Source organism: Perna viridis, chromosome 12, assembly GCF_037379345.1.
Source record: "Perna viridis isolate PV_CMFRI_1.1 ecotype Kerala chromosome 12, ASM3737934v1, whole genome shotgun sequence".
Taxonomy (NCBI): domain Eukaryota; kingdom Metazoa; phylum Mollusca; class Bivalvia; order Mytilida; family Mytilidae; genus Perna; species Perna viridis.
Genome location: NC_142456.1, coordinates 15,372,649 through 15,498,658, shown reverse-complemented (window position 1 = coordinate 15,498,658; position 126,010 = coordinate 15,372,649). Strand labels below are relative to the sequence as shown.

The window sequence follows — 126,010 nt, the reverse complement described above, 5'->3', positions numbered from 1 at the left end:
CGCACCTCAGTTTGTCTTTCCTTGATTCGAAGGTTGCATTTACACGTGTACAGTCTGGCTAACTACAACAAACAGAACTAATTGGGCTATTCTTAGCACACATTGTTCTTAATATAATCGCCCATTAAACTAAAAATAGTTCAGAATACTTATTTCATTTTGACAGAGTGTAAAGTCCTGATCAACTGACTCTAATTCCCGTCTTCATAAATTGTAGGACCTTAGGTACAAGAATTTAAGATAGTGGTAAAAAAAATATCAACTGTGTTGTCATACAAGAGATACTATTTGAGAATTTCGTTAACTTTCGCCTTAATTACTCTTTTGAGTATAGCAGAACGAAAATATTACTAAGACTTCCATGTTAATTTTGTAGTTTAAGTTAGGGGATGACAATTTTATTCTGGGTGGGTGGCAGTTTTTGGAAGTAAATATTATGGCCCTCACCTCCTAGAAAATAAATAAATTTTCCTACCTCAGTCCATATACTTCATACAGTTAAAGTAATAATAGTGTTGCCCGGATGTGGTTGAAAATAAATATTCTGAGCCCATCAAATTTGCCTCAGAAGCAAACGATCGTAGTTCCTATGGTGTACATAGCGTTAAGTGTGTTTAGTCTTGTTTTTGTGTATTGTTAATGTGGTGTTTTATGCTTCGTAATCTCGTTTATTACTTTTCTTTTCTTTATTGGTCCAAAACAGATTTCGGGGTTTCTAGTTTTTGTGCATTTTAGCTTACTTCCAATACAATTATGTAAATAACTACTATAATTATAACGAGATATTACAGCCAAATAAGTCATCTCTTCTACTGTACTTATAATGATATTTTACATCTCCTCTATTGTAACGCCAACAAACTAATGCTATTATAATGTTTGTACAGATACTTTAAATGAATATTGAACAAATCCTATCGTGTGGGTGACGTGAACATCTCACGTATACCATTTAAAGGGAAATAAAAATGCACTTAGATTACTCTTGCTTTTTAAAATAACAAACCAAAAAAAGTATATAATAGCATAATTGTAATATTATATCTTCCTGATCTTGAATTGTGACATTACTTGGTAAGCATATTTACAGAAATTCTGTTTCATTGCTATTTCTGGAAGACGAATTAAATTCGCTGGAAATTCAAATCACTTAAAGTTACACCCTCTATTCATAATTCAAACATGCATTGCAAAAATAGGGTGCTTTTTCAATTACCTGTAAGAGGAAGCTATGGTCTTTAAACGTTATTGGATGAAGGGAAGTGCAGTAAGTGCAAAACTAATTTAAAAAAGCTTTACATGGTACTAACGGGCTTCCGTAATAGGCGGAGTTTTAAATGTGTGTGCTGTATGTTTCAATTTTGTTCACTTTTGTAAAAGACTTGTTTTAATCATCGGGACCTTGTTTTTCATTGCAAATTTGACTACAATTTCTTCGCCATATTCTTAATTATCAAGAAAAAAATCGAATTATTTATAGTTTAAGTACACTACTGGTGAGTTAAGTCGAAAACAAGTGAAGACTTTATAACTTTCACAAAAAGTTGAATGGGCAATGTCTACAAACGAACATTCCAGGGCTTTGTAAATCTTGTGTTTTTTTAAATGTTTTGAAATTGCCAGTAAATGATAGCGTGGAATCCCCCATTTATCATTTTCTTCATTGAAGCCATTCCCTTTTTAAAATGTCTGGATCCACTCTTGTACACGCTCATAAAATCTATCTTACACTGACTAATTCTTAAATTGATTTTATGTAACCTTGAATCAAAGTCAGAACTAACAAATAACGAAAAGGTACAAACGTCTTTTACTCTAAAAAAAAAAAAAACAAGGATAACCGCATCCTAGTGTATAGGTAGGATTACGTAGAGATACGGTCTACGGCGCTGGACTTTGTGCAGGCGGTGTTGCCATAGATGTCACAGCAGTACGAGTAATAACATCCTACATAATAAAACCTAGATGAACTGTCCCGTTCTACCATACATCGTGTACTAAGTTACAGCCCTAGATTAATCCTACGAGGAGGAATGACCTGGCCAGCGAAAGCTATTTTTTATATAGCCTAGCTGGTCGAGTGGTCTAGGGCGCTGAATTTTTCAGACCATTCTATAAGTTTACATTATCATCCCTGTATCAATTTGATCCGATTGAGCAGTGAAGCGAATAGATTCGTCACAGTCTGAGACGTTATAGTGAAGCGGGAAGCGATTATAGGTTTGTAGTGAGATGGCACTTGCCGTAGATTTATACGAGGGGAACATTGCCGGAATGGAACGTGAAAGGATAATTAACGAGAAACAAGTCTCACCGAAAGAACTAAAACGTACACATCGAAAAAAAAATAACTAAAAGTACAAACTAACTATAAACGGAAGTTGGTGGGCTTAACTCAGAAGCGAATTTTTTTTTTCATTTTGGATGTTAAAATAAATAGGGCATAAAAAGATATTATCGAAACTATTTAGGTAGGTTAAAAAAGTACATTATCATTATCCTAAAAAAATGCATCTTTCATCTAGGGCATCAGCGAAGTATTGGACTTTTAAAGGCGGTCTTACAAGTATCATCTGTTCTAGCCGCGGGTTCAATCACAAAACTATCCTTCTGATATTTGATATTAGTTTGACAGTGTCACATTCGAAGCTAGATAAATCCGAATTGACCTCTGCCAAAGCAAGTATTTTTCGTGAAAATTTCATATATAGACGGGAACTTCATGTGAAGAAAATCACTCGAAATTCAAGTGAAGGCTAGCTCGATTCACATAAATTACACGTGATCTTTGTCTCGAGTTTTATTTGCTCAATCCATGTGAAAATCGCATGAAGGAGTAATCAGAATCAGAATTCTAGCGGAAATGAAAAGAATGTAACATGGGACAAGGACCAGATATGGAACACAGACATACACAACAAAGAACATAAAATAACCAAAATAATACATACAAAGTACCAAAAGTAAATAAGCAACTCGGACTCCACTAAAAACTGGGAGCATGTAAGCAACAACGTATGTATCTTTGACAAAAAACTCTCAATATGTTTGTTGCTACAAGATTGTAGTCATCGGTCACTACAGAAGTGTTATGGTCGTCATGATCGTTACGGTGTAACCATCTGCACCATGAGAACCTATTTGTTCAAGGTGTCATAGTTTTCGCTTCCTCTTTCGTCTACTCCGGACACAACATTTTATGAGCAACTCGGTGGGTGTTTCTAGAAAAGCAAAGGACGCTTACCCTTCCGGTACACCTGGTCCATGCTCCCAGTCTTCAGTCGAGTCCGAGTTGCTCATTTACTTTTGTTTCTTTGTATGTATGATTTTAGTTACTTATGTTCTTTGTTGTGAATGTCTGTTTTCTATGTCTGGTCTTTGTCCCTGGATTACATTCTTTTGATTAATTCTTGGTTCCCTTGATTAATCTTTTTCTGAGCCCTATTTATTTTAGTATTTTATGCTCTTTGTTGTGTGTTTCTGTCTCTGGATTACATTCTTTTGATTTCCCCAAGAATCTTGGTTCACTTGATTACCCTTCCATTTTGTACTTCGTTTGCTTTTGGGTAGTACTTCTTTTATCACGTAATGATATGTCAGTGTATGATATTTTCCATTTGACTTTCCATTTAGGCTCATTAATTGTACACAACAACCTGGCTGTTTCCTTCATGCGAGAAGTTATTTTGTTTACTCTATAGTTTTTTTCGATATCAGAATCATTTTAATCGATGCTTTCAATTCGGCTTACAAACTAATCATCATCTAATTATTCTTTTACTAAAACAAGAACATTGCGCGCAGTAGTTATGTCGTTATTTTGTCTGAAAATTTCGGAAAAACTACATGCTAATTAAAAAGACTGGTTTTCTGAATATTAAATAAAAGTTTTGATATTGAATGAATCACCTCCTATCTTATTTTATAAAGACTATAGTAACTCCTTATATCCATCGACTGCAGGTTTGAGTGATTAATCTATATTGCAGTCCGCGCAATAAACAATATGCACATGGAAAATTTATGTTATTTTTTCAATAGACGAAATTTTTTATTATTGCCATTTCTTATAAATTAATTTTAAAACATATTTTTATCCTTAAACATGAGAAAAGTAGCTCTGAATTCAACTGAATAGGGGCGTGTCAATATTTTTTATCCATTGAGATATAACAAAATTATTTTAACCAATCAGATCACAGTATTTATCTCAAATTAATTTATAAATGCATGTATTTAACATACAACATTAAATTTGTTTTAGCTACTTGAGTTCCTGTTCAGGAGATAAAAATGTCGAGCACTGGTTTTTCAGCAGTGATCCTTTTTGTGATTGAACTATTCACAGTAAATCAATTTAAATTACGTGTTTTATGTTCTCACTGGATCAAACAAGAAAGTCTTGTTTAATGGCCTCGATCTATTAGTTGACATTTTTGTTCTGAGCAATAAATAGTTTCACAAATTCGAAACAAGAGCCTGTGGTGATGCTTACTTGTACGCATGCATATCATGTAAATTTACTCCTATTACATCGTTTCGGTACTTAATCTACTAGTATTTATTTATCAATTATGGACTTTTAACGAAGACAATACATATGGATCTGTTCAGATTATATTGCCCGAGTAGGAAGTCCCAGGTCAATATAATCTAACAGGTCCATATATAACGTATTTTCTGGGGGTGAAAGTCCATAATTTATATATTACATATGTAGATCATGTATTTTGGATACGGACTCGATTGTTGTAAATAGATTTCCGCCAAGATTGGCTGAGAGTAATTACGGAACTGAACGGTTTATATCCGGATCTAAATTTAGAAGTAATACACATAGGTTAGCATATTTAATGAAAGACTGAAGTCTTCAAAGTCGCTAATCGTCAAATATTCACCGGCTGACACTGATTTTGACATACTTTAAACATCCGAAATGGTACAAATGCGATATGCTCTAAAATCGGGTGACTTCCGCTAAAATAATCGTCTGAATATAGCTGAAATATTGCTGCTCGGACGTTAAACCCCAACAAACAAACAAACAAACAAACTAAAATCTTGGTCCCCTTGATATTATTGCGTACTCTTTCGTAACCGTTATGTCCTAAATGACTGTATATAGATATCGGTGTCCTAGTAATATATATGACCTTTGTATAATCAATTCACGAACGCCTGTGTTTAATCGGAAACTGGGTATTATTACCTAAATTCAATGCTAACCGAGCATTTTATCTTTTAAATTACCGTTCTAATACCCGCAAAAACACGCATGGACATGTGTATGATATGTTTTAAAAAAAGATAAGTTTTAGCGATCTTTGGGTCGCTTAAGATATTGATATGGAACCTGTTTATGAACAGATTTAGCAGCTGGCAATGAATATTTACAAATATCGGGGCGTGCTAATGTGTATGATCTATGTAATATTGTAACTAGCCTCAATGTTCAGACCTAACTGATCATTTCATGTAAACTTCCCGTTATCATACCAATAAGAAACACACGTAGAACACAACTGTATGATATTTAAGAGGAACAAATATCAAGATCAAAATCTGCTGGATTATGTGGCGTATAACTACACATTAATGAAAATCATATGCGAATATTAAATACAGAAATTACGAGTGCAAGAAGTCGCTAACACTATTAGCGACTTAAAAATAGAAACAGCGTCAAAATATTTAAATAAGACACAAGGCTTTACATATACGTGGAATATCCTTTGCGTTACTTGATCATGGTAACCAATGAACAAAGAAGACTATTACATCTTAATACAATCTTTATAGGCGGAGGTCAATACATACGAATGGCCCCGAGAGGATACATTATATATATTTTAAAAAAAATACGCGAAGATCTACAATGACTGATTCATAATATAATGCAATATAGTATGGAATTGTGGGATGTCAGGTACAACAGATATAAGGCAGGGAAGAAAAACTAAAAAGAATAAATAAATGTTCTAACCACAGCTAGCTACTTATATTCAGTTATTAAAATAACCCGAATGAACTTTGCTACTTTCGAGTTGTAAAGGGTTTCAATAATCAAGTTGTACATGATATATACATGTTTTTTATCGACCTAATGAAAGTAAACCGTCCGAGTACGCAGGTTTGAGTGACACATTCATCCTCGCTATGCATATTTTTAGTTGAACTTAGACACAAGGTTAACTGAAGCGATTAATCTTATTTCTTTTTTTATCATTTTTCTTACGAAAACGTATCGCGTGACATACTTGGATAACGAATGATGTCACTCTACATGAAATCAAGGTCAAAACCATTTGTTGAATGCCATCGCTCTAATGTTACGACGATGAATGCCATCTCAAATCACGCATCCTTGGTGATTTATAGAAAATCATGTCACCAGGTACAACAAGTAATGGAAAAATCAGAAAATAACATAAGAAGGATGCTTCCTTCCAATATGACAAACATTGTATCAAATGAATATAATCCTCAAAGCCTTTCAAACTATCAAATATGCAGCCCAACTAGTAATACAAGTGGGCTATATATTTGATAGTGGGAGCAAGTCCCTGAGTTATATACAACTGTGCATATTTGATAGTAGGAGCAAGCCCCTGTGTTTGGACCGAGAACAGGATTTGTAAAAAATCCAAATTTCATGCAAATAAGATATAATTTTCCAAAGTTCAAGGATTGTTACAGTAGACAAGGTCCGCCTATGAATCTGCGTCTGAGTGAATTGTTTTATCGCAAGTGTTTCTATTACAATGGGGCTTTGAAACAAAGCTGCACTTTTCTTTATGTGGGACATTACCATGTAGAGTCAATTGGTACTAACAAAAGACAGAAAGTCTAAAATTCACCAGCAGACTATCAACACATTTAATCATTTTGTCTTTATTTCGGTTATCTTCTCTGAAAATCTTTTACAACAAAAATTACTGCGGATCTCGGAGTAGTATTACATCAGATAAAATTATGCAGTAACAATATCACTCGGTCTCCCAAACAGCGATCATTTTAATACATGTAATACATGTATGTACGGTTGTAGAAGTAAAAGAGTATGAATCTACACATTACATACCGGCTCTGTGGTCTAATGGCAGCGTGCTCGCCTCGAGTGCCAGAGGTCGAGGGTTCGACCCCTGGCCGAGCCACACCAGACTTAAAACTCAACCGCCAACCAAGCGGTATTTAGGAGATAGAGTGATGACTGGCAGGCTCGGGGTCAGACTAATGTGTTCGAGCGGGCAGACATGTCTACCTGCGGCCTGTTGCTTCTGTGAGCCAGCATATACAGAGTCAAACTAGTACAAAGCAGGGTTTGTTCGATTGGTCAATCAGAATCGTGCTGAAATGTATGAATAAGCTGCCATAGGATGGTAAACCGTAGTCAGTCATCCAATCTACACGTTACACCACTATCGGGCAACTAGGGGGCAACTGAAATATGAAAAAAAACGAACAAGACCTATCGTAAAAAAAACAGTCCACAGACGCGGATTCGGAAATTTATGAAAGGGGTTTAAGGCTATTATTGATCGATTTTTCCACAAAAAATGCACGAAACTGACAAAATTTCAGACAAAATAGGAAAGGGCTCCAAACGTCAGACCCCTTCTATCTGCCCCCTCCATATTAGTCCAACTCATCAGTAAAAATCATAAGTTTTTTTTTTCACTTTTGCTTCCAGAAAAATCAAAAGGTTATTCCTTTAATTCAAATGTTTTAATGTGGGAAACGAAGACATATACACGTGTCAGTACAGAAAGATTTCATTTCTTCATTTCATTTTTTGCACTTCAGTTATCTTAAAGCTCTAAACAATATTACGTGGATTTTGGTGCAATTTAACAGTATGTAAACAACATTTGGGAAGAACAAATGGGGCGTAAACTTAATATGCATAATCGGCGTGTGTCTTTGAAGTATATCACTAATACAATGATCTAAACGCTGACTTTCAAAATTGAGTATTTACCTGGGGCTGCATGACAACAGGTATTGGTACAAACTAATAATTTCTTAATGAATGGGTGTGGTCCAGAGGAGAAGGTTCCCCTTCAGCTCGAAGTTTGGTTGAATATATAAAACTGAAAATCACTGGAATGTGCCCATTGGGCCAGTCAGCGCCCTCCCATTTTTAAAATGTGTGGATCCGTCACTCTGTTGATTCTGGAATAACACATTTACTATATTGATAACCCATACATTTCTTCTATATCTAAACTTTCAAGACGGGAGATCTGGAGTTTTTTTAGCTTTGCTCTCATAAAAATTAAAAGGTTATGCTTTATTGTGGGAAACGAAACTATAAGTGCCAATAAAGAAAGAACCACATATTATAAACTGGACCAAAGTATAATATTTTTGTATCATTTTCTTTATTTTTTTTCTTCCTCTTCAGCATCAAACAATATAGCTTAGATTTTGGTATAGTGCTCACGAGTTCAGTTAGTAACTTCAGTGAGTTATACTAATGTACTTTTGTTTATTTCCTAATCTTCAATAACCTCAAATTCAGACGATTTTATCAAGGCGATCAGTACAAGTAAAGTTGGGTATACAGTTAGCTAGACCAAAGTATTTAGGTATCATTTCGTTATTTTATATATTTCGGTTATCTTTATTTTTTTACCTTTTAGCACAAAAAAAAAATGTGACGGTTGTCGTGTACTCTTACCACATTGCATAATTTCATAAAAGATCAATAGCTACTGCAGACTTGTTTTCATAAATTGGTTCGTGTAACAATGTATTCATGCAATGGTTTATATTTTGGCTATAAGCTGAAACCTGATGGACACATTCATAATGTTCTAAATTAATTCAACATCTCTTATTTCAAATTTTATCTTTTATGTTTGCAATCATTGTGTGCCATTTTTAAATTTCTCTATTTATGGTTTATCTCCACACTACTTGTTGGACTCTTAAATCATAAGATAACATTTTTAAAGATCAAAAGCATCAAAATTCGTATTACATAACAGCTGCATTTTCTTTTCACTCAATAATTACAATTGGCAAGGAATAGCTATAGATAATTTAAATTAAAGGTTTTTAAATCCAAACTCTGGTTTTTCCCACTTTATTCTGAATACCTCATCTTTCAAAAATTTAAGATGTAAAAAGGAGCCATAACTCATGATCAATAAATTTAAATTTTGTTCCTAATTGTTTAAATTTGAAAAGATTTTGCTATGCATTCCTTTGAATACATGTTAATGACATTAGCGGGTGGAGGAACAGTCCTCAGTATCAATATGCACCCCAACTAATTGAGAGGTGATGCATATGAACAAATATAAAGGAAAACTTTAAAAACTGATGTCTTTTACTTTCGACATACTTTTTCCATCAAAATATTATACAATTTCACATAATATACACAATAAATTCATGATTTTAAAAAAATTAAATGTACAGTCAGGTACATAAAAAAACTTTCGTGACAGTAATTTATTCAGAAATGTTTGTGCTTGGCGAACTTAATGTTACTTAAACACTGATGAAAGTTTCATATGTGGACTCTTGAATAATAATAGTTCATAGATGGTAATAAATAATAATAATAAAATGAATGAATGTGCAGTAAAGTTTTGGTAACCTTATGGAATCATAAGTAATGAATTTCTCTCAAACTAAAAAACAGTAAGCACAAAAGTTTCTGAATTTTTCACAGCTTTATATGTTAAGGATATATACTAAAAGGTTCAAGATCATAAGTACAAGTCTTTGTGAGAATCAGGCAAATTGGGAAAAATCAGAAACATGCATGTCAAAAATCCACAATATAGTTTTACTCATAGATATCTTCTCTATTGGAATCAACTGGATCTCTGAAACTCTGGATATTTTGAACAATTTACTATTATTATATTAGAAAATTGAAGTTTTTGACGGAGTTATCTACCCCTGAAATGATCATTTGTGGTGCATTTAACTGAAATTATAACTCATGCAACCAAAATGATATGGAAAAATTATGTCTTTATTCCTTGAATCTGGTGTTAAACAAGGTGGGTTACATCATACCATGTTTCACCCACTGCCTGACTCTTACAGGGACTAACAAATAAACAATACATTCCAAGAGTATTGCTAACACAGAACTTTCAACCGTAAGTCCACAATATTGCGTAATGTATGAGTTCCTTAACATCATGAATAAATTTTTGGTTTCAAGTTTTATTATTTATACAAAAATGTTAAATAAACTGATAAATTACATAATTGATAAAGGAAAAGGTTCAAAATTAATATGAATGCAAGAAACGTAGTCAGAATTTTTGTAAATAAAGGTAATAACAAAATTATCAAAGCAATCATCATAAATCAAGAAGCAAGATATGAAATAGAAATCAAAAATAAAAACCGCTGCTATGCTTTGACTTGACAAGTTGGGTTAGGCATTTCAAATTGAAATGGTGGGTTACCCCAGGTTTAATGTATATCTTATGAGCTGTTCATAACCACATTGTATGCTATCAAAGGTAAATAACACAAGTGAGATATCTCAGGGTAAAGTAAAAGTACATAGCCCTATTAACTCATTCTGCAGTATTTACCCGACTGAGAATAGAATCGGAGGCAAATGAATCTACTAACTAATGTATATGTAGGAGTGTAATGTACTTTTTAACAGTGTGTCAACAAATTTTAAAATTACTTAAAATAAACATTAATTTCTTATTGAATATGTGGGTAGAGAAAAATTCTTCAGATGAAAGAACAAAATTTGCATATTATATACACCTATGAATGATTGGTAACTGTAGCAATGTACCAAGGGGGTAATTCATATCAGCACTATCATACTAAAACTGTATAATTATATATGTATCAATTTGCCATTTTGGTCTATATAGTGACTCAATCAGCTGATGCCCAAAAATGTCCAGTCTACTAATTTATTAGAGTCAAGATGTCCTTGTCCCATTCATTCTTGCTCAGAGGAGTTTGCCTTAATGAAACTTGCTTTCCTTATGTATATACTCATATTTAAAAGGAGTGATCAGTAGTCTACAATTATCTGACAGTTATTTTGTAGAATAATTATCTCTTCCTTGGAACTTTATTTGAGGCAATTTTCAGTCATCTTGATACAAGTATTTTTTTACTCATCGGGTAAAATGTGAATACTTTCAACTACCTTAATGTAATAACCATAACCCCTTACATAGTTAATGTCTAAACAAAAAGAGACAGTTTCTTCAGGCATCAATTACATACAATTAAAAAAAGATAACAATAAAAAAAGTATGCAACAAGGCCAAATATAACTTATTTCTTGGTTATCAAGCCCTCATTCTTTTCAGGCCTACAAAATTATCTATTTCTACTACCCCTACTGACACAGTTTTTTCATGCCTACCCTAAAGTTTTCGGCCAACTTTTGAAAAGCACAATCAGATTCAAGTCTGAAATGTCTCCAAAATGGACCAGTAAAAAACTTAAAAAATATATATATCAAGTTTTGCTTACTGACAAACCTTTGTTATTTTCGAGCTTGTTAGCATAGGTATTTTTCTATTTAGCTTACAAGTGCTAAATGACTATTTTACTGCCGATTGAAAAAAATCAAATAAATAAAAAAGACCTTGTAATCATGTTGTAGCTCACCCATCCTAAGTCTCATTCACTGTTCCTTAAAAGGGGACTGAAAACAGGAAAATATCACAGTGAAACCTTTGAAACCAAACCTCTTTTGTACTTTAAAAATAGTTTGATTAAAACAGGTGTTTGGTTTGTGAAGGTTTAAAATATATTTAAATCTAAATAAGGGACTCTAAAATATATCTAGTGTAGACAAATTTGAAGATTTTCCAGGATTCAGTTTAGAAAGGTTTCACTGTACTAAAATAGTCTGACATAATCTAAGTGTCTATTTCCATTGACAAATAGCACTTGAACAGTTTCTGCAAGTTTACTAATTTCTAATACATAGGCTCAATTTTTTGTGTACATTGAGTCCTAAAATGTCTGTTCACACTATTTTCTCTATTTCCTCCATATCATCGGCATCTAGTTTTATAATCTTTTTACCTGTTAAAAAACATAAGAAGAATTTGGATACAAATACATGTATCAACCGAGAAAAAATCTTAGAAAAAAGAATACAACAAAGAGACAATACCTACTTCATAAAGAACACAAATATTACACTAAATGGTTAAGTACTTCTCCATCTAAGAATCAGGCCAAATGAGTATAAAGTGTGGTACATAAGGGAAAGAAACACAAAGATTTTATTACATTATCCAAGTATTTTTACCACATGACCCTCAGAAATAACAATAAAAGTGTTTGTAAAGTTTGCCTTCTAAAGATATTAATTTGTCAAATTTAGTTGAAATGAATCATGAAAAATTGGTGGGAAAATGACCATTTTAGTGAAACCTGGGAAAGGGATAAAAGCTGAGGCATCTGTTTAGAACATTTCCATTATGCAACACCTAAAAAACTATGAAGTCAACCAGTAAACAGGAAGCAGATGAGCAACAAGTCTGAAAGCGGAGAAATGGTACAAGTCATCGAGAGAAAGCAATAAACAAAATATCAAAGCATTTCCTCCAACAGAAGCTGAGAAATCTGTTGACAATATCCATTATGCAGCACCTAAAGAGCTACTAAGTTGATCCTTATACAGAAGGTAGATGTGCAACAAACCTGAAAAGGGCAGATGTGGTACAAATCATCAAAAGAAAGCAATACACCAAATATCTAAGCACTAACTCTGACAGAAGAAGAGAAATCTGTTACAAAAATTGCCATTATGCAGAACCTTAAAAACTACTAAGTCAACTGGTTAACAGGAAGAAGATGAGCGACTAACTTGAAATGGGGGAACATGGTACAAGTCTTCATGAGAAAGCAATATACCAAATATCTAAGCATTTTCTTCAATAGCAGCTGAGAAATCTGTTGTGGAAAAAAATTGTAATGAACAGATGGAGGTATGGACTGCCAGACGGATAAAGTGATTGCATAATAGCCCCCACTCTAATGCGTGGGGTTATAATTTGAACCATTGATGTTTAAGGGTATCTCCATATAAAGGATACTCCGCCCCTTATATGTTTCATAGTACATAATGTAACTGTCTTACCAAAATGTTTCTCTATTGCCTTGAACACATTACGAGACCTATTTCCATCAACCATATTGATCGCCAAACCACTTTTACCGAAACGACCAGTTCTTCCTATTCTATGTAGATAGGTCTCAAAATCAGGCTGCATGTCATGTGTCAGAGGAGGGTCAAAGTTTACAACGACTGTTACCTGCTCAACATCTATACCTGAAAGACAAAAAAGGCCTTTTGGGGTAACTTAATTTACCTTTACTATACATCAGTGTTCCATCTAACACAAAATAGAGGGGCACTCCACCCCTCTGCCCTTATGGTTCATATACCCATTGCTGAGTGTTTGGGTTTTTGAATTTCAAACCTTTAAACTGTAATTTAATTTTAATTGACTTTAATTTTGAACAAATTCTTAAACACTGAAAAAATATGGTAGTAATGTAACTTATGAATGTACAATGAGATATATTTATCATGAGACATTATAGAATTTAAGTAATATAAGAATTAATACTGCCCCTTTTTAACAAAGTTCAAAAAAAGCCCTTTTGAATATTTGCTCCTCTCTGCCCTGGAGTCCTAGCTGGAACACTGAATGTAACTTACTTCGCATTTCTAAATTTCCGTCCAAAATCAACCATTCTTAAGGTCTTACAGTGTACATACACTGTTTTAAAAAAAAAAAAATTTTCTGCCATTTTAAAACATGTAATGATGAGGACTTCAATTATTTAGACCGAAATCTCATTTAATTCAAAGCATCTTCCAGGAAAATTATGAAAAGAAAAATCCTGATGGAATAATCAAACTTGAATTAGTAACACCAAATAACACATAACCAGAAAAAATTCAGCAAAATTGGGAAATATATGCAAGTATGAGAATAAGATCTGACATTTTGCTGTTCATGACCATGTATACATTGAACTCTAACCTCTAGCTGTAACATTAGTAGTTATAAGAACTTTCTCCTTTCCCTCTTTAAACCTGCTGATAATGGCAGCTCTTTGTTCTATCTGTAACTCCCCTGTTAACAGTCCTACAACATGCCCATCTTTTGTCATCTTCTCAGCTAACCATGCTGCTGTTTTTCTGGTCTGAAAAATCATATTTTATTGTGAATGTGTAATGAATCAGACTAAACTCGTCAAAATGCAATGGACCTGAAGAATCTAATAATAAGGATTGAGCAAGTTGCATAAAAATGCATGCCACATTGTGCTAATACACATGGAAAAGGGCTTTCCTCTGTTGAAAATACATGTCAGGGCAAAACAACCAAGGAAAGTGGGATTCAGACAAACTGAGTCATGTAGCATACAGTATTACAGTACCATTCTTTTTCAGACATAAATTTCAGGGATTTTTCGAAGGTTTACCCAGGATTTTCAGTGGTTTTCAAGGAAAGTACAAATAAGAAATTGTACAATACCACCGTGTTTACTGACCTATTTATACATCTGGTTATTTTCCTCTACTTAATTTTATATTACAAGGACCGTACACTCTTAACCAAGTCTATATAATGTTAAAAAATAATTGTACATCCTTGTATTTATATTGAATACAGTATAATTCTGTCTAAAGACCACACAAGAGTAATTCATCATATCGCAACATAATCAAAGAAACTGTTCAAATACATTTTTTTTACATCCTAAAAACAACTCTTCCTGTGTTCATTTCCTAGGATCTGCTGTGTATCTTTTTTTGACTGATTATTGTAAAAATTCTGGCAGGAAATTTTCCTGTACTTTTCTGTAGTAAACTAACCAAATTTTAAAGTGTTAATATCTCCAGTGGTTAACTATCATTGCCCACTATTTTTTTATTCAGTTTCTATGAGGCACACTGAAAAGTTTCTAGTAAAAAATATTTGAGTTAAAGAAATGCAGGAATCACTAATTATATGCTTCTGCCTGATTTTAACACATAGCTGTACTTAAAACTTGAATGCATAAAACAGGACATTCAATGTACGCATAAAACAGGACATTTAATGTATGCATACAACAAGACATTTAATGAATGCATACAACAGAACATTTAATGTACGCATACAACAAGACATTTAATGTATGCATACAACAGGACATTTAATGTACGCATACAACAGTACATTTAATGTACGCATACAACAAGACATTTAATGTACGCATACAACAGGACATTTAATGTACGCATACAACAAGACATTTAGGTAATGCATACAAAAGGACATTTAATGTATGCATACAACAGGACATTTAATGTATGCATACAACAAGACATTTAATGTATGCATACAACAGTACATTTAATGAATGCATACAACAGGACATTCAATGTATGGATACAACAGGACATTTAATGAATGCATACAACAGGACATTCAATGTACACATACAACAGAACATTTAATGTATGCATACAACAAGACATTTAATGTATGCATACAACAGGACATTTAGGTAATGCATACAAAAGGACATTTAATGTATGCATACAACAGGACATTTAATGTATGCATACAACAGGACATTTAATGAATGCATGCAAAAGGACATTTAGGTAATGCATACAAAAGGACATTTAATGTATGCATACAACAGGACATTCAATGTACGCATACAACAGAACATTTAATGTACGCATACAACAAGACGTTTAATGTATGCATACAACAAGACATTTAGGTAATGCATACAAAAGGACATTTAATGTATGCATACAACAGGACATTTAATGTATGCATACAACAAGACATTTAATGTATGCATACAACAGTATATTTAGGTAATGCATACAACAGAACATTTAGGTACATGGGTGGACAACTATTTATGGGCTATTATATATTTAACAAGGGTCAATTCCAGGATTTCAGGTTTGTGGGGCGTTAATAATATTAAATGCCAAACGTAGCAGGTCCAAAAAAAAATTTGAAGAAAAATTTATAGAAAAATCAAAACCTCATGCAAAAAAAACATTTTCCCCTTAGGGGACATACACACAGCATGCCCTTTCTTGGATCTTCACCTGTTCATGCCAAATAATTATTATTCACTCACTCTACAATTTAATAGTGGAGTAAAAGATGCTCATGTAATGGGTCATGAATTTCATTTTTTTTGGTCTCTTCTTTATATTTCTGTAGAAGCCATATAATGATTGCAAAAAGTAATGGTTCCCAATGTTTTTTGCAGTTTTAGCATTATTATTAAAATTCAGCTAGATTAACAATTTTTGAAACCTTTGCAGCAAGTGTATTCAAGACTAAGATTCTCCCCTTTCATATCTTCAAAGAAATTACATGCTCATGATTATATGTCAAAACAAAAGGTATGACAGTTACGAATCAACTATGTCACAAGGGAAGTAATTCAATTTGTTTTACACTTCTAGTCTCTTTATAAATTACCTATATGGCAGCTTTATTATTTTATGGTTATATAAATTACTACATTTTGTTTTGATTATCTCCCTCATAATGCAGCCACTTGTATCCTACAGTAAAAATTGTCATCTACATAAGAAAAAAAAGTGCAAAAGCGGTTTACATAAAACTCACAACACAGAGGATCACTGACTAAATTAAAGAAATGATGCCACATAATTCTGAGGACTGGGCTCTGATGCCACAAAAAATAAAAAATACTGAAGTATGAGAATATTCTTAATTTCCATGGTAACTCCAATTAAACTCTTTGACACCTATGATATAGAAAGTTTTCCCAGACTTAAGTAATTTTTTTTAAGTTTTGTGGCACTGGAGCTGGGAATTTATGTTCAATCTTCAGACACTCAACAAAGAATTCTATTAACCAAGAACTATTTTTAATAAAGTTTGAATACTTACAGCACAGAAGATCATTGATTGCCCTATAGATATGGTGCCATATATATTGCTGAGAGCTTGAAATTTATGTTCCATGTCAGGACATTCAATGAAAAATTGTTTGATATTGTCTAAACTTTCCTCTTCCCGCCGTAACTTTATCACGATTGGACTTCGAGGTATCACTGCCTGAGCGAATTCCATCACCTGATCATCATAGGTAGCAGAGAATAACAACATCTGGCATGACTCTTTACTTAACAATCTGGAAGAAATAAATCTTGCTCAAATAAAAAAATAAAAAACAAAAACGAATATCTTGAAAATATTTCAAGTAACTTTAAGACAACATTGTTGAGGCATGTTATGACACTACTATGAAATATTAATATTTTGACCTCAATACATCATTGATCTAATTTAAAATCTCATTATCTACATAATGCAAGGATGATCTAGGTAATCAATGTTAGCCCCAACCTGTTATCAATACATAACCGATTGTTGTGCAGATTTTCAAAAAGAGTAACTTCAGACAAAAGAAATGATCTGAAAAAAAAAAACGTTGGAAATATTGAGAAGGGTTCCATATACAAATCAAATTATTACAGATACCTGGCTTACCTACCATATAATTGAATGAACTGATCTCAGAAACTTGGCATACCTTTGCAACCTAATGGACTGGTCCTGATGACCTTGTGTGGCAATCATGACATCTGCTTCATCTAATACAAATACTGTTAGTTTCTTTGGATCAAAACATTTATATTTGATGGCCCAATCACAGACTGTTCCTGGTGTTCCTATAATGATGTGTTCATCTCTCTTCTGTCCTCTTGCAACTATGAATAAAACAAGATAATACACTTAAGGAGTTCTAGTGTTTATGAGTAGAGTAAATCATCATAAAAAATACAATGGTATTACATTATGATTTTCATTTTGGCTTAGTTATAGGTCCAAGGCCAATATGATGAGCCGAGGACCAACAACTCACACAATATGAAAATCACTGCATAATGATACCTATTTTAATTAACTACAGTTTGTAACTAATATTTCATGTAGCCTAAACTGCCTCAGTCTTTTTGAAAAAATAATGTACACTTTGACATGACTTACCCTACACTTATGTTTGTCATGAGAGTAAGGTCCCATTGTTTTCATGCAGAATCTAATAACCTCCAAAGTCACCCTTAAAGTCTACTAAAGTCTGCATATTAATTTGTATTACATGCAGCTCATGAATCATTTGCATTGTGTTGTAACATCATGCAAAGATGCAATTTTTGGTTTTTTGGATCTTTCCTTTACATTTATTGGACTAAATTTCATCTGATTATGTTCTGAACAAGCACATTTAAACAATTCTTCTTGAAAACTATGTAGTTTTCATTGTGTGTTTATATTTCAACAAATCTTCTGCAACTGTGAATAATTAGCTACATTACGCTGAAGTCAAGAATTTCTGAACAACATGGATCGAAACCAGGAAAATATCGAAAATAATCGATATTGGCTTTTGTTTTCAAAATTTGGATTAGGTTTTTTAAAATGGTCAGATTAATGATTTTATATTGTAAGGGCAGTTTAGGTTACATTAAAGACAATTCTATAGAATTCATTTATAATATACTATATTAGATGACTCTACTTTGGTTCACCTTGGAAAATATAACAATTGTGTGAACAACTATTACTTAATGTCTACTACATTTGTATCTTAGCCAGCATTTGATATCTCATAAGATTACCTCATTAAAGACCATTTGTGCTTTTTTTAGTAGTCCCAGTCATTGTCAGTTCTTCAAAACGGGTCAAATTTAGCATTCTAATATGACAAGCTTCAAAATTGTTCAGACCACAGCCATGATAAAAATGTGATAAACACATGACCAACATTTCCTGCAACACACAGCCTGCTTCTATTCACAAAAATGACAAAACTAGTCAAAATCAGAATAAAAAAAAAAAAATTCTGGAAACTTCTATTTTATTATTGTTTTACCACAGTCGGCAGGTTTTTTGATTATTTTTCTAATCAAAATCACAAACAAAAACTTTGGGGTTTGAAGGAGGGTTGGTAGGGTGACCGGAAACAAAAAAAAAATATTTTATTTAGGCATTAGAGTCATCATTACCAGAAGTTTTACAATTTGACCTATGACCTTACCTCTTTCCCCTCTGACTGCATAACAGATTTTTAGATTTGTCATTTTCTGTCCCATTTGTTCTACATTTTGACCTATCTGCAGTGCTAACTCATATGTAGGTGCCAAACATAAACACTGGAATTATAGCAAACAAATGACAATACATGTACGTACAAAGTATGCCCATAATTAGAAAATACATGTACGTACAAAGTATGCCCATAATTAGAAAATAATTTTTTATCAAAAATTCATAAAAAAAAAAGTCATATTCTGATTTCAAATAACAAACTTACAATTATTACAATGAAACCTACACGGTACCTACATGTAAAACTGAACCCCTTTTAGACTGGAGGATTTGCATGTCTATGTATTCCATTGTATTTAGTGTAGGTATGTCAATGAAGGCTTAAAATGAATGAAGATGATACCAATGGTGTTAAACAATTTGTAAGACATATAGACAAGTTACTTGATTTTCTTAAAGGTTTAGTTAAGGAGGTAGACCTAGGGTAAGGGACTTAACTCTTGAAATCAGAGATATGTTTGTTTCATATTCAATTTCACCACAGCTTTTCAAGCTTTCCTTTGAAACAGAATGAAACCAGTCCAAGTTACTCTGATGCTTACATGAGATTGATGTAAAATTGATGAATACAAACGTTCCAATGATTTGTAAGAGTTGTGTCCCTTACCATAGGTCTACTTCCTTAAGACAGGTTTCATTGTACTGCATGTAATCATTTCTGTGGAATGGGATTTATTTAGATAGGCAAATATACAGTGATGGTTTTACGAGGTTTACAAACAAAGTGGAAATTGGCAAAATCGGAAGTAACTATGCAGTAAAAAAAGAATCGTAATGGTAAAATCCAGATTTAAAATAGCGAAATTCCGCTAAAAAGTAGAAAAAATCATCCCTGAATATATGACGGTCTACTCATATATCAATTGTTTACTTACTGGTTCAGTGGAACCTGTCTAAACTAAAAACTGTCTCTACCAGACACTTCTTAAAGTTCCTTCATATCAGGTATCTTGATCATTGATAAATTGAACACCTCTCTAAACTGAACATTTCTAAAGTCCAAACTGGGTCCATTTTAGACAAGTTTCACTGAATTACCCAGAGCAAAAGCAAAAAAATTTTGAAGTCAGTCCTAATATGAGAAACAACACAAACCTGCTGGTATGGAATAGTTGGGCTACTCTACCTGTCATTGCATAAATAGTTATACCAGGAACATGACCAGCGACTTAAAACACACCTGTAGGTAAGGGAGACAACATGACATTGACAGAGATAACTCATACAAGGGACATAACCAGCAAAATAACACCTACTTGTGGATATAGAGACTATGTGACATTGACAAAGATAAGTCATACAAGGGACATAACCAGCAAAATAACACCTACTAATGAATATAGGAGACTACATGACATTGACAAAAGATAAGTCATACAAGGGACATAACCAGCAAAATAACACCTACTAATGGATATAGGAGACTACATGACATTGACAAAGATAAGTCATACAAGGGACATAACCAGCAGAATAACACTTACTTGTGGATATAGGAGACTATGTGACATTGACAAAACTTTGATAAGGGACATAATCAGCTATATAACACCTACCTGAGGATATGGGAGACTTGTATTTACTCTGCTTAACATGGTAAGTACAAAAGCTGCTGTTTTTCCTGTACCACTCTGACTCTGAGCTATCATGTTCATAGGACTGAAATCAATTAATATATGTTTACATACATATACATGTGCATCATCAATGGAAAAAAAACTTAAACCTAGATGTAATTAGAATATTTCATGGATAACATGTTACATTGATAAAAAAAATTAAATATGAAACAGACAATTTATCGTAGACATTGCCTTTCAAGTTTGACTTGTCACACAAATACTCTAATATGAGTTAAACAATACAATGTATTAATGGCTACTTACGGATCAGCTAGCAATGTTGGCAAGGCAGTTTCCTGAATCTTAGATGGAGCTGTAAATCCCATTTTATATATACCCTCTAATAGTTCTTTCTTCCTGTAAATATAGATACATCACACAAAATAAACAAAATCCACTGATAAGATTGACTCATGATTTTTTTTTGGAACATATAATCATTTTAATGACCAAGGGTCTCTTGTAGAATTGACAAATGATACAGAATAAGCTACTCTCCCAAAACAGGTGAACTGCATTACAGTTTTTCACAAAATTTAGGCCATATGTTGGACTTGTCATTTTAGAGTGTATGCTGCACTCTATGAGGATTGGAGTTGTGCCTCGTCATGTAGAATCAAGGAACATCAAGGGGAGAATTTCAAAGGCTTGTCACTGAACATCGTTGCTTGAAATTGTTATATACATATACATGTATAACATGTTTTTAAAGTTGTCAAAATTTGCCATCCATGTTCAATACTTACAGATTTAAAGCTTCAAATGTTTTGACAGAGAACAATGGAGAATTTGGATCTTTCTGTAAAACTTCTAAATTAGCCTTGGTGGATACAAGCTTAGAATGTAGCAGCTTCCTGAGCAGAGATTCATCTTCTTTTGATTTAGCTAAAAAAGTAATTAATTAGTTCCATTATAGTAATCAAAGAAGACTGAAAATTTTAACATTTTAATTTTCTTTCAATATCTCATTTCCCAAACAGGCTTTTAAGGTCAATTTCAGTTTTTCGCTTAAGTGCAAGTCTTTGTAAGAATCAGGCAAAATGGGAAAAATCAGAAACATGCGTGTCAAGAACCCACCGTCTGACAACGTAACATTACTCAAGGATACATTCTCTATTTGAAAAGACCATAACTTGATCTCTACATCACTAGCTTTGCTCAGAAATTTTTTTAATAGAATGTTAGAAAAATGAAGTTTTTGACAGTGGTAACTGCCCTTGAAAAGTTCATTTTCAGTGAATTTCAATGAAAGTATAACCCAATGCACCAACGTGATATGGAAAATATTGTCTTTTTTCCTTGATTTTGATGGTGCAAATAGTCAAATTACACTATCAAAATGACAGGTTTTTCCATACCATGTTTCACACACTGTCTGACACTTAACAATTTCTTGCTCTACCATTTTATCTTACTACCACAAACATGCACAACACATATGTTTTATTTTTCATTTTCCTGCTTTGGTGTCTTCCAGGAATCGTTTTTCCTTCTTAGAAGTATCTTTTCTGACTATCTAAAGTCAAGGTAAATAGAGAGTCTTAAAAAGATTTCCTCAGCACCTTCAAATTAAGTGCTGGAAAAGAATGTTTAAAGATCAACAAACAGGGTCCAAATTTCATAATCTTAACAACTATAAGACATTGTTAAGTGTTCTTGTATCACCACAGGACTTCAGACCACTAGTCTATGTTTCTTCTATCTCATAGCAAAACCCTACAACAGTATTGGGCATCCCTTACCTGATTCACCATCTGGAGCCTCAGCAGCACCCCCTGGATCACTTGGGGCACTGGCACCTGATTCAGCTCCTGCTCCATTTACTTGGTCTTTCGGCTCTATTTTCAGCTTGTCAACCTACATAAAAAGCTATAAAATTAATGCAATGTAGCACTTGGTCCATATAAAAAAAAATGTACTACAGTTCATGGTACATGTATTTAGTGAAACAGGTTTGATTAAAAGTCTCCTAATTTAGGTCTATTTTAGCACTAACCTGTAGTACCTGTATATAAAATGTTAATATATTTTTCATTTGAAGTTATTTTAGTACTGAATGTTATTAAGTTAATTAAGTTAATTCAAACCCAATTCTACCAGCAGATACTTTTAATCAGCATATTTATGTAAGGCCAATTAATAATGTCTGCTACCCTACCTACTCCATTTTTGTGTGCCTATCCAAAACATTCCATGACCATTTTGGCCCAAGCACTTTTAAAGTCTAGATTGTTTCTCCATTAACTTGAATCAAAATGTTTTTTTGAAAAAAAGGTTCATGCTGGCAGCAGGAAACAATATTTTCTTTTGCTTAATTATAGTACACAAGCAAGAAAATGTGAAGATCAATCTATGAGATTAAGTAGCTGTCTTTGTAAGAATCATGCAAAATCTGAAAAATGTGATACATCCCAAAAAAGGCTACATATTTCTATTTTTGTATTTAAGTTGTATTTTGGGTCTATACTATGAAATGAGTAATTATTCATTCAAATCTTCCTGCTTTTAGGAGATAATCAACATTGAAAATCCAGTGTAGATTCTATTGTATTTGAGCGTCATTTACAGAGTTATCTCCCTTAATTTTGAAATCTACAGTGCATTCTATATAATTTTTATCTCCTAAGAGCGTGGGTAATATGAAAAACCACATGTTATTTTCTGTTTACTATGACATTTCAAACAAAATATCAAAAAATAAATATGTAGGCTTTTTACCCATGAATCACATTTTGCATGATCCTAAGCTGGAGTGCTACTTAAGCCCTTTGTTAAAGATAGCATTAGTTATGAATTAAGTACTGGAAATGAACCATTCTTAGAAGAAGCATATAAAATTTGACAATTTGGGCATATGGTTTATGGTCTATTGAAGATGAACTGACAGTTCATTCATTTTAGAAATGACAGAGGATGCAGAATTCAATTACAATAGAATGATAGAGGAAAATAGAGTTATCTCCCTTTGATCATTACAAATTGTAATGCATCTCTTATAATTACTGACACTTAAAATGAAATGAATGCCATATCAGCATTTCAGATAACATTTTGAATAAGATTTCATGGAAAGACTTGCTTTTCCTACCATGAATATAGCACTTAAATAGCCAAAAAATTCAAGTAACATCCTGAAATGCAAAATAAGCTGGCTTACAGTATACAAATGATAATCATTTGATATTTTGTAACTATCAAGTAAAGAAATAAATGGTAAAATTGACTTAAGTTATTATAAATCATGTTTACAAAAACAATATTCAAGACTTACTAGGGATAGCAAAAATAAGTCTCTTTAATGAATGAAACAATCATCTAGTTGAATTAAAGATATGAAATCAATGAGAAGAGACTATAAATAAACAATATTGATTATTGACCATAATTTTACACCATGAATAAAAAACAAATATTTTAAGATATCTGATAAGAGTATTCTCTACTTGCTGCAGTAAAAATGGAAGGTTGAAAATGCTAGTAGTTTAAAGAATAATTAGAAAAAAAAATTGACAACTACAACTGTACTATCTACCAGTGACATCTACATAATTTTGTAAAAAGATCCCAAATAAATGTTATTTTTTTCAAAATCTTGAGTTTTCATAATTCATTCCAATTATTTTCAATGCAAAAAAAAGACAAGTCATAAAAAAAACTGTCAGGAAGTAATTTCTTAATCTTCCTTCAAAAAACTTAACATGATAAAAACTGAATTACGGCTGCCTATAATTTGAAAATAAATTGACAAGTACCGTTCATGTATACATGTAATTAATGGGAACTTTATTTATCACAGTGAACTTCTGTATATGCAGAAAATTCATTTCATATGATTTTCACATGAATTTAGGAAAAATATAATTTGTGACAGAGTTCACATAAAATCCACGTAAATTGAGTCTTCATGTGAATTTTATGTGAACTTTTCACATAAGTTCATTTAAAGCTAATACAGCATGAAAATCACATTAATTTCAAGTGAAGCTCATTGGAATACCATACAAAGCTAAAAAAAACTACGTATCACCTGTGAAGTTATCTTGTACATGTAAGTTACAACAAGAAGACACAAAGTCACAACAGACTGTACAGAACATGCAGAACATCACATGTAATATTTATATGTACTTATATAATACAATATATAAAGCAGTTAATATTTTGGTAAGCATAACTTCATATCTAATGTGCAACCATATGCATCCAAAAACATATACATGTCTGTATTAAAGACATGGTTTCAATTTTCAGAATTGCTCCTTAGGCCCTTCTTGTGTAACTAAACCTAGATAGGATTTTAATCATATGATGCATACACATTCCCTTGCTTATAATATATTTCAAGACCATAAATTCAACTGAACAGAATCTATATTGTACATATTCAAAACTAATGAAAAAGGTTGGTTTCACTTCAAGTAATAAGAGCAGTGTTAAGAGATGTCTATTTATCACGTCAGCAAACATCACTAAAACATTAGAGAAAGAAAATAAGGATTGTTTAAGAAAAAAGAATTCATAGCAACAAGATGCTTGATTCATGGGTTGAAAGTACTGAAACAGGATACAAAATAATTAGTATGGATTCGTAAAACATTTCAAATAGATACATTCCTCAATTCCAAATCATTTATTGATAACTGGTGTTAATTGAAAAGCTTGCAACACCTATAAACCCTACCATTTGTCAAATTTGAAATCCAATATGGTACAGTAACTCTTGTAAAAGTTGTTCCATCAAAATTGGTGGTTTAATAATTTAATTTCAGAAATACATGTACATGTTGTAACACACTTTTTGATTGGATAAAAAATTTTGTCCATCATCTCAAAGACAAAATTTGTTGATGTCACTGTGATGTCATCAACCTTTTAGAATGATTAACTAGTTAAATTTCGCTATGCAGGTTATTTATTGTGCACCACAAGGTTCTGGTTATTAATCTTCATAAACCGAAAATAACATAATAGGCATTCCTGAACTAATTTTATATGATCAAGCACACATGATGTTAAACCTCAAAATTTGAAAGCCACAGATGAGTTGTATCTTCGGGAAAAAAAAGGCAATCAATTACTCAGTTCATCCCTCCTTTGAGGGGGGGTAATAGGTTTAATGATTTGGAGAGGTGACAATTAATACTTGTGATGTCTTACGAAACAAGTGTTGTAATGCATGAATGTTAACTACATTGAAGCAGAGAGTGATGCTGTGAATCTCTACACACAATTATGACCAAACACATTACCTGACCAGTCAGTTCAAAATCATCAACCTGTTGAGCCCAGCTCTTGGCTGATTCAGCCTTTAATAAAGTATATATGTAAATATGTATCAGTGTTAAATCATACACTACCACTACAATGCTTTTTATTTAATAAAATAAATACTAATTAGAATTTGATCTGGTGATCATGGGTTTTCCTTACTAATCCATATTTCTTTAAGTAAACATTTAATACATGTTCTATTAAATTCCTGTCCATAGAAGACATATGCAGTGGGTGGCACATGCCAAATTTTATCATAAAAATTATTCATCCATTTGAGATCACAAACTCATCTTTCTTGAAAAACAGATGTCGTATAATATAATGAAATAGTAAAAATAAAATAAATTACCAGGACATAAAAAAACTAGACAAAATTTAAAATAAAGGGAAGTAACTTTATGACATATTTATTCTGAATCATCCACTTTTCACACAGAAAATTCCCTGTTCTTCTAGACATCATAATGATTTCATCATTATATTTTGGAAGGATAAAATTTTATCTATGCCACCCATATCATAAGATCTGACTGGTTTCTAAACAGAGTCTAAATGTAATCTCATGACTGAAAGTTGATCAAACCTTCAATTTACATTTGCATTCTGGTTGGAAATTTTAATTCATGGTTTGATTCATTTACAAAAACCACAAAAATTAGAACCCCACAAATATTAGTTCTTTCACAGATAATACCATTATCAGACTTTATGTGGACAAAAGAATTGTTTTAAATTTTAAAATATTTGGTTGAGTGTTTCTTTGAATGATACAGAGATACAAATGTATTATGGTGATGACTTCCACATTTCCAATGTTGTATTCAGTGTACAAGTTGTAACTGAAAGAACATTATAGATACATGTATCTATGCAGGTTCCACTTTCATTTATTAATTTTTTGAACAATTTATAAGCATTCATGCAGCTATATATACACACATACACTGCCTTGTCTGGTTAATATTCACAAACCTTTTCAACAAAGAAAAAGATTAATAAATCCACATACAGTTTACTGGTTGGGTGATAAAAAAAATCCTACAAGTATTCTGTTAAACTACATGTACATGTATCAAGGCATGTTAATTCCATAGCTTTTAAAAAGTTAAAAAAAATTCTATGATGTTTCAGATTTTGTTAGATTGTTAGGTTGAAAAATGATTTCGCAAGGTCTGATAAAAATCCATTTACTTGCCTCTAAGATGAAATTTTGTCTAAATAAGTTTAGCATGAAGACTGAAAATTGTTAAGCATGTTAAGGCCAAATCTCTCTGGCCTAATCAATGAAACTAGGAGAGCATGTACATTTTGTACCTCAATATAAATAAAGTGCACTTCAACAGAAACTTAATGAGCTACCCATTATTTAGGGGTCAAATATTGACCTTACTCACACTGATACCTAAAATCTGAAGACTTTTCTGTTCTTTATGCCATTTTTTACATTTATATGTAGTTCCTAATTCCACAGTTTCACCAAATATCTTTTAAGTGTTTTTGAGACAAGGTCTTAGCCTTCATTTTGGAAAAATTCTAGGAATAAGTATGATCATACATGTACAAACCTTAGCTGTTATATTTTGCTCCTGGTCATCAACTGATTTTCCCCAGTCTAATTCTGCCATTCTTCTATATAATAAGAAACATAAATCAGACATTAAACTAAGATCATCTTGAAGCTCGTCAACCATATATTACATTCCCTATAGCAGTTTAAAAAAAAATAACAACTTTTTATCCTAACTATTGAACTGTTCTGCCTTTAAAATATCAAAGGCTAAATTATACATTCAGAAAATTGTGATGCTTTGTGATGTTTTTTAATTTTAATTTTTTTTTATTTCATGTACATGTATGTATGTAGACCATGCTTACTTCTGGCAGCTTACAATTTACATGTTCATACAATACACATGTATATGTATTTGTACATTTCACTGTTTACAGCCTACAGGTTTAAAGAGTAATCAAGGGAACCAAGGTTATAACTGTAATCAAAAGAATGTAATCCAGGGACAAAGACCAGACATGGAAAACAGACATACACAACGAAGAACACAAAGTAAATAAAATCATACAATTGTACATACAAAGTAACAAAAGCAAATGAGCAACTCAGACTCCACTTAAAACCGGGAGCATGGACCAGGTGCACCAGTAGGGTAAGTGTCCTCTGCTTTTCTAGAAACACCTGAGCTTATGAGCTTATCCAACTGGACTTTAATTTAGTGGTTGATAATAGGTTTAAAATAAGCAAATATTATAAGATTTTGTGGCGTTTTCCTTCGACATTTTCACTTAAATAGGACATTTTCGACTTCTATAGCCCATTGTGTTAGTTTTTCCAATCATTGCAGTAGGACGTTTATTTATCTACCCAAGTAATTGGGATTAGAATTTTGAGAGAATGTGACATTTTCTATTAAATTCAGATTTTCAATGAGACATTCTTGAAAATTGTTTGTTAAAAATTCACATTTATATGGGACATTTTCAATTTGAATATGTCAAACGGTGCACGGCTCCTTTATATCCTAATCACTGACAGCCCCTTGTGCCATTGTGATAACTCAAGATGAATTTAAGACTTTCGTTTTTTTGGGAAAATAACTGCCGATATTTTTCCAAATTTACATGTACTTACAATGTATTACAAGTTCAACTTTATTTTTACAACATTCTGAGAACTCAATCACAAAGAATTTGTCATTAGGAGGATAGAACATGACAAACTATCTTACATGTACATCCTTTCAACAGCATCATTGTTTTAACAAGTGTGAATCAGTGTAATAGATAACTTTCATACATTGTATTCACTTCCATTTCTGAATTTTTTATTTATAGGGAGGTCAACAGATGTTGTAATGGGATCCAAGCAGTGACTGTTGACCTTTTCAAAATAACCTTATCCTTTTATTATTGGGAAAATTTGTGTCATGATTTTAATCAGGAAAATGAGAATATCTGCACAAAACCATAAAAACCTTGAACTTGCATCATTAATTTTAGAGTGTAAGAAGTGAACACAAATCATAAACAAAAAATGAGTGTAATTTTGTAATTTTGAACACAAACACCATATCCTACCATTTGAAAAAAGTTTGTTTTTGCTCCGGATACAAGTGTACACAAATGTGTGGAAAGTAAAGCCCATCATTGATAAAAACACAGGTTGTCAAATCTCACACATTTTGAAGCTGATGAAGGGTGGCATTTTCGTTTGATCTACATGTATTGCCTTTCGCTTTTGATTTTTCAAACTTTTGCTCAATTTCACACATTAGCATCTTGAATGCTTGGCAACCCACAGGTCCCCATTTCAGACAGAGCTTCGTCCACCCCTTCCCCCAAAGTACTACTTTTGGGGCAAGGCTTTGAATGAAATGGGAGCCTGTCGGGTAGTATGTAGGGTGCAAGGCTGTCTGAAACAGGGGCCTGTGTGGTAGCCTTAGTAAAAGTTTTTAACAAGTGTCAGTGGTCCAATGTTGATTACATGAACATTAGTGTTGGGAAATGGTCAAAATTTCCAGATCAATAATTGTTGTATCAACATCGACGATCGATGTTTGGGAGTTTGATTAGAATGACCCTTCAATACCCTATTGCTAGAATGTTTTATATTATTATATCTTATGTAAATGAGTGAAATCATCATCAATAAAGCCACCTGCAGACTTGAGGCCTGTCCACCATAGGCGGACAGACAATAAATAAAAAATCCAATGTTATGGTTAAAATTAGAACAAATTGTCTGTCAACAGGAAGATAAATATTCCGTCAGACTGCAGAAAAGATGATATTGAAAAGAAGGATAAAGGCTAAATCTTCATATTTTTAAGACATGAACAAATTGATTCTGATATGATCTTGAAATTGATCATTGAATCAAAGCTCCCCAAACCACAAATATTGTTATTATTTAAATATTGACAATACATGTAACTCAATGATCCCTGCACCACTACTGAACATGTGAAATGTTAAACCAAGAAGTTCCTACTTTAGTACCTTTGAGACTGGTCTAAGTTTCATCTGTCTCATATATGTGCATTTTGGGAACAAGTCCTTTTGTATGGTAATACCAATGCACATGTCATGATAATTTTCACTTTAGACTTTAGTTTACACATTTACATGTATAGTTTCAATAATTCCATTGGTATAAATGACTTTGGAATAGTTTCTCTATAAAAAATCAATGTTTTTCTATTGTTAACAGGTACTTTACATTACATTTATGTCGAAAAGTACCTTAGTTTCTCCTTAGAATTGGTTGAAATGTCTTATTTCCCAACTTTCAATTTGTTTTTTTCGTTCAACATCATTTTCGTATCCACACTTTTGTTTTCCATACACAAATTTATATACAAAGTAAACATTTTTTAAGATACAAATACTAATATCATAAATAAACAAACGTCAAATAATAATTTTCTCTAATATTTCTGACAAAATCAAAATCCGAAATCTTGAAAAAGCTAGCTTTATGTATTTTTCCTTCGTGCGTTTGAAAGGCACATCTTTAGAAGTGTAGTTTCCGAGCGACTTGTTGACATTGAACATTAAATAACATTACATTTATTCCTAGTCTGCCGATGAAAATAAGCATGCAAATCAAGATCTTGCTTCTGTCTACATATATTTCTTTGTTTCTAACACCGTTAAAGGCCGAAGATCTGTATAAAGTATTGGGAGTATCTCGATCAGCAACGCAAAGGGAAATAAAGAAGGCCTATAAAGACCTAGCCAGGGAATGGTATTGATTTTTATTTAAGAATTAAGCAGATTGAAAACAGATGGAAAACCTGTGTAAAACGAACAAGACATAATTTACTTGAATAATAAAAGAAAATAGAGAAAAATACCACAAATCGTCACTAAACGGTTTAACTGGATTGGGACAACCCCCAGAAATTTGGGTTATACTCTGTATAGTCGGCGTCACGTAAATAACATACTGTTAAAATTTGAATAAAAATATTTTCTACGACTTTATTGACACCTACCGTCGTTTAAATTGTCTTAAATGACTTGCTCATTCGTTTAGCCAAACGGCTTCTCCCTAAACATTGAATCGTTAAATTCCGGTCAGATTTTAATTCTAGGTGGCAATATTTACATTGTAAAAAGTCGGCCATGTTTACAGTAATCGGGTTGCTAGGAGATGTTGTTTACGTTTAAATGGTTTGTCCAAAAACCGAAGAACCCAAAATGCAATTCGGCGTTATTTCGGATATCTCGGATTTATTTTACGCGAACAACGTATAATACCGAGAAGTTGATCAAGCAGACGATTGTCACCGGAGTTCGACGGGAACTTACGCACTTCCGTTTGTAAACAAATCGTCCCGTAAAAACCAACATGGCGGATATTAGTATGGGATTTTCCCGTAAGGATTTGTTACGCATGATTTAAGCTAATAAGCGACTTGTTTTTGAGAAGCTGTTTGGCTAAACGAATGAGCAAGTCATTTAAGACAATTTAAACGATGGTTGGTGTCAATAAAGTCGTAGAAAATATTTTTATTCAAATTTTAACAGTATGTTATTTATGTGACGCCGAGTATAGTCTGTTCCCACATATCGTGGGTCCCAATGCTTATTTTTAGCAGTTGTTTTGTTTGAACTAGGAACCAAGTGTAAACTTTGAAACCATACATATATGTATATTGATCCAGTTTTCCTAGGAACAGGAAAGCTAGGGACAAACATGAAATTTTTACATGATTTTCGGCTATTCTCAAAATTTGCAATCCATCATCATCATATTTGGAAAATTACCGTCATGCCAAATGAAAATGAAATACGGATAAAAAAAGTTATTACCATCCATTGAAAAGTTGTTGAAGTGGGTCCCTACAAATTGCCATTGCACTTTTTTTTTCAATGCAATGGGATCATTTTGCTAAGCACGTAAATTTTATTTTACCTCACCTTTTTGCAAGCAATTACTGAATATTGAAGATGCTGCATCTGAAAAATAAGTTCAATGCAATGAAAGATTAGATGTTGTACTAACTTAAGACAAAAAATAGAAATCCACTTTCCTGAGTTTTTTCCTCGTACTAGAAAACAATTAAGTACCATGGTTCAGTGAGACCCCAGTATACATTTGTTCATGCATCTTCCCAGTCAGCCTATTTTAGGGGACTACCCCTCATATGGTGGTTTATTGCCAACTCTGAAAATAAAAGTTTTCTTGATATGTATATTTGTAAAATTATTAAAAAGTGGAAATATTTGTGTAATTTTAAGTGACTTTTGCAAAAGAAACATATTTTTATTTTCATTATTTCCAAAGACCTACATGTACACGTAAGTAGAATACAATATTTTGAGTGTACTTTTTTTAGAAAAGATCCTTCAAATACAAGAAATATTCCCACTTTTAACCAGATGATGACATTTTTCCAAACTTTCTAATTTTATAATGGCTAAAAACCTGCCATAGGAGTGATAAGTTAACCCTTAGTTCAGGATTTGTCCCTAACCTATTTAACCTTTACTTAATATGCAACTGGTACAAACTACATTATATTCAATAATTGTACATGTACAAAAAAATGTACACCTAAGAGAATGAAGTAAGGCAAAAATTATGTGTATGTTTATGGGTGGCCTTTGGCTGATATTTTCATCCCGGTGGGGTTGTTGTCTCTTTGACATCTACACCATACCTATTCACATTATATTAAGTTTACATTGGATGAAAAAACAGCATAGGTTGTTAAAATAGTTTTTTTTTTTTTTTTAAATGTTGAAGTACATTTTGTACCGGTCCACATAAAATTCAGTCACTACCAATGGTAAAGTGATTCATGGTGTGAAAAAAAAAAACAAGCAAATGGTGCTCTTTCAGTCTGCATAGGCTATATTTTTACATAGCGATAATTATTTCTTTATTCCGATCTGCAAAAAATCATAGGAAAATCATACATTTATCTCCCACTAAAATCAGTCAAATCAAACAAAATCAAAAACAATAACTCTTGCAAAGTGCCAATTTTATACATACAATCTATATAATTTTTATCTCAAAAGTGCAACAACCAAATGAAAAACTAAAGCTTGTTATGTGATCAGTAACTGTTTCTGAACAAGAAATAAAACTGAATTCGATGGGTTTTTGACATGAATGAATCACCTCCTGTCTGATTTTTATGAAGACTGCTACTTCATTATTTTATATAAGCAGTTAATTGGCAGGATTTCTTGACTTTGATAGTGCTCAACTGAAAAATGAGTTAAGTGGTATTTCATAAATATAACTACCAATTCGATGTGCTAGGATAGGCAGAAAAAATAGAGTAGGTAGGGTAAACTTAAACAATTTTGTTTTGGCCAGAGTGGCCTGGTTAAAGAATTTAAATGATCTTTTTATATGAGGCAGATGATACCTGAAACACTCCCAAAAAATAAGTTCACTATCCCAATTAATCTCAGAACTGATCAAACTTAGTCTTGTGTTTCACATATTTCGCTGTGACATCAAGAATTGCCTCATTTTAAATCTGTCCTCTCTTGTGTAGTGTGTAAATGCGTGTATAAAAAATACCTCCTTTACTGAAGCCCTTTACTCTTGTTGCTGATATCACTCATTTGTTCATGACAATTTAAACATTACTATCCTTTTCATATTTTACGATTAGAGTGTAACATGATGATGTGTGTGATGTTCTTGTACACATACCGGCACTTTTGTGTTTATTTTTTCAGGCATCCAGATAAGAATGATGATCCAGATGCAGCCGTTAGATTTACTAAAATAAACGAAGCATATGAGGTATGTATATTCCATATCTAAAATTCTACTTACTCATTTAAAATAAGGTCTTCAAGAATATTTAACACGAAGATGCAAGAAATTCATACGAATTAGCTAATGTTTTTAACATAAATGATACTGTAAACACAGTTGACTGAAATTAAGGGATAAAGTGCCCTCTATGTTTTTTTAAGTTCCATACTGCCTTTAGCAGGACACAAAATTAACCTTAACTTCAGCCACTTTAATTTGTTCTCTTCTCTTTTTTAAGTTAATAACATTTAAATGACCATTTGAATCAAGAAAATTGTCAAACGTCAAAATTACATTTAACCATAATTTTACCTGAAATGTATATAATTGTGTCCATATACACTGTAACTCTGGACTAGCATACTTACTTATCCTTGGGCCATTAAAAATGCTGACTTTTGATTGGCTGGTTACCTGTTGGTGCAAATCCCATGCACCCAAATGGTTGAAAAAACATCATGGGTATATTGTTTGTATGTTGCTGATGACGTTGAAATGGCATATACATGTAGCAGTTCTTTTTTCTAAAGACTTTTGTTTCATCTACATGTACATATATGTATGTTATTCCAAGAAGAAATGTTTTTTAATTATCTGTAGCTTTTATATTTATATTAAAACAGATGCATCAATTTCACACTTACACATATTTTATGAATGAAATCTAAAGTTTACATCATTATCTGCTGATGCCATGATAATGTCACTTGAGGTGTCAATAAACCAAATGTGAAAAATAACAATATAAAACAGAATAAAAACTTTTAGCCTTTGACACTTGTAAGTCAGTGATAAATCCATTACCAGTACCTACTTTATTACCTGGGTGTATGGAAATTTAGCTGCTTCTCAGGCTGAACAGAATTACTTTCAGATTGTAGAATTTCCATACATCTTGGTAGTAACTTAGGTAATGATAATGCCCCTCTTTTTTCAACATTGTGCTTATTGTCTTTCTTGTTGACGAAACATGTTGCATTTAAGTTTTTACAATAAAAAAAAAATCACAGAATTACATGTATGTCACAGAATTATGTCTTCAAGCTTTACATCTCATTAAACACATTGAAATTTCTTACTAGACTCTTGGAGACTCAGGCAAACGAGAACAGTATGACAGATTTGGATATACAGCCGCAAGAGAACAAAAAGCACCTTCCTATGAATTTCATAACCCATTTGGCAATGGGTTCTTCAACTTCAACTTTAATGGGTTTAATCAGGGTGAATCAATTATACAGAAGTTTGATATTAATCTCAGGTTTGTATAATACCCAACAAATTAGTGGTGATCTGAGGTCCAGGATCGTTAATACTTGTGGTGGTCTGAGGTCCAGGACCGTTAATACTTGTGGTAGTCTGAGGTCCAGGACCATTAATACTTGTGGTGGTCTGAGGTCCAGGACCGTTAATACTTTTGAAATGTCTTTTGCCTTTGTTCTGGACCTTCAGCCCTTTAAATTGACACTTTATTGTAGACTTCAGATTTGCATCAGGTGTACCACTGATTTGAAACTTAGTCAAGGACCTTCCACTTTCGAGAGTAAATTTAAACCCCTGATTAGCGTAATTTTTTTTACCTTTTCCATTTTGTACATGGATATCCAGGTTTATGCACCAATTAAAGACTACATATACATGTGGTAAATGAATCTTATATTTTATACAGATTGAAGTAACATGTATTTGAAGTTGGCAGGGTTTGTTTGATTATTATATTTTATTGTAGTATATTAGGCCATTTTTAATTATTAATATTTAATATTATTAATATTATTTAAATATTAAATAATTAATATTATTTTTAATAATTATAGTATGTCATTTTTGGCAGAATTTCACATATGTCATAGTGAAAATCAGGTTATAGTATAATGACTGCTGGTTAGGGGAGGTTATTCTCGTAACACTTTTCAGAGCAACTACTCATCAAAGCCTCCTGATATTTGGTATTTAGCATCAGGTATGGGTCCCTTATTGTTGGATACAATTTCAGGCCTCTCAGATATCTCTCTTGCAATTGATGAATGTTGGTACTTATTGCAGCCTCTTGATACTTGGTATTCATCATAAGGTGTGGGTCCAATATCATGGGATTCAATTTCAAGCCTTTTAGAGACCTATTTGTTAACTAACATAATTCAGCTATTTCTGTCTTTGTTGTATAAATTAGGTGGATATATTATCTTTTTTGTCTTAAAAATCTATGAAGAACATTATATATTCCATCAGACATGGAAATGAAGAAAATAATTTTTTTTTGGAAGTAGATTTTGTTATGACTTGTACTATAAACAATAAAACAAACATTATCTAAAGATTTCCATACAATAGGTATACATGGGGAATGTGATAGGTTTGCCATACATGAGGTGTACATGGGGAATGTGATAGGATTTCTATACAATAGGTATACACGGGGAATGTGATAGGTTTGCCATACAATAGGTATACATGGGGAATGTGGTAGGTTTGCCATACAATAGGTATACATGGGGAATGTGATAGGTTTTCCATATAATAGATATACATGGTAAATGTGATAGGTTTCCATACAATAGGTATACATGGTAAATGTGATAGGTTTCTGTACAATAGGTATACATAGGGAATGTGATAGGTTTCCATACAATAGGTATACATGGGGAATGTGGTAGGTTTGCTGTACAATAGGTATACATGGGGAATGTGATAGGTTTGCCATACAATAGGTATACATGGGGAATGTGATAGGTTTGCCATACAATAGGTATACATGGAGAATGTGATAGGTTTGCCATACAATAGGTATACATGGGGAATGTGATAGGTTTTCCATATAATAGGTATACATGGAGAATGTGATAGGTTTCCATACAATAGGTACACATTGGGAATGTGAGTTACTAAGAGGCAAGGTCCTAGTATCATAAGATGTAAGGAATTATCTTGGTCATAAAAAATGTTGTTATATGAGCTGTTTTTGACATCTTCATGTATTCATATATATCAATATAAAGTAGACTCTGAGGTAAAGTATATTTTATGATTTGACAGGGTCTATGGCACCCAAGTTCTTATTAAAAAGGTTTCCTTCCATTCTCATCGGTAAAGTTTTTTGCTTGAAACTCGTGTTATTTTGTATTTTTAGTAGTTCTTTTACTATAACAGTGTCAGTATCTTGTTTAATGATAAATAATATTAACTTTGCTAATAAATTTGATATGTTTTTGTTTGTTGTTATAGAATTTATGTGTGTTTGTTGTTTTAGAGTTTATGAGACAAAGATACTGCCAGAGAGTGATAGGAAACCTTGTTTCTTGTACACGTACACAGATTTTTGTTTTGATTGTGCAAGAATAGAACATCTTGTGGAGAAATTAATCAGAGATTTAGATGACATTGGTAAGAAAACTTATCTATTATTTATTTGAAGGCAGTATCTGATGCATAGGTGCAATTTGACTAAAAGTGCCTGGGCTAGAGTTCAGGATGGGATAACATTTAAAGGGGAAAAAGCAATATAATTTGAGTTGTAAATTGAAAGTGTGAAAAAAACTTACCAATGCGTACTAATAAAATCCAAAAATGAGATTTTTCACACATATGACTTAAAAAACTAAGTAAAAGTTAATTCGTGATTACTTTATTACTCTGTTCAACCAATACATATATATATATAAGATGTTGCAGTATTTCTCTTGAATTCTATCATTTCTATTTTTAAACATACATCTCAACATGAAATTATCTTAGAAAACATAAAATAAAACATAAAATAAAAGCCAAAAATGTCCTCCTTATTTGTCATTTTTGGAGGTAAAAGCCCACATTTTTGTTGACTAACAATTATGTGTTAAGTTTTCAGTTAGTTAAATTGACTCAATATTCAGTTGTTAGATTTAATATTTTGTAAAAAAAGAAGACCACCAACATGGTTCGATTTAGTTAATGCTTAAGATTTCTACAAATAACATACACACTGTCAACACAAATTTTAATTTCTCCACTCTCCACAGTGGAGATGTGATGGATGGAGTCACAGTGCCTCCACTCTCCACAGTGGAGATGTGATGGGTGGAGTCACAGTGCCTCTACTCTCTGCAGTGGAGATGTAATGAGTGGAGTCACAGTGCTTTCACTCTCCACAGTGGAGATGTTATGAGTGGAGTCACAGTGTCTCCACTCTCCACAGTGGAGTCACTATTTCAAAAATTGTCTAGTTTACTACGCCTGTCTTTACACTAAGGTATATTTAATGGTTCTATCAGTTCAATAATATTTCTAAGTTCTGGACTGAAACAAATATTGAACAGTAAAGAAATGGAGCACTTTTATCCTAGTTTTTACTTTTGTGGAGTCACAGTGGAGGACAAGAGTGACCACTGTGAAGAGTCGAGAAATTAAAATTTCGGTTGATGGTAGTGTATTTTCAGTCCTTATTTCTTGAAATAATAATAATGAATTTTCTTTAAAATTTGTCAGAATATTTCACACTGCCAGTGTGGTGTTATGTACAATTCCAAAAAAGTTGAATTATAGCAAAAGGTACTCAGGGCTACTACCTTTTACTCAAATGAGTGTGTGTATCAATTAAAATATCCTTTATTTAAACCTGTTTTGATTTTATTGATCAATTTTCTGACTCTCCATTTCAATAGGTGTGTGTGTTGGTACCTTCCATGCTGGTCGTGCCAGATCTTTGTCAGGTACTATCAGAATAGAAAGAGTTCCAACAATGCTGATGTTGATTGATGGCAGACTTTCTTACTTCAGAGGTGGTGTCAGCACACAAAATCTGAACAACTTTGTTCGAGGTGTTTTCCCAAACAATATTTTCACAAAGGTATGATCAATGCTTATTTTAACTGGTAATTATACCAACTCTCAATGAATATATAGTACATGTATATTGAGATCACCTTCCACCTTGTCTGTCTGTCCAATTTCATTTGGTCACAACTATTTCAGTTCCAAATGAATGCATTAATTTCAAATTTGGTATGTGGCTTTATATAGAATGGGGCATACACAGTAAGCCAATTTAGCTGTTGTCATATCAACTAATGTTCAAAAATGTAAAAACATGATTTGTTTCTGCTTTTTCATAGATTTTACATTTATATTTTTTTATCATATGTTTACTTCCAATGTCACAAATATTTGCTTTTTTATTTGCTCCATAAAATCATGTGTGGTAAAAGAAATGCCTCCCTCTCATTTGTTTTCATAAAGATATGGCTTAGAACCAAGTAAGTAACTATGATTAGCCTTAGGAGAAGAAGTATTTAATTCATTGACACTCTATATAGAACAATGGTCAATTTCAAAATTCCTAAGTGTTCCATTAGTCAAATAGAAAATAGCAGGGTTTGGTTTAGACCTGTTTTAAGATTATTCAGGGTTTGGCTTAGACAGGTTTTTGTTTAGTCAGTTTTTAGATTATTCAGGGTTTGGTTTAGACAGGTTTTTTAGATTATATAGGGTTCAGTTTAGAGAGGTTTTTAGTTTATTCTGGGTTTGGTATAGACAGATTTCACTGTATCAATTTTATACAGAATATAAAAGGATTGAATAGAAAAAAAATTCATCAGCAAGTTGGAATATATCTGTAGATAAATGATGCCAATGCTGTAAGTTTCCTGGAAGGTTGGCAAGACAACCACATGAGAGCTTTGCTATTTGTGCGAAGAGAAGATATATCCCTTCGATTCCTAGCTCCAGCATACTACCATCGAGAATTTATAAAGTTTGGTTATGTCAACATGTGGCAGAATGACAATGTCAACTTGACAAATCAGTATAATGTCAATAGATACAGGGAGACTCTATTGATGTTTAATGAAGACAAACAATCACCTGTAGCTACACTGGTGGTAGGTATAAGGTTACTTATATGTTACATATATTTGTTTGATACTAAGCCTTCTTAAAGTTAAAACGATTATCTTTTAATTTGTCTTCTCTTTGTGTGTCAGAAATACATTGTTTCAGAAAATTTCTCTACTTTTTAACTGGAAATAAAAATGCACATTTGTTCAAGTCAAGCCAGGATGAGATATGGAATAATCTTTTAGCAATCATAATGCATATTCAGAATACTTCACATTGTATTCAGCACTATGTTTTCACGTTTGACAAACAAAAAAAATGATTGATTGAACACTATGAAAACTTCATAGATGAAACATCTTTAACAGCTCTGAAACAACATTAAAACACATGTATATGTTACATGAATGTTTTTAAGATAATGTCTTCTTTCAGATGCCTCAGTTAAGTAGAAAAACAATGGAAGAAGTTCTGACCTCTAACAGGTTTATCATTCTACCTCGGTTATCGTCCCAAAAGAGGTTTGAGGAAATATGTCCTGAGGAGAGAAAAGCTAAACGAAAGAGGTAAGGAATGATTGATTGATTGGTGCTATAATATCAACTTTCTACATGCTTCGAATTAACATTTTAACACATATTTGAGATTTCATGTGTTCATTAAAGCTGGAAATTGCTTTTGAATACTGTAAAAGTACTTGAATTCATGGATACCAATTTTCGTGGATTAGGGAATAAACACAATTTTGTGGATTGTTGAATTTGTGGTTTTTAGGTTTTCAGTATACACATCAATGGAAATCTCCATTTGTTGGGAATCAAATTTGGTGGTTTGGCCTACCCATGAAAATTGGTACCTCACGAACAATAGTGCTTTCAGAGTATTAGATATTAGCCCTAATCTAATGTCAAAGCAAAATTGCACTGGTAGAAACAAATATATAGTTACGTTCAAAAGGTAATACAGTTTTATTTTTTGAATTAATAAATCTGATAACAAAATTGAAGAATTTTGTCTTACTGGTAATTTCTCAGAGCTTTGTTGCACTGGTGCCTGGGCTACATTGTGCCTATTCGATTAAGTATGTTTGATTTCTAACTATTTCAAACATGAACATAATTTATGTCAAATTTTTATGGATATTAATTTGAATATTTAGTAAAACATTGGCTAACTTTGCTCACAAAACCTAAAAAACATGAAACAAATATATTGATTTAACAAAATCAAAAACAATTGGTTTGGGATATATTTCTATGAAGAAAATTCTAGCCACATGCTTTGACATCTTATAAAAGGCTTTTGCATAAAGAAAAATTGACAAACATTTAGTTTGTTGGCAATTGTTATAGATATTTCAAAGTCTGAAAACTACCCAACAACCTCTCACTTTCATTTTTTTAAAAATTTATTAAATATTGCATAGAAACAAAAAGTTGTGACTTCATTTTCAACACACTAATGACCTTACGAATCCTTTGCATCTGGGTTCAATCGTTTTGTTCACATTTAAACCTGTCAAGTTTTTATTTTGGTAAGCTAAAGTTTTCACTAATTAACTTGATTAAACCCTCTGTTACCCATCCATAATATGAGGCAGGTTTGACCTGTAAGAGGACAAAGTGAGGACTTATCCATAGATATGTCTTTTCTTTCAGATTGGTGATAGTCCTAGGTCCCAGTAGACTTAGAACAACTTGCTAGGCAGAGTTGTCTAATTAATGTTTTAAACTTTTGTATTCCCAGAGCAGAGATTGAAATCAGACCTCCATTGATTCTAAGCTCATAGGTTGATTTTGCATAGAATACCATTATGATGATTTTGTCTTCGATAAAATTTTTGTTGTATACATTACAGGCTCTGTATAGTTCTTGTAACCAAGAAGAGTGAAACTGCTGGACCAAGGTTTCTAGACAGTTTTAGGAAATTTGTACAGTCCTCCTCACTCACTCAGAATGACAGGGTCAAGTTTGCATATATTTATGAAGATACACAGAATGCTATAGTGAAAAGTCTTGCAAAAGGAGATACAGCTGTAACTGAAGAAAGAAAAAGCAAGGTTATTATAAATTAGGGAGGAATCATAATTAATTTAGTGAAGTTTATAGGGTAGATTAAAAAAAATGAATGTACCGGTAATATTTATGCCTGTTGTTGTGAATACGAATTTTGATATTAATCAAACTTGATTTTCTTCAGTATTTGTTCAAATCCAGATTTTGTCCTTATGGTTTTTTTTTTTTACTGTATATTTACTTTGATTTTGCCAATTTCCACTTTGCTTGTTGACCTTGTAAAATCATCTCTGATTAATCTACTGTGCATGGAATTTGTAAAAGAGGAGTAATAGTCCTTAAGATTGCATTGCCTTAAACAATATTGACTGTGTCATATTACAGTGCACTGGTTTTTCTTTTAGCTTCTTTTTTTTTACATTGTGATCTTGAAGTATAAAGCTCCAAGTATAAGCTTTTTTTGGGGGGTTTTTTTCGAAAAAAAAAATAATTATAGATTAATAGAATGACTTATTTGAAAGAACTAAGAACCAAAATATTATCAACAGTGCTGAAGAAAACCAAAATTTAAAAAGTGCACAGAACTTGTTCCATGCGCAAGTCAAATCTCCAGGTGTCCTCTGCATGAGTAATTATATTGAAGTTATTCATGATAACCAATTGATTGTCATATTTATAATAGAGATTTATTTTAAAAAATCATTGCTAATTTCAAATGAGAGAAAAGTGTTGTGATATTTTGCCAGGAGAAGTTTGAGTGTGAAATTATTTCATATATAACTTATCGAAATTTATTACACACTGAACATTGGTATTTTACGGCTTCCTTTATGATAAAAATCCTCATGTATATTCAGAATATATTTATTAAACTTCAGGTTGTCATAATTTGGAGAATGGAGAGAAATCATTTGAGCTACAACTGGTTATCATCAGGATGGAGTCTAGATAATGAGATGGCCAGTCGCAAACACCTGGAGGAACAAGTACAGCTTCTCCTTAACACAGACCAGTCATTAGCATACAGGGTTATGGTTCCTGAATTTAATAATGAACATTCTTTGGTATGTATTTTTGTTGAGATATTTCTTGTGGCTATACATTGTCATCATGTGTTGCTTTTTATGAACAAAATTAAGGTCCTCTAGGTTTTAGTTACATACTGTTATGAGTTTAAAAAAAAAATTTTGTTATTACTGTCACGAGGTAGGATTTGGTCTATAAGATGAGAGACATAAGATTTTGATCCAATCAGAAAACATGTTAGAAATTAAATATCTCAAAATAACTTTCATATCAAATGAAGAGGCTTTTACTGACATGAAGATGTGAAAGAAAAAAGAATTTACTTTTTCTTGTTACAGTGTGTTTACTGTGACCTTTAACCTTTTTGAACTGGAATAGCCCAGTTTTGCTAAATGAATTCATCTATTGAATTAATATTTGTGGAGCTTAAACTCAGTGGTTAGTTATACTGCTGTAGGAGAATTTTTCAATCACGTGGAAAATTTTATCTGTGTGTAGTTTTAGTGTTGGTCACTGGCTTGAATTGACATTTCCAAAATTCCCAAAGTTATGAGGATCTCAAACCTTTTTCTGAAGTTGACAAGCACCTAGTCTTTTTCATGTTGGTAAAAATCTCCTGCCAAGTAGGTAAAAATCCTCTTCTTTCAGCCGTTTAACTGCTTGAATGAAAGTGACTATTTGAGTAGCAGTCTGTATAAAAATCAGAAAGGAGGTGATTCATACATGTCAAAAACTCACATAATTCTTTTGTTATTTCTTATTCAGAATCAGTTACAGACCACATAACCTGTCTTAGTTTTTTATTAGGATGTAGTGCTTTTGAGAAAAAAAATTACATAGATTGTACATGAAATTGGCACTTTGCTAGAGTTATCGTTCTTGATTTTGTGCGATTTGGTTGCTTTTGGTGGGAGATGAATTTATGATTTTATCAAAAGTACAGATCTGAATATGGAAAGGACAACTGTTTTGTAAAAATATATGTAGATTGAAAAAGCATTATTTGTTTGGTGGGTTTTTCTTCACCATGAATCACTTTAATATGAACAGTGTCTGAATTGTATATGGACTGGTACTTGCACGACCACAGAAATTAAGCTCCATTGTTACTTATTCAATAAAGAAGTTTGCTTAGCAAAACTGATATTTACCTTGGGTTATTCAACAAGGTCATAAATCACAGTCAATCGACTGTAATTCAATAATTTATTCTGGCTCACCAAATATATAAAAATTGATTCTCATAGATACATTTTACTGTAGAAACAGTACTAGTATGTGTATGTAGTGACTATACCAAAGGTATAAACAATTAAAAATCTGTTGACAAAACAATGTCAAGAAAACCAAAAGGGAAACAACTAATTAATAATATTATACAGCACATAAGTACTAGAAGTACAAACAGAAACAGCAATATCCCCACTAAAAACCAGGTTTGAACCAGAAATTCTGTGTAATTGTCAGAAGTCATATAGCCCCGTGCAGGTCTGGGTGTAAAAAGAATAGGTCTGCAGCAGCACTAAGCTTGTCGTATAAGGCGACTAAATAGTGCTCAGAAACCTAGCCGGGGGCTAGGCGCTCTGCCCACAGAGCAACTGGGATGTGTGCCCCAGGTGGTGGAATGGGGTACCCCTGGCGTGTTACATGCTGGGGTTGTCAGGCTATAATACGGAAAACCTGACCGCAAACCATAGTGGTGCACCATGTTGGGAAAGATGCCATGTTCCTCGCACGTTAAAGAACCCTGCTGTGGTATTCGATAGGAGTAGGAACCTTTGCGCTCCGCCACAGGAGGCTAAATTGCCCGACCTTACCCATCCCCCCTTTTTCCAGTGGCAATCAAAATTTGTCGACCCTATTATCCTTGTGACCCATCCTTTCTTTTTTTCATTTCATGTTCATTTTATCATCCATTTCATGTTCATTGTCTGAATATGGCTGAAATATTGCTGCTCGGACGTTAAACCCCAACAAACAAACAAACAGAAGTCATATGATATTACACTGTAATTGTCTTTGTCATTATTGTTATTATTTGGGTTCTGTTGACATTTGGTTTCTCGACAATACTTTGTATATTAATAATTTATGCGTATATCATTTGTTTTCATTTTAGCACTTGCTGATAAGAATTGGGTACAAATTACTAAGTTGGGCTGAGAGAGCTTACAATTACTTATCCATGTAGGTACAATAAAATACTAAATGATTTAGGTATGATAACTGTAGCAATCAATATTCAGCTTCTGTTCACATAAACTTATTAGTTGAAACCTAATTCACTTTAAATCAGTGATAATTAACTAGTTTACCAATATTACATAGAAGATTGATGTTCACTGTTGTAGAAGTCAAATATTGGCATCAGTGGTAGATACAGAAATTCTCAAAAGGATGGAGGCACTAACTTGCCAAAGTTGACTAGCCAAGTGATTTCCAGTATTTTCTACATAATCAACCAAACTTAAGTAGCATAAGGGGGGACCCCTTTTTGGATCCACCTGTGGTGATATAAGATAGCAAAATATTTAATGGATGTAGCTATTTTCAGGGAGAATTGAATTCAGTGTTTTATAAGTGCTTAAAATCAATATACAATTCTGGTTTTGAATTCCCCTGACCACCCAACATTTTTTCAAACATGAAATCTATTTTCTTTATTAAGGTATGATGCAATCACCTACATAACAGTCGTGATGTCATTATTCCTGATGCTTGGGATGGGATTCTTCCTAAGTAAGATGGCTGCCATTGAAGAGGAACAGATCAGAGAGAAAATGCCTAAGAAAGTTAAACCCAGACCTCCTTCTGTGTAAGTTATTACCAAACTTCCTTCTATGTAAATTAAAGCCAGACCTCTTTCTAAGTAAGTTGAACCACAACCTTCTTCTCCGTAAGTTAAACCTAGACATTCTTCTGTGTGAGTTAAAACTTGACCTACTTCTGTGTAGAGTAAACTTAAACTTCCGTCTATGTAAATTTAACCTTGACTTTCTTCTGTTTAAGTTAAACTTGGATGTCCATCTGTGTAAGTTAAACCTAGATGTACTTCTCTTTAAGTTAAACCTTGAACTTCATCTTTGTGGTAAAACCCAAACCTTCTTCTGTGATTTCCTTCAGAGATAGGTTCATGATTTTTTTTCAAATTTTAAACCAATGGTCCAATGGAGTGTATGAGATTGAAGGCCAAGGAATAGGTAAATGGGAATTTGAAGGACCTTAAAGAAGTGGGTGCTTTGAGTTCTGGACCAATGCTAATTTGAACACTAGTTACATGAATATTTTTTCTCCAGAAATTCTATATCCAAGACTATAAATCTGTATGAGTTGATGCCAGAGACGTATGAACAGTTAGTGACACACAGTGATACAGGCCTGACTATTATAGTACTGGTGGATGATGACTCAAAAACTTTTTTACTGAAGGAGTTTGGTACTCTGTTGTATCCATTGACAAGGTATGTAGATCAGAAAAAGGAAAATTTATTTGATTTTTTGGGGGTTAGAGGGGTTGAGGGGCTAGGATGAAATTTGAAATTTAAAGGCTGGACTAAAGTTTATTATAGGAGGTCGAAGATGACAATACTTTAGATTAAGTCAAGAGCAAAATATTAAATCGTAGCCCCTAAAAATCATAATTGTTCCTACTTCATACAGAATTATATATTCTATATATTTAGAGTGGTATAAATTAAATACTAAATATTCATGGAATAAATCTTTTGTGTGTTTTTGTGTCTAGTGAAGTAACATAAACAAGGTATTACTAAAACTACCCCTTACTAAGAAGGTTAGTCAAGCTGTCATGGCTAAGGGGTAATGTTAGTTGGTTAACAAAAGGCAAGGAAAACTTACTAACCGCCTTAGTCATGACGGCAGTAGGGGTAAGTTTTATTAATCTTTTTTTCTACTTATCAGCATGCCCATTCATGTGCTGCAGTACGTATTTCACGTACAATAAAAATCATGCACGTACAATTTCAGAAGTCAAAATGTTCATGCACATGCAATAATAATGCCCTATTTTTATTTTAATGGGTTATCAGTGTTTGAATTTCAGGTCTTCCGTGCCGTTTTTTCATAGTCAAAATAGATCGCTATCCAAAAATATTTTTAGTTACATCTAAAGTAAAAGTAAAATATTTCTGAATTTATCAGGCGATTTGATTGGCTACTTTCGATATCCAAGTCCAATCGCGGAAGTCATTTTAAATAAGAAAGTCTCAGTATATCGGGTAGTTTCATTGGCTGCTTTAGGTATCTTTGACCAATCGCAGAAGTCGTTTAAAATAATATACAGCCTGCTTTAAATGAAAAGTTTATGATGTACTTGTATAAAGTAAACAAAATATGCAGAGATCTTTAAATGACTTTTTTAAAAGGCCTAACTAATGAGGGACAATCCGATTAGCAGTGCAATCAAAATGAGGACGAAACAAAATTGTCCTTTTAGCATGACATTGATTTCATGATCATTTGTACCCTCAATAAAACCTCTGTACCCCCAAATTCAAAGGTCAGGGGGTACATGAACCCCCATTTGCAAAAACCAGTGGACATGCTGACTAATTTTCTAAAATCCAAAATAATTCCAAACTTAAATAATACTTTGTGCATACTATACTGAGAAGATTTGGTTCTATGCTCTAGTACATGCATACATCATTAATACAGAGTCAAAGCATTGTGATTTACAAATTTACAGTCATAGCATTGTGATTTACAAATTTACAAATTGACAAAGTCATAGTATTGTGATTTACAAATTTACAAATTGACAAAGTCATAGTATTGTGATTTACAAATTTACAAATTGACAAAGTCATAGCATTGTGATTTACAAATTGACAAAGTCATAGCATTGTGATTTACAAATTGACAAAGTCATAGCATTGTGATTTACAAATTGACAAAGTCATAGCATTGTGATTTACAAATTTACAAATTGACAAAGTCATAGCATTGTGATTTACAAATTGACAAAGTCATAGCATTGTGATTTACAAATTGTACTATATGCACAAAATATTAGCTTGTGGTATTTAAATGACTATGAGTTAAACATTCTCTTTTCTTATTTAGATATAGTGGTTTGACATTTGGATTTCTTAACTTAGATTTGTACATGGGATGGTATCGTCATCTGCTGGAAGAAACGGTCAATAATAAAGTTGACCTCAGTCAGATGAAATCAAAGCATTGTCTTGGCACAGTCTTGGCTATCAATGGGCATAGAACATACTACTATATATACCACCCTAAGCCTGCCAGGAAGTGGATACGCCATTCGAACAAAGTTTCCAGGGCCATTGGCTTTGTTGAGAGTGATGATTCTGATAGTGATGATGATGGTAGTGTCCCTATTGATCAGTTGTTAAAGGGTTTGACAGCATGGACAGACAGGGTATTTGATGGAAGTGTTCCTAAAGTCAGAATTCAGTGTTGGCCAGAAATGGCCATAAAATAGATATTGTGTGATATGAGAATTGTTTTCATGAATTTGTATTGTGATTTATTAAATAGATCTGATGTACAATGCTTTTATACAACTCACAGATTTGACTTATTTTACTTACAATCAAATAAAATCACAAAATTGATTTATGAAAGCAAATCTATGAGGATATTCCATTTAAAAACCTCATATGACTCCAAAATATTTTTTTTATCTCTTCAGACTGGTTTTCAATGAGTTAGCCAATTTTTTTCTACTCTCAGAATTTCATTTTGATAAATTCATACAATATGTTTGAAATAAGCAATAGTCAAAAACCCCAGTGCAGCTAAATTGTTCAAAAGATTTGTCTGCTAGATATATACAAATTATCCACTGGATAAGTCTTGCTCAATCTATACAAGCTATCCACTGGATAAGTCTTGTACAATGTACAAGTTATCCACTGGATAAGTCTTGTACAATCTATACAAGTTATCCACTGGATAAGTCTTGTACAATCTATACAAGTTATCCACTGGATAAGTCTTGTACAATCTATACAAGTTATCCAGAGAAATAATATATAGAATGTACATGAACTATTGCGTGGTTCAAAATAATTTTAATATATGATAAACACTGGCATGTTAAACAATTCTACACTTAAAGGCTTCTTTGAATTGTACCACTCCTCAAGATATAAAGCATTAGGAAGTGGGAGAATTTTAAATGGAATACTCCTGAATGACTTTTGTGCAATAAAAACATGTGCTATATTGTTTGTGATATAAATATGTTGTATTTTCTTTTATTACACCATTTTTACTTTATATATACACGTATCATTGGCCTTGTTATATGGAGAATATCAAAATAATTTTTTTTCTGATATTCTTCATGAACTCAGTTTGAACTCTCAAATTTGAGTATAAACTCAAAAAAGGAAGGATAATCATAAATTCAGTTATGCAAGTAACTGAGCCATGGTACTTCATGTACCTTTTGCATTTGATTATTTCTCCACTCCATTAAGAATGGTGATTGCATTTTCCTCAACTTTTCCTTGGAAGAATGTCTTCAGATTTGATATACACGTAAAGGTCACTGTAGTCATTTGGTCTCTAAATGTAAGATCTGAGAGGGATGAACATTATCAGTCAATTTGATAAAATGATTTCTCCCTTAGTTTACTAGTAGGTGAAAAACTTTGTATCATTTTTGATTATTTGATTTAGCATTGTTTGAAATGTTTACTCAGGTACAAAAATGTACATATACATGTTACATGTAATACTCAATGATGAGAAATATATAATGTAATTATGAGAGACTGGTTAGATGTAATTACATGTACATTTATTTTAATTTTATGAAAAAGTTAGTAACAAGTCATATTCATGTCTTTCATATTATAATGTTATGCATATAGATAAGTTCGATTTTTTTTTTCAAACAAAGAATTATATTTGTGTTTTGACATTATTGTAGTAGATAAGCACTATAAGATATTAAGGTATAATAGAAAAAAAAAATTCTTTTAGTTGTTTTTAAAGTAGATTATCAACAGATAATTGAATTTTAGGTATAACACATTTTCTGATTTTGATCAAAAATTTTATTTATTATCTTATAGACCAAATTTTGTAATGACTGTGATGTCATTAAACTTTTAAACTTTTTTTAATGATTTACTAATTGAATTTTGATACTTAAATTAAATCATAAGGAATGACAGTAATATTGTTTTCGGTCTAATAGAAATAACCTCAATGCTGATGGTGCACACTTAAAATAACCTGCTACACAGTATACACCATGTGATTGAGGTTATTTCTTCATAGGCCGAAAAATCTAAACAGTCATTCTTTAAATGTTTTACTATATTATGATGCTTCCGAAAATAAGTCAAGTTGGTCTCTTCCAGATTTGGGAATGTTTGATCTATCAGAAAATTTCTCACAAAAAAAAGGCTTATTTCTTGCAATTTTAATTTCACAGCCCACTGGTTCATTTCCATAAAAAAGGGACTTATTTACGTCGATATGTTTTTACCAGCCTCACTAATGGTAAAGCCTAGTAGCCACTCTGCCCATCCATCTTTTATTCTTAGATGCAGGTATCCTGCATAAAATTGAAGTGGGGTTTTTCGATCCATCAAAAACATGGCCACTGTTACTAAAAATAGAACGTAGGGGTCAGACAGTAGTTTTTCGCATATATCTCCAAAACCGTTAGGTTTAGCCGAATTCTTTCAATTGCTGAAATGATCGTTATTTTTAGGACTACAAAAGTCTTCAGGCATAAAATTTGTCAGACGCCTTCATATAAAGAGTTATTGTCCTTGACAGGGGAAAATGACAGGTTGTTTTTTGGGTTTTTTTTTTTTACAGTTTTCAGCCAATGTCTTGAAAACTATGATAGATGTAGACATTTATTTCTGAAATGATCCTTATGATAAGTCCTATCAAAGTTTTCTGGAGTCAAAGTTGTTGGACAACTTCTTGTTTAATTTGTTGCCCTTGAAAGGCAAAATTCAACCAGGTGAGCGATTCAGGCTCCTGGGAGCCTCTTGTTTTTGTTTTGTTTTGTTTTTTTTTTTTTGACACTTCATGTCGTGGAAGGTGCCTTTACCTACTTTGTGCCAACTTTCACTCAAAAAGTATAAAATCAAAATAATTCAATCTTTGCACAGTGTTTTTATGCATATTGAAGATGTGCACCTCCTATTATGGACAAATTTGATTAATCCAGTCTCATAGATTTAATTGTAGCATGTTAAACTTAGCAGCAGTGTGTGCCATCATTACCGATAGTACATTATTTTAGGAAATTTGTAGTTTTCATTAACTTGCTTTGTGTTTATATACACCATATTGAAGATACCTATGCTGCCAAATATAAGACCGTGAGGCAGGTCTTTACTTGTGTGGGTCTTTTTACAGTTTATTCTTACTTGCAAATGTCATGATTATAAATCAGATGTGAAAATGATTTAGTTTTACATTTATAACAAGGAAAACAGTGAATTCATTTTCATTTCCATGATGCCAAAAATGTTCAAATCGGTGCATTGTTATCAAGTATAAGTATTTGTAAGAATCAGGCAAAATGGGAAAAATCAGAAACATGTATGTCAAAAACCCACCAATCTGACAATAATATGTGACTCATGGATGTTTTTTTCTATCTGAAAAGACCATTAGTTTATCTCTAAATCATTGAATTTGGTCGGAAACTTTTCAATATAATCTTACAAAAGTGAGGTTTTTGACAGAGATATCTGCCCTTGAAATGTTCACTTTCAGTGCATACCAATGAAATTGGCCCAGCATGATATGGAAAATCTTGTCTGTTTGCATTGATTCTGATGGTACAAATAGTCAAATTACACTATCAAAATGAAGGGGTTATTTTATAACATGTTTCACCCACTGCCTGTTTCTTGCAGGGACTGACACTTAAAACATTAGTCTATGTCATCATTTTAGTTTGATTTATATAAGAGTTGATCTTGGTAGTTGTATATTATACAGGGGTAGGGACATTGTTCAGTATGTTAATATTCATTTGTTACGGAAATTCAAAAGAAATTACCTGGTATTATTTATTTTTGTCTTATTCAGATATTCTAAGGAAATTACCTGGTATGATTTTTTTTGTCTTATTCAGATATTCTAAGGAAATTACCTGGTATGATTTTTTTTGTCTTATTCAGATATTCTAAGGAAATTACCTGGTTTGATTTTTTTTATTATTAGATATTCTAAGGAAATTACCTGGTATGATTTGTTTTGTCTTATTTAAATAGTTTGATCAAAGTTACCAGATGTGACTTAATCATATTAAGAACAGATTTATAGAATAAATATTGTATACAGACCAACATATTCCATAAATTGGTTTTAGGGGATGGGAGGGTCTGCAAGCCATGAATTGGTTTTAGAAGGGTGGTGAGGGGATGGGAGGGCCTGTAAGCAACGAATTGGTTTTAGTAGGGTGGTGAGGGGAAGGGAGGGCCTGCAAGCCATGAATTAATTTTAGGATGGTGATGAGGGGTATATATGGAAGGCCTGCAAGCCATGAATTGATTTTAGGAGGATGGTGAGGGGTAGAAAGAGCCTGCAAGCTTTGATTGAAACTTTATGATTATGTTGTTAGTAATTCTTACCTTACTTTTTGTTGTAATTATTTGCCTTTTTATATTGGTGAAACATTCCTTATTCAAATGTTGCTTTTGGATTATTATAGATTGAAACAATTGAGCTGACCATATCTACTGGTTCAAGATTTAAGACCAGTATTTGTTCACTTTGGATATACATGCATTGGCTTAAACAGGGTGTATTAAGATTCTTCATTATACTGATTTAATGGTTTCATGTGTTTGATGTAAATATTTTTATTTATTTATTTGTGTGTATTGGTTGTGATGGCCTAATCCATAGTTAATTTACTGGTGTTTTATACATGTAGTCAAGTCTCCCTTTTTGATAACAGGTCCAATTAGTAGTTTTTCATGTCACAAACATTGGTAGATAGAACTGGATTGTTTTCTAAGCAAGAAATATTACAACAGAAGAAAGTTTTGACAGAAACAAGACAATATCTAAGAAACAAATCAGGGAAACTCCATTTTATCATTGTTTTACCATGGCCTGCTATTTATGTCACATTATTATACCAAAGCATAAGTGAGGTGGTAAATATTGACAAAATAGCTGGCCCATGATAAAAGAAAAGAATGAAGTTTCCTTTGTCTATTATGATTCCAAGGCACAGACCATTTTCTTCTTTTGGGGAAGGGCCTGGCATTTTATATTGTGTTAGACATTGTTTTCAGGTGAACACAAAAATAGTTTATTTTGTTCAGCATCAGCCAGAGTTAAAAAAAATTATTTAAAATGTACATTGTTAAGTTATGCAGGACATATTGAATCATAATATTTTTTTCTGTTCATTGCTGAGTAAAAAAAAAATTTGCTCAATAATCCCCTCCCCTTAGTTTGAAAATGATTCGTGCCTAACATGACTAGTCTTTATATTTTGAGAAGACACTGTCTGTGTTTTTTTTCTAAAAATGGCAACGGCTTTGAAACAAAATTCAGTTTTGATGTTGATAAAGTTGGGTTAACATCATAAAAAATAAGATCATATGTCTGTGATGTTTTTCATGTTTTACCATGGCTGTGGTCTAAAGAACTTTGAATCATGTCATGTTAGAATAATTTATTATATATGAAACTTTATATCTGATTTATTTCAAATAGATACCTATTGTTGGAGCATTCTAGAAATACCCAGTCATGCATTTGTAGTGTATTACATACTAACTGTGCCTTGCCATGTTAAAGTCTTATAAGGAAATGTACCAAAGCAAAAAGATGTCACAGGATGATGAAGTGTAACAAAGTTTCAAATTGTTACAAGTTGACTTCAGTGAAACAGAGTGTGAAAATGTTACAAAGAGACTAAGTGTAACAGAGTGTGAAAATGTTACAAAGAGACTAAGTGTAACAGAGTGTGAAAATGTTACAAAGAGACTAAGTGTAACAGATGTCAAAATGTTACAAAGAGACTAAGTGTAACAGAGTGTGAAAATGTTACAAAGAGACTAAGTGTTACAAAATGTTGAATTATTACATAGTGGTTAAGTGTAACAAAGTGTCAGCTTGTTACATAGTGGTTAAGTGTAACAAAGTGTCAACTTGTTACATAGTGATTAAGTGTAGGAAAGTGTGACAAAATCTAGAAAGTGTTAAAAATACATCAAAACTTTCACACCTGTTTTTGGGTTTATAGTAATTAATATTTGTACATATAATAAAGGTTCAAAAATGTTTCATTTGGAAGAATTTTTTTTTATAGAGTGTCATATGTTGATTAGCTTTTATATATTGTAAGATTTTAATGATATGGAGTTCTGTTGTTTGTTTCCATTGTTTATTACCAATCTGCAAATGTACCTGGTCGGTGTTCTCAGTGGAAAGGAAAGACTGAGAGTCTTATCTTGGATTTATGGTCACTTGCTCAGACAGATTCAAATTATGAAGAAAATAATAAGTCAGCTACTATACCTTTGCTGTTCTTACATTCAAGGATCATTTAAAAATTGGAGTAGATTTTTATAAATATAATATTTTGACAGCTATGATTTCTTAGACAGAGATGGGCGTCAAAATGTCAGATGACCGTATCTGTTTTCTAGTCTCATTCACAGCTGGCCTGTAAATCATTAGGCCATTTTAAATTATTTTCTCCTTCTTCAGATCTACTATCATATATTGATATTGGTTAAGATTTTTTAAGAATTTAAGATAATTACATTTCAGGGTTGGATACAGAGATTATGAAAAAGTGGGCTAATATTTGCTCATTTTTACCCTACTGGTATTTTCTGAAGAAAAAACCTTAAAAAAGAGTGTTTCTGACCCCCCAAAACCACCTGGCTCCACCATTGCTTTTTATACACCTGTCAATTTTGATGGCACATATTATGATGTACTGTTGTCCATCCATCCATCTGTTCTTTGTCAACACTCTGTACAAAAATTTGATTTAGCCATTTAAATGAAATTTTGGTCACAGTTCATATTAATGGAAGAAAGCTCCCTGTGATTTACATTACTACATGTAATACATTTAATTTTGAACATTTAGTTTTTGAGTTATTGGACTTTTTCTCTTTAAAAAACGGGACATGTTTTTTTCTGATTTCAGGCTTTAACTCAAAAACGCGTTCAGCAAAAGCTACAAAACTTAAGGATATTTTTTTGTAGCCATTGTCATTGCTTCCCTTTCATTTTCTATAAAATTTCGATTTTCACGTTTTCGACGTTTGGTACTTTTTCATAAAAAATTAAAGCATAAAAATTGGCCACTGTGAGACACATATTTATATGCTATATCACTATGTATCAGTCATTAATAGATGATAAAAGTAATGAAAAGGTTTTGAAGCTCCAAGTATTAATGGCTTTGAAGGTGTAGCAAATATGGACCCAAAATGAACAATATAGGGACTTGAGAACTCTTGATGTTTGTTTAATCAGCTGACGGGCGTATCATCATGTTCTGGTGGTACAACCCTCTTAGCTGAAATCTTAGGTGTTAGTCCGTGTTGAAAATGATGTACGAAGTACAGGGCTTAATATTTTTTCTAAAACTTATTTACATTTATTTATTTGAAGATGAATATTGTAAACTTTTCCACTTTGTCGTTTTGTGTTTTATGTTATGTTATAATACGTCAAAGCAATTTACTTGATATTCCCAGAAAGTGATGTGTTCTTATGACATGCATTAAAGAGTTGTCTTAATGTTGTTGTTTTATTTGTTTTTGTTTTTGTTTTTTGTTTGTTTGTTTGTTTGGTTTTTTTTTGTTTTTACTCATTTGGATTTGTTGGGGGTTACTCCATCTCTCACTTTTGCTGTTGGTTCAAACAAGTTTAGTACAAAATCATGAATTTATATTTATTGATAAAAGATAATTCCAAATGTCTTGAAAAAAAACTTGTTTCACACGATATCGTACCAATCAGCAGAGCCATCTAATCCATACAAAATCAAACGTTTGTTTCTTTTATCGAAGTGGACAGAAGATGGTAGACCAGACCTTCGCAAGAGCTTCCTGGCATATTGTCCGTCAGGTGACACGAGAATGACGTCATATGAATTCGCTGCCGTTGGTTTCGTGGTATCTGCGCAGCTTGCAACATATACATTTCCGCTACTATCTGGACTTAGGCCATGAGGGAAACCTACGTTCTTGTCTTCAAATTTCCATATTTCTTTACCACGCATATCACAGCAATGAATGGATCCAGTTTTTGTATTGCTATAATAAAATCGGCTGTTTGATGATGTGAAGAAGCGAACTCCCGAAACGTTTATCGGAATGTTCTTTTGCACATTTCCGTCGATATCCAAGACTTGAATACCTTCCGTTTCTACGATGACGTAGATTTGTCCGCTCATGTACGAGATCCCTCGGCAGGGATTGTTGGTTCGATATCGCGAGGATATCGGTCCGGCGGCCTTAGATATGTCGATAATTTCGATAAAACAAACTTTATCATATGTTACGGCAAATGTGTAGTAGTTTATCGACGTAACGTCAAATGGATGCGTCGCCAGTGATATATTATTATGAAAATTGCCCTTCGAATCATAAATACTCAAACATTTGCCCGACGGATCTGCAAAAATAAGTTGCCCGTTTGATGAGGTTGTACATCCCTTTATGTAATTGCTTGTGCATGACGGGGTCTTCAAAGTCTTCCGAAGATGAAGTTTAACACGCGTCACAAACCTAGGTGGCGTACTGATCTTTCCCGCACGAGAGTCCGAAAGTCTGTGCTCATCGACGTTGACCTTATCCGGTTTATTGACAGTCTCAACGATACCGAACGACGACATGTCTTGAACAAAGGATTGAACCGTCGGACTTAAAGTCAGTTTTAGGAAAACCTGCTTCACACTCCGCAACATATCAGATGTCACTTGTTCGTCCGTCGCGTATGATTTTCTCAGTTGATGGGTACCAAGAAAAGTTTCAATATTTGTACTTAAATGTTTTATTTGGACCGTTTTCTCTTTCAGGTTATGTATTATATGCTTCTGTTTTTCAAGATCTTTCACGTTTTCGTCAAGCTCAGACTTGGTTCGTTCATATAATTTGTTTAATTCAGTGAGAAGATCTTTTTGAAGTTTCGTGATGTGGTCGTTTAGTTTTTTACGCATTGCGTCGATCTCGGTTTCTATTTTCTTCTTTTGGTCTTTTAAAACCGTCAAATTCTTCGTTCTGGCCGAAATGATTTTCTGAATACTTCCTGAAAGCTCGCCGATTTTTTTCTCCAGATCGGCTAAGTGGAATGAAGATTTGGCACTCTTAGATGCTTCCCGAATCGTTATAATGCCATTACATTTGTTGTGTGCTTCAGGTTTGCACTGGGAACAGACGACATCATCGTGAAATTTGCAATAAAGATGAAACTTTTCGTCGTGATTTCTTTTGCATATTTTATCAACTGTCAAAGCGAGTTTATTGTATTTTTGTATTGATATGAACTTGTGGTTGGAATTGCCCGACAGATGCGTGTAACGACACTTATGACAAAATGCTTTCTCACACGTGGTACACCATGCGTCTGCGTCTTTGCTGACGTGTCGAGCTTCACAGTGGCTGCATGGTTTAGTGTCTGATGTCGACATTGCCTGAAAGATAATTATGTAGATCAACTAACACCGAATTATAAATGGCTTAAATGTTGTTTGTATGTCGCAATCTCAATTACTGGAACTATTACAATGTATGTTATTCGAACTTGATAACCGTAAGCATAAAAATTATGGAAAAGTTTCTAAATCCATTTTTTTCACATCAAAATCGGATACTTACGTTTTCGTGTACATGTGCCTTGTTTTTAGCACTCATTTTGACAGATTTTGCAAATATTTGCACCGCTTTGAAATACTAGTACTATAATCGGCAACTAATTTTAAACATTTTTGAAATTGAATCAAATACTGACGAATTTAAATAAAAAGACCCACTGATTTCATTGTTTTTGCTTTTTTTTGTTTTTGAACGATTTAAATGAATATAGTAACAAAGACAATGATCGGAGTGTCATGGAACTACAAATGTGATCTACTGGACTAGATGATTAAAAACCTTATCGAACAACTTTCTATGGATAACAATATAGCAGGTCACTGTCTTATTCTACACTATATATTTAAACACTGTTCGCGGTCTGATTCCAGAGAATTATCCAAAAAAACCTTTTGTATAGCTCTTATCCAGTGCTATTTTGATAAGACATGCTAAAGGTATGCTGGGGTTAGTAAGTCACTTACTAGTAAACTGCAAATAATGTGTTATATATGTCGATATTCGATCACAATAATTCTATCAATACGATTAAAGCCATTTAGGACAGAAATCAAGGGAATATATATGAAGAAAATTTCACAATTTTAATTTCCACTTCGTTTATATTGCCGATGCGAAAGTGTCTGAATCGGCACATTGATGTTCATGCAAATGTAGAATTCGAATCAGTTTTTATATATCTCTTATGGTTTTCGAGTATATATGGGGCCAAAATTGGCCAAGCGCAAAACATCAACTTTAAAAATTGTAAGTTAGAAATAGAAGGGTCTGATTTGTTGTGATATGTATCGTTAATCCTACAAAAGGACGCTTCCCAAAATCCTGCTTGCGTTTTTCAATCAGAATTCAGTTAACTCTTACGGTTTTCGGGCTAATCTAAATGTACCAAAGTAGACAAAATCTGTTTTTTTTTACATTTTTGGTCCGATTTTAATTTGTTTGTTTGTTTGTTTGGTTATTTGTTTTTTTTATTAGATTCTTCAAAATCCCTGCCTGTGATTTTTTCAATAATCTTATAATCTTTCCGATATAACTTACGGTTATCAAGTTATAAGGGGCCTCAGTGGGTCATCCCTTAAAAAACCTTTTATTTTATACATGGTCCATTTTTTTTTTTTTTTTTTTTTTTTGATTTTTTTTCTTCTGCCTTATTCCGGTTTGAAGTGGGATACCCCCACCCCCAAATTAACCTTTTTCTTTTTTTCAATTTTAAATTTAAATAAAAAAATGTTTCGTCAAGAAAACCCTGCAGTATTTTCAATCAGATCCCAGATACCTCCTACTGGTTTGAATAATTTGAAGGTGTTAAAGTGGGCCGTGCCCCAAATCTTTTTTTTTTTTCAATCCAATTTGATTTTTTATATAAATTAGCTGATTGTTCCTTTTGATGTTCCTTGCCTGCGTTTTTCATTCAGTTTTCAATTATCTTGCGGGTTTCGAGTTACATGGATTGAAGGCAAAAGTGTTTTATGGACACGTACTAGTCCCTTATTTAACACTGAGAACTTCATTCAACTTTAATTTTGTGCAAAATTGTGTCCAAACCAGTTGTTGTATGCATGATAAAGTTTAAGGCCCTAGCTATGTTTAAACAATGGTTTTCCCGGTAGACTTCTATAAACATCTTTGGTTTAAACCAATTTCCCTGGTTTAAGTATATCTGTAGTGAACATGTTAACGTGTTCCGATCGTGTCATGCAGGGATCGGCGAAGCTCTTTGTTCTCATCAATCGGAACATCAGATTCACTCTGTCTTCCCCTGGAGCATCTCAGTGATGGATTTGCTTTCCTATTTCGATACATTATTATCAATTTAGATCGAAGATCAGAATTGATATAGCAGTCGCCAGAGTCTTTAGCACTCATTTTGACTCATTTAGTCTTTAAAGCCTGTTAGCATATGAAATTATCTTATACTACCGCAGGAAAATAGTCCCACTGGCATACCCATTTAAAGTTCAAATGTAGATAGTTACACTAGTTTAGGTCCACTTTATAGGTATTTCTAATTTGTCGTATTTAATTCTCTGCTATTCACGCCAATAAACAAACCCAATAAACAACTTTTAATGCGAACTAAATATGGTGATTAAATTGGTTTGTATTAACAACGATCCAATTAAAAAATAGTTGACCTCTAATATCACCATTACCTGTTTATTTCTATGCATTTACCAGGATAAACATATCGTTCTTTATTTTATATTCAATATGTCGCCTACAAATACAATACTCTGAGACGCATAATAAACCATTTGATGTTTAGCTAGAAATAAAAACCATGCGAGATTATAAATAGTCATCGCTCATAGAAATGAAAAAGAGCAATGCTGAGTGCCAATTGGAAGGGTTGTCTTTCAGAAATTTCATGCAGGACCTGGCGGATCCATATAGTAGTATTTGCAAAGAGGGGGGCATTGGTTCAGATCAAGAATTAAACTTATATAAAGAAAGATATTCCTGGGGCAGACAAGGACCACACTCCCTGTTCCAGGCTAATATTTGTCACTCATTTGATTGCTAAACTTCTAACAAAAAGGTAGCATAACCCTCGAAACCACCCTCACCTACCACCCACTGTATCGTGTATTTTTAATATGGTTACCGGTTAACATCGGAAGCCCGGAGGTGACAAATAAAAGTGAAACTTTGCTTATAGAAGATGACATAGGAATTTTGATTATGCATTTCTAAGGAATGGTAATAGTCTGTGGTCTGGTGATATTATATTTTGTAATAACAATTCTATTCAAGGCTATTTGGCCATGTGTTATAATGATAGAGCTGTAGGTGCTTCAGGGCTTTAGAAGTGTATGGCGAGTGTTTCCTGCACCAGACATAATTGTTAAAAATGTATTCGAAAAAAATTGGTGTTTATGTCGATGTACGTGTCTCTGGAACTGGGTGTCCAGAAACTAAGCCCTTTTATATGACACACAGGTGTCTTTGCCATAACTTGTAGGACTTGAGCTATATAGCTTAACTACTGAGAAATGTAGCTTGTTGAAAGGGACGTGTATCTAATGGCATGGTTTATTTCAATGATTGTGGCTAAAGATTGAATTATTTGACAGACAGTTTCGACCTGAAGCTCTTATAATTGAATTTCGAATTAAAAATTTAGAACTGGGAGAGGCCAACCTGTAGTTTGTAGTTCCATAATGCAGTATGTTGGATGTTTTGTATTAATTCATCTTAGTGTTCCATGTAAACCATCATCGAACCTGAATATTTCGCAAACTGGTGCACTGCATCCTACGATACATCGCGAATTTTGTTATGCGTTTATTAAATGTCCTTCGAAGTCAGAATGGCGAATTTAAAAATAAAAATAAATCAAAGAGTTCAATATTAACCATTCACAACAATAAAGATACGTTTGAATTCTACTCCTGTACTTTCCTTTTATCCCTGTTTTATCTCATATTTTTGCAATTTGACGATTATTTGAGAGGTAAAAATTCAAGCGATCGATATAAATTGATTCAGTACATGAGTACTTCGATACAGTTTTGATTTTGAGTATTTCTTGGATACAAATATTTTTTGGATTGAGACCTTCCAATATATTTGTTTCTAATTCTGCTTATGAGAACACATGTACAGCATATCGAAAATTGCACTGTATTATATACACTCGGTCATTGATTCATTACACTATGGCCAGTAGTCAGACTTTTAACATACTGAATATTGCGATCGGGAACCAGTCTATCCGAACTGTACGTCCACTTGCGAAATAAACATAATTATATCAATTTTAAAATGATCTATTTTATAGAACATAAATTATGCAATATAGTTCTGCTAAAAGCTAAAAGAACAGGATTGTATATCAACACAGCCAAAACCAAAGCCATAAGAATCCAACAAAACCAGATGGATCCAATATTGGTAAATAACCAACAGATAGAGAATGTAGATAAATTTACGTACCTTGGAAGTGTCATGAGTACAACTGGAGGCACTGACGAAGATGTACAAGCCAGAAAAATGAAAGCATTACAGGCTTTTTCCATTCTAAAGCCAGTATGGAAAAGTAGAACACTGAGAACGACTACTAAGATCAAAATTTTCAACAGCAATGTTAAGTCTGTCCTGTTATATGGTTGCGAGACCTGGAGAGAAACAGAAAACACCATGAAATCTATACAAGTCTTTGTTAACAAGTGCCTAAGAAATATACTGAATATCAGATGGCCAGAAAAAATAACAAACAAGAAACTCTGGCAAAGAACAAAACAACAACCAATAGAAAACACCATTCGAACCCGAAAATGGAAATGGATTGGTCATACTTTAAGGAAGAACAATAAAAACACTACAAAGCAAGCTTTAGATTGGAATCCCCAAGGGCAAAGAAAAAGAGGAAGACCAAAGAACACCTGGAGGAGGGGTTTGAACTCTGAACTGAAGGGAGTAGGACTAACGTGGAAGAATTGTAACACCATCGCCCAAAACCGAAGCGAATGGAGAGAAACTGTAGTCGCCCTATGTCCACCCATGGACGAAATGGAATAAATCAAATCATCAATCAGTTCTGCTAAGAGGAAGAATTTTTAGGTGGAGAAATTTGTGAAAGAGGGAGATTGATGTCTTTAACGTAGGATGCTTTCTCAGATTGGGAGATTGTACGGGAGATTGACCCCAGAAGTGTGAGGTTTCCCTCAGTAGGAGGGTTAACAGGTATGTGTTTTGTATTTCAATACCACGGCATCGCTCGACCTAGCTTGTTCAAATATTCATTACCTTTGCAGAGGCGTTTTTTTTCATTTTTTATTTTTTAAAGGGAATTTGAAGTGAAAAGGCACAAATTAAAATACACTTCATAATTATCGTTCGACCGTGTTTTCATTGGTGCGTTGTTCTCGATTGCGATTAAATAAGAATCTGGTATTTTGTTATATTTTGTGAAACGGTAGATAACTCATTCCATGCCCAAAAATGTCTTGTTGCCGACGAAAAGTGATAATATTTCAGAAATTGCTGAAAAGATCGAGATGGATGTGTCGCATGTCATCCACTGGTAATCTATATATACATGACTTTAAACCTAATTAATAATATTGACAAGTTGCAATGTCTAGAACGAAGTGTCCTACGGCTACACAATACAAAAGAAATTCTCTCTGTCGTTGACATTTTGTGGTACATGTAGAATGTATAATATATACACGGTCAAATGATAGGAACTTTAGACCTTACCAATAAAAGGCCTTCCGTAAATGAGTTACATTGATGTAAGTTCATAAGAGGTCAGATGCAAAATACAGTTTACAACAAAACAACTTTGTTCAGTTGTTTTTGTCTGCAGAAAATTTTACATCCACTGTTTATTATCAGAGGTAGACATAGATAATATTAGCAGTGATAAGACCTATACTGCTACCACACTTTCCAGAGAAAACCATAAATCTGTGCTATCCTCTTTTGGCATCTACCAAAGGCAAAGACGATGATTGTGATTTACCTTCTATACAGTGTTCTCACCAGGTCATTATAGTGCTGTACTTTGCAACGCTATGATTTCTTAGTACTGTGCTATCAGCAATTAATTTTAGAATGAATGCATTATTGGTACTGTGCTTGACTTTTTATGAGCAACTCAGCGGATGTTTCTAGAAAAGCAGAGGACGCTTACCCAACCAGTGCACCTGGTCCATTTTCCCAGTTTTTAGTGGTGTCCGAGTTGCTCATTTGCCTTTGTTACTTTTAATGTATTATTTTAGTTACTTTATGTTCTTTTTTGCTTACTTTTACATTCATATTTACATGTATGTGCATTTATACCTTTCTCAAAAAATAGCATTTGTCACAGATCATTGGTTGTTGGAACTTATTTTAAAGACTGATTCATGAGCTGTTATGTACAGCATGATATCCTTTTACATACTGAATATTTACATGTAAAAATCTGTATCGCATGCTGTATCAACCCGTGACTCGTAAATCACCCTACGGGCCACCAGCCTGCAAGGTGATATAGGTCAAGGGTTAATGCAGCATGTGATACAGATTTTGACATGTCATGTTCATTATATCATATATTTTAACCATACTTCAAATATAGTCTGTGTAAGGGTGTGATGTAAGGAGTGCGATATAGGTCTAGGGTTGTGATATAGGGTATGCGATATAGGTCTAGAGATGTGATATAGGGTATGCAATATAGGATAGATCATATAGGGTTTAAACAAACACTTATAATGCATATACAAAAAAGTTATATTTTAATTTATATACACTCCTTGAAACATTCATGTTTCCCATTTTAGCATTTGTGCATCGTTTATCTTGCATTTACACATTGTTTTGCATTCGTTTAAACACACGATAGAAGCTATCATATGAAAAAGCACACACTTGGAGCATTCGTTTAAACGCATGATACAAGTGTCCATTTAAACAAACGCTTGTATCACGCCTTTAAACAAACGCTCCCAGCGTGCGTTTAAACAAACACTTCTATTGCGTTTACACAAATATTCCAAGCATGTGCGTTTAAAAGAACACATAATGATGTGTAAATGCATGATAAACGATGCACGAACATATCATGTGTGGGAAACTTTAACGTCACAAGAAGTGTATATGATATATGACTTTATTGTAGGTGCTAAAGATGCTTCTAGCTATGCCGGAACACACTCAGACAGGGACCCATTACCTATATTCCTGGACAAGAGAGTACAGACGTTACTGAAACAGATGACAGGTCTTGATATTGCCAAAGTGATGTCATTTCATATGGTTTCAGAACACAAGAAACCAAAGATTACATTAGTAACAGATGAGCAACTTGAAGAAGTAAGTTGAACATTGTACAGGACAAAAAACGGTGAAATCATTGGAAACCCATGGCCTGTCTTGCTTAGGACAATACCTGTAAAATCATTGGAAACCTATGGCTTGTCTTGCTTAGGACAATACCTATAAAATCATTGGAAACCTATGGCTTGTCTTGCTTAGGACAATACCTATAAAACCATTGGAAACCTGTGGCTTGTCTTGCTTAGGACAATACCTATAAAATCATTGGAAACCCATGGCCTGTCTTGCTTAGGACAATACCTGTAAAATCATTGGAAACCCATGGCCTGTCTTTCTTGGGACAATATTTGTAACATCATTGGAAACCCATAGTCTGTCTTGCTTGGGACAATACCTGTAATATCTTTTTGAATCCATGGCATGTCTTGCGTAGGACAATACCTGTAATATCATTGGAAACCCATGGCCTGTCATGTTTAGGACAATACCTGTATCATCATTGGAAACCCGTGGCCTGTCTAGCTTAAAACAATTCCTGTAGAATCATTGGAAACCCATAGTCAGTCTTGCTTGGGACAATACCTGTAACATCATTGGAAACCCATGGTCTGTCTTGCTTATGACAATACCTGTATTCCCATGGCCTGTCTTGCTTAGGACAATACCTGTAAAATTATTGGAAATCCATGGCCTGTCTTGCTTAGGACAATACCTGTAAAATCATTGGAAATCCATGGCCTGTCTTGCTTAGGACAATACCTGTAACATCATTGGAAACCCATGACCTGTCATGTTTAGGACAATACCTGTAACATCATTGGAAACCCATAGCCAGTCTTGCTTGGGACAATACCTGTAATATCTTTTTAAACCCATTGTCTGTCTTGCTTATGACAATACCTGTATTCCCATGGCCTGTCTTGCTTAGGACAATACCTGTATTCCCATGGCCTGTCTTGCTTAGAACAATACCTGTATTCCCATGGCCTGTCTTGCTTAGGACAATACCTGTATTCCCATGGCCTGTCTTGTTTAGGACAATACCTGTATCATCATTGGAAACCCATGGCCTGTCTTGTTTAGGACAATACCTGTATCATCATTGGAAACCCATGGCCTGTCTTGTTTAGGACAATACCTGTATCATCATTGGAAACCCATGGTCTGTCTTGTTTAGGATAATACCTGTAAAATCATTGGAAACCCATGGCCTGTCTTGTTTAGGACAATACCTGTATCATCATTGGAAACCCATGGCCTGTCTTGTTTAGGACAATACCTGTATCATCATTGGAAACCCATGGCCTGTCTTGTTTAGGACAATACCTGTATCATCATTGGAAACCCATGGTCTGTCTTGTTTAGGACAATACCTCTAAAATCATTGGAAACCCATGGCCTGTCTTGCTGTAACAATCTTAAGGTTGGGGGTATCAATCAATACATGTATAGTATTGATTATGATTATATTTGAATTAAGCACTTTAGTATACTGTAAGTCATGAATTTTTTGCAGCTGTTTTATTGTCAGTACTTTCACAGTAAGACTTATAACATGAAAATTAAACTGTTGTGAATACGTCTTTCAAAGTAAATTATAAAATACGGTTTTAGGAACAACTATGAATTTTTAACTGTGCAAAAGTGCAAAAATGTAGATTGATTGCAAAAAATGTGAAAAAGGTGGTTTCTTGGTTTTCTGGTTTACAGTAAGTATAACTGAAAACAAAGTATCGATAAACTATACACCTTTTTGTATAGTGTATTGTAATTTCTATGATACATGTTGTTTAGGGCTTTAGATGCGACATATTCTTTACAGCAGTGTTCTATCTAGGATTGGAAAATAGATGGACATAGCAGGAAGACACTTAAGCATGATTTAGTGAAGACCCTCAGATATGTCAAATTGTTTCAATACTCCTAGTATATAAATATATGGCACTTGAAGGGAAAAAAAGACATTATTTGCATTGTTTATGTTTAAAAAAAAGATGGCTCGGGTGATATTGTTTATCAAAATCTCATCATGGTACTCAGAAATTATGAATAGGGCACAAGGGTACTCAGAAGTGGGCAGAGTGTCAAAGATTTGGTGGGGGTGCACGGCACCCCTTCATTTCTGTCTAGTGGTGACATTGTACAGAAATAAAAGAAGCTAGAAGGTATTAAATTCCTATTTACATACTTTTTGTATATACATAATAGATGCAGCTGAAAACCATACAGAAGGCAGTTCACTTGCTGAACATGCCACCTATCATGAATGCAGAGCAACCAATGGTAAACATTTACCACAGGAACCCAGAAATAGCAGAGGCCCTTACTCATAAGTTTGTCTTCACCGATGTGTCAATGGGGGTCAAAGACCGAGTAAGTGAAATGCTTAGTATGTTTCTTAGTTTTAAATGGACTCAAACACTGAGAAACTCTCATAGTTAAAAATAAATATTTTTTCATAATCAGTAAATAATATCAGAAAATAACCTGTGACAGTATTTAGGGTTGGATAGCTGTTGCAATTGTTTGTGACTTGTTGGTCCTACCATTCCATGCAGTAGCTGTTGATGTTGTGACAAGTCATAAGGTTATGTAGTTGGTACACAGGTTTGCGGCGACTTCGTATCACAATACAGCAGTGTGACTTGTTGGTCCTACCGTTGCTCTTAATAATCATACTCATGTTCATTTTGCTATATCTTTTATTTTGTTTGGCTCGGTCGTTATATGGATGTTCATTCATTAACATTCACGTCACTGTTCTTAACAAATTTAGGTTTAACTAAATATGGTACAAGCATAGGATATATAACATATATAAACATATACACCCCCACTCGATACAAGTTACAGTAGATATACATATATAAGGTTCTTCATTTATAGATCTCCTCAAAACAAGATATTTAACATTTTCATAAAATCAATTTGGAGATGATATGTGTAACTTATGTTCATATCTGTAGATTTGGAGATTTTTTACACCCCGAGTACCCAAGTTTGCCTTGATGTGAACTTTTGAACTCAATGTAAGGGTTTAAAAATCACTGATTTCATTCTAACTGGCATGATTGATGAGAAGACCTTTATATTGTATAGACAGAATAGTACAAAATAAAAGTTCAAAATCATATTAAAGTGTCTTGGGAGGGAGAATGTCATCTTTTTAAGTGTGCTTTTCACTTTATTTTTTGTAGGACAGATTAGTTGCGGTACGAGATAAGGATGGTACTTTGAGACCGGCGGACTGTGAAGAGAAAAGAAGAGTCTGCCAAATGTTTAATCCACAACCTAGTCGTAAACTGATCATGCCTAAAATGTTTGAACCTGTACATTTAGAGGTATGTTGATACAGTGAAACCTGTCTTAACCAAACCCCTTTTGAAGTAAAGGTTCGATTAAGGCAGGTGTTTGATTTACAAATGTTCAAACCTGTATTGAAACTGAAATGACTTGACTTCATATTATGCCTGGGTTTACACATTCAAGTTTCCGTGTTTTTTTTTCCAGGGTGAAAGTTAACATGGATTTCACTTTATTACTTCAAAATTGAAAAGTTCTTTCTTCCATTCTAAGTACTTGGTTAAAAATGTACATAACTTTTAAAGAAAAGTGTATTTGGTTGTGATTTCACTGTGCTTTATTACTTCAAAAGTTGAAAAGTTCTTTCTTCCATTCTAAGCACTTGGTTAAAAATGTACATAACTTTTAAACAAAAATGTATTTGGTTGCGATTAAAGTAAAGGTTTTCTGCCATTTTACATTTTCCCAGTTTTCTTTGAGCCTATTCTTTATTTAAACTTATTCTCCACTCTTTATGGTTTATAAATTAGAAGACTCCCACAAAATCATTGAAAAAATTATAATCTCTCACATAAAAATTAAGGATTTTGGGGTTTTTGGTTAAAATTACAGTGTTGTTTTTGTGAAAAATACTAAAGAATTGAACTTCTATAAAAAAAAAAAATGTGCTTTTCCGTAACAATCTCCCACATGTGACAATCCTTGAATGTCAGTGGGGAGAACTGTTCCAAAGGTTACAGGTGTGAAAAAGCCATAGTCAATATCCTAGAGAAAAATGCACTAACAAAGGGAACAAGAATGATAAGTACAGAAAACTTTAGCAATTACATAAGGTCTCCTTGATTGTTAGCCATGACTTTTCTTTGCATCCATTTTTGTGTCATATTTAAGTCTGAGTCATTCATGAATTTATTAACCTTTAGTTATTTTCTTCAGACTTTTATTAGTTTCAATGTACATGATTTAAAAAGAATATGTATCAATTCATAAATATTTCATGTACATTTTATTATGGAAGAGCTGTGAAATTAAGGATAACCTATGGATTCTCACTATTGACACTGTTTCATTTGGGATATTTTTGAAAAATTCGATTATTTAGTATTTTTCTCAGAAAATTCTGTAATTTTAACCAAAAATCTCCCACAAGTCTTACTTTTATATGTGGGAAATTCTAATTTTTCATTGATTTTGTTGGAGTCCCCCCCTAATTTAGGAAGTTTTAAAAAAAAACAGTATGGGATCAATGAAATAACACAGTTTTGACAAACCATGAAAATTGGTACCAATGATTATAAAACTTTTAATGCGCTTGGTTTATCATGCTGAGTTGGTTTATTCTGTAAGACCTATAGATAAGAACTTTACTTAATTTTATATATTTTCCTTTACAGTATCTACTGAATGAAACAAATTACAGATACATATTAGAAAGGGCATGTACCCAGTTTGAACCTGATAATGCTGATTTTATAAGGGTATGGTATTTACAGTAGTTTTACTTATAAAAGATACTTTTAAATAATATGTTTAATTTTTTATCATACATGTCTACTTATCCTACAGTTGTTAATTTCATAAATTTTAAAAAAATTGACATTGATTTCTGCAAATCTGTTGAATTTACTGTTAATTTTCATGAAAAGTCCAATAAAGTGAGGCCAAAATAAAAGAAAGTACCTTAGATTCTCATCCCCTCCCGACCAAATTTTTGCTTTCCCCAAAAAATTTTGACTTTTTCTCTCTTTAGGTCAATTTTTTTTTCAAGTTGACAGCATTTTGAAAAATGTTTGATGAGAATCTAAGGGATTTCACAAAAAACCTCAACATTATGATTTCCTCAAGTCATGAGTTTTTTCCCCAATTGATCAATTTCAAGTTATTGAATTGGTGGAATTTTGATTTGATGAAAATCACAATTTGAGATTTATTATGAAACCTAGCACTGATTATACACAGCACACCCTTTTTCAAAATTTGTTCTGTTAAACATTTGTATTATTAAAAGTTGATATATGTACCACACTTAACTTGCAAGTAACCAGTTTACTTGCTATCTACAATAATTCAAATTAGATGTCCATTGTTCTTCCTTTAAATGCTCACTCATAGAAATATCCTATGGTGCATGTCTCATAGCAGGTTACATTCTTCAGTATTGATGCATTTTCCATGTAAAACATGAAGAATGTGATGCCTAACCTTGTCATAAATGACCATTAGCCAATCAGATATTGCCAAATTGTATATCACAGATGATGTTTAAAATGGCAATTGGCAACATCAGAGGGGATTAGTTATTTGCAGCATGGCTTGCTGTGTCTTGGGAAATGATGACTGTATTCTCCTTAATACATTTGTTAGAGAAAGACATAATATCTTGACTCTCATGTAAGAAATCCCAGTTGTATAAGAACCTTTTATCCATATGATCATTTTCATCACATTGAAGACAATTAATCGAATCTATTGCTGAATAGGATACTGTGAAAATACTTTAATTCATGGATACCAATTTTTGTGGATTTTGGAAGAAGCACATGTTAGTGGATTCTTGAATTCATGTTTCTTGGGTGTTTAGTTTACACATTAATTGAAATCTCCTTTTCGTTGGGAACCAAATTTTGTGGTTTGGCCTACCCACGAAAATTGGTAACCCTCAAACACTAGTACTTTCACAGTATAATATAATCTGGAACCTACAATTAAATACTGTTTGATCATTTTTAAGTATGGAGCTAAACATTGCAAATTTAATTTTGTTTAGCTGTATGAATAAAAATGTATACTATCATATTGGATAAACATTTTACAAGACAAATGTTGGAATAACTACTGGTAATACCATTATCATAAAAGCTTTTCTGTTTTATTTAGTTTTCTGTTTTTGTTTTAGGTTTGTAGTAGAGTGTATGACCACATTAATGAAACCAGATCTTTCCAAGTCATTAAGTCCACACGGTTCTATGGGCCAATGGTTTTTTACCTGTCTTGGAATAGAAACGTTGATTTATTACTTATTGACATGCTACAAAATCATATGTAAGTTTGATTATAATAAAAATTCTTGTTAACTGCCTTGGAGGTCTAGTACTTGTAGTAGCATGCTCCCCTAAGTGCAGAATTTTTTGGTATGATGTATGATGTTAATTGTTATTGAAAGTAGCTCCTTTTATTCTTTATACCCCCCACTTGAAAAGCGGGAGTTATAAGTGATCATGGTGTCCATCTGTTCATCTGTCCGTTCAGTTTTCCCCTGTTCTGATCCATAACTCCTCAGATGTTTGTTTGTTTGTTTGTTGGGGTTTAAAGTCCGAGCAGCAATATTTCAGCTATATTCAGACGATGAACATGAAAAGGATGATAAAATGAACATAAAATGATGATGAAATGAAAAAAAAAAAGGATGGGACACAAGGATAATAGGGTCGACAAACCTTGACTGCCACTACAAAAAGGGGGGATGGGTAAGGTCGGGCAATTTAGCCTCCTGTGTCTGAGTGCAAAGGTTCCTACTCCTATCAAATACCACAGCAGGGTTCTTAAACGTGCGAGGAACATGACATCTTTCCCAACACGGTGCACCACTATGGTTTGCGGTCAGGTTTTCCGTATTATAGCCTGACAACCCCAGCATGTAACATGCCAGGGGTACCCCATTCCCCCACCTGGGGCACACATCCCAGTTGCTCTGTGGGCAGAGCGCTTAGCCCCCAGCTACGTTTCTGAGCACTATTTTGTCGCCTTTTACGACAAGCTTAGCGCTGCTGCAGGCCTATTCTTTTAACACCCGGACCTGCACAGGGCCATAACGCCACAGAAACTGCTGAATGGAATTTGATGAAACTTTCACAGATCCTTTATTATTTGATGACATTGTGCATCTCCTGTTTTTTTCATCTGAATGTTTAAATCCCTAATGGGGTATCCTACATTGTTCATGTATATGGTTTCTAGAGACGGAAGCCAGTGGGTATCACCTAGTTAGCATTGCTCACAGTTTTTCTTGTTTCATCAATACCGAATTTTTATACCCCATGCAATAAAGTTGCAAAGGGTATGTTTTTGACCCGTCTGTTAGTCTGTCCGTCTGTCCATCTTCAGTTTTCCAGATTTTGAGATGATTTTTTGGTATATAAGTTCACCATGATAAGTTACAGGTCAAGTTTGACTTTTGTTCCGCTCTTATGATCTTTACTGAAATTATGGGCCTTGAACTTAGCAAAATTCACAGAAATATCAGTTTTCTGGACTTTATTTCTAAACACTTGCAGATATTGACAAGATTTTTGGTATACAAGTTCACCATGATAAGTTACATTCTTCCGTTCCGCGACAATGATATTCACTTTGGATTAACTAAAACTCAAAGAAATCACAGTCTAAAGCCTGAAAAAAAACACTCTTATTCCTTTTTTTTTATTGGAGTCCTTCTACATATATTTCTCTTATGAATAAATTTACTTCAGTATCCAACATTAGGATGCATGGGGTATGTGAGCGTGCTCACTAAGGTTCTTTAATATGCTTCTGATTTATTTTATTATGAATACCTTAAAAAGGTGGATGGGCGTATTACCCATCAGCAATTGATTTCTGGTAAAAGTGATGTTTTTAAGAGACTGGACACCACTCTAGGTGTAGGCTATATGTGTCTTAGCTTTTACTTTAGTACAATATTATTAATTTACTTTCATAAATTGGAATGAATTTGGACATTTTTTGTAATGAAATGCTGGATTATTCAGTGTCAATGTCAAATTCACTCTTGTGGAACAGTACTTTTAAGTTTCCATTTGAAATCCTTTCGCTATAATTTTTTAATGTGACATCATTATTGTCTAAACTAACAAACAATAAACCTTTCACAGTAAATAAAAGATAATTACAAAATTACCAAAGTAATAGGCTAACTCAGGGCAATACTCTAAAGGAATAGTCAAAACAGGAAATGTTCATATAACAAATGGCAATATCAAGGTAAAAACTGAGAAGTTTGCAAAAACTGTAAAATTGGTAACAATTGCAACAGTCTCAACTTGGTGCAGGAATTTTTGATGGAAATGGTTAAACCAGTTCTATAGTGCTCTAAACTTTCTGTTTCCATTACAGTAAAACAGTTATGATTTCTCTTTTTCTAGGTTAGAAGATGCTATCAATTTGTTGGAGTTGTATCAGATCATTCATCCTAATGTTGCTTTTCTTCAACCAGACATAATTACAATTAAAAAGGATGTATACCCAGACAATGAGGAAGTGATTTTTACAGAATTTGGTGAAGTTGACAGGGAGGCAATGAGGAAAAGGGATTTGAGAAAGGTCCTGAATTCTGATTTTTTGAAAAATACAAAGATGGAAATCAAAGAGGTTGATAAAGAAAATGTGTTTGATAAGGAAAAGATCAAGAAACAACTTCTTGCATTAATGGTAATGACAATGTTTTCATTCTTATCGTTCTTTTTATGGGGGTGCCATATTAATTGACAAATCTGATGGCATGATGAAAAAATATTTAAATAACATGAAATTTTAATTGTAAATACTTTTATTGGATTTGTAACAAGTAACTGATTGGTTGGTTCTCCTCTAGCAAACCAGGTTATTTTGTGTAAACTTACTTGGTATTGTGATGTCATAAACATTGATTTGTCTGCCCTCCGTGATTTAAATAATCCCTTTGGATGACATTTTCATCGCGGTAGGGTTGTTGTCTCTTTGACATGTACACCATACCTGTTTTAATTTTATTACAGTGATTTGTTAACAAAAATATATAAAAAAAATTAAATTCTGGAACGAAGGTAGCTTTTGACATATTACATGTACATATGAAGCCTTCTAGTAAAAAAGTTTATGAATCAATTATTAGTATTTAACTGGAATCCATAAGAAATTCAATTTCAAGGAATGTTTTTGATTTTTGAGCAGGCTATTTTGTATAACTCATTCAAAAATTACACTCCCGCAGTAATGAACTGCTGTCACATGTTTTTTTTTCCCAGCTCACCTGGCTAAAGGCCAGTTGAGCTATTGCCATCACTTGGCATCTGTCGTCGTCGTTAACAATTATACAAAACTCTTCTCCTCTGAAACTACTTGACTGATTAGAACCAAACATGGTATAAATGTTTGTTGGGGTATCAAGCTTAGAACTGGTCTTGGGATTTTTGATTTGTCAAAAAACATGGCTGCCGTTACTAAAAATAGAACATAGGGGTCAGACAGTAGTTTTTCACATATATCTCCAAAACCATTAGGTTTAGCTAAATTCTGACAGCGGGTAAAAGTGTTCAGCATGATGAGATCTATCTCTGGTCAAGTTCTGGGGTTAATCCGTTAAGCCATGTTGGAGTTATTGCCCTTTTTCAACCTTTTTTGCTATTTTTAATATTATTTCTTTCAAAAATCTTTTCCTCTGACACTACTGGACCAATTGTAACCAAACTTGGTATGAATGTTCCTTGGGATATCCTTCATAGAACTGATTTAGGGATTTTTGATCCATCAAAAAACATTGCGGCCATTACTAAAAATAGAACATAGGATCAGACAGTAGTTTTTTGCATATATCTGAAAACCGTTAGGTTTAGATGAACTCTTTCAATTGCTGAAATGATCCTTATTATAAGGCCTTCAAAAGTCTTCAGGGATCAAAGTTGTCTGGTGATTCCTTGTAAGAGTTATTGCCCTTGAAAGATGAAAATTTTTTTTTATAGTTTTCAGCCAATATCTTGAAACCTATAATAGATAGAAAGAAACTTTCAATTGCTGAAATGATCCTTATGATAAGTCCTACCAAAGTCTTCTTGAGTCAAAATTGTAGGACATCTCCTTGTTAAATTTATTACCCATGAAAAACTGTCACTAGGTGAGCAATTCAGGCTCCTGGGAGCCTCTTGTTTTCAAAACAGTTTTTTTTTAAACATTTGCTGTAAATTATCACCCCAAAATTTAGAGTATGTGACAAATAAAATCACCCGTTTAATGATACTTACATACCCTATATAGAACCAAGTTAATTTATTTTGCTTAATACAATCTTGTTATAATTTTTTGCAGAAGTTCAGTAAACAGTATGCAAGACATCAACATGCGGCAGAATTAGAACTCACTATACAGACATACGAGGATAGCTTACATCAAAAGGAAACTTCAGAACAATCTGCTGAAAATTAATAAAGTGTGTACATTAAATATGAACTGAATTTTTTGTTTTCCTTGCGCATTAAACATATAAGTGGGGCTTGATGGTAGATACATGTATATTTTCATATCCCACAGTAAGACTGCAATGATACACCTGAACCACAAATGATATGTATTGCCGTATTTTAGACAAATGACAATATGGATCATGATACTTATTGTAAACACACGCCAGTTTCTATTTTTTTTATTAAGGCCCCTTATGTGAATAAAATTAAATAACACAGAACACAAGTTTCACACGCAGCCTAAACATAATTTTTGTTTCCAAATTCAATATTTAACGACGTATTAATGTTTGAATAAATGATACGGCACATTTTTGTAAGCTGTCCCACGTGAATTGTGTATCGTGTAGTCATACACAATACCCTGTTACATATGTTATGTCATGAAATAAGGGTTAGGCTTTAAGGTTGACGATTGCTAAATTTAACAGTAAACACTCATTTCTCTTCATATTTCAATGCGTCCATTGTTTACTGTTGACCAACGCGTATTGATGAACATTTGCAGAATGGTTGCTATTGTATGATTATATTATATTGATGTTATTCTTGTGCATGTCTATGTATTTATGGGAATTCTTAGAATAGAGTTCGTCTTCATTGTTTGACCAATGGGGGTCCTGAGTCCATCCCAACTTTAGTTATTACTTGTCCCCGATTCTTACATTCATATCTTATTTATATAAGGGCCATGTATTGTAATGGGTGCATACTCTATTAAGGGTAAGCCCTGTTATGTCCCACACGTTTTATTCAGGTCACATTGTGTTTTTGAAAACTCCGCCATTTTTTGTTATTTATTTACGCGCATGATTGTGTACCAGAAATTGGTGATTATTGACCTTATGACCTAATTGATAACCAATCAATAATTGTGGTTGGGCCCACGGTGGGGTTTCACGTAAACAAACCTTTTTATCTTCTGAAAACCATTACTGCAGTTTCCACCATAGAGCAAAGAGGGGTCTAGCAGATCAAACCAGAGCAGAAACAGTGAACAAACCAAGCATAGCACCAAGATAATTTATTAACCTGCAAGCGCCCCTTTATTTATATACAGTGATCGTTTTTGACCTGACGTGACCTGAGTATGTTGACAAACCTCATCCAATGATAGTCAAAAGAAAAGGGGGGACCCTGCACCATTTTTAGCTGCTCTGGTTTGTGGTTTTATGTACAACATATTTAAGTTTCATAAATATCTTGCATCCAAATATATAATAAATGATGTTATTCAGACATAGAGTATTTGAATATATATATTTTGTACACTGACACCATATTCCAGCTTTTAACTACCAAAGTAGTAGTCTGAAAGAATCATGCAAATTCTGTAAAATGTGATACACCTCAAAGAGGCTACATATTTTTATATGCCCGTCTAAGACGGGATGTATTATGATTAACTGTTATGTGTCTCTCCATCCGTCCATCCATCGTCCATACTTCGGACATTAACTGAAATAACTCTTTCACCAACTTTAATGAAACATTGGTGAATTGTTCATATCTACTGATGGAAGCTCCCTTTCGATTTTTACAAATTTCAGATTTTTCATTTCCATGTTATGAATTTTTTTACTTAAAAAAAGGGGGATTTTCAAGTTTTCACACAAAAACTCAAAAACACTCCTCAACTTTTATGAAACTTTGGTGAATTGTTCTTATCTATTGAAGTAAGCTCCCTTTCAATTTAAAAAAAATCAGATTTTTCGTTTCCGTGTTATGAATTTTTATACTTAAAAAAAGGGAGATTTTCAAGTTTTCGCACAATTACTCAAAAACACTTTCACTAACTTTTAAGAAACTCTGATGAATTGTTCATATCTAATGAAGTAAGCTCCCTTCTGATTTGTATAAATGTCAAATTATACGTTTCCGTGTTATGAAGTTTACTGTTTCAAAAAAGCTGGAAACAGCCAAGGAAATTTTATTCGTTGAAAATTTGTTTAAAACAGGCCATTTGTTATGATGATCAACTAATAAATATCAAAGGTACTTGGTAACCTTTTCAGAAAAGTGTGTTTTAAACAAGATAGAAATGTATTGGTGAAAAATCAAGACAACAAACTTAGTTAAACTTGAGGTAGCCTTGAGAGTGCTTAATTTTGTGTGCATTTTTTATTTACTTTTTTTTGGAGGGGAAGTGGGGTGGGGAGGGTATTTGAAAGGGCTCACAGTATTTCTAGATCAAATAAATTCATTAAATGCATAAGGACAAGTTAAAAGGGCAACGGGTGTATCATATGTGCTTAAAGCGCAGCTCATTGTTGTTTTTTTTGTAATTAAGTTGTTTTATGGGTCTCTATTATGAAATGAGTAATATACCGAATGTTGATTTCTGTTTACTATGGCATTTCAAACAAAATATCAAAAATAAAAATATGAAGGATTTTCATCCATGAATCACATTTTGCATGATTATTAGCTGGAATAATACTTAAGTGATACTATGATGGTTTCCAGATGACAACTCTGGAAGATTTCAAAGGATCTTTTTTTTCAAATTTTGTATAGGTATTGAGTGTCTTAAAACAAAGATCAAGTTTGAATTTCAGTTTGAATATTGTTTACAAAGTTGTGGTCATTTTAAATTGCTTTTATCCTCAAAATATTTTGCTATCATTTATTGTCCCAAAAGATGCCATATTTTTTCAAATGTCACTTATCTACATGTAGATGGAACTCTTTTGTATTTGGGTTTTGGACATTTCCTCCTATTGTTTCTTCACCAGATTTATATATTCTGAAATTCAGGTTGGGCGTGGCTGATCTCACACTCCTCCTACATTACTGAAGATTTTCCTCTCCTATTTTGTAATGTCTTAAATACAATGTAAATGTATCTGTCCCCATATCATGCAAAAATTCATTGCCCTGTGGTATAAGGGTTTCCTCGTCATTCATTGAAGACCAATGGGTGGCCTTGGGCTAACATTTTAATGCTGGTGGGATTGTTGTCTCTTTGACATATACACCATACCTATTACTTTTATATTGCAGTGATTTGTTCACAAAAATGTATATTTTTTTTTTTAATTTTTGAACCAACGTAGCTTTTAATATATTACATACGAAGCCTTCTAGCAAAAGGTTAGGCAAGTTGTTGGTAAAATCAAAATTATCTCCCTTTGAAAAAAAAGCTGCATTCCATCGAAGTACATGTACATTGCATTTCCTACATTTAGGAAAAAGATTCTTAAATTGTTTAATTTCAATATAGTCAAACCTGTCTTAGATACCATCTATATTCATCAATAATCTGTAAAGACTGATTGTGCATGTTTCTACATGTTTAATCTAAATGTGTATAAAGACTACTTGTCTCAAGTGACCTTGATCTTGACTCCTTGGAATGTCACTTAAGGAGGTAGACCCAGGGTAAAGGTCTAAGCTCTTACAAATCATTGTAATGTTTGTATTCAACATTTTACATCAATCTCGTGCAAGCATCAAAGTAACTTGCACTGATTTAATTCTGTTTCAAATGAAAGATTGATAGGCTTTGGTGAAGTTGAATATGATACAAACATATCACTGATTTCAAGAGTTATGTCCCTAGGTCTACCTCCTTAAGATAGTTCATACTTTTCTGTCATCTTACAATACATTTGTATCATACAGAAGTGAGTATATTTATTGAGAAAATAGTGTTTTAAGTGATGTTAAAAATGTCTTTACATTAATAAGAATTTTTTTTGCATAAAAAAGCCTCTTTCAAAAGGGACATAATTTGCAGGGAAATATTCTGTAGAAATGAAATGGGAATTTCAATTTTATGAATATTTCAAGAAAAAAGTTTATGGTGACTGGTCCCCTATTTTCCTTTTGAAATATTGAAATATGACAGAATGTCAGATAAGTTTTCTTTATACAGATTGTAAAGAAATTTCATTTACTAGTTTTTTAATAGTTTGCAAAATAGTGAAAATTACCAACCAAATTTATATAAAATGTTGATCTGTATTTATCCCTGTATTTAATATTGCATATTTCTGTGCTGTTCTCTTTATATAATACTGACTGACCTCATGTAACACATTTACATGTATGTACACTGTATGTGTCTTAAGGTTTATAATAAAATTTGAATACTGGCATGGGAATGTAGGTCATCTACAATGTAGATGTGCATGAAGGATGATGACTAAGACTTTTTGTCCAATGCCAGCAAGGAGGAATAGTGCACATCTTTTAAACTCCATGTCGGCACAACTTATCTACTCAACTGATTTTGATAAAATTGTACAGGAAGGTTAGCCATCATACATGTACATATTGAGCTTGTAGATTTATATTGGGTAAATGCATGGAAAAGGAATTCATAGCAATGAATTAATAGGACATAAAAAGTCAGCTTCAGGCAGGAAGATTTTTTTTGTGAACTGGCTCACAATTTTAATTACCATGGTAATGTGTTAGACTTGGTGTAAACCAACTCAATAATACAGCTTCCCCTGTATGACAAATAAGTCATGAAAACGAATCGTTCAGAAATGAAAGTGAAATGATTGTATACATGTCAGTGATTTTGTTCCTGTTTTAAAAGCAGCCCCAACCCTTTATTTTTGGGAAATTTTAGCCGTATTTTCAACAAATAGTGAAAATTAAGGGGATATATGGTATGGAGGACAAAAAAGCGTCATACATGTATGCCGATCTGGAACTGACAACCAATACCGAACTGATAAATATGTACTGCACTTGTGTACTTGTACACAATATTCATTTGGTTATGACTTGCCAAAAAAATCATTTCCCAAAAGTGAACGAAGTGCTACGCCAAGAACGTTACCTGGTTTTCCAAAAAATTATGCCTGACAATTGGGAGTTTTCCTCCCTTTTGGAAAATATTTTTCAACATTTTGGGAAGTCTCCAGGGGAAACAGCCAATATTTTGTTGCAATAAAAGGGTAACAAAATCACTGCATGTACATTGTATGTAATGTTTGCAGAATTTACAATTTACAAATGTTCCATTGTACATGACTTTTACAGGGAATATACAATGAGAAAAATTTGGTACAAAAATAACTTGACAGGACAGACATTCTTTAAAACAAAAGCAGAAATCAAAAGGTGTTTTAAAATAATTTATATACTTTGTAAGTGCACTTTTTTTCAATGTCCTTGTTCGAAGAAAGAACACTATTGCCAGATGTAATTTACATTCAGTAAATCCAATTTATGTTGTGTCAATTTCAATGACTTTAAAGTAAAAAATTTTCACCTCTGTCGTTTGAATTTCCATTTATATTTTGCAGCACTGTCTTTTGTTTCATCCTTAACTTTTAACTTTTTCCTTTTTTTGTCCATCAATTGCCTTTTAACTTCCATTTTCTGTGAAATAACATGAAGTTCTTTTTCTCTTTCAATTCTCTTTTTAAGTTCTTTGTATTTCTTTTTCTTCTCATCTGAAATTTGTTGTAAAGTTTCCTCATTTGCATTATTAAGAAATCCCTTTTGAAGCATCTCCATTGTTGGGCGGTTGTAAGTTCTACTCAACAAGGATGGGTGTGTGTTAAAATGCTTTGCAACATCAAAATTCTTTGCTTCTTTCTTTGAATCCACGAAGATAATATGTTTGTTTTTAGGTCTTTCCTCTGTATCTAACAAATGCAATGAACTTTTAAGTCTTTCAATCTTTTTCCGTTCTGTTGTTCTCTTCATATTCACATATTTGTGATCTTGAGAATACATTAACTTTATTTCAGCTTCGCTTGGAGCAGCTTCCATTCCTTCTCTACGTTGATGGACACCATCAATCTTTTGAGTTTTGACCATATTAAAGTAAAATTCATCTGGATTTCGGTCAAGAGCCTTCCTTTTGAGAGATTTTAGAGTGTTCTGTTTCCTTTGAAAATTTTCAGCTCTCAGTTTATAATCTTTCTTCTTTTCCAATGAACCAAGATGAGTTCTATGTTCAAGTTGTCCTCGTTCCTTATGAGAACGCGCCCTTGCCTTGTTTAAATTTCTTAACGATGACATTATTACTTGACTTTTTGTTGATCCGACAATGTTCCTCGTGTTTACGAATTTTGTTCTGAACCCTCGATTATGGGAGGTCTAAAATGTGTAACCTGTATCCGTACCCGTATCAAGTTTTCCCCGTACTCTAATGTTTTGATAAAATATTTATTCTTACGGTATGTTAAGAACTGAAAATTGCATGAGTCCGTTTCAATTCATTTCCCATCAAGAAAATGATGTATATTTTTTTCTGATATTTCTTGTGTAATCGGTTTTCTGAGGTCAAAAGGTCTAAAATGTGTAACAGGAAGTTACCTTATCCAACTATTTATTGACTGTCTCACTATTCTGACCGATTTTTACGTTTTTCTACGGTCGTTAATAGGTTAAAACTGCACCTTAAGACTTTGGATAAAGTTTTGAAAGATTTGATATTGTTTTAAAAAATGAAGTGATTGAGTTTGATTTCTGCACCGTACCTAGCGTCAATCCCCGTACCAGCAAAGCATGGATACGATCTTATCCAGAATGAAAAAGAGTCTCACGAACAGGGTCTGATGCGATTTAAATTTATCGTCGATGAAAATGTTATACTGTTCTAATGTGAAATACGCATTGAATCAGCAAAGATAGCAAAAATACCGGACTTTGATTTTTGGGTACGGGAATTTCGGTTACACATTTTAGACCTTTTGAATACAGAAATTCGAATAAAATCAATTTTTTCGACAAACATTTCACAAATAATTATTCCTAGCCTTACCATTATGTCATTTTGCAAATGTGTACCGACTTTCAGCTGGAAATAACAAGTAATAATGAAGAAATTGTTAAAATAGTACTTGGGTCCGGTGAAAAATTGGTACGATTACGGGTACGGGTTACACATTTTTGACCATATCCTATAAAATAAGGGTAAAGACTTGCAATGGAAACCAGAAACCAGTTCTACAAAAATATTAATTTCCGAATAATGTTGGAGAGGTTACAATTTCCGGAAAGAAAAGTGTATTTTTGTAGTTTTTCTACAGACACAGAAGCAAAATATGATCAATGACCAATGATATATTTAGTCTCATTTTATTCGATTTGCCAGAGAAAAAGGATAATGACAACGCGGATTTAAAATTAAGATTTCAGACTGTGGACACACAAATGTCGATTGGAACGAGGTTAAGGAAAAAGTGGGGTGGGGGTAAAATTTGTAAAAAGTCCAAATTTAATGCAAAAATATTTCCCCAAATTAATTTTATGGGCGTACAACGGGCCCCCTATGATTCCGCGCCTGCTCAATTTTAAAATTATAATTAAGGAAAAAAACAGTTGCAACCCAGTCTGGTATTTACGCAAGAATTATGATTGGGTTATTTATAGATAGTCAAGATCAATGAATAAATAAGGACGAAACCTTGGTTGTGAATCCTAGCATGTAGTCCAAATTTCCTCTGACCCTGCAACCGTTTTTTGATATTGATATTACGTACGGGTCGGGGTCAGATTAATCGTACAATGCAATGGCGCATGGCGACATCAAAGAAATGAGAAGAGTTGCAGGATAAGAGGAAATTTGGGCTACCTATCGTGAAACACAGTACACCCCACAGATAGCTGCAGGTAATGTATATACAGCTGACTGATTGCAATTGAAAGGCGACTATTTTGTTTACTCATGATCGTGATAGAACTTTAACCTAAGATAAATGGGTCAATAAATCATATTTTCACAGGTTTATCCACATATATACTACAGGTAAGATCGAACTTTCATTTAAATGAAGTAAAAAGGTAGTTTGGGCCTGTGAAATAATTTGTTACCGGCATAATTTTATTCGACAAAAACGTTAGAAATAATTTAGAAGTCATACTATATGCATGCTTATATTATGGCACCTTAAAAATCATTTTAATGCTGGTTAATGCGTACAGTGTATGTATATTTTGTAGTTCCACATTTGTGCATGAAATGTCTTGAATTCTATTATAAATCATTTTTCTTGAACTTGATAACAGGATGAACCGTGATTAGCTCTGACTTAATCTGTTAATACGATCCAATAAAAAAAATGTATGTAGATGTGTATAGGACTCGAACTTCAAACCATGTAGAGTTTGTTCTAAACAAACAGATATGAGTACATGTATAATCATTAAGAGAATGAGATGGTCCAAGGGCTGGGGTGGTCCACCGCGCACCCCTACTTGATTCATGGAGATTTTTAGGTACCTTTATACCATCATTTTGTTAAATTTAGAATACTCTCGGATCCTTTTTCAGTATAAGCCTATATTTGTACACCATTGGATAAAAAACAAAAATCTCATGACTCAATTTTTCGAACATCAAATTCATCCAGAAAAACTAAATGTATGTAGGTGTTATCATGTAGCCCAATGTCTCAGCTTTCCAAACGTACCAAGTAAACTGCGGTAGCACTTACGGTTGTTGAATTAAATACGAATTATTTACCCCCCCCTCCCCCCCCCCATCAAACCGAAAAATCGCTTACATTGACATAATTCAGTGTCAACACACTTAGAGCATGTATGCTTCAGTAAAAATGCCTTGTTTTGTATTTTCTGATTAGTACTAAGTCTACTTATCACAACTGATACGTTTGGGTAACTTCTGGCAATTTTCCTATAGTCAGAATTTATTATCATATTTAGCAACTTAGATTTTCTAATGAGTCAAAATAATTAATACTTGAACCACTTCAAGACCATTTAGGCGAAAGAATGCTAAATTTTCCCTCAATATGAACGGAATTGATCGTGTATAGCGTGTAAAAGCCTTGTACAAAGTCTTTCTGGCATTTAAAATGAAGATATTTGAGAATCAATCATATTTTCTAGCATACTGCTTCATTTCTTTGCTTTAATATCTGAAAGAAGAAAAAATATTGTAAAAAAAGGAAACTTTCAGAATTACATAATATCACTCAGTTTACCAGTTTTATTGTGATTTTATTCAAATATTAATTTTAATATGCTTTTGTTTGCGATTATTATTTTAATATTTCAAGGAAGTAACTATGGTGATAGGTTGACATACCTATACATCACGCTGGTTATCAAATGCTAACTAACCTACCACATACGAGTTACGGGTTTTCAAGGAAACCACAATTATTTTTCGTTCAGTTAATCAAGCAAGCAGATATAAGCTGTTTAAAATGATAGTGAACTTTTAAGTTGTCTCTATAAATATAAACGCTTTAATAACTATTATAAGAGTAGTCTTATAATTGAAATAATTGACTACCATTTTGATTGGGATTTTTTTAAAGGATTTTCAGAGTTCTCAAACTTTTAATTTTTTTTTATCTAATAGTATAATTTTAAAGGATAAAAAAACATTGCCACTTGCATTTTAAAACAACAAGAGAAATATCATACAATTGTAAGAGTTATTCACTTGAAATTCTCTTTTTGAAAAAAAACTGAATAAACAAAATATGTTTCCATTAAAATTATGGTTTCAATGGGATGGACTAGTCGTAGCATTTCCCAACCTAGATGACGTATATGTATGTCAATCATTCATCATGTGAGCTTATACTTGAACCCAAGAGGCTATCAACATGAATGTTAGCAAATATAAACATACTTACACAGTGATATTAGAGAACAAAATAAAAATCACTGACAAGAGGCTAAAATATTGAAATCCTGAAAATTCCCATTTTATTACTTACAATCATTGTGACTTGAAAGTGGAGATTTTAGCGCATGTGTTACAGATATTTCATCATAAATGCATATGCTTAGTATTAACAGTTTGTGTATATGATCGAAACGATCATTTTCTTTCATATTTAGCGGAGAAAAGGGAAAAGTTCCATTATTCATTAATGTTGCTCATTAAAAAGCTAAGGTGCTTTATAACAAAAGAACCACAGAGGTATCAATTGTGATATTACTTATCAGAAAATACCAAATAGACCATTTTAACTGAATTTATCGTGATTTTCGGAGAGGAAGAGGAGCACATATTGCATTTGATCTAAATGTTACCGCTATATTTTTTTGGTACCATTGAAAAGCTGAGACATATGGTTGCCTGCGGATACCTATGTATTTGATTTACTTCCATCTAAAGAAATTTGTAGATTGAAGAATAAAAACAACAATGAAATATGCATGAACTTTTGCCTCAACGAAGTATGAAAAGTGGCCAAAATGGTTCAGTTTATTTTTAGCGACAAACTGATACGTAAATTGGAGGTATAAGGGTACCTGAAAATCATATTGGGGTGGATGAATGGGGATGCAAGGGGGTTATCTCAGCCCACAAAGTAAGGGGAGTGACCATTTGAAAAGAGATGTAGTTTTGTGTGTAGATTTTGTGTTTTATTATGCAGTTGTTAATTCAGAGATAGATTTTGGTTTCACAAAATAGGTTATACAATTAATATACCTCTATGTTTCTTTCTTTTCTTAAAACTTTACAAAGAAAAGTATATGCGCGTTCGCTTAACTTATTGAAATAAACATGTCCACTTCAACTTTCATATTGTCTTATAGCCATGGCTCTAATACCAGCTCTTGTTACGTCTACTCCTGTTACGGCAGTAGTAGTGATTGTCATGGTTGTGTATGCAGTATTAGCATTAATAAAAATAAGGAAACGACGACAAATATTTGACAGGGTTCAAGGAATTGAAAGCTTTAGCTGGATCTACGGGAACCTGCATACTGTGAGTTTTATTAAAGTATGCTCAAAGTACATTCACTGTCAAGAAGGATTCGAATCTAGGGATTAGAATTATTTTTTTTTTATTTTGTCTATTGTGTCCATATTGGTCTAGTATATGGTTTTCGCTGCTTCTTCTATATTATCATCTTGAATTATATAATATTCTAGCGAATCTATTGTGGACACAAGTCAGATTTCAACAATCATAACCACAGTTCTTAATCACATAAGAAGATACGAAGAAAATGGATTTATGACGCCTATATATTCTGCAACACGACAGAGTAGGAAGAGCTCCTTTGTCATTAACATAAAGGAACACAATTATTAAAAAATAGGGTTGAAATCAAAATAAAAAATCGAGTTGATTATTTATAAGAGTAATCAAGGGAACCAAGGTTATAGCGGTAATCAAAAGAATGTAATCCAAGGACAAAGACCAGACATGGAAAACAGACATACACATCAAAGAGCATAAAGTAACTAAAATCATACATACAAAGTAACGAAAGCAAATGAGCAACTCGGACTCCACTAAAAACTGGGAGCATGGACCAGGTGCACCGGTAGGGTAAGTGTACTCTGTTTTTCTAGAAACACCGCAGGAGCAATTATTTGATTTTGTCTACATTGATTACGTCATTATTTCTTGCAACATCACCTTACCTTTAATTTCAGTATCCTAACAGCTCTGAAAAGCGACTTGAGTATCATTATGGACTTGTCTGTAAATGGCCGAAAATGTACCGAGCATGGCATGGTCCACTGCTGCCGCAAATCTTTCTCTACCACCCCGATTCCATGAAAGTGATCTTAAAAACTTCAGGTAAGATGATTATCCATGAATTGAATTTAACACAAAGCAAAGCCTTCTGCAAATATCAAAAAGCTATGAATAATGCGCTGGTCTGCTTCGTTAACGCTCTGCTCTACTCGAAGACCCGTACGTGTGTCTGGGAAAAATTTCCCACTCTGTCTTGGAAGTATGCTAAAGATTATTTGATTAAATATGAAATATTTCATTTTTTATCTAGAACCCAAACCACGCGGGCTCGGAGGACCGTATGAGTATGCTATTCCGTGGTTAGGAGAAGGGCTGCTGATCAGCGACGGTGATCGCTGGGCAAGAGCTAGGCGCCTACTTACACCAGCTTTCCACTTCGAGATATTGAAACCTTATGTCAAAGTGTACAACCAATGTACAGACATACTTCTGGTCAGTTGAATTTAAAGATGAATATTCTGTGCTTTAAATTTCGTTTGGTTTCTGATTTAAATTATATTTTCTTAGGCCGACTCACTTGCTTCGTCTCAAGTCTATTGACTCCTGGGTTTTAAGTCCCATTCTGTGTAAGAATCAGGCAACGGGTAGCTCATCAGTTTACTCAATTTGGTCTTTTTGCCTCAAATATATATATATATACATATACATTTAGAAAACAATAGAAAAAAACTAAAATTTGTTCTGAAGCATTGGTGTTATAGGTGATTTTTTATTGCATATATATTTATGGAAAAAGTGAAAGACAGTTTTCCCGTCATTTTTCGATAGTGCATTTCAACTAAATTTGACTTATCAATATCTTTAGAAAAGCAAACTTTACAAACATATTCCAGAAGATTAAATGTATATTTAGATAATGCTATAAAGTATAGTATTAATGGGATAATCAATTGGAAGGAGTGAATGACCAAACTGTGATCACGAGTGCCGAAGAATGCCTTGATTTAATGAGTGTGCGGAACTTGTTCCGCGCACGATTTAATTCTTACTGTGCCCTTGGAACGTAATAGTAGATAAGTACTTACAATGTAACATGTTAATTAAATGTACTACAAACCGGCACATGCCTTGCCATTTTGAAAGAATAATCAAGGGAACCAAGGTTATAGCGGTAATCAAAAGAAAGTAATAAAGGGACAAAGACATCGGAAACAGACGCACACAACAAAGACAAAAAAATAAAATCCACCAAAATTGTATACTAAGTGACAAAAGTAAAAGAACACCTCGACCTCTACTAAAAAATTCAATTAAAAATACCACTTCAGTAAATTTTGGACTTTTTGGACTTTTTATGTTTAAATGACATTATTGAACTTATTCATTCCTTGAAATTGCAGTAAATAGCAGTGATAAGATCTTCAATGCCACTGCACTCTTCGAAGAAGAGGTAGTGAAAAACCATAAATCTGTGCGATCTTCTTTTGGTCTCTCTACCAAAGACCATGATTGTGATTTATCGTCTATGTACTGGATTCCTAAACTCCACAAGAATCCATACAAACAACGTTACCTAGTTGGATCTGCTAAATGTACCACCAAACCGCTTTCAAACTTTTAAATTCTATACTCAAAGCTGTCAAAGAGGGTCTTCAGTCCTACCACAACACTTGTTACTCCCGTAGTGGTATTAATTCAATGTGGATCGAAAGATCTTCTGGAGACCCTCAATTTAAGATTATTATCAGAACATAATAGCATTAAACCTGATTTTTTCAACTTTATACTTCTATTCCCCTTACTCAGTTAAAATCCCGACTTAAAAACATTATACATCATTGTTTCTCCAAAAAAGATGGTACACGTAGATACAAATATATAGTTCTTGGTAGAGATTCCTCATACCTTGTTAAAAATAATTCCAAATCATCTTCCAAATATACAGAAGAAGATGTTTTCAAGATGCTGGAATTTTTTATCATTAACATATTTGTTCAGTGTGGTGGACGCGTTTTTCAACAAACGGTCGGCATTCTTATGGGAACGAAATGTGCTCCTCTACTTGCTGACTTATTCTTTCACTCTTATGAGGCTGACGTGATAGCTGATCTGATGCGAAAGAAAGAAAGAACATCGTTTAGCTAGATCCTTTAATCTCAGTTTCTGCTGTGGCGGAGCGCAAAGGTTCCTACTCCTATCGAATACCACAGCAGGGTTCTTAACGTGCGAGGAACGTGGCATCTTTCTCAACACGGTGTACCACTATGGTTTGCGGTCAGGTTTTCAATACTATAGCCTGACAACCCCAGCATGTAACACGCCAGGGGTACCCTATTCTACCACCTGAAGCTCAAAACCTAGTTGCTGTGGGCAACCCCTGGCTAGGTTCCTGAGCACTATTCAGTCGCCTTTTACGACAAGCTTAGCGCTGCTGGAGGCCTATTCTTTTGACACCCAGGGCACGGGGCTCGGGGATTTGATATATCGCATCTACCTCATAGAACTTGAGATAAAGGATGTTACAGACACTATGAAGTCAACCTCATATCTTGGCCTACACCTAGAGATCGATGGTAAAACTATTGACCAAACTTTACAACAAACATGACTTTTCATTCAGAATTGTCTACTTTCCTTTCATCTGCTACACTCATTCAGCAACTGCGTATGGTGTTTTCATATCATAATTTATACGTTATGCCAGAGCTTGCAGACTTTTGGTATTGCGCTAGACTTATTACAGTTAGGCTTCTGGAACAAGGTTGTGTTGCTGCAAGATTTAAGTCATCACTACAGAAATTGGTCGTCATCATGAACTTATTGATCGTTACGGTGTATCCATCTGCACCAAAAAACTGATTTTTACAATAGGACATGGTTTTCCTTTCCACTTTCGTCCAACCGGGACTACACAATCTTGTAGCTTTTATCTGGAAGGTACTTCCGCTGTACAATGCTAATTTGCATAAAGAATTGAGGTATACCGTATAGTACTGAATGTAGATGATATTGAGTAGAAATTGGCATTGGAGATTGTAAACGAACATGGTTTTTTTGCGGCTTAAATGATAAGTCACGATCAAATTATTTTAATTGCTAAGCAGATAAAGATAATTTTAAAAGATTAAACAGCAGTAAATGTACAGTACATCTGACACATGATAATAATAAAAATATATTTCAATTATTTAGAGCAAAATGACGAACAACGTTGAACAGAAGCAGAGTTTTGAAGCTTTTGGAAATCTCAGCCTTTGCGCATTGGACATCATCCTTAGATGTGCTTTCTCATACGACAATGACGTTCAGACAAAGGGGTAATTACTCTACAATATAGATAAGAGACTGACCATGCAGAAACCAGAGAGATTCAGTGATATCTGTAGCACTGAATAAATTCAATCCCTACATTTCTTTTCCAGTGTAATGTTAAATTAAATATGAAGACAGAGAAAACAGGGATTTTTTATTCTGTTTTCTGTATCAAAAGTGGATGAATATTTGCATTAACCTATTTGACAAATCAACGAACTTATGCTCCAGTTATTAATATCATATCAGCAAATTACATTCATTTAAAAAAGACAGTTTGTGATCTCAAATTGAGCAATATTAAATTTGGAATATGCCACCCACTACCCAAGTCTTCCATTGACATCCTGTTAATTTGGGAGCATGAATTTGCATAAATGATTTTGACCCACGAGTGTCATAGGACGCAGTAATTGTTGATTTTACCAATGAGTGTCGTGGGCTGCAGTAATTACATAGTTGATTTTACCCATGAGTGTCGTGGGATCTTGTAATTTAGCGAGTGAGCTGTACGAGTTGACATGCGTTATCGGTTTGTGTGATCATACTCATTTGTATCAATATTTGTTCATAAAGATTTATGAAAAATATTACAGGGACAGGTTTACATTTACATTATGTGTGTATTAAATATATAAAAAGTATTACCATTTATGGTTGCACTTTATCGGAGCTTAAAAGTGATATTCAACTGTTTTATAATCATTCCAACAAATTAAATTTAACTTAATCTCATTAGTTTATGACCCCCTTTTCTTGTAAATTTCAGATAAGTTCTTGATTTCTCATATACAGTGAAAACTACCTAAACCGAACACTGAATAATCTACAAACCTGTTTAAAGCAGACACTTTTTGTAACCCCTATGAATCAGTTTAAATGTAGGCCGAATACATCCTAAACCGAACACTGAATAATTTACAAACCTGTTTAAAGCAGGCACTTTTTGTAAACTTTTTCAGTTTTGAATGTTCCCCAAACCTCGGTAAACTGAACCAATATTAATGTCCAAGCGGGTTTCGTTTAGACGGGTTTCTCTGTAATATTGATTTGCTTCTTATCTAACTTTCTGACATTAAATGTTTTCAAAGTGTTTCCTTAGCACCTACCGACAATGTTATATGTTATATTCTTCAGAACAAATAGATACATTTCATAAAATTTCTAGAACACAAGTTTTGTTTATCAACTTGTGAAGCCTTCCCCAGACAATAATTTACAGTATTTAATAGTTTTACTTTTTATCATATTATTATAAAATGTAATGAAAAGTTAATAATTTATGATTATTCTTGAAATTAGAACACCCGATAACACTCTATCAAGCTTACGTGTGTATAATGATAAGCTAGAATCCTACATAAAAGGTCTAGGATCTTATAATGATAAGCTAGAATCCTACATAAAAGGTCTAGAATCATTAAGTTGTTTAGGGGATGGCTTATTTCTTATCACGATCATATTGAACAAATTTCAAGAAGTTGCTCGGGAAAACATGTCTGAAACACATGGTTCAGATAACTGGGAACTCAGTGACGTACGACGAGCAATGTTTCAAGAAGAGACACGTTAGAGTACGCTCCCGCAGCAGTGTCGTTTTCTCCAAGTCTCCAGAAATCAGACTCGAAAATTTAACACAATACAAGCTACAAAAAATAAAGAGAAACCTTGCATATTTTGTTGTGATTTACATGACTCTACCAAATGTACAAATCTAAAAGATTATGCTGACCGTATAATGATCGTGAGGGATAAGTAAATGTGATTTAATTGTCAAAGAGACCACCGTTTAGCAGACTGTAAATTATTGACAATGCAAAATCCATTAATCAGTCTTTGGAAATACTGACAATAAAGTCAATCGATTACCTAAAGCGTTGAACCATTGTACGAGACTCCGCTAGAAGTATTAGTAGTACCTACCATTGCAAATCCACTGAAAGAAACTACGTGAAAGAAAATTTGCGGGAAATCCGACATACTTGAACATTCTATTCAGTGATTTGTGATTTGAGGTATCGCTACTTTTCTGAGCCAACTTCTGTTGGGACTTCATAGGAGATAAAATCTTTAGACGGAAATTTCCTACAGCCAAAAGTAGCAATGTACATCATTTTTATTGGGCACAAACCTGAGTAGTTCAACCTAGAAATGATTTAGAAACTTGTTCCAAACTTGCCAACGATGTACGGACACATTTTTTAAAACAGAAACAGGTTTCTTGGAGATAGTTGAAAAACTTAACATTAATTTCGAACACGCACATTACATACCACACCATTCTGTTAGGAAAGACTCAACAAATACGCCAATCAGAATAGTTAACGATTGTAGCTGTAGGCAGACTTCGTCTCAACATAGCTCAACAACGACTCTTTGATAAGCACTCCCCTAATCTAAATGACATCACAACATTGTTTTCAAGGCTTAGAAAGATCCATTTGTTATGGTAACTGAAATAGGAAAACCGTTTCATCATGTCGGTCAACATGAACAAGATGGTGACATGACTAGATTTCTATTGTTAAGTAATTCGGAAGACCCGGATACTGAATTAGTCACGTGCCTGCTCATTATTTATCGTGACTGTCGTAATATGGAAGCACTAAGAAACTAAAAGAAACAAAACTGCTCAATTAATAGAGAGGCATTTCCGTTGATTATATCGTGACAAGAATTCCAGGCGAAAATACTGCTGTAAATTTCTATCTTTAGTGAAGCTTGACAACTTATTACAGAATCCGGCTTCAATCTCCGTTCTTGAAAATCAAACAATTAGAAACTAAAGATTCTAGAAAAACAAGAAAACGTGTGGACACTGACAAGGAGCCTTAAATATATGGTATGCGTTGGAATACATAATCTGATGAATTGACATACGTAAAGCGAGTTATAATACCAGAGGACGAAAGTTGCGTTATGAATCGATAATTACCGAAAGAATATACACCAAACATATAGTAAATGGCTGTATTATCAACTGGGTCATGTATACTTATGGACAGAAAAGGCATCAATATCCGGTTTGTGCATGTAAATTCAGGAACTTAAAAACAGTATAATGGCAGCCTCATTTTCGTACACTTCGAAAAATGTGATTTAGAATAGAACCAGTCTCAGTAGAGTTTTTGATTAACGTCAAAACATATATATTTTCCAAGATATGGATTGTCAAAACAGTCAACGGAAGGCGCTCCAATATTTACGAAAGTACCATTACCCATAATTCCATGCGATTGCCAAAACGACTCAAAGACATTTTGGACCACGACAATCGAACTAATAACCGTGACTCGCGCAATAACGCGAGTCACATCATGAACACGTGGATCGTTATGGTGTATCCATCAGCACCATGAGAACTGATTTATTCAACGGGTCATAGTTTTCCTTCCTTCGTTTGTCTACCCCGGACTTGACTTTTTATGAGCAACTCGGCGGATGTTTCTAGAAAAGCAGAGGACGCTTACCCGACCGGTGCACCTGGTCCATGCTCCCAGTTTTTAGTGGAGTCCGAGTTGCTCATTTACTTTTGTTACTTTGTATGTATGATTTTAGTTACTTTATGTTCTTTGTTGTGTATGTCTGTTTTCCATGTCTGGTCTTTGTCCCCGGATTACATTCTTTTGATTACCTTATAACCTTGGTTCCCTTGATTACTCTTTCACGGTTATATATAAGTTTTTGAGTTAGTTTATACGCTTCCGAAGGGAGCGTTTATGGTTGTATTATCAACTTGATTCTGTATACTTATGGCAAGAAAAAAAACATCAATATCCGGTTTGTACCTGCAATTTCAGTAGCTGAAAAACAGCACAATGGCAGCTTCATTTGCGTATACTTGTATGTGTGGACCAAACCAGTCTCGGAAAATATTTGCTAGTTTCGATAATTAAATACAAATCGAATCATAGTTTTTCCAAGACAGGGTTGGCCTTATAGTCTGCAGTATGGCGCCCAGATGTTTACGAAAATTACGTAATCAATATTACCCATACTTCTTGGGTCATAAAAATTGCGAAACGAAAATGAACCAAACCAAAACGAAAATAATCGATAAAAGAAAGAATCAAAGAATCGAAACGAATCAATTAAATAAAATGAATCAAATCGTTATAAAAATATAATTTAACTGTACAAAAGAAACAGAATGAAGCGAAACTGAATGCAATAAAAGAAATCTTAGAAGACGTTTCGCAAATTTAAGAACCATAATGTTAGCCAGTGCTGGATGATTCGACCAAAAGACATTTCAGACCATGACAACCAATAATTCCTTATGAATGCCAGACATTTCTGCCAATAGACATATCAGACCATGACAATTAGCATAATGCTTTAGGACAAATATATATCATTACAAAATTTACCATACTTGAAGGTTATGAGTATAATATATCAAATCAGAGCATGAGGAATGAAGCAAGCAATCTTAATCAACATTTGTCTCTTCATCACTTGACTGATAACCAAAACTGTCCGAACTGTAGGGATCACATTGAAGATAATCATCATTTCTTGTTATCTTGCAATTACTATGCTCACCACAGGAGGTCAATGCAGTCTGTCTGCTTGTCTAATAGACCTTAACATTATATTGCTGACAGACATTTAATTTTTCATAAAATATTGATTTTATATAAAAAAAATACTACTTTATTAATTTATTCATCAGCATTATAAATGATATATTTACCACGCAATTTAATCATTGCTAGATATTAAAAATCATTTTAAATCAATTCCATCTTCCTTCATGAAGGGATCGGCGCATGATGTCTAGAAAACATGAAATATGCAGAAAATACCCCTTTTTTCAAGATCGAGTTAATAATTTTTTATCTTTGAACTTTATCCATCAATGTTTACAAAAAATGTATATTGATAATATTCTAAAATTAAAAAAAAATTAAAAAAAGAGTTTAATTTGAAGATAATGGAAAAGTTATGCATTATAATTTAAATTGCACAGAGAATTACTATTATATTTTGTTAGAGTAAAATGTTAATTTAAATACAAAAGTGCTTGAATATAATTATTATCAATTAATGTACTCTTTTATATATATATATATATATGCGTGTGTGTGTGTGTGTGTGTGTGTGTGTGTGTGTTTTCAAGTCATGTGAATATCTTCTATCTGCATGTTGTATTTGTTGCCTTGTATGGAGAGGATATATATATAGGCCTTGCCAATCCTATTCAATTTATTGAATAAATATGATTAAATCATCAAATCTTAGCTGAACAAAATATCAAACTAAGTTGTTTTTTTTATTAATGTTTCTTCGGGAGCGTTAAAAGGTTTCACCTTCGTCATATTACATATATTTTATATATTCTCCAAGTAGAGGATAACAAACATAATTATACTTATAATATGAAAATGATAATATTATTGTACAGATGAATAAGGTTAATTGGTCAATCACGAACACAATATATAATATGACATAATTACCAATGTTACCAATATTTGATAAATAAATACAAAAATACGAAGGACTTGTAACATATTGGAAAATGATGAAAAGGTTATTACACAGTTTAGTGTACTATACACAAAAATATTGTACAAGTCCACATTGTACTGGAAACCCGTATACGTCGAGCCGTGCGTGCATCCAATACAAAAACTGAGGTAACGCCAAAAATGAAACTTCCGGTTGGTTTGGGATAGTCACGTGACGTAAATAAAAAGTTTTCAACAGGTTGATTAATTTGGTTGCATAAAAATACTTGTTATATTGTAGAGAATCCCATCCATATGTCAAGGCTGTAAATGAATTGTCAGAGCTTTGGCTAAAAAGGGCGAGGTAAACGTAAAGTAAACCACACAATCACAGGAAAAAGAGAGACAAAAGAACGAAATAATGTATTAAATAGCAAAACAACAAAAAGTCAAGCAAATAAACACAACCAGAACGACACAAACACAATAACAAAGAAACAGAAACACACAGAAAAAATTATATTTGAAATTGATAATTAAAAAAAGGATAGTCTAAATAGTCTTATATCATATTGTTTCAATTACTTTGTACTAAAATATGTTTGTAGAAGAAAATATTACTTAGGCAAATTTGCATTATATTTGTCAGAAATACTTGCACACGAAAAGGTAGATTTACTATACACTAAAATAATATCAAATTCAAAATCAAGATTTATCTAGAGTCTCTCTGAAAATAATTATAATATAATTCTCAAAATTTCAAAATATTCAATATTAGGAAAAATCAGGAAAATATAGCCAAAATGTATCAAGTCTTACTTGCTAAGTTATAACTTAAAGAAAATACAAAGACTCGATTAAACAAATATTTTTTTTATATATATTATTTCAGGTCGCCATGGTTACATTTTGATTCAATTTACTACCTTACAAGTGATGGTAAACTTTTTAAGAAGCATTGTAAGTTCGTTCATAATGTTACAGAAGACATTATTGAGAGTCGAAAGAAAGTATTGGTAAGTATATGTCAATCAAGAATGATATAGCGACTTTAACTATGAATTTCGTGGAAGAAGTGACTAAATCTAAGATTACAGCAAGGCTTTATAAAACTGATATAAGATAGACGTTGGGAATGAAATCATTCTAAAGGGACAATGCAAATTGGTAAAATGTACATTGTCTACAAAGACTGGAATACATTATATAGCCTGATATGCGAGATGCTGGTTGTTTAAATGTCAGAAATAAGAAAGAAAATCACTTCACTGATTCACTTTATTCTTATTTTTATTTGATTTAGAAACAGGAAGCGGATATTGCAAGAAAGGAAAAGAAAAATTATCTAGACTTTTTAGATATATTATTGTCGGCCAAAGACGAGAGCGGAGTAGGGTTAACTCCCTTAGAAATTAGAAACGAGGCAGACACTTTCTTGTTTGAAGGTAAGATAACTATAACTTTGCGGACTTGATTTATTTATAGCATAATGACACACTATGACACAAAATTCTTCTTCTTCTAACGACTCGTCCAAAATGCAGGAGTAGACTCAAAGGTTAGAGTGTGGAACTTCCCGAGACGTATGTGCTATGTACTTTGACTTATAATTAAATTAATATCAATATTATTTACAAAATGTACAGTGTTGAAGTAGTTTAATTTTTAAATGTGATTCCTTCAAATGCCACTTCTGAAGGGTTCAATGCTTGAGGATGTTGCAATTGACTCTGGCAACTAATTTCACCACAGAGATAGTACGAAAAAAGTAGCAATTTAAAAATTTCTTTCTCGGAGGATAGTTTCCTAAATTTATGGATGCCCTTAGTGCGCCTGTTAGATTTAGGGTATTTGTCTTTTTAAATTTTAGTTAATTTTGTAAAATAAATATTTTTATTTTGTTCCTCTACTTGCAAGGTGCTAACTATATTGGAGACAGCTCGAGATGTTCTATCTTTATAATCATTTAGGACATATCTAGCATCTTTTCTCTATCTTTATTCAACCTCATTTATTTGTGAGTTTTTGTACCAGACTGTTGAAGCATTTTCAACGACAGGACGAACTAGTGATGTCAAAGAGAGGTTTTTAACTTAACGTGTACAGTTATTCACATTGTAAGAAGCATAAGGTTTAATTAGCGTTCCTTGAGATATCATCAACATGGGGTCATGCCTGATGGTTGTGCTTAAGAATTTTCTCTCTTTAACAACTTAGCAACTTAAGCAATGCTTATGTAATGAATAATTTTAAAAATGATAATGGTTTAGACTTTTTTGTGGAACATGGATGACAAAAGATTTTTCTGAATTAAATTTCATTTATGTAAATTTGACCGGTCTTTTTGCATTTAATCTAAATCTTTTTCGTTGCTGACTGTTCTGTACTGCTGGCAGTTATCACCAAAAGTCTTAACAATGCAGTCAACATGTTAAGGTAAATCATTAATAAAACGTAAAAATAAGGTAGGACCCAAAAACAGTACCTTGAGGGACACCAGAGTCAAATGATAATTTAGATGATGTGGCACCATTTAGGAGTACTTGTTATTGTCTGCTATATAAGAAATCAGTTATGAATACCATAATACTTTAATTTTTTCATGAGTCTTTGATAGGGAACTTTATCAAAGGCCTTCGTAAAATCTAGAAATAATTATATCAATTTGATTGCCATTTGCAACTAATTCTGCTAAATTTTGAATAATAATAATAATAAGCTGCGTTTCTCAAGACCTTTTGATTCTGAAGCCATGTTGACTGCCGTGTAAAATATTGTCATAGCTAAGGTATTTTCTAATACTACTAGCTAGTATATGCTCGCATATCTTATAACAAATTGAGGTTAAAGATAATGGTCTATAATTTAAAGCTTTTGAATTTTGAAGGGCCCCTTGTCTCTTTGGTGTAGGTCGGCAGTTGTCAATCATCTGTCAATACCTTTTGTCCATGACAAAGGCCGTAAAGCCGAAAATTTGGGCCCAAAATCTTTGTACTTTTTACGTTATATTTTTGTTTAATTTGTATGTCGTTCCTTTTTACCTTTAAGCACCTTTTATAAAGATTAGTACAACATTTGCCTTCATCCATTCATGTGGGATCTCGACGGACTTTATAGATGTTCGAAAAAATTAATGTAAAAACGGTGTCTAGGGCGCTGGACTTAGTGTAGGCGGTGTTGCCATAGATGTCACAGCGGTATGAGTTCGAGTCCCGCGGAGGGAACGACAAAACAATTGACAGTTCTAACATCGTCGGGAATTTTCAGACCCTTATATAAGTTTACGTTATCTTCCCTGTATCAATTTGATCCGATGGAGCAGTGTAGTGAATAGAGTCGTCACATTCTGAGACGTTATATATATAATTATTGAAGTATTCGTTGCTTAGAGCCAAAATATCGTCCAAATGTTTAAAAGTATTACTAAATGTTTTTTTACCAAATGTTTTTCGGGAGGGTCTTTATTTATCCCAGCCATAAATTTTGATTCGTAACAGTACAGAAAGAGGTCCGCAATACGGGTCCATAATTGGTCCCCACGGAAATTCAAATGACGACAAACGGCTTTGCAAAAGCGTACGAAAATGATTTCTTATAGGAATTCAAGTGCTGTAAGCAAATAAAAAAGTCCAATTAACGTAGTTTTTATGTTTGTTGTTACTAAAAATGATTTCAGGGAATTCGAACAAATAAATTCACATCCTGATTTGTTTAATGACCATTTGATAAAATATGTGATTTTTGTTTTATGAGATAATGTGGAAGTGTAGTGTATAAAGTTGAAATATCAAAACTTTGAACAGGTCCGAAAGGTCCCATATGGGCATGTAATTTATCAGGCACTTCATGCGAGTTTTAACACTCCAAAAATAGTAATAAGATTTTTCATGGTATTGAGCGCTCTAGAAAGTAAAATAGAAAGTTTAGTTATAGAGCAACGACTTGGAGAGGAAATTAATCTATATTCATAAGGTGGTTTGTGAAGATTGGGGAGCCAGTACATACTAAGGACTTCCATGCTACTATGTTCAGCTTGTAAAGGTGAAAAGTAAGTCAATTAGAATGTTGCTGAATTTGTTTTTTGTTTTTTGTTTTTTTTGTTTTTTTTTTTGGTTTTTTTTTGTGGTAGAATTTCAATATAAAATTTACGTCAACTAACAATAACATTATTTGCAGCTTTTTTCAGCGAGATCATAAAAAAAATCCTTGCTGGGTCCTTTCAATTTGTGTTTTATTTAGGAGATACGGTTTTGATATTGTTTGTTATGAGTCAAGTGTTCCTCAAAATGTTTTGTTCGGAATGCAAATACTGTAAGCCTGTCAATTTTTGCGGTTGCTAATTTTGGCGGATTCTGTCATGTGAAAATTTTCGCGGTTTAAAAATTGAAAAGCGTTCTTTAGTGTTAAAAATCAATTTTGTGGATACTATTTTTCGCGGTTTTCCGTCCAATTCAAAAAGAGCGATAATTAATACATTGCGAAAATTAATCCCTTTACAGTATTTTCATAACTGTTTTGAAGAAAGAATCAACTGCTTTCTTGTCTACTTTCTTACGTTTTGCATATATTTATTCTGGGCTCTTCTTATTTTTTTATATGTTCCTTTTGTTTTTATTGGCCTTATAATATGATCTTTTCTATTGTTTGCATAGTTTGTTTATATGTATATTTGCAGATGAATTTCATATTTTTTAAAAAAGAAAGTTTTCATTTATGATATTATTAAGCCTTCTTCGAAATTTGATCCATTATTTGTAAACGGATAACTTATTTCTAGTTTGAAGTAACGCATCTTTTACAAATTAAATAGTTATGGCGTTGATATTTTCAATGTCTGATTTTTGTCCATAAAAGTATTTGTGTCTGTGGTGTTTTTTTTTTTATTATAATTGTGGTTTATAGATGGCATCAGAAAGCACAACATCTTGGTCAGTGATTAGGTTTAAATTTGATAAATTATGATGGTTCGTTTATGTAAAAAAAGGTCGTAAGTATTCTCCTTCCTAGTTTGAAACTTCACCATCTGATCCATTCACACAGTTTATTAATCATTCCAATGAAAAATCCATTAAACTCTTTTAAATTTTGCGTATGCCATTTTATTTCTGGAAGTTTAAACACCCCCACTTAACCAAAATGTTGAATTCTGTTTTTAGCTTTTAGATCAGAAATTTAAAAAAAAATAGGTGATTCAGATATTATGTGTTATTCTTACTAGATTGTCTGTAAACTGAGACTTTTATGAGAGATTTATTATCAGTTATGTTAATCTGAGCAGTTATTAGTGCTACGTTTCTACTCTTATACACTTCTTGGCAAATATTGTCCTTTATTATAGCTACATGTATATAAAAAAAATCCACCGCCTTTCATTACTCCACTCGTACGATCCCTGTGGAATCTAACTTTAATATGATAGATGGAAATATTTCAGACGGTAGAACATTTTTATTGATTCGAGCCAAATTTAATTCTAAATAAATATATATAGTTTGGCTGATGTAATTCAATTTTCAATTTGTGGAACTTTAGTTAAACTGAAGTTAAAAGTGAGGACTCTTAGATTATTCTTCCCGACCTTAGATTGAAACTTCTTTGTATTACTGGTAGTAATTTGATGTTTTGGGGAAAATGCAACTACTTTATCACCTAAGTTTTCAAACATCAAATAAAAGGTAAAAAATGTCTGATAACACAGAAAACGAATTATGACTATGTAAAGAATAATCTGATGATAAAACTGACTAAAAATTGTTCTGACCATACCCATAAACTGACGTATTGCCCTATTTTTCATTCATTCAATGGACTTTTATTTACACGTCAAATATGACACCATTTTGCAAGGTTGTCATAGACTTATGATCTGTATTCCAACACACTCTTGTGAGCAAATTGAAAATTTGACTAAATTCATTAATACTATCAGATACATGAAACCTAAAACATGAGATCATATACCAAATTAGTCTCGAGGCTGCCCTTTGTCTGATGTTTTAAATTTTGTTGTGACCTCATTAAATCGCAAATTTGGAGTACATTCACGTACCGGAAATTTCCCTTCGGCCTTCTTGCATAATTTTGTTACCCATAGTATACTGATCGTGAACTTTTAATTAATGATTTTTAACTTCCCTAGAAAGGAAATTTTCTTAGCCTTCACTAAGCTTCTCTGTCTTGGTAAGGTTATGAACTTTCGCTCAATTCTATCACCTCCTGATTGGTGTGAGAAAGCAATTAAGTCACATTAGATTTTTTTTATACTTGGCATAATATAATTAACTCGAATATAAAATACAACTGAACATTGGATGCAGTGTAAGATTCATTATATCAATCTAAAGTACATGACATATATTCCCTCTCCATCTCTTTGTTGTCGTTCAACTGGAGTCCAAGACTTTATTTTCATTTCAGGTCATGATACAACCACCAGCGGTATGTCATGGACATTGTATTCTCTAGCAAAACATCCAGAATATCAACGACAAGCTCAAGAGGAGATCGATCATATTATGAAAAATAGAACATCAGGACATTTTGAATGGTATATTTGATGAGTGGATGCTGTTGTTATGCAAATAATTTCTTAATATTTATCGTTCAGGAATCGCTTAGGCACTTCAGTTTCCACCACAAAACAGCTTTGTTTACAATGTCATAGATTCCCCCTTTTGTTTTAACCCATATTTGACATGAGCATTTCGGTGGCTGTTTTTTACAGGAACGCAGGACGCTTACTCTACCGCGGTGCGCCTGGTTCATATCGGATTGCTCATTTTATTTGTCATTTGTATTTGGTTTGTATTTTTTTATTGTCAGTGGCTTTGTCGGTTTTGCTTTTGTCCCCGGATCATGAATATCATCTTCTTCTTTCTAATAATGGTTTCTTTGCTCTTACTACCAATTAAATGTTTTATAGATAATGTAATGATATACCCTTCAAAACCTTTCGTATTAACTTCATTCAGATCTCATTTTGTTGATATAGGGAAGATCTGGCCAAAATGGAGTACCTTGGGCGATGTATCAAAGAGTCGTTACGGATGAATCCTCCTGTACCGTTTGTAGGTAGAAAAACGACAAAGGAAGTGGAAATAGATGGCGTTAAATTCCCAACTGGTACTTGGTTTACTCTTCACCTTTATAATTTGCATCACAACCCTCACGTCTGGGAAGATCCTATGGAGTACAGACCGGACAGGTTCTTACCGGAAAATATAGCAAAGAAAGATTCCTACGCATTTGTACCATTTTCAGCAGGACCTAGGTAATTTTGAATTTAATTAACAACAGGTCTATACTGTAAACTAGAGGATGAAGTTATAAGCTAGAAGCTTTACAGATAGATATGGTTCTGAGCATAAAGGTGACGCCGTGGGTCATATAGACTTGGAACTACTTGTCTGTTAGTTGAGTCGTCCCATATTTTATTTTCCTTACCAGAAGACCTCCTGTCAGAAGAAAGTCAGACTTAGTTCTAGGTAAAATTGTATTTGTAACCGTTATGATATATTAAATATATTTTATTTCCTTTTAAACGATTACTGTCTCAAAGATATTCTGTAAAGGCTCCGTTGATTATTCTATGGCTTTTGTATTGAAACTCTGCCTTATTGTTTAAATTGTTATTTTTTTTATCAAGTATTTAATTTTGAGTATTTCATAACTTGACTTATTGCTATTTCCAAGTACTTTTATCAGTTAATCTTATTATCTCTTTTCGCACATTGTCTTTGTGTATGCTTAAAACAAAGTGAAAGAGCTTTTCAGGTAGCACCTCATGTACTATATAAGGAGACGTGACACAAACAATATCATTTTATAAACGTTTATATTTATAAAACTGTAGTATATTTAGATACGAGTGTAACAAACATTTTCAGGTTATTGCTAAAAAGGTAGAATGATTTATTTGTGTGTTCACGACGACCTAATTAATATGCATGAATGAAAACCGGAAGTGACGCACAATTACCATATATGGAAGTACTATATCATTGGTTCTCAATCTCCATTTGAGTATATTGAAAATTAAACACGAGCTCGTAAAAATTAATGCATCCTCGAAAATAGCTTGTAAATATGATGCAAAGTACTCCACTGATCTGCATATGGGTGCAAAAATCGTGTTTAGAAAGAAGATAAAAGTTCTTCTCGTTTTCTGTCAGCTTTTCATTTTTGTCAGCATACATCCCCGCATGATGAATAAACAACTACTTTGCACACTATTTTTAGGACTTTCTTTCCTTGTCGCTAGGTTATATTAATAAACAAGCCCGGTAGACTTAATTTTGACAAAAACATAGCGTGGGTGGCTTTTTTTTTTATCTTTACATGGTTCGGCGAACCCCGGACATATGTGTCGACGCAGGTGTATGACTTCGATAATAATTGAAATATAATTGAAATATAATTGAATATACGAATTTTTAAATAAGACAATTTACATGGAGAATTTGACACAATACACAGTATATAATAGGTGATCTTAGGTGAGTTTAAGGGAATTTTTCTGGTACGGACAATACTTTTTTTTACATGTCAGATAAAATATTTAATTATAGAAAGATTTAGAACACGAGAAAGCTTCATCACGAAATTATTATTATCAAATAAAATTATCAAAACGAAAAACAAAAAAAAACCCAATAAAAATGGATATGTTCGTATTATCCTCAGTACTTACAGGGACGTTACATAACACTCTTTGGTACTATACACTTGCAAGGAGTAAAGTTCGTCAAAAAAGGGTGAAATCAATATTTTTCATTGATGATCGAGATTGGATCAGTTTAAATCTTTAAAAATGTATTCAATTTATTTTATGTAAGACGCTCAATCTTACATGACAGAACATAATGAAATATTTTTATGTAATCTTCGAACAGAAGTGGTGTCTCACCGTGGATTGTCTAGTCTTCATACATGTGATAGTTTAATATTTCTGAAATTTTCCTTCTCGAAGTGGTTTAAATTGATACTTTTGTAAGTATATATTCGCTGGCAAACCAAAACTTTCAATATTTTCACTCTCCGTTGTAGTAATCATACAATAAATACAGAAGCCCCACGCATTCCCACCATTCGATCTATGAATTGTGAACCAATGACGTAACACGGTCACGTGACCACATGGCTAATTAAAATTCATATGGCTTGGGTCATCATCGATTTTGAATCGATTTATCTTCAATTAAACGACGTGAGTGACTACAAGGGACGATTTGATTTTATATATATCAGATGTAATAAATCAAATAAGTTAAAAATTTGAAAAACAAATTTTTGTGTCATGTCTCCCTTACATGGTCTCTTCTAGGAACTGTATTGGACAGCATTTTGCTCTAAATGAAGAAAAGGTCGTAATTGGTAGAATATTACAAAAGTAAGTGTTTAATTCGTGAGTTAATCATGTAGGGCTGTCAAGCTTTCAGAGGATTGGGAGAAAAATTGAAAAACAAATCAGCTTCAATATGCGTGAGTCTTAAAAGAATTCCATGAGACTTGAAAGGCCGGGAATCTATTTTATCATGAACAAAATACTGCTGTCTGAACATTTGGTATGCTACAAAAATCGACAATAAATGCTGGTAGCATGAGGATTTACGCTCAACCCAAGGGACGCACTCATTTGAGTGCTGTATTAAAAGGGTAACCTGAATAAGGTCATCTATTAATCTTTGAATTACCAAACGATGCCCCTCAGGGCATTAACAGTATGCTCTCCTTCACTCAAAAAGTAAGTGGTATGGGGAAAAACTACGCTGAAAACTGCTGGATTTACTACACAGCCATTTTTTCTGTATTGATGACACATGTGATAAATACAAAATCACCTATCGTATGATATTGCAAATTATTGCTGTGCAATGTTTCAAGGAGTCACCTCTTATCAGCAGTATTAAAGTAAATACAAAGGACAATCTAAATAAAAAAAAACTTGTAATCAAGAAGCTCTCAAAACGAAAAGTATTGAAATCGAAAACCAGAATCAGCACCAAGAAGTTGTTCCGTGTGCAATATAAGGAATAAAGCCTGGAAGTTTTATGAAAAACATTGTAATACTGCATATTGATATGAATAATATATGAAATTATCTGATCCATAGTAAGAAGTCTGACTACTGGGTTGGTGAATACCCTCGCAGACTTGGTCCATCATTAGTGGCATCGACTCAGTGGCTGTTAAATGCAAAAGTACCAATTATGTATTGTTGCTCATTTATTTTTGTTACTTTCTATGTATTATTTTGGTAATTTTATGTTCTTTCTCGTGTGAGTCTGTTTTCCATGTCTGGTATTTGTCCCTGTATTACATTCTTTTGATTTCCGCTAGATTTTTGGTTCCCGTGGTTTCTCTAATACTTGAGCGACAAAGACGGGAATATAAAAGGAATAATTTAATAATATGACGAACAAACTCACTAGTGTTTACTGTCAACCAATTGAATTTATATGATTTATAACTTTGCATTAATATACTCATGAAAGAGTAATCAAGGGAACCAAGGTTATAGCGGTAATCAAAAGAATGTAATCCAGGGACAAAGACCAGACATGGAAAACAGACATACACAACAAAGAACATAAAGTAACTAAAATCATACATACAAAGTAACAAAAGTAAATGAGCAACTCGGACTCCACTAAAACCTGGGAGCATGAACCAGGTGCACCGGTAGGGTAAGCGTTAAAGTGTTAAAAATATATTAATATACTCATGACACTATGTTATTACATATTTCATGTTTCTGATATTTTATTATTTCAGATTTACGTTGTCTTTAGACCCAAATCATGTTGTTAAAAAGAAACTGTCGGCAGTTTTGAGAGCTGAGGATGGAATCAAACTTATCCTTACCCCAAGGACCAGATAAAGCAAAATGTTGTTGCATGTTGTCAAACATACTAAAGAAAAATGGCCTCAAATGTGATTCATTTTAAATCTTTAAAAAAATGTCAAAATGTCAGATATATTTTGATTGGTATGGACGGAACGTCAGCGACGTCCTATATTTGTAGAATTTAAGACCAGGACTGTGAATGTATAAAAATATTCTGATGTAAGTGACGACATTGCGCAAATGCAGAGGCGATGTTTTTTCTATTAATACATCGATGTATACGATTTTATATTTATTTATTTATGTAATATAATTTGGAAACTATTGGCTGTGCCGAAATGCATAAATCTTTTCCAGAGGAAAGTATAATTCATTCTCACCGAATGAGAGTTCACCAATAGCAACATGGCGGTACACGGTAAACAAAGAGAACAGTTAAATAAAAAAGGTTTAACGATAGTAGATTCACAGGATATATTTTTGAATAAAAAAGGTTTAACGAGAGTAGATTCACAGGATATATTTTTGAATAAAAAAGGTTTAACGAGAGTAGATTCACAGGATATATTTTTGAATAAAAAGTATATTTAATCGGTTAACAAGACGTATTTACCCTCTGAAGAACAGATGTTTGATAACTAAATTCAATCCTTTCTTTTTAAGTCTCTACAAAAGACAATTATTGTGATAATCCGTCCATTTATTTGATTCATTTTATTTACACCCCAAAAATCTTTACAAACAATTTATTTATGGTCGTCTTTATTAACTCGTAGATCATTATTGTGTATCCATATGTGCCATGAATACCGGTTTATTCACAGCGTCATAGTTTTCCTTTTTCGTCCATCCCGGACGTGACATTTGATGAAAAACGTGATTGGTGTTTTTAGAAGGCAATGGCACATACCCGCAGTTTTTCTAGTATAGTTCAGGTTGCCAGTTTACTTTTGTTTCTATCTCAAACAAAAAACAGGTAATAATTCATGCTAATAACGCGCATCAAAAATTAAAAAATCGCATGCAAAAGAGCTAATAACTGCAATTGCATTAAATCGTAAAAAATTGTAACAAGAAACTTGTACAAATAGTTTTTTTTTTCAAATCTCACGCAAAAAAAACCAATCATATAAAAAATCATTAACAATTCACATCAATTGCTTTAACTTAAGCTGTAACTCAAAAAAAATACCAATACCACATCTCCTAATTTTTTGTAATCATGACTCTGATAAAAATTTCTTACTTATTGCTTTAGATTTAAGGCAAACAAAATTATGAAAAAATAAAAACGTCGAATTGTTTCTTATTAGGGTTTCATATCTGGTCGATCTTTGATATAACCAATAGAACAAAAAGCCAATTTTTGCAGCTGAAGGCAGTCATACAAATGTGCAAAATGTAAGTGCCGATCATACATGAAATTTGAAAAGTATATATATCAAGCTATTTTCAATATATAGTGACCCATTTTCATATCTCTTTTCATATGTAACGTTTACCTAGAATTTCAATCTGAACAAAATTATTTTTCCCTGAAACCTGTATAAAACTAGGAGAAAAATATATTTAAAAAAATACATAAAAATTTAACATTAAATCATAAGTGTAAACAGTTTATTGTTCTTATTAAGATAACTATGAATACATGTATAGTTCCATAAAGTGAAGTTTTATCTTCCATCATGAATGATATACCTAATTATTTAAATTTATATCTGATCTGTAGATTGTAGTGGACTCGTTAGTTGTAAAAGACAATAACTCTGATAAAAAATCGAGAATCCTTCAGCAACGAGCTTTATAAAACTCATTTTAAGTATGATCACCTTAGTAAAAAAAAGGTATTCAAATGACATCATTTAGAATAACTCTTACAAAATTCACGAGATTTAACTCAGTTTGGTATTATTTCATATATAGCAATAAATATAATTTGGCTAGTTTTGTTTGATTTCTGTACGATTTTTGTACGGTTTGTTTGAATTTATTTTTAATAATCGTGTTAATATTTCATGTTCTTTGTTGACTGTGTTTATTGTTTTCTGATTACCGTTCTAACCGGGTTTCCTTAATTTCGCCTTGGTAGTTGTTAGCAAAATAATGCGAAAACTCCAGAAGTTAAATGCATGGTTTTGTAAAAGAGTGCATAATTAGAAAAAACTAGATTTTCGTTGACATGTAAATTTATTTGTAATGTATGTTTTTTTTAATTCACTTATAATGATGCTTTAATTCAATCTATATAGTCACAAAAAAACAAGCAAAAAACAAAAACAAAAAACAAACAAAAATGTATAGAAAACAAACGATATATTTTGCTATTTTGTTTTAATTTAAGGTTGAGTTTTACTAATTCATAAGTGTTAGTTTTTTGTAGACTGTTCTTTTTTTTATCCCACTCTTTCTACCATTTTGCTCTAATGTAGTCGATGAGAGGCTACTTAAGAATAAACCGTAATTTGTTATCGGATTGGTATTGTCGTACTTTGAAGGTACAGTGAAATCAAACATTCTAAATCAAACTTCCTTTTTGCGCTTAAAAATCCGCGGTTTAAGCACGTGTTCGATTTGTCTAAGTTTCAATTCATTTAGGTAATACAATACCGTTAGGTCATTTCTGGAAATTTGGGCTCATTTTGTTGAAATAAAGCTGTTTTGAGGACTCAAATCCTTGGTGTAAGAGGTTCAAGTCATTTATAAGTAATTTAGTGATTATTGTTATAAATTCCAGTAGCCACGGTAACATACTGAAAAAATATTACTGAGTTTTAGTACAAAACAGGGGTGCCTTTTCAAAACTAACAGCCAATTACTATGTTTTATAAAATATCAGGCACTTAGACACTACCACAGGATGAAAGCATGCATGGAGAAGGTGGAAAAAGGGTAAACATAATAAGATCCTTTTCGATTCATTCCCTCACAATTTTAGTTCCAAAAGTTCGTGAAAATCAGCCATCTGATGCAGAGGAGAGAACCTAATACGGCAGGGGACTGAAACGTTCCGTATACCATTCTTCCTTTCAATTACACCTGTTTACCATTAAATATATTACATCTGTCTATGTATAAATGCTTAACTACATTTAAACAATGTATCCACCAAAATTCAACTTTTAATTTTAAGTTTTACAAAATTTGACTGGGGTAACTTGGTGTGTGTGAAACAGTGCGCCTTAATATAACTGTACAAAAATGAGGCTGGAGATAAAGTGATTCATGCATTTAAAAAAAAACAAATCAAATGCAGTTTTATTTCTTGTTCCGAAACCGTTATAGATCACATAACCAATTTTAGTTTTCATTCGGGGGAGCACTTCTGAAATAAAATGTATATAGATTGTGCAAACAATTAGCACTTTGCAAGAGTTATCGTTCTTGATATGGCTTGATTTGGACGACTTTAGTGGAATGTTAAAGTTTTTTTTCTCAAAAGTACAGATCGAAATACAGAAAAGACTATTGTCGCATAAAAATATAACATATGTAGACCAAAAAAGGGGTCGTCTGATACATGGGTATTTCTAGACCATCAGTTACCTTACCACAGACAGTGTCTAGAAAAGTTAACATAATAGATGACAGTGGTATAGGTCTGTAAAAATATTTTACACTAATTAATGTAAGAAGACGTGAATTTTTCGATTATAATTCGAAATGATCAGAGGAAGTAACTAAAAAGTTGCACAGTTTAAGACAAGATTCTAGTTAGGCTATTCTCCATATTCGAAACTTTTAAGAAATTGTGCATGCAGAAACCAGGCAGATTAGTTTATATGGATATCACAGGGTAAATTTTATCCAACCAATTTGTTTGTTCGATTATAACGTAAAAATCTTTATGCTATCCTGAAATAATACATTTTCCTGAGTCGAAAGAAGACTTAGACTATATGTTAAAAGTCGACTTACAAATCAACTAAACTCTGAACAGATAGAAAATATAAGTTTTTGATCTATAATGAATGGGCATTAATGGAAATTGTACCAGACACTAAGTGGATTTTCCATGTACCAGTTCACATAAAACTACGACGGTATCAATGGAAAGTGATTCATAGTGTATAAAAACCCACAAAAACAAACAGCGCATTTTCAGTCTACATATGCTTTATTTTTAAATAACAATATTCATTTCTGTATTCAGAAATGTATATGCGATGCAAATTTTTGCTCGTTCTCTCCACGGGACTCGAACTCGTACCGATGTGACATCTATGGCAACACCGCCTGCACTAAGTCTAGCGCCCTAGACCACTAGGCCAGCTAGGCTATATAAAAATATAGCTTTCGCCGGCCAGGTCATTCCTCCTCGTAGGATTAATCTAGGGCTCTAATTTAGTACACGATGTATGGTAGTGCGGAACATCTCGGTGTTGTTATATAGGATAGATCAAATTAATTATGCATGTCACAACAAATCAATATTGTACAAACGTCTCAGCACTTGAATTCCTATAAGAAATCATTTTCGTACGCTTTTGCAAAGCCGTTTGTCGTCATTTGAATTTCCGTGGGGACCAATTATGGACCCTTATTGCGGACCTCTTTCTGTACTGTTACGAATCAAAATTTATGGCTAGATAAATAAAGGCCCTCCCGAAAAACATTTGGTAAAAAAACATTTAGTAATACTTTTAAATATTTGGACGATATTTTGGCTCTAAGCAACGAATACTTCAATAATTATATATATAACGTCTCAGAATGTGACGACTCTATCCACTACACTGCTCCATCGGATCAAATTGATACAGGGAAGATAATGTAAACGTATAGAAAGGTTTGAAAAATTCCCAACGATGTGAGAACTGTCAAATTTGCGATGCAAACTGCTCGTTCCCTCTGTGGGACTCGAACTCGTACCGATGTGACATCTATGGCAATACCGCCTGCACCAAGTCCAGCGCCGTAGACCACTCGGCCAGCTAGGCTATATAAAAATATAGCTTTCGCTGGCTGGGTCAATTTGATCCGACGGAGCAGTGTAACGAATAGAGTCGTCACATTCTGAGACATATATATCATGAAAACACGCATTCTCACTTAAAAGACTTGTGCAGAAAATTCGATGAAGTCTGAGTTTTTATATCTTTCATTTTTTTATATCCATTATTTAGTTGAAAAAACGGAAAAGTGAGTATCCTCGCTGTCGTGGTAGTCATGACTTCTCATTAAAAGTGAAAGCATTTTGAATCGATGACAAGCAAGAACCTATCTGACGGCAGCAAAGCTTCATTGTGCTCGCTTTATAATCATACAGGGGCTAGATAATTTGTATGCCTCTACTAAATAAAGTAGTTTGTTACCTAGCACTTATTGGCTTGCGTAACAAATACATTTGTACATACATAATGTTTTGTCATTTCTGTTGTGATGATATCTATTTATTTTGTTGCATTTTTTCTTTTGGAAAAAGATAGCTTCCCAATTTTTCGGCTTTTGTAATTAAAGTGAGGGGTGTTTTAATCCGTAAACATATGTCTTTACTAACATCAGTACATTGATAAAATGAATAATACTTTTCTGTTGTCGTCAGTATTTTATGGGTCATGCCTTCTTACACCAAAAGTGAGTGTTGCTTCTATATTTTGTTTTTGTTTATTTTTTTTATTTTTGTTTTTGCCATCTTCCTATTTAAATTCTCCATATAAAAATTACATTTGACAAAAAAAAACCAGAAGAACTACTTATATTAAGAACAAAACATCTTGAAATTTCTCTATTCCGACCTCCATCACAAAAAAGGAAAATTGAAATTCTGGAAAAAAAGAAAGCCCAAGTGTAAAAATCATACCTTCTCTTCTTCTTTAACGTGTCGCTTTAATTCGCGAAAGTATTGCATTATTAAGCGTAAGTTGTTTAAGTCTACGAAAATGGACTCAATGGGCTTTTGTACAATATAAAACAATGGTGTTGTGAACTTGTAAGTCAATCTGCATTTATGAAAGCCTGTTGTATTTTTCATCGTACTCTCGTCAATTTGTTTTACATTATGCAACATATGTTTTGTAAACCCAATGCATTTACCCACATTTTTATCTTATTTGCAAAACCAGCGTCTATTAAAGTACGTTTGTAGAGTATTGCTTTGCTTCAGTCTGCTCTCTATCGTCGGAAGTACGCCTTCTTTCTCTTACCTTATACGGTAATTGATTTGTCTTGAAGAATGCCCATCTCACTGGAACATTTCCATTCAGATTTGTTATAGGATAAATTACTGGTGAGGCAAAAAAAAAAAACAACAAAAAAACATCAGAATCCGGCTTCTAATAACATTCAAAGTTTTATCTAATGTTTTATGTGGGCTATTATAATCTAACCACAATAAAAACTAATTACGATGTTTTCTAAGACTGCGATGAAGATTATCATCATTATTGGTATAGAGTTTAAAAAAATCTTCAAAAGGATGTTCCTATTTGCTCGCTTGACGATCGGTACGTCCTTAGAAAAAACTATTTCTATACATAGAGTACGAACATTTAACCAGTGACAGCTGACAAACAGATGCAATAACATTCGTAAAAAAAGTATATCCATAGAATTTTGTCGTCGATAAACCAAGCGATAATTACGAATGTTGATGGAATAAATATCATATCACTATAGTGTACAGCTAGAACGTTTAAAAGCAATGTTACTAAATTAAAATAAATGTATATAACTTTGCCTTTGTCATAGTAAATATCTCTAGATGTCTGAATGGGTACTTGCAATAAGCAAACTTTTCAATGGAAGCAAGCATAATGAACATACTTTTGATTGTATTTATTGTCAGAAACAAAAATGCAGCAGTCTTTGCAACTGTTCTATTCAACCATATATATTTCCCCTGCAGCAATGAAATGGTAGATGTAAACGAAAAGTCTAAAACTTTATCTGTAATCGTTATACAACTCATCACCAGATTAGAAGTCTTTTGTAATTGCTCCTCTTCGACAACCGATATGATAATCATGACACTAGTGCAGATCAGAAGTAAACAAATATAGATATAAAAGCGATATGTATACATTTTCCAGTTATATGTGTATCTATTTCTTCCAAAGGAAAATAGTTGATGTTCGAAACAAAGTAAAAGTTCATTTCCATATATAATGTAAATATATATCCAAGATTGAACTCTTAGCCTCTACTAAAATCTGGGGGAGATATATTGTGTAATTACTCGGGAAATTTGCTGATCCTTAGGTTGTATTCTATTGTAAAATTTTATGACAAGTAATAAATGAAAAGAAAAACAGTTCATGTCATTAGAATAAGGGAAATAACTTCCCTATACAAAAACAAAACAATACATTAAATTAATTCTAACCAATTCTGCCATAGCGTGATAACTTGATTGACATTGGATTAGCGGTAAGCAAGCAAACAATGATAAGACTCAAAAGATGCGAGTCCAAACAGATTTGTTAACAAAAATTGCCCTACATTCTCGAATGTACAACCTAATTAAGTAGAGTACAAATGATAAAACTGTGCATACATAGTAAAACATCTATACAATGTATTACATATATGACAAAGGATCAAGTGAGGTTCACAATGATATTTAAAAAAAATACAAATGAACGCATGATTCAATGTAGGCCATATATTTTAGAGAAAAAAAAGAAAGAAAAGGAAAGTTATTACAAAACGGTTATAGTTGATATCTGTTTATATATTGTATATATTTGGATTTTTTGTTTATTTGTTTCTTTTTGTTTCTTTTTCTTTGTATATTTTGCAATAGGAAAAATCAAATAAATGATAACAAATAAAAAATAAAATTGAAAAAATATGAAACGGACGTCATGAAAAATGTTCAATTTTAAAGTTATTTACACATAAGATTCTTAATCTTAACCTTGATTTAAAATTTTACTTTTTTCAATGTCGTTAAATAAGGTAAAAAAGTGGTTCTATCAAACTACCATATTACCATTCAACAATGACAGAGGAAAAAAAGTTGTACAATTTATGTTATCTTGAATTAAATATAAATATCACCTTGAGATATGAAGGGTGCTGCTGGCGTGGCTGGACATGCCTTCCCTTCTCAAGAACTTGATGTCTTTCTTGATTTTTGTGGGAGATCACATTGCAGCTGCTTTAGATTTTTGAGTATTTTCTTGTTTTCTTAACTCTTATACTGTTGCCTACATTGTGTATGAGGATCATCAGTATTTCCTGTAGTTGTATCTTTGGATTCTGACACCATTGAATTGCCTTCCCTTTGATGCAAGGTTATCTTTTTTGATAAGATTTTGAGAAACGAATTGGATATGATTGTCACAGTGCATCTTTGCAAATGTTCAATTTTAGAGCATAAATGTCGAAAGTGCATGTTCAACGATTTTTTTTATTTATTCTCCCTCTAATTTATTTTTCACAACATTTCTGGGGAAAATAAGGGGCTTTTTCACATATTCTAATGAAAATTTCGTATATTTAAAATTTTTTTAAATTGGCCTACTTGTGATAAGAATCCTAGGGGAAATGGCTGATGTCCTTCACTAAAGATAACAAATTGAAACAGCTGAAACCTTCGATATTTTTGCAAATAATATAAAAAAAAACATGAAATATGCTAACTTTGATATGAACGTCAGAGAAGCTCTATTTACGTAGAAATTCTGGAAAATGTGAATGGCTAAAATCATTCGGTCGGAAGTGACGCATGCACTGTATAGTCAAAGTGTACAACCATATTAACGATGTACATTGCAACTCATCACGTCAAAAAACAAAGCTAATATGAAAACGATTCTACTAATTAATGTATCGGAAGCCAGAGTTGACCCCGAAGGTTTTTCCTTTCTAGGCAGGTATACTGACATTCGAATTTCTAAATTTGAATTTTCAATTAAACTTTTATCATTAACATAATCTTTATTAAGTAAGTGAGTGATATCCTGTTTCTCCCAGTTTTAACTTCTAGACTATATAAACAATTATATCTGTTTCCGAAAATACCGATCATATATATTGCAAATTTCGGTATGCTGTTCACGTGTTTCTAAGAGTAACCTTTCATCAGCAGCATTAGAATAAAATATATTGGAAGATCTATAAATAAAAAAAATAATTGTATACAAGAAGTATTCAAAACCAAAACTATCGTAATAGATAGTCAAATCAATCACATTTTAAGTGGTTCTGCATTACAAGGAATGAAGCCTCAGTGTTTTAGGTATTTTGAAATTTTGAAACTTCTGTGTAATCGGTTGGTGAATACCCCCGGGGACCTTTTGTCCACCAGCAGTGGCATAAGCCCAATGTTTTTAAATACAAAAAATGCTAATCATGTATATTGCATATATTGCAAAGTTCTAACTACAGGGATGTCTTAATGTCACAAAATGATATTGAGTTCGTGCCTATATATGCATCCAATAAATGCAGTGTGGGAAATAATTCGTATGGGGATATGATACTGTATACTAATTGATTGCTTTATCAATGCATAGATTCGATCCGTTGTGGTGAAATAAAGCTTAGATTTAAATACATAGTTTTTCGAGTTTCCCTACATGTATTGAACATTTTGAGATTGTACAAGTGCAATACAAGCTATGAAACCTCAGTGTTTTAGGTATTTTGAAATTTGTAATTCTGTAAATTAAGATAAATATGATAAACAAAATCTGAAACAATTCGGGGTAAGACGAGACTGACTACTGGGTTGGTGAATACCCTCCTCAGAGACCTTTGGTGCAACCGCAGTTGTATCAACCCTAGTGTTTATTTAATATATAAAAAATTATTAACCAATGGGTCCAAACATATGGATGCACGAATCACTTGATTAGGTCACAGGGTCGTCACAATGCAGTCAACAAGGAAACAGTTGTACTTAAGATGCTTACTGGGACAAATCAATAGTACCGGTGGGTACTTCCCGACTTCAAGTGAAAACAAAAACAAATGAATAACATTTATTTCCTGAGAGGAAATGATAAGAAAATTGAACAATTTTGATAACAGTTTTGATTTCAAGCATTTGTTTTATAGTTTCTTGTATCTCTCCTATTTTTCAACCAAATGCAAAATGTTAGGCCAAGCTGGGGAAGACGGGCCAGCGGTGACGACATTTATACTGTGCCGAGGAATAACCAGTCTTATTTTAACATGTTTAATTTTCATTGCGATGCTGACTGCTATTATTGATATTAGTGTTCAGTATGGGAATCTTCTGACAAATGATGCAGGTAAGAGATAAACTAAACTACATGTATGAAATACTAAATTTTAATTCGAGTACCAGCCTCCGTTAGAAACGGGCATACGAGGAAAATTGTCACAAAAAAATCAATACTATCAACTTTAACTATATATATTGGACCAATTAAACTCAATTTTATTCATGAGAGGTTAGAGAAAAAGGTAAAATTGAATATAAAAATAATATAGCTACATTGTTGATAGAACTTTGAAAATTTTGGCTTTAAAAAAACGTCACCCACATCGCGGGATCTGTGTTTAAAAAGCATATCACAATTGTATGTTTCAACAAAGCATATTAGCCATGGGTATAATGCCTTTCCTTATTATACTATTATAGCATGTTCTCTAAAAGCTGCTTATGGATTATTCGTGGTAGCCACTAGCATAGCCCTGTTCTTAATGATATGGGAATGTGTAAACCTCTGTATGATGTACTATACCGAGGGATGCTGTCATTGTGAATGCTATCACATGAACATGATATTGCAGTTTACCGCATGTAAGTGGATCCTAATTTTTATTTTTATATTTTCATAATTCAATTTCAGAAGTAACACGGTTTCTGATTGGATCGAAAATTTCGTCTATCATCTCATAGACCAAATTTTGTAACGACTGTGACGTCAATCAAACTTTTAAGATTTAACTTCAATGATTTACTCATTGAAATTTGGTTCTAAAATTAAATTATAAGGAATGACTATTATATTTTATGACGGTGTAATAACCTCAAACCTTTGAAATAACCTAAACGCCCGTGTTGCACACTTTCAAATAACCTGCAGGATATTTAGTGTACACTGCGTGTGTGTGTGTGTGCTCCAATCCAGACTATCCACTAAAACTTTTTCACAAACTAATCAAAACTTTCAAACAAAAGAGGGTTTTGCAACCCTGCAAACGCTCATTTTATGTTCGTTTCTGAACGGTGTACTGTAAAGTGTAGCTTTTTTAACGTTACAAAGTTTAATTGTTGTTCCGCGGAAATGTAAGTGGATGGAGGGTTACGCTGTCATACGAATATACTGAATGGCTCTGAATAATACTTTCTAGGGGATATTTTACACATTGGACGTTATGCTATGGAATTTGTTTTTGGTCAAAACATTAGATTTTTTAGTACATTTTTGGAAAATCATGAAAATTATAAAAACTACATTTATTTATATATTCAGAACTATAAAAAGTAATAAAATGAGGATCGATATGTTCCAATGTCAAGATTTAAAAAGCAGTCAACATACTTAGAAACTTATACATGTCTGTTCTAGCAGCGAACTTGTATCCAAGGGCAGTAATGTACGTTGCTATAGTTGTATTCACAGACTGAAAATTTCTGAATATCTCAATACTGTAAGCGGTCTTTTACGATTCTTTTCGTGTTTGTATTCCTGGTTATCTAAAGACCTGATTTTGATGTACGTAGATGCCTGTATTTGCTTCAACGCGTCAACAAACATAAAAATCTTCGTTTTTTACCTTTGTTGCAGATATTTCACACACTGCATGCATTCTTTAATTTATCTATTTGTCTATATACATATCCATCAACAATTATCGCCATTTTTTCTTGATCGGTTTGTACTATTACCATGTTTTGCAAGTCTACAGTTTTACAGTGAGTATTTTGATCAAAACTCACATGTAAGTCACCTGATATTCATAAGATTATTTACATGTTCATTACCTGAACAAATACAATCTCGGATATGAAATATACCTTTATCTCGGAAATGAAGATTTCAAAATTAAAAAATTCTCGGAAATGAATGTCTCCCGTTTACCAAATAGCAATTATTGCAAAGTATGGAAAAATTCAATTAAAATGTATCAATACTGTCAATAAAAATATGTCAAGTAAAATTTATTTATTTAAAATTACTCCAAAACCCTAACTGTTACTACATTTTGGTAGTATTGGAAAGCTGAGATATTTGACTGCCTTAAAGATACATAAACATGCCAATTTGTTTCGTTTTGTAGAAAAAAAGAAGTTAGAAGTATAATAAAATTTTTTTGCGGCAAAGTGATTCATAAATGGGAGGTATAAGGGTATCTGAAAATCATACTTTGGTTGATTGATGGGCGAGGTGAGGTTATCTCATCCAACGTTCGAATTCTAATCCAAAGAGTAATCAAGGGAACTAAGGTTATAGCGGTACTCAAAGGTATGTAAACCAGGGATAAAGACCCGACATGGAAAACAGACAACAAAGAACACAAAGTAACTAAAATCATACATACAAAGTAACAAAAGCAAATGACCAATTCGGACTCCACTAAAAACTGGGAGCATGGACCAGGTGCACCGGTAGGGTAAGCGTCCTCTGCTTTTCTAGAAACACCCGCCGAGTTGCTCATAAAAAGTCAAGTCCTGGGTAGACAAACGAGGAAAGGAAAACTATGATCCGTTGAATAAATCAGTTTTCATGGTGCAGATGGATACACCATAACGATCCACGAGTTCATGATGACGACCATAAAACTTCTGTAGTGATGACTTCAATCTTGTAGCAACATAACCCTGTTCCAGAAGCCTATTTGTTAGAGTTCCAGTGTAAGAAATCATGGATTGATTAAACGTAAACAACTTTTTACACTCTAATTTATGCATCTTAAAATTTGAATCGTTGTTACCAACACATTTGAAATAAATTTATTATTTACTAATTTCATGAAAAAAAAACACAAGATATATCCTTTAAATAATAGCTATTTTTTACCTCAAAAAGAGATTTTATGATATTAAAAATGTATTTTATACTTTTGGCATAAAAACCAAATTGAGACTACGAAATCCTCGATTTATGACTTAAAGGTACCAAATACAAAAGAGTAATCAAGGGAACCAAGATAAGCGGATATCAAAAGAATTAAATCCAGGGACAGACTACACATGGAAAACAGACACACACAACAAAGAACATAAAATAACCAAAGTGGTACGTACAAAGCAATAAAAAAGACATATTTTAGTAACTAAAAATCACATTCACACAATTGCGCAAGTGTTTCTCTATGTGACCCGTGGACTACAGTGTTACATCTGAGAGCTAACACATTTATATGACTCGTGTGTCATTCGATCAATCAATCAATCAAAAGTACTTTATACCATAGGAAAAAGGCTGTGTCATATTTCCTTTTACTTTTCACCATATTTAAGACATGTATTTATTTATTTATTTATTTATTTATTTCAGCTGGCATGATCATGATGGGAACCATCATTTATGGGTCAAAAGACCCAGAAAAGATCGGAGTAGGATTTTGGTTTTCTATTTCCGCAGCGATTCTGTGTCTTATAAGTGCTATAATGTGGCTTATTACACAGCGCCTGAAGAGACTGTCCAGTGGTATGATGGCGGGGGATTGGACACATTAAAGGGTGGGTTAGGGTTAGGAGGGATGTTATAATCATAATTATGAGCAACTACTTGACTATTTGATATTTGACTACGGGGGTGCAGGTCGGAACCAGGATTTCAGGTTAGGAGAAGTTAATAGAATTAAAGGTGGAGTCAGGCGAGGTTAAAGAAGTTTTTGTTGTAATATTTGTGAAATAATAAAACGCAAAATGTTTTCTACCAATTTTAAGGGCGGGACGTACACCAAGTCTGTGTTCTTTATCGGTTTCACTATACATGTACATTGAAACATGAACTTCGAAGATCTAATTATGTAGGATATAATGATAGTTAATCAATCAGTCAAATTAAAAAAAGTTTTCAGAACTTGAAATTTTGTTAAACGTCGGAATATTCATGGAAGTTTGAGCAGTTATGCAAAAGTAACGGAACTTTATACAAGATATCAAGTTTGGACTTGCATTGCCTGGGGGGAGTAACGATGCAGATTGGTGTTGGTTCCGCGAGGAGAGGCTAGTTTCGATGCAGATTAGTATGATCAAAAGAGTAAATTTGGCAACAGATTCGTTTGTTGTGAATGTGTTTGCATTGGCTAGAAAGAAATATAGTGTGATATTTAACAGTAAATAAATACAAAACTACCAATCAATCAATTATTGCAAATTTCGATATTCTGATTTTCATCAGCAGCATTAAAATCGAAATAATTGATTTTTTTATTCCATATGTTGAGGGCATTATCATGATAAAGTGACTGCTTTCGGGCGTAATGTGACAGTGAAATTGCCTGAAACGTTGATATACATCGAGCTACGGACGAGGGCTTTATTAATGTAAAGGCAATATCACTCCCCCTGGTCAGTCAATTTATCAATGATTTCCTCTACATTAGAAACTTCTGTGTTCATTTCATTGAAGAGTATTAAGGGGGCATCACTCAGACCTCTTGACGTTTTAACATACATTAGTAAATAACACATCACTATGATTTAAACAATAAGCCTGGCTCATTCTTCTTGTATATGAAATAATCTTGTATATCGTCAGAATTCAACAAATGCATTTGGGAGTCCTTACGTGCATTGAAAGGGGTGTATTTCGGAAGACATCAGGGGACATATATGATATACTGTCCTAAAATTGTATGAGAAAATCTGCTGTTTTCATTGAATGGATACGGTGTATTCTGGCCAAAACCGTAAGGTAAATGGGTCATAGGACCCCTCTCCTCAAGCCTTATATAACTACGTTGCCACTTTAGTTCCTCTATTTCTGTCTGTCATTGTTAAGTTTTTTAGCCCCCCTCCTCTGCCAGTTGTTGTTCTTCATATCAGCGCAGTGTGATTTCATATAATTTTGGGTTTTCCTTATCGACGTTCCCTCAGGTGTTCAAAATAGTGCTATTTAAGTCATGTTGTTCTGACTTCTACAGAGGTCATGACCTTTCCATCTCCATCTTCTTCTCGGAATGGTTGTTGGTATATCTTCCATACTGCATCTCAAGAAAAGTTGCTTGTGATTATATTTGGCCAGAAAATTTTTCAGATCCGTCTCAGACAGTTTGTGTGGGAAGTTGAGAGCTTTAGTTATGTTGGTCAAGGTAAGATATACGCCATCGTTCTGAGTAGCGTCGGAATGACACAGCTGTTGTAAACTTTAGGATTTGTTCTTAATGTATACTTACCAGATTTCCGGACTGAGCTCATGTTATAGACAGTACTAGCTTTGGCCAATCTTTGACGAATGTCTGTTTCAGCTCCTCCATTTGTTTTGACAGTGCTTCCCAAGTATGTAAATTTATCTGACTTCTTGATATTATCTCCATTTAATGGTACAGGATTAATTGGGATTTATGTTGTTAAGAACGATAATTTATTTCTTTGTTATATTTATTTTTAATCCTATTTGTTGAGAATATTGTCGTAGTCTGTTTGATTTTCCTGGATATGTTGGTGTGTAAGTGAAAGTAAAGCAAAATTGTCAGCAAAGTCTAGATCTTCCAAACATGTGATGGTTGAAATTAATATCTGATACCTTGTGGAATGCTTGTTGTCTGGTGTATAACTCAATATATCGAAATTATAAAAATTGACATGACAGAACCTTGTCTGACACCTGTTTTCACTGGGCTGTATAGATCTCCATTCCCAACTGTGCACTCAAAGTGATAATAAAATGCTCTTATTAGCTGAAAAGATGGTTTGAAATGACAAAGGGTTGTAATATATTCCATGAGCTAATTCTATGCAGAATGTCAAAAGCTTTCTTGTGATCTACAAAGCTGATAAAGAGTCGATGATGACATTAATTATATTGTTCTATTATGTTTCTTAGTACGGAAATCTGGTAAATATACCCTTTTCCTGTGGAATCATGCCTGCTATTTCCTCAGCATTTCGTCAATTGAATATGAAATTCTTTTGATGACCAGTTTTGCTAGGATTCTTCTTAGTAATGAGATGAGTGTGATGCCTCTCCAGTTGTTGCAATTACCTATGTATCGCTTTTTAGTATTCTGATTTTTTTTTATTACATTCTATGAGTGTTTTGAGTTTTTGCCATATATCTTTAAAGATGTGTTGGCAGAAATTTTATGATATTTGAGGGTTTACTTGAAATATCTCTACATTTAAATTTGTCAACCTCAGGGGCTTTGCATTTTGGCTTTAGATCTTTTATTTCAGAAATAATTTCATCAATATCAGGATATACTAATGACTAATTCAGTTTTTAGTTCTTGTAAAACCGGTAACTTTACTGGAGGAGGTCGATTCAAATGTTCTATCCATCTTTATTCCTTCTCTTTTTCCGATGTTTTTTCCCCTGTATCCTTGACTGGTATGTAAATTCAGTGAAGGTTTTAGTTTTCTACATTTTGACTGTGCGATTTTACGCTCCTTGCTGTTTTTAAGCCTGCTGCAATTTCTGCATAATCAGTCGGTAATTTTGTTATCACCCTTTACTATCTCCAAGCATATCCATATAGCTTCTTAAAATCTAACAAGTTTCTTGATATTGATATGTATCGCTTTATTCCTTAAAAGTATCATTCCTTTAGCCTTTCAGATTTTGCCTTATTGTTTACTTTTCTCCCTTTTTTCAATCTTATCCCACATTTCTGATGTTATCCAATCCTTCTTTTTTACTCTTTATTTGTAGCCAATTCATTCTTCACTCTTTATCGAATATTTTATCATCAATTGTTTCATTTTCTTCATGGAGGTCTTGAAGCACTTTAAATATTTTCGCTTGTTTTTAAAAAGTTTTTTTTTTAAACTGGGATGTTTTTAAGTTTTTTTTTTCTAGATCAAAGCTTTTTTTTTTCATCTCGCTTTAAAAACTTGCAGATCTAAGCTTCAGCTTTATTATTGCTGCTACTAGCTGGTAGTCGCTTCCCTTTTTACTCTGAAATCGTGTAATGATCTTTTCGACATGTTGTTAATAAGAAGATAATTAAACTGGATTTTATCGCTCATATTGGGCGAATACAAAGTTTTTTATGGATTTCCTTTTGAGAGAATAATGTGACTCTTACTGTTAGAGTCTTACCAAAGATGAGTTAGTGGAAAATCATAAATATGTACTATCCTCTTCCGATCTCTGTACCAACGACGATGATTGTGATCTGCCATATATGTACTGGATTCCTAAACTCAACAAGAATCCATACAAACCACGCTACATAGCTGAATCTACAAAATGTACCACCCAGCCGCATTCAAAACTTTTTTATATTCTATACTCACATCTGTCAAAGAGGGTCTTCAGTCCTACCACGTCACTTGTGACTTCTGTAGTAGTATTAATTCAATGTGGATTCTGAAAAATTCGACAGATCTTCTGGAAAACCTCAATTCAAGATTATTATCAGAATACAATAGCAATAAACTTATGGTTTTTCAACTCTTCATACTTCTGTTCACCATATTCAGTTAACATCCCGACTCGGAAACATTATATATCGCTGTTACTCCAAAAAAGAAGGTACACCTAGATTCGTAGTACTTGTTAGAAATTTTTCTTTTGTAAATCATCTTTAAAATATACCGAAGAAAGGGCGGGAATTTTTGTCCAGTGTGGTGGATGTGGTTTTCAACAAACGGTCAGCATTCCAATGGAAACAAATTGTGTGTTCCTTTACTCGCTGACCTATTCCTTCACAGTTATGAGTTTGCCTTTATAGCTGATCTAATCCAAAGGAAGGAAAATCCTTTGGCCTAAGTTTGCGCTATATAGATGACAAATTATCATTAAACAATCTCTTTACGGGGGTTTATACATCGCATCTACCCCAAAGAATTTGAGATAAAGGATCCTGCAGACACTGCAAGTTAAGCCTCATATCTTGACCTACACTTAGAGATGGTAAAGAAAATCTATTGACCAAACTAAACGACAAACGTGAGGACTTTTCATACCGTATTGTCAACTTTCCTTTCATCTGTGGCAACATTCCTTCAGCACCTGCGTATGGATTTTTCTTATCACAACTCATACATAATGCCTGAGCTTGCCGTTGCCACGCAGACATTTAGCACCGCGCTAGATTTCTTACAATTAAGCTTCTAAAACAAGGTAACGTTACTATAAAATCGAAGTCTTCACTGCAGAAATTTTATGGTCGTTGTAATATAAATTCATGGATCGTTACGGTGTCTTCATCTGCACATTGAGAACAGATTTGTTCAACGTGTTATAGTTTCCCTTTCCTCTTTTGTCTACCCTGGAGTTGGCTCGGCATGTGTTTCTAGAAAAGCAGAGGACGCCTACCTTACCGGTGCACATGGTCCAGTTTTTAGAGGAGTCTGAGTGTCTCATTTACTTTTGCTGCTTTGTACGTATTACGTATTTTGGTTATTTTATTTTTTTTTCGTTGTGAATGTCGGTTTCCATGTCTGGTTTTTGTCCCTGGATTACATTCTTTTGATTTCCGCTATAATCTTGGTTCTTTTGATTACTCTTTCAAGTATGCCCAGCAAATGATGAAAGGGTTTAATTCAAGTAAGTGAAGTCCTAGTGAGCTTTGCTCATACACTTTCCACTTAAATCGCAATATTAACACTGCAGGTACACCTGGTACACGCTCCAACTTGGTTGCACATTTACTTTTTGTTGAATTTCCCTTTAATCTGGGTGGTTCTTAATGCATCACCCTGTTCCATCAATTGTAATAGACAGACCTACATATGGATAGACAAATGAATCTCAAGACCACTGAGTAATAAGTACGGGTAAAAAAAAGATAAAAATACTTAGTTTTTTTTTATTTTCATATGCACATGAAAGACAAAATGCACCACATACACCACATTATACAATGAAGACACTTAGAAGCCTCATTCAGTTAATTCACTATTTCACCTGACATATTTTTATAATCATAGGCCTTATAAATTAATTATTACATCATTACAAACCATGCTTTTTACGAGTTAACATATTTAAACAACGAATCTGCAGGATGTGTTAACGAGTGAGTCATGGTATGGTTCATGTTTTATAACATAATGCTCAGCCAGTGGTTGTAGGCATGCCTTTTTAGAGCTCCGACCTTTATTGTCTAATAACTGCACATTCACTATTTCACATGAACTAGAGGCTCTAAAGTGTCTGAATCGCTAAACTGGCTTGATAAGCCACATTCTGATTTTTGTTAAAGCAGCCATGTTTTTTTCCCTAAAATTTCTTATACTGATACCTAAGGAACTATCATATCAACTTTAGTTGAATTCTGGACAAAAGTTTCTGAGGAAAAATATGTTTGAAAGTAAGTTTGTTAAAGGGCAATAACTCCAACATGGATGAATATATTTGTACAAAAATTTAACAATATGCTATTAACTTCTGTCAAACACAGATGTTCAATTTTTAGTTTTGGCAGCCATGTTTTTAGACGAATCAAAAATCCCCATATCAGATCTAAGCAAAATACCCTTAGAAACATTCATTGCAAGTTTGGTTCTACTTACTCTTGTAGTTACAGAGGAAAAGCGATTTAAAGAATTGTTAACAACAACAGAGGCAAAGTTATGGCAATAGCTCACATGATCATTTGGGCCAGATAAGCTACAAATTGAATCACGGAAGATACAAGTTGAAGATAAATTAAACGTGCACAGAAGTACCTCAGACTTTTTAAAATTATCTAAATTTATAATCCTGTTGAAGGCAATGTTTACGGCACTTCCATGTACCTCTACGAAAAAAAACCCGATATTGATTTTTGTATTTGCAGTTTGTTCATACAAGGAAATCAAGAGGGAGTTATTCTTTGTACATGTTGTAATGAGCAGAATTAAACTTTGGAACATTTAAATCCTAATATTTTAATTTGATGAGAATCCTGCCATTTGATTGGTTTGTTGACAAAAATCAACATTGTTTCAATTATATAAACTAACTTGCTATTTAGGCCCCGCCCATCTTATACGGAAGTACTTTTTGTTTGTCAACATCCAAAACAACGTTTTTAGTCACATTGTAACGTTGAAACGTTTTTGTGACAATAAATTATTAACTAACTTTATGTCTGCCGGGTTTATGTCAAATTCCTGCTTTAATAACTGTGTCTTCAGTTTTGGAAAATAACTGAACATTTCC

General features: G+C 33.1%; 8 protein-coding genes across 16 annotated transcripts in view; 4 read left to right on the top strand and 4 right to left on the bottom strand.

Annotated features, from left to right (window-relative positions):
* Positions 1–9,316: 9,316 nt before the first annotated feature.
* Positions 9,317–30,373, bottom strand: LOC148601428 (ATP-dependent RNA helicase DDX19B-like). 4 transcript variants are annotated; one of them, XM_088554573.1, is made up of 13 exons: positions 30,059–30,373; positions 27,613–27,676; positions 26,023–26,079; positions 22,516–22,630; positions 21,520–21,658; positions 21,038–21,130; positions 20,708–20,810; positions 19,081–19,195; positions 17,572–17,749; positions 16,926–17,169; positions 14,022–14,184; positions 13,109–13,300; positions 9,317–12,045 (listed from the first exon to the last, which is right to left on the bottom strand). In XM_088554573.1, the coding sequence occupies exons 2-13, from the start codon at positions 27,670–27,672 to the stop codon at positions 11,987–11,989; spliced, it is 1,518 nt and encodes a 505-aa protein (XP_088410699.1). In that variant the 5' UTR covers positions 27,673–27,676; positions 30,059–30,373; the 3' UTR covers positions 9,317–11,986. The 4 variants fall into 4 exon arrangements, with proteins under 4 accessions (XP_088410699.1, XP_088410697.1, XP_088410700.1 ...); XM_088554571.1 differs by having other exon boundaries at positions 30,302–30,373; XM_088554574.1 differs by lacking the exon at positions 26,023–26,079 and having other exon boundaries at positions 30,302–30,373.
* A 217-nt stretch (positions 30,374–30,590) lies between these two features.
* LOC148601427 (dnaJ homolog subfamily C member 16-like) lies at positions 30,591–49,673 on the top strand. The gene is made up of 13 exons (XM_088554977.1): positions 30,591–30,806; positions 33,767–33,833; positions 34,931–35,109; positions 37,099–37,232; positions 38,489–38,673; positions 39,443–39,703; positions 40,095–40,225; positions 41,518–41,719; positions 42,554–42,739; positions 44,821–44,888; positions 45,370–45,516; positions 45,998–46,162; positions 47,787–49,673. Exons 1-13 carry the CDS (start codon positions 30,646–30,648, stop codon positions 48,169–48,171), a joined length of 2,271 nt encoding a protein of 756 aa, XP_088411103.1. The 5' UTR covers positions 30,591–30,645; the 3' UTR covers positions 48,172–49,673.
* A 5,924-nt stretch (positions 49,674–55,597) lies between these two features.
* LOC148601426 (uncharacterized) lies at positions 55,598–57,608 on the bottom strand. The gene is made up of 2 exons (XM_088554978.1): positions 57,539–57,608; positions 55,598–57,354 (listed from the first exon to the last, which is right to left on the bottom strand). Exons 1-2 carry the CDS (start codon positions 57,572–57,574, stop codon positions 55,657–55,659), a joined length of 1,734 nt encoding a protein of 577 aa, XP_088411104.1. The 5' UTR covers positions 57,575–57,608; the 3' UTR covers positions 55,598–55,656.
* A 4,804-nt stretch (positions 57,609–62,412) lies between these two features.
* On the top strand, positions 62,413–74,809 carry LOC148601425 (small ribosomal subunit protein mS22-like). Its single transcript, XM_088554480.1, has 8 exons — positions 62,413–62,561; positions 64,149–64,342; positions 66,515–66,679; positions 67,504–67,647; positions 69,004–69,087; positions 70,506–70,651; positions 72,751–73,036; positions 74,669–74,809. Exons 1-8 carry the CDS (start codon positions 62,480–62,482, stop codon positions 74,783–74,785), a joined length of 1,218 nt encoding a protein of 405 aa, XP_088410606.1. The 5' UTR covers positions 62,413–62,479; the 3' UTR covers positions 74,786–74,809.
* A 5,093-nt stretch (positions 74,810–79,902) lies between these two features.
* LOC148601424 (putative U3 small nucleolar RNA-associated protein 11) lies at positions 79,903–80,899 on the bottom strand. The gene has a single exon (XM_088554481.1). It carries the CDS (start codon positions 80,809–80,811, stop codon positions 80,050–80,052), a length of 762 nt encoding a protein of 253 aa, XP_088410607.1. The 5' UTR covers positions 80,812–80,899; the 3' UTR covers positions 79,903–80,049.
* Positions 80,900–82,177: 1,278 nt separating this feature from the next.
* Positions 82,178–106,116, top strand: LOC148601423 (cytochrome P450 4F4-like). 3 transcript variants are annotated; one of them, XR_015916985.1, is made up of 12 exons: positions 82,178–82,407; positions 85,318–85,490; positions 86,168–86,315; positions 86,524–86,705; positions 89,406–89,530; positions 95,280–95,342; positions 95,874–95,997; positions 96,285–96,426; positions 101,399–101,528; positions 101,973–102,465; positions 104,304–104,369; positions 105,755–105,823. XR_015916985.1 is itself a non-coding variant. In XM_088554478.1 (12 exons), exons 2-12 carry the CDS (start codon positions 85,320–85,322, stop codon positions 105,858–105,860), a joined length of 1,536 nt encoding a protein of 511 aa, XP_088410604.1. In that variant the 5' UTR covers positions 82,180–82,407; positions 85,318–85,319; the 3' UTR covers positions 105,861–106,116. The 3 variants fall into 3 exon arrangements, 2 of the variants coding, with proteins under 2 accessions (XP_088410604.1, XP_088410605.1); XM_088554478.1 differs by having other exon boundaries at positions 82,180–82,407; positions 101,973–102,251; positions 105,755–106,116; XM_088554479.1 differs by lacking the exon at positions 82,178–82,407 and adding an exon at positions 82,477–82,543 and having other exon boundaries at positions 101,973–102,251; positions 105,755–106,116.
* Positions 106,117–115,808: 9,692 nt separating this feature from the next.
* LOC148601422 (uncharacterized) lies at positions 115,809–120,069 on the top strand. The gene is made up of 3 exons (XM_088555451.1): positions 115,809–116,026; positions 116,380–116,541; positions 119,246–120,069. Exons 1-3 carry the CDS (start codon positions 115,867–115,869, stop codon positions 119,425–119,427), a joined length of 504 nt encoding a protein of 167 aa, XP_088411577.1. The 5' UTR covers positions 115,809–115,866; the 3' UTR covers positions 119,428–120,069.
* Positions 120,070–124,659: 4,590 nt separating this feature from the next.
* Positions 124,660–126,010, bottom strand: part of LOC148601421 (dynamin-like GTPase OPA1, mitochondrial) — a 45,673-nt gene continuing 44,322 nt past the window's right edge. For all 4 annotated transcript variants that reach the window (XM_088554363.1, XM_088554364.1, XM_088554365.1 and 1 more), the window contains one exon: positions 124,660–126,010. This exon is cut by the window's right edge and continues 2,015 nt beyond it. The gene's annotated coding sequence lies outside the window, so the exon portion shown is untranslated.

Coding starts and splice junctions, on each gene's coding strand:
- LOC148601428 (XM_088554573.1), bottom strand. CDS start 27,672: ATGGCAGAATTAGACTGGGGAAAATCAGTTGATGACCAGGAGCAAAAT. Junction 20,811..21,037: donor CCAACATTGCTAGCTGATCC/GTAAGTAGCCAT, acceptor AATTGATTTCAG/TCCTATGAACATGATAGCTC. Junction 17,170..17,571: donor CAGTCCATTAGGTTGCAAAG/GTATGCCAAGTT, acceptor TATTTCTTCCAG/ATTGTTAAGTAAAGAGTCAT.
- LOC148601427 (XM_088554977.1), top strand. CDS start 30,646: ATGAAAATAAGCATGCAAATCAAGATCTTGCTTCTGTCTACATATATT. Junction 30,807..33,766: donor AAAGACCTAGCCAGGGAATG/GTATTGATTTTT, acceptor TTATTTTTTCAG/GCATCCAGATAAGAATGATG. Junction 37,233..38,488: donor CAGAGATTTAGATGACATTG/GTAAGAAAACTT, acceptor CCATTTCAATAG/GTGTGTGTGTTGGTACCTTC.
- LOC148601426 (XM_088554978.1), bottom strand. CDS start 57,574: ATGAGTGCTAAAAACAAGGCACATGTACACGAAAAC. Junction 57,355..57,538: donor AGGCACATGTACACGAAAAC/GTAAGTATCCGA, acceptor ATTATCTTTCAG/GCAATGTCGACATCAGACAC.
- LOC148601425 (XM_088554480.1), top strand. CDS start 62,480: ATGTCTTGTTGCCGACGAAAAGTGATAATATTTCAGAAATTGCTGAAA. Junction 69,088..70,505: donor ATAATGCTGATTTTATAAGG/GTATGGTATTTA, acceptor TTTTTGTTTTAG/GTTTGTAGTAGAGTGTATGA. Junction 73,037..74,668: donor AACAACTTCTTGCATTAATG/GTAATGACAATG, acceptor AATTTTTTGCAG/AAGTTCAGTAAACAGTATGC.
- LOC148601424 (XM_088554481.1), bottom strand. CDS start 80,811: ATGTCATCGTTAAGAAATTTAAACAAGGCAAGGGCGCGTTCTCATAAG.
- LOC148601423 (XM_088554478.1), top strand. CDS start 85,320: ATGGCTCTAATACCAGCTCTTGTTACGTCTACTCCTGTTACGGCAGTA. Junction 101,529..101,972: donor ACATCAGGACATTTTGAATG/GTATATTTGATG, acceptor TTGTTGATATAG/GGAAGATCTGGCCAAAATGG. Junction 104,370..105,754: donor ATTGGTAGAATATTACAAAA/GTAAGTGTTTAA, acceptor TTATTATTTCAG/ATTTACGTTGTCTTTAGACC.
- LOC148601422 (XM_088555451.1), top strand. CDS start 115,867: ATGTTAGGCCAAGCTGGGGAAGACGGGCCAGCGGTGACGACATTTATA. Junction 116,027..116,379: donor TCTTCTGACAAATGATGCAG/GTAAGAGATAAA, acceptor ATACTATTATAG/CATGTTCTCTAAAAGCTGCT. Junction 116,542..119,245: donor GATATTGCAGTTTACCGCAT/GTAAGTGGATCC, acceptor TATTTATTTCAG/CTGGCATGATCATGATGGGA.